General features: G+C 33.5%; 1 protein-coding gene across 14 annotated transcripts; it reads right to left on the reverse strand.

Moving 5' to 3' along the window:
• Positions 1–17,623: 17,623 nt before the first annotated feature.
• Positions 17,624–109,135, reverse strand: LOC1272720 (homeotic protein antennapedia). Of its 14 annotated transcripts, none has more exons than XM_061650864.1 (7): positions 109,011–109,135; positions 108,729–108,944; positions 107,645–108,089; positions 93,691–93,768; positions 30,525–31,933; positions 29,578–29,791; positions 17,624–20,887 (listed from the first exon to the last, which is right to left on the reverse strand). In XM_061650864.1, the coding sequence occupies exons 5-7, from the start codon at positions 31,035–31,037 to the stop codon at positions 20,640–20,642; spliced, it is 975 nt and encodes a 324-aa protein (XP_061506848.1). In that variant the 5' UTR covers positions 31,038–31,933; positions 93,691–93,768; positions 107,645–108,089; positions 108,729–108,944; positions 109,011–109,135; the 3' UTR covers positions 17,624–20,639. The 14 variants fall into 14 exon arrangements, with proteins under 14 accessions (XP_061506848.1, XP_061506845.1, XP_061506843.1 ...); XM_061650861.1 differs by lacking the exons at positions 108,729–108,944; positions 109,011–109,135 and adding exons at positions 87,747–87,798; positions 97,063–97,098 and having other exon boundaries at positions 107,645–108,707; XM_061650859.1 differs by lacking the exons at positions 108,729–108,944; positions 109,011–109,135 and adding an exon at positions 108,559–108,715.
• Between the last annotated feature and the right edge of the window lie 35,044 nt (positions 109,136–144,179).

The raw sequence follows: 144,179 nt of genomic DNA on the forward strand, positions 1-144,179 counted from the left end.
GGCGTTAATTCAACAAAATTATAGTTTTAGCGTTTATAGTTTTGTTTTATAAACACTATTGATTAGTTCCGTATCAAAGTGCGTGGTTTTTATATTTAACTATATAGTATAAAATGTCACTAAAACTTGTGCGACCAATGGGGGTAAAATCGACACAACACTCGGTAGTAGTGTAATGCTGATTTGTAGCATGTTAACATTTTTTATATCGTAATTTGAAAGTGCTTATATTTTCTACAGATGTCTCGTAACTATGTACGGCAAACGTAATGATCAAGATGAACAAACACTCAATTTAAAATACCTTGGAAGTTTTAAAACTCGCGATGTCAACAAACCAGAGAGCTTATAATTATGAAATTTAGCTATCATTCTCTCATGGAATGTTTGCCAAACTCGCACACAAAACATGTACTTAATATATGGTTTAGGCTCATTAAAATTAATATTGTTATGTCTTTGACCGTATTGTAGGCTTACTTTAGGCCGGTTTAGGCTTAACTGTAGAAAAAAATAGTCGCTGGTATGGAATCACATTGACCGATGTTAGACTTTTGGCTTTCGAGTTGGCAGAGAAAAACAAAATTGAACACCCTTCGGTTTTATGAAAAAAGAAGAAGATTGTTATATTTCAAAAGAATCTTAACTATTCATTCCACAAACTAGATACTATCTCCGCAGCTTCTACTATATGGATTCTGGTCCCATGCTATTTGTAACGAAATTTTTGTTCTTGCTTGTAACTTTATTTCTTTTGCATATATCAATTGTGTTAATTTTTCTTAAAATTGGTACGAAATATTTTGTTAAACTTAAATAAAAAACAACCGGCCATCAGAGTTAGTAATTTTAAAAGTTAAAATTAATGTGTCGTAATTAGTGATGGGAAAAATGAAGTTTTTGTCGGAATCGATTCCGACTAGCTCCGCAGTTTTCTGGAATCGATTCCGGATAGTAGGTCCGGAATCAGTTTCCGGAATCGATTCCGGAATCGGCTCCGGAATCGGAATCGACTCCGGAATCGACTCCAGAATTGATTCCGGAATCGGTTCCGGAATCGACTCCGGAATCGGCTCCGGAATCGGAATCGGCTCCGGAATCGGAATCGGTTCCGGAATCGACTCTGGAATCGGCTCCAGAATCGAAGTCGGCTCTCTAATCGGAAATGGCTCATAAATTAGAATCGGCTACCAAACGGAGTCAGTTTCGGCATCGCCATAAAAAAGACGTTTGGGTCCAATCATACTACGTATTGCTAACCGCAAAAATCCAAATTTACTTGTAAAAGATCCATTCTCATGGAGATTCCCGGACTGATTTTCCTCCGGAGTCAACATCGGAATCGGCTCCGGAGCCAACTCCGGAATCGGCTCCGGAATCGGCTCCGGAATCGGCTCCGGAATCGGCTCCGGAATCGGCTCCGGAATCGACTCCGGAATCGGCTCCGGAATCGGAATCGATTCCATCATCGGAATCGGCTCCGGAATTGATTCCGAAGACGGAATCGGAATCGGGTAGGTCCGATTCCGAGCTCCCACCACTAGTCGTAATCACCTCACAAGGTGTCGATCTTATCTTATAAATATAATAATAATAATAACAATAATAATAATAATAATAATAATAATAATAATAATAATAATAATAATAATAATAATAATAATAATAATAATAATAATAATAATAATAATAATAATAATAATAATAATAATAATAATAATAATAATAATAATAATAATAATAATAATAATAATAATAATAATAATAATAATAATAATAATAATAATAATAATAATAATAATAATAATAATAATAATAATAATAATATTAATAATAATAATAATAATAATAATAATAATAATAATAATAATAATAAATACTATTGATAAATATAACGAAATACAACTAAGACTAAAAGAAACCCAAAAATTAACATTAATGTGTAAATAAAATAATAATAAAAAGGATCGTCCTCTATAATCATCCCATAACGATTAAGTCCCAAATGGCATATAACAAGAAAGGAGCCAGGAAATACTGACTTAAGTTAAAATGGAAATAAGCTACCAGAACCAATGTAATGATTTTGTGAAAAAAACTAATTTTATGTATAAATACATACTACTACTAATCAAAGCAGACCTGTCTAACTGAAACCAGACTTTGAATCTTAAACATTAGTTAATTTTGATTGCAATAAGTTGTTTTTTTTTCGTTACATCACATTTGCATTAAATCAAATTGAAAGAAAACTGGCCAAGTTCTACGCAAAATCATCGAGCTTTTTCACTCTCCTTAGCAACAATTACACCTTCCGTAACCGGAATGCATGCATTTTTTTACCGGGAGGACGTTTCATTTACAATTCCTACGATTTGCTAAAGGCCTAGACGTCACCGATGACGAGGTTTCCAATGATGTGGATGGTATAATTTGCAAATAAACGATGGACGCTCAACCATTTTTAAGTTTGCTTCAGTATTTTTGTTTAATGAAAGCTGTTCAGTAATGGAGTAAAATGTCTCGTAGGAGAATCTTCAAGGAGCTTAGCGACATATTCATGTTGAGAAAAACTAACACTGCTTCTGGACGACCAACTTTTGTACCGCGACAAATTTTCTGCGAGCTCTTTGTTCTAAAACATCTTCTAAGTTCTAAAACATCTTCTAAGAACAAAATCAGAGGCAACCAAGATTGTCGCGGGTTTGTGAAATTTTCACAGAAAGGCAATGCTCGCGTTTCGCGACATTACAATCAAAGTAAGCCATACATTCGTGCTAAAACAAGGACGGTTTAACAGATAGAAAGTGTCGCAAAAATGGTCGCGGAAGACTTTTTGGGTCGTCTAGAAGCAGTGTAATGAAAGTGTTGCTATGAAGTATCCAAGAAATCTCAGAAAAAAACTGGCTTCCTTTGACAAACATTTTTTAGACTGTCGTAAAAATATTTATCTTATAGAATTTGGGCTGCCAAATCGCATATGCAGCTTATAAAATATTCACCACTACTTCTAGACGACCCAAAAAGTCTTCAGTGACAATTGTTGGCAACACTTTCTATCAGTCGGACCGTCTATATTTTAGCACAAATGTATGGCTTACTTCGACCGTAATGTTGCGAAATGCGAGAGTTGCCTTTTTGTGAAAAAAAACACAAAACAACTGAGACGTGTTTTTAGAACAAGAAGTTTGCAAAAACTTTATCGCGAAACAAAAGTTGGTTGTTTATACACAGAGTGAGAGATGGAAAGTGTCGTTGTAATTGTAGAAGAACACTTTTTGGGTCCTCGAAGCAGTTTTTCTGTGAAAATTTCACTAACCCACGACAATCACGGGTGCCCTTGATTTTGTTCTAAAATCGTTAAGTTTTATTAGCACAAAGAGCTCGCAGTAAATTTATCGCGGTAAGTTGGTCGTCTAGATACAATGTGACGGATGAAAAGTGTCGTCAAAAAATGTCGCGGAAGTTTTTTTCGTTCGTCAAAAACCAGTGTTAGGGAGAGACTGACAAAAGTTCAATTTTCATATAAATATAGGATATATGTATATATATATATATATATATATATATATATATATATATCTATAGGTTTCATGCTAACTAAGAAAAATCACGTACAAAGTTAGTTCTTCGAAAGTAAATTTACGTTGGCACTCAAACGATTTAGTTTGCACCAAGAAATGAATCTGTACAGACGGTTCTGAAATCTCAAGTAGTCATCAGTATCAGAAATAGGCGTGAAAATCTTGAGATCGTCGGCATAAAGTAATTTTTGACAGTTTGGAAACGCGTAGACGATGTCGTTTATGAATATCAGGCACAGATTAAGCAGTACGCAAAAAGTGGCCGGGTGATCTCCGAGGTATTGAGATGCCTTGCACGCTTCATAACATTTATCGTTTGACACGCATACCTACTAATGTGTATTATAATAAGTTTTGTGAAGCAGATATGCTGCAATGTACTGCTCAAAATTATTCAGTTTATTGTTTAAATGAAACTGTTTTGTCAGTAAACTAAATGTAAGAAACACATAATTTCCGATGAGCATAAATAAAACACATCGGTGGTGGTTTTATCGGTGGTGGCTGATCAGATTCGTTTGGACTGTTACGTTACGCTACGCTTCCTATAAACCTCGTCTACAACTACTCATTTGATGAGCTTGAAAATGTCGCCTACCCAAGGTAAGACCAACCCCTTCAAGCTACAACCAGTAAGGGAACCCTCTTCCGGGTTTCCATGATTGCCTGGACTATCGAAATCCGGATTTAATCCGGTGTTACCCGATTACAGACGGCGCCCACAGGCCTGCCCACGCCCGAATGCAGAGCCGATTGCATACGACTCTATCTTCACCCTTAAGATGAGAGAGACAGGGTTTATACCACGAACGTACCCGAAAGGTATGCATGCTTCACCCATCAGGATCTAAAGGCAAGGACAAGGCAAAAGAAACACAGAAAAGTTTCCTCACGGCTACACATTTCCTCTAGATGCGTTGTCTATGCGTTTCGCTCGGTATCACACCGGAATACGGCAAGTAAGCAGTACAAATGCTGCTACCTGATACGCACACATATTTAACAAACACAATTATTCGTTTCGGGTCGCTAAACCTCGGATGGACGTCAGAACGCAAAGGCGCAGACTTTTTCATGATTTTGTATGACTTCGGCTGTTTTGGACCGCATGTGTGGATACCGACAGTGTTCAACTGGAACAGTTGAACAAGTTCGTACCACCTCGGCTCATGTCAGTAAAACTGACCTCCCGCAAGACGTTACTCGATGGCCGCTGTGGCCCCGTGCACAATCGGTCACATTACAAAATATTTTACTGAAAATCATCTAATGCAGTGAACAATTTCTTCACTAAATATCAGTAAGACAAATAACTGAAAATTAAACAATTTATCTTGACAAATCAAACTGTCAGTTAGAAAACAACGTGATGCCATTTTCTCGCGATATGCAAAAAGTATATTTGGTAGATGCTTAGGGACACTCCGATACAATTTCTGGTGATAATTCGGCTTGCAGGATTAATTTGAAAGAATGGATAGTCGAGTTGGTTTTTAAAACCTTAGCTACATTTCGCTATGCTTGTGTGATGATTCTTACCGAATCATCAAACTTGTTTCGGAAAATTACAGCTTAAAAACTGTACCAAACAATATAAATTATGAATGACAATTAACGGAAAGGCTGCCTCTCTGCAAAACAAAAACACTCAATCTAAAAGATATTTTTCGTCACTTTTTAATCGCTAACAATTCCAGCAAATAAGCTGAACTTTCCATAAAAATAATCCGGTTGGTATCCATTTGACAGTTACGGTCCACCATATTGGATATCAGCTATTGTGTACAAACAAAGATGCATTTTAAAGTTTTTTTTTGTTTTTGTCTGTTTGAAATGAGTTATAATACTTTAATTTAACTTTAAAAAAGTCGATCAAAACCATTTTTAACCATTATCGCTTATCACTGGTCTTCAACCTTTCAAAAATGCAGGAATCTAATTTACGCGGGCGTGATATTCCGCCTGCTGAAAATCACATGTAAGTGACAGTCCGAAAAATATATAATTGCCAGTTTCTATATAGGTTTTTGACTTGTGAAACTTCGCGACCGCGAAATTCCTGTTTGTGTAATCTTAGCATTTAATATTACGGTAAAAGTGAGTAATGCTCAAACCTCACGTTCGTAAGATTTGTTTTTGTTTTGTTTTAAGCAATGTTTGAATACAAAATAAAACATAGATTGTTTATAATGTTTAATATGATTTCGTTTGATATTTCTGACTCATCATAGTACACATATCACCAGACATAAGACATTTTATAACGTTACCTTAACGTTACCTAACGTTACATTAAAGATTACCTTAACATGATTACTTGCATCATTTCAAAAACATTGCGCCAAATCCAAAGTGAAGAGAGAAAGAAAAATAGCAATATAGAAAGAAAACACTATTCACCCTAGCAAAGAATAGAAACAGATGAGAACGCAATCTAGAGTGCAAGGTGTATATGGGAAAGTTGGTAAGAATAATGCTATAAAAACACTAAGATGTAACGAGCATTACATTTTCATAGCAAAACAAAAGCGACTTTAATGAAAAATTGAAGTATAAAAAATCTGGACTGAGGTACAAAAATAGTGTGAACTTGATCTAAAATTTGTTACCATTTCTTCGAGGAAGCGGAGGGATCATAGCATTCAGTGGTTTTTTGAGTTGTTTGTTTAGAGTTTAGGTTAGTTATGGTAAGTTTGGAGCTATGAATGTTAGATAATATTATGGTTAGTTCTGAGCTATTTGGGAATATTCTACTTAAAAATTGTGATATTTCGATATTAAGATTTTTTTAATCCCGCAGCTAATGACCAAATGTTCATTGTTTATAGAAATTATTCAAATTTTAATATTAGTTACTGTATCTAAAGTTCATGATTAACTTTAAATGATCTATAAGTGAGCTATTCATTTTGTTTTTGTTCATGGACTGATTCAAAAATACCAACATATAAAATGCAAAATCAACGAGCACGAATTTAGAACATGCTGTTTGAAATTGTTTCTAAAATAAAAAAGTCAATTCAAATAGTAAATAAAAAAACACTGTCGATTAACATTGTGATAGTAATCGATACAATGATACATATTGGGATTCATTGAGGGAACCCGGTTTTCGCTACGTTTCGATGCCTTTCGCCTTTGCATACAATTTGGGAACATTGACCCTACAGAATTACATTGACAGATGCAGTCATCAACTCGCACAACTTTCTAACATTCCCGTCGTTGGTTCTAGTCTCGAATGGACCCTTTTAGCAACGACTGACGTTAACTATAAATAAAATGTAAAATAAAATAAAATGTAAAAATATATTTGATCACGAATTGTAGCTGTTTGTCTCAAATTTCTATGGTACATCCACGATGAGTGTTCAAAGCGATTCATAGCTAGGTCTGCTTTTTTTTTTAAATAATCATTTGAATAGTACGGTAATAGATAATAAGAAGTGAACATCAAATAATAATGACCTAATAACAAAAATACGAGAAAATCACTGTCAGCAAATGATGATAAGAAAATGGCTCAAATCAACTGCTACTAACATGATAGGTAAAACAGGATAATTCATGCAAAAATATATAAAACTGTCCAGATGAAGGAATAGAGGAAAAAAAATATGTTAAAACTCTCCTATTTTCATTGCATTCGCGTTCCCGAACGTGGATCCGTGTTTGTTGTTTGATATGTCTATAGCATCACCTTCAGAAGCATCAGAAGACTTCAGAACACTTAAATTCAATGGAACAACACACTCTCACCATATCTTTTCCAGTAATGCTAATTTGGGTGCAAAGCATCGCACAAAATGTATCAGGACAACAGTCACAAGAACAATTTGGTACGAACATATATGGAAAGGACGACTGGTAGAGTAACAAATGCAAAGAGTGAAAGGGAGAGAGAGAATGCTGAAAATTTGACAAGAGGGAGACAAAGAGGGGGGCACGTAATCGAAAGAATGCCAGAGGAAAAAAAGAGTGAAAGCATAGAACAAGACAAAGAGAGGAATATATAGAATTCTCCAGAGGACGAATAAGATTCTCTTGATATGAGTTTTCCGAAAATCGGGATGCTGAATGACGGTTGGCTGGCTGAATGACTGACAGGTCGGCTACGGCTTAGTCGTGTTTCCCTAGGAAAATCGTGCACGTCATAGATTAATGATAGCAATCCGTCAACATCAAGAGAAACTCCGCCATACCGAATCATTCAGCACCAAAGATGGGGGAATTCGGAGACGCTTTGTAATGATGACGAAGAAACACAGTTGTTTTTGAGCGGTAAGAGTAACACGTTTTGAAAACCTCTGAGGGCAGAGGAATGATAAAGATTGAATTTCAACGTATTCTTATTTCAATAGTAACAAGGGGAACTGCGTACTGGGATTCCGGGATTGTACAATTTACTTTAAGCTAGTTACTGAGCATCGCAGCTTATAATATTTATAATATTTATAATTGAATATTGTATCTATAGCTATCCAAAAAATAACGATCTACTCGGACATGCCAGGTCATGTCGAAACAAAAACTAAACTAAATGTGGACAGGTACATTGAGTAAAAAGGCTGACCTTTTCCCTAAGCTCATTCCTTGCAGGTATAAATACATTTACAGTCCAGTCAATTGTGTTCGATGAACAAAAATATCAAACTATTCATATTTGTCCTGCAAATTTTCTCTCCTCTATGGAATAACATAACAGCTCATTTGATATTTTTCTTGTCGTGAAATGTATGTTAATTGCAATAAAGTATTTAGTTAAAGTGATTAACTTGTATGGTTTGTTCTTTCTTGATATATAAGATCATATTTTAATTTTTATTTTAAATTTAAAAATACTAAAGCGAAAAATTTTATTAAAATTTACAATTGAAGTAGTTATTTTTTTTAAAGCGTGAAAAATGTAATGGTTTTCAACGAATGATGGGCAATTCGGCGTATTGAAGGTTTTTAAAATTTAAAGCAGTTTGTGGAAAAAATAATATTGTCAAACGGAACTACGTACCAGCTGAGATACTGATCAGTTAAAATAAAAAAAAATGCAAAAGGATGAGATGCAGACATTTACGTGCATCTTATAGGCTTTGGAGTCGCAATTTGCCAGTAGAGGCAATACATTAGTAATGAGGATGATTCTAATTATATTTAATTATTTTGAATCGCTCCAGTGCAATCCATTTCGATGAATCGATAAACCATAATTGTAGCCAGTAAAAAAAGGAAAAAATAATGTATAAGTAATACAAGTGTAAAAACAATAATTATGTTTAATGGATACGTTTAATATCTCCAAAATATTTGACAAAGATTAAACCATTTGAAGCTGATTGTTCAGTTTGATCAGTTTGTTCAGGTTAGTTAATAACGTGAAACTAGTTTTATGTTTTGGTACTACAATCATCAATTGGTTATTGTTGGGTGAAATGCTTTCTTTAACTAAAATCTAAAATTTCTTATATAATAATTACAACATGTAACCAGATTTGATAGTATTGCAGAAAATAATGAATAAGATAATTTTACCAGCACACATTTTATACTATCAACTACATGAAGCCGACATAGTAGCATTGTGTACAGAAAAGATCAGGCTTGCAGGTTATGATCAAAAACACAGTGTGCAACTTCATTTTATAACATAATATCACTCATATCAAACAGTATTGAACGATATGTACAATTTGTTTAAATTCATGTTAGTTTGATTGACTTAATAGCGATTAATAAAAGTTTATTTTATGTATACACAATAAATATTTCATATTACTTTATTATTAATGCAATAAAAACCTACTGCCCATTATTCTTGAGAAACATTCGTTATTTGAGATAAAAATGAAAAGGTTAGAAACTAGCATACATATTACAAACAATAAAGCATGCAATCAATTTCTACGCATATAAATTATAAGTTTGGTGTTATATTTGTTCAGAAAAATATTTTCTGTAGAATGAATAAAGTGGGCACTTTATTTTGGCACAGTGATTTTGATCAATTTTGGAAAAAATATTTTTTCTTGAAGCAAACTTCTCATTTTTGTCATGCTATGGTACTGCGGATTCTAAAGCATATCACGAGCAAAGTTTCAAAAAATAAAGCAGTACAATAACTTCATTTTTCACGGAAAAAATGTAAAAAATGTAATATTGTAAGTAGTGGCCACTTTATATTGCCGGCCACTGTATTCAAAATTTCTTTTTATATTAATACTTATTTGCAATGTCTGTACGTGCAGCAATCGTAACAAAAGTAGAGAAAGTGTTGTCGGAATGAACGTGGCTGCTACGAATAGATTGAATCATTCCTGTCAATATGGTTTTTAAGCTTAACATATAGTTGCGTCCTGCTTATGCTTCCAATCTTGTTTACGTCATAAATTTATACAGCATCAGTAGCAAGAGGGATGTACTTTTTAAATTACTACAACCTTGACACATAACTGAGAGTTGTAGGTAAATCAATGATGTGGTAGACTAATGTGGTTTCGTGTTGTGTGAGCCCTCCAGGAGGGAACACATTAGATCAAGAATCGGCTAACTTGTGAAATAAAAGCCGGAAGAAAATGCAGTTTTTTTTTATTTTTGCGCTTAAATCATTACATTATACAATTTCAGAAACAAAACAATTGGTTGATGATGTCAATTGGTATATTTGCTGTTTTCTGTAATTATATCATCTAAGCGTGGTTCAACTTATTGGCACACTAGCAGTGCAGTGCTAATACTTATTGGAAAAACTAATTGTAATGTTTAATCATTTAAGCATCGACAACAGAGGAACAAAAGTGTAATCAGTCAATCCTCTCACGCCGCCAAAAACTATTGAGGATATTATGACTATGATACAAAAGCCTTAACGGCTGAGTTTATCAAGACAAACGTGCATTTAGTAAATATCAAAATGCTTCAAGAACTAGTAATGTCATGTCAGACAAATTGTTAACTGATTCCTTACGAAAAAGCACTTTGAAGATCGTTATACTGGTAAATTGCAACCGTGTGGAATCGTCGCACTCGTAAAAACAACAGGGTTTTTTATGATTGTCTTTATCTTCAAATTAAACTGAAAATAGTCCTGAAATAGATAAAAATGAAACCAACTGATTTGTGTGAAATAAAAAAAAACGAATGGCAAAAAAGCTATTACACTATATTTCTAGTTGCTAAGTTGCTAAGTCGCATTGAAAACATTAAATAAACTTACTGCAACCAGACTTTAGTATATCTTCTCTATACAACATTTCTTATGCGACTTCTATTCCAAAAGTGTTATTGTCGTGTTGTAACTTTTTTATATAACATACGGGAATTTTATATTACATATAGACCACGAGTTCAAACATATTATTCGGTCCGTCATTCTGTATTACTTTCAATAAAGTTGAAAAAAGTACAATGGTATAAAATGTGATACTTATAGATCTTCAGTCATTTTTATATGAATAGTTAATTCTCATCTTTCAAAATCACTGAATCACTTCTTTCGTGGGCCGGATTGAATGTTGCGGCGGGCCGGACTTTGCACCTGCATTAGATAACCCGTCATAGAATTTGAAAAAGTTTGTAACGAGCTTTGAGACTGTATTAGAATGATTAGAATGATGGACAATTGACATACATATATATGTGTATGTGAATATGTTTCGTGGATATATATATATATATATATATATATATATATATATATATATATATATATATATATATATATATATATATATACATATATAAATATATATATATATTCTTCTACTTCTTCTTCTTTGGCACAACAACCGTTGTCGGTCAAGGCCTGCCCTTGTACCCACTAGTGAAGTGAGCTTGTCTTTCAGTGACTTATTGTTACCTTAGCAGGATAGTCAGTCCTACGTATGGGGAGCACAGTCTATTTGGGGCTTGAACCCATGACGGGCATGTTGTTAAGTCGTACGAGTTGACGACTGTACCACCAGACCGGCCCTATATATATACATATATATCGTGTCTTCGTGTCTAGCGGCTTTTACCCCATGTAAAGTGCCTAGGGGTCTTAAATATCGCATGTAACAAAGCAGAGATTGAAGTTCCTATTGCAGATTTTTTTTTAATTTAACAATATTGTTAAGTCTAATATTGTTAGTCTTTTGTGTAATTTTTACATTTCAAATCGTGTTTTACTTGAAAACTTTTGTATAGATTATTATTATGTGCTCTTAACAGACTTTGGGCATAAGACTGATAAAATGACTAAGAAACCATTCCACATTGAAAAAAATGTATCGAGAAGGTCGCACTATAAGCATGCGTTTTCTTTTTTTACTTCCGGCTTTTCCAAAACATCGAAAAAACGATACATGACTAGCCAAGGAAAATAGGAAAATGAAAACGCGTGGGTGACAGATTCATCAATCACACGGCGAATGATAAATGAAGAGCTATCAAGCATTGCATACATTTTAAGTGTATCTTACGTTGCCTATGCCTTTTTCTTTTTTATGATTAGGTTGGTCATTTTAAGAGGGAGCATGGTAGAATGTATTGATTATATCCCCATTTTGTTTGCTTTGTTGGTATATAAAGCTACTAGTGTATACTATTGTAGTGATTTAGTTAGCTTCCAATCATTACAGTAGTCAACTTGATAACGCAATTTTGCGGCAAGTTATATTAAATTCTGTAGCAATATTAAATCACATGATAATACCTTTTTAACATTACATAAAAACAACAAAACAAATAATGTGATACTTTCAAGCATGCAGAAGGGTGTTATGTATAGATTACGTGTTTTTTTATATGACATAAAGTAAAAATGTAAATAGAAAAGTAGTTTTAATAGTTTGGTGAAGCGGACTTGTGAATATAAACTTAAGGAAGTTCCATAGTGAAGAGTTGAGGTCAAAACAGAAACAAATTACACGATAAAAAGTTTTTCATCACTTCATCAATCGTCAGTTTAATATTGTGCAAAGTTAGCATAATTTTGGTTAAGTTAGCATGATGAAGTTACAAGATCACTTATTTTGATGAATTAAACACAACCAAAATTAAAATTGCAATATGCAAATACTTAGTTTTGATGATCACTCTTGATGATATAAACCTCCTCTTTGGAAAATGGTGTTTTGCTTAAGCGACAGTCTGTCCCATACGGTAGTTTTAACCAAGAGAATACTGCAAAAGGTGTCAGTGGCTCGTGATGTAATATTCATTTCTTCGCTGACCAGAGAGCAAAACAAGCATAACATATAAATAAATAAATTGGCAGCACTTTAACTAAATGAGTTTCATATTAAATTTAACGATGTGGCAGTTTTTCAAAACTTGACGCAAAAAAGGCTATCGGCCAGACTTTGAGTCAATGGCGAGAAACAGCATAGCATGGTATGTAGCCTGAGGATTCAATAATAGCAGAAAACCAGATTCATCTTCTTTGCATCCATCGCAACCGTCATCTGCACAATCGCTCATGTATTGCTGCTTTTTGTCAATGAGTTAAGCACGAAAAGCGATATTGTGGTCCACTATGTTTATACATTCTTCTATCAATTTTCATGCCGTGATAACAAAAGACTACCAAACCAATCAGGTCGTTCTGTTATACTAAATAATACTCCATTCACTTCAGGATGTTCATAGATGATTAGAAATTCTTTAACTCTTTTACAATCATAAGACTTCGATGTCTAAATATGTCAATACAATAATATTATGAACATAAAGTAAAACAATATTTCAAAAAAGTTTTTTTTATTTAGTTCAGATATAAATTTGCTATAATCGACATATGTTTTTTGCTTTAGCATTTTATGAATACAATGAAATGAATCAATACAATGAATGAATCAATAACGAATTTTGAACGAGCGAACGAAGAATATTTCCCTTGATCGTGAAAGGATTAAAATAAGCTGACAACTTAGTTGTGATTGTCGAAATTGAAGATATAACTTGGTTCGGTAATATTTTTTTTCATTAAACCATGTAATAAAACGATGTGGAATTATTGAGATGGATTAAAACATAAAAATACAGTTCAGTCATTGTGTTTTAGGTACAGATATTGACAAAAAAAGTCCTGGTGCAAAATTGTGTGTCCAACCTGTAAATTTGGTTAAAGGCTTAACAGTGAGATTATTATGCTCCTATCTACACACAGGACAGGTTTATTTCACTTGTTTCAAGGATTTTAAAATAGCCTTTACCAACCTTGACTTAAGATTTCATTATTTCTAGAGAAAATAATGGGTTCAACTACTATAGAACTCTTTGATTGAACATAAAAGACAGTAGAGTGTAACAGGACAAAAATGAAACCAATAAAAGGAACCGCAAAAAGGTATAGTCCTTGCTGAATAATTTGTTGCTGGAAAAAAAGAATCATACCACATTACCAAATGTAGTACCAATAGGACGAGCTCGAGTGAACATAGATGAAGGTCAAATCTGTGCAGTCTTAAATCAGACCATAAATTCAAACAATTTCTCAGCCTTTCCGTTACCTGTGCAATGGTGCAGTAATGATAATAGTTTTCAATGGGAATGGGTAAATGAAAGGTGCTGGAAACGGTAATGGGTAAGCGTACCAATTGTGATGATAGTACGAATTTTGCTCATAGTGCACAGAAATGATTTCTTTACGACAAGTAAATCATCCTAGTTTTAAAATGTTTTCCTGAGTCAAACGAATTATTTCAATCTTAAATGAATCAGTTCCGTAAATTGGAGGGGTTTTTGTAATTTAAAATCATTTCATTGACGCTAGAACAGACTGCAAAGCATGAAACTAATAATTTGTTAAAAACAAAATCATTGATAAAAAATGTTATTAAAATCCAATGGTTTTTGCAATTTCATATCATTTCATTGACGCTAGAACAGACTGCAAAGCACGAAAATAATAATTTGTCAAAAATAAAATCATTGATAAAAAATGTTAATAAAATCCAGTGCGTTTTGTTGTCCGTTAACATTTGTTGTAGTTTTTAGCATAGAGCCAATAAAGGAGTAGTAAAAAACCTGTTTTTTATAGTCCTATAACCATCTTCCTTTTCTTCTTTTCTCATTTGGCGCAACAAGCTTAGTCGGTCTATGCTTCCCTAAGCTGCTTATATGATTTTCATCTGTGTATTATTGGTGACTTATAGCAGTCAGTCCAGTGCAAAGAAATTCAGTACATACGGGCTCTGAATCCATGGTGGATATGTTATTCCGTCATACTAATTGACGACTGCACCGCGGGGTCTACTATGATGATTATAGGTATAAAATCAGAAACATTTAAAATTTGAGAATATAATAGAGCCTATCAAAAATAGAATAAATTTGCTTTTATAGCAAATTGGCAACATATCACCATTTAACGATTTCATAAATGCAAAACCATACAATACTGCGTTCAATATTTGCATTACTTATAATCTACCGTTTATAAAAAAAACTCAAAAATGCAGAAGATTTTTTCTATATGCGTAATCATTGGATCATTCACACCGAACAAGCTTTTAAATAATTTGACGTTGGAAGTGTTAATAAATGATTGTTTGTTCTATTTTGACTATAAAAATCTAACATCACATCTTTTATGCTATAACAGCATTATGTATACATAAAATCTGTTATAAATCTGTAAAAAAATATCTTGTTGTTCTGGAATGGTTGGAAAAGATTGTTGTTGGGAAAATAAATATCTAATATTGGTCATATGTTATTTATAAATTTTAATAGAAGCAAACTATGTCTTAAGCAGTAAAAAATTTAAATCTAAAAGGAAACCTTACACTATATGTGGCTTGATTTTTTTATCGAAATTAGAAACAACATTACAAACTTCAAGTGTTTTAAGACCGATTGCATTTTCAAAATATTCAAACATGATTTTTGAAGACTTTTTCATGTGTTGTACAGTATGGTACTTTAGCATTTGGTGTAGGTTTTTTTATAATACTGTACAGTTTGGTATTTTAGCATTTAGTGTAGGCTTATTTTGTGATATTCCATAGATGCTCCTTATCACATAAAGACTAGCGTGTTTTTTATAGTCGTTGATTAAGTGTTGTCGCCGAACTGTGTCGTGAACTGACAGAGTGATCAATTTTCTGTCAGAGACTCGTCACCCCGTCGTATTAGGTTATATGGATTTATGTTTCTGCTCCGTTTAAGTAGGTGCGTGTGTCCTGAACCATCAGTACTCAGCTGTCTTTTTTTTTTCTTTATAGGATGAAATACGAACGAATCGTAGAGTTGCTCAAAAGTATTTGTAAAACAAACTTTTCCCTTTGAGATTTTGTGTCAAACAGGCATTTACACATTTTGTGTTGACTCCAAACGTAATCAAAATCAGGGATATCTTTTCATAAGACCAAAGGTAGCAGAACTTTCATACACATCAATTTCAGATCAGTTAGATGGACACATAAACTTAATCTATTGCTAGAAAGTTGTTGAGAAGGATGTAGCACAAGCAAAACAGAAAATTGAATGACAATAGTAAAATTATTTTGTATTACAAAAAATACATTGTTCGTTGTTTCTCTGTAACATTGACCGATTATACGAAAGAAAACAAAAAGACGGACAATGCCTGTTGGATTCATGCTGTTGGAGCAGGGTGTATATTTTATAGTATGCTCCAGAATTTCCGTAAGACCATTCACACCCAAAAGCACATGAGAGTGTAACTATAGGCGATGGTAAACGGGAATTACGCAAAAAATATACTAGCAAAAAATATACTAATCGAGAAACTAAGCCGGTGTTGTATTATTGGTTGTATTATTTGTGCGCAAAGTTCATTTTATCATAGCTAATTTTAGAAGTAGAGTACGCATCAACGAAGAATATAAGATGAATTAGTAGATTTGGTAGATTAGTAGAACTGAGAGCCATTACATGTTTTTATCTTTCTGCTGTTATACCATGTTTGCGTTGTTGAAGTTTAAATAATATCGTACAATAGATATGACTGCAAACATCAAACGTGTACGAAAATGAACGAAAAGTAATTGAGTTTTTACATACCCACCCAATTATTTTACTGCTTTGAAATGGTTAGGTGATTTAGATGATGTAATTTTTTTTTTTAGAATAAGTGTTATATTTATAGCTTGGCATGATCATGTTGCAATGAAATGGAGTAATTGTACGATTAAACAAACCAAAGATTGTATAATAAAACTTTAAATAAATAATTCATGTTTGTTGGATTCATTACATAATGATAAAAAAGCAATTACATTAAAAAGTTTTTAAGTAATGTTCCAGTTTTAGAAGCCTTACAAATCACTGCAACTATGAAAAATATAAAAAAATCCAGATTACAGTCTCTAAATCGTTTTTGGAGCAAACCTTTCTTCGCATGTAGCACATGTGCAACACTGGGTATAAATACAAGAAAAATTGTTTTAATAAATGATTATTTCTGACGTTCCTAGTCAGATACTATGATTTATGAACGCCAGGCAAAATATTTAAGCTTAAGTCTTAGGTTGCCTAAATTCCCTCACAGCACATGCCAATGAATAGCAGAATTTCACAATGATGATTTAATTTAAATGTTTCTAGTAGTGTTATAAGACAATGAATTAGCTAAAACTAAAAACTTTTTAAATGTAATAAAACGGACTACATAATGACTTACCTTGAATTATTATGATTTTGAGATTAAAATCTTGTTTGAGCTCAAAATGAAATTTTCAATATAGAAATGCACTCGTTCACTTTCAACCACATTGACTCGTATAAACACAAATCGGCAGATATTTTCATAGAGCATTTATAAAAGACGCAATAAGCGACTAGAGATGAAGACGAAATGAAAAAAATCTAATTTTTGTTTGTTTTGCTAGCTCTGAGTCATTCGCGAAATATTTCAACTTATGAAATATTTCGTAATGGCTTCGTTATCTGAACATGATTCCGAATTTTCTTCATCTTGTTTTGTTGTAAAATAGGCGTGGTAAAGTGTGTTACACCTGCGCAGTAGGCGTGGTTCAATGATTCAACGATCTTTACGATTTCGTCGAAATGTTGCAGAATATTGTTTTCATGCTTTGAAATTTGGATTTTGTTTTTCGCATTTATTACTTTCTGGCTGCCTTCGGGACTTAGTTTTATGTACAAATTTAGTTACACATTTGTTGGTTTTTTCTTTGTTTCACTTGTTGTGCTCACGTGATAAATTTTGTGTCAATCACGGGATGGGACATGTATTTGCTGTTACTGTTTGAATTTTGTGTGTACCAGCAATAAGTAAATTACTGGACCTTCTTTGCAAGGTTGCTTTTTCTGCTCTTATGCTAAATGGTTAAATTCTGTGGACATCTAATACATCCAATTTCTTTCGGCCAACTCCTGGTAAACTGTTTCTTCCAAAATCAAGCTAAAATAATGTTGTAGATTTTTTCCCTTTTTATCATCTTGATATTTTTGCAGCAATTACATGAAGGAAAAATTGTTACGGAAACAGTTTTTACATACTTCCACTTTCATATTTCAATCAGAGATGTCACCACAATTTTCATGTCACTTGGGCGCAGCTAGTGCTACTATTTCTAAAAAAAAAAAGAAACAGAACGATGGCAACAAACACTTCCTAGAGTTTGTTCCGATCATCCAAGATACATATTATCATTTCGTTTTGCTTTACAGTTACACAGTCCCTTAAAGGCTAACAGTTTTTATGTTTATTTTTGTGCTTGCTTTATTTGTTTTTGTTGCTTTTTTTCAGAACGGCGATCGCAAATCAAACCACCAAATCTTGTTATATTTATAAATTACTGTTATTTTTCGGTTTGCTTTTCTACTTTCAATGTATCATTGTTTACGTATATTCGTTTTTTGGAAATTAGGCTTCTGAATGCTCCCTTATGTTTTGATTTTGATGAGTTGAACATTGTGCCAACATTAGACAGACAAGTAGAAAAGTTTAAATTCCATAATATCACAACGAAATAAATTTACCTGCAACTTACAGATTCACACATTCATGTGAGATGATAAAAACTCTAACCCATCCAATTATGTTTCCTATTATCCTGAAAACGTAATTTAAAAAAATGTATACAATCAGTGTCAAGTAAATTTTACTATTTAAATAGCACAGTAAATAGCGACTGTAAGATTTTTGTACAAAATCGTATACAACGTTACCGGTTCCTTTTTCATCATTTTGGTCTCAGGCGCATAGCATGAGACGGTAAATTACCAAAATTTATTCAATGGTGCACTTATTTATAATGCACATTCATCTCGAAGGAGAATATTGACCAGATTCCATTTTCCTTAACTATTATTCCACTGGGTGTTTTATTATGTCTTTCTTAAGGAATAATTCGGATTTTTCTTGTTATTTGAGACATTTAAAATTATGTTGTCATTGTGTTTGTGTATTCACTTTAGCTTGTTACCAGTTTGTTCTACTAGTTTGTTTAATGAGCGAGTAACTAAAGCTTGTCATGATAATAAATTACGTTCATATTTCTAGATACGTCGTTCTGGTACAATAACAGTAAAACATTTCATGAAGAAGAAAAAACAAACAAACAATGAATTGCAGGGTATTGCAAATAGCTGAACAGAATACAAAAACTCATGAATTGCTGATGATTACTATGAAAACTATGATGCTGATAAAAGGAGCTTAAAAAACATAATTATTCTATTGACTTTGGTATGAGTTCATTTTGGGGGTTCTTGCTTTGAAATGTTGTTGTTTCTTCGTGGCTTAGAAAAACATGTAGTTCAAGAGAATTAGACAACATATTTCTAATGCTTTATGCTATGTACTATGAGCCATTCTGCTTACAGAAATTCGAATCGTCGCTGTAATAGTGAATTAAAACGATGTTTGCTTTACTCAATGTCACATTTACAATATGATCATATTATTCCAATACACAACAACTGGTTCGAATTTCACATGTTTGATTCATTGTTTTACGTAAGAGCATCACAGCTATTGATTTTTTTTTCTTTTTTACTGTGACAATCAAAGTGAAGTTTTGAATCGAATTCATATAATTGTGATCCATGTTTTTGGTAATGCAAGTTGTTTGTTGATGTTACATAAGGACCAAGCAGACTATTTGTTTTCTCTCTTATATGTTTTCAGTTTTCGAATCAGTTTTCCAACATTATTCAGATGATGATTTTTCTGGATTCAAATTATGCGTATTTCACTTTTTTGTTCACAATAATTATAAGATAATTGTATACATTTGTCTCTTTTTGTTTAATTATAATTAGTCGCACCACAACGTTTGGATGAAAATCCATATTCCTCTAAGAGAAATGGTTGCGGTCACTGACGCAATTTTGTACATTCATATGAGTTAACCCAGTTCTTTCCTTTTTTATACTCTGATTTGACCTTTCTTTATACAATTCCATGATGATTTTTTCTATGACCTCGTTTCGACTACACATCGTCATTGGAACTACTATGTTAGAGTAGTCCATGTTTATTAGAAATCCTTGTACACACAATTTGTTTTCTTTGATAGTGTACAACCTACTAGTAACAGTTTATGTTTAATTTCTATGTAGTAATTTAACGACCTGCTGGCCATTTTGCGTGTTTATGTATGAAAGTCAATTCTTATAATTGTTTAGTTCTGTCTTTAAAATTAAGTTTGAGGTCACATAAGTTGTTTTTATTACATCGCGCATTCCTAATATTTTTCTGCCCAAAATACATTTGATTGATCGCTACATGATCCAATGAATTCATATTTGATGTGTTGCTTACTTTAGCTAGTACAACGAGATTATAAATGTTTGTGATTAATTTCAAATACGAAACCATAACCACCATGTATGTAAATAAAATGATTGTATTGGAGCTCAAATAATTCGATAGGCAAAAGAATAGTAACACACACTTGAAACACACACCGTTTTGTATTCATGTCACTGCGAAGACTCAATTTTTTGATCCTAGATCGTTAATTTAATGATGGAGGAACTCGATTCCGATAATCTGCTAACACGCGGACGGCAGTTACTCCTATTTGTGTTTGGTGCGAGAAGTAATTACTGTTGCTTTGAACGATTCTCGACGGTACCGTGCCGTTTTTATGCTGGAGACTGCGGTGGTGTCATGTCATTCTCATCACCCGAGCCCGGTTCACCTTTGGTTTTGTTTTCTTTTTTCCACTTCATTCGTCGATTCTGGAACCAGATTTTGATTTGGCGTTCAGTCAAGCATAGAGCATGTGCAATTTCAATTCTTCGTCGTCGTGTTAAATAGCGATTGAAGTGAAACTCTTTCTCCAGTTCCAAGGTTTGATAACGGGTGTAAGTTTGCCGCCCACGTTTTCGTTCTAGAAAAAAAAAAATACAAAAAGATAAACAATATTAGTAAAATCTTCTTGTTTAACTATTTTTCTGTAAATCAATTGAATAATGGAAATGAATGAGATGCTTTTAGTATGGCATTATAAGGACAAACAAAGGATGTTGCTCTACTAAATCTTAAAATTAAACGATGTAATAATACAAGTAATAACAATAATAACAATAAATATAACAATAAAAAAAATTATAATAAAAATTATAATATCAATAATGAAAAAATGTAATAATAATAATAAATAAATAAATAATAATAATAATAAAGTTTTTTAGAGCATTAAACTAATTTTTTTTTTCTAACACGTAGAATTTTTACATTTATAAGGTGTTGGGAAAACATTATTTTGGTTGATACTCCAGTCTAAAATTGTACGTCTACAGTTTGTACAGTATGAGCATTATTAAAAGCATCTGAAATATAAGAATAGTTCTTCTGCTTGTTATGTTGCTGATTGCTTCTGATTGATTTACGTTCCGCAATCCCGAGTATGGTTAATGTTTTCAAGCATCGTGCCGCTGTCATATGATTGACTTACATCATATCGTAAAAGTGGCCCGCTGTCTTAGCATTAAATTACACGAACCGAAATTTCGCGTTCGCGAAATCAAAGATGAACTGCATATAAGAATTGTTGCGAAACAGCATCAGGGATTGCGGGCGCGGAAAATTAACAGTTAAAAGACTTACATTGGTTACACACCAATACCAAACCTAAGGATTTCTTCTTCTTTGATGCCACAACCCTTAACGGGTATCCAGCCTCTATCACTAATGGGCATGCTCTCAGAGACTATTGATTACTCATAACAGTATAATTAGTTCAACGTATGGACGACACGGTCAATACAGGGCTTGATACCAGCCGATGACGGTGATGTGAGTTGACGACTGTAACACTGGACCATCCTAGAAGAGAAGGTTTTTAGCCTTAATAATTTAAGCCTTCAAAGTGTAAACAAAACTTATAACATTTGTTGGATTGGTTTCATGTTCCTTCATATAAGCTGATATAAGCTGAAGTTGGTTATTGAAGTACAAATATTGTCAGGAAAGATACAAAACAGTTTTAAACAATGTAATGAAATATAATGTAGGATGCATTACTCATTTTTGATTGAAACATATTTCTACTGAAACAGGTCTGAAGATTTTTAAGTTAATTCATCGAATGGGACTGGCCATTTTAAAATTTATTACACTTCTGTGAAAATGTTATTGACAAATACCGTTTCAATATCTCAATCCACTGCCATAAAAAAATAATTAACCAATGCCAGTTAAGCGACTCATTCAGGGCTTTTCTAAATTATGCTCAATAATGCTACTATTTTTTTTTGTACCCAGGCAAAAAAGCAATCTTGTTTGTTGTGTATTATTATTGATTTTGTAAGTCCAACAATTTCAAGTAATGCACATGAAAATTATTAGTTACACAAAAAAAATCGATTGACAATTCAAGTTCACGCATGTATCACATGCAATTTTGTTTCATTTGCATCAGAAACATGCTTTGTTCTAAACATTTCAGAAATATTTTGACGAATAATTAAAATAGCACATAAATATCTAGAGTATGTAAAATATAAAGATTACAATTGAAATAACTTAATTTTTTTAAGGTAAAACGATGTATACGGTCTATAAAGCTATTAATTTTATTTATGAACAATGACCAATATCTTTCAAACCTTAAGATGCAACATTTGCATATCTAGCGGGCTTAAGAGGAATATCACGATATATTATTTTCAGCGGATAATGTTACTTTTATTTCAAATATGAATGATTTAGGCATGCTATAAACTTATATAAAAATATTGAGTAAAAAATATTGTTCTTTTTTATCCTAAAAATGTTTATCTTACTTTACCGTCAATCTGTGATCCTGCTTTTTTATTGTTTAATTCAAATATCTTCTCTTTTCAATTCTTGGGAATGAGAAGTAGAAGTAGAAGTATTAGAAGAAACTGATGATGCTTGATGTTCCGTTTTTTTTGAGAAAAACAAAATGAAGGGAAATAAGCTCTCATTCTTCACTAAGCAAGGATAGGAGTTTCACTGGTAGCGGATGGAGAAAAGTGAAAACAATCGGTTTTTGGGATATGGTGGTGGTCATGTTTGTACTCCAGTCGGCTGTCAAATATGTTGATATGGGTCTATCATCTAGGCTCTTTGCAAACGTTTCACCGCATCGGATCCGAGCATACACGTCCTTAGAATAACGAAAAACGATAGGGGCCATTGGGATGGGCCAAGTATTGCGCTGTTGACGATGCTTATTATTCATCTCTTGTACGCAGCTTTCTTTTCACAGGATGTGAGTAGAAGAAAAATGCAGGTTTTAAGAAACCTGAGGCATTTTTTTCGATTTCGATTCGTATGCCTTTAAACGCTCGAACCTGTCAAGCTTTGAAAAAGGAAGTGTATTCCTTCGCATTGGGAAAGTATTTTTAGACTGGTCGTGTTTAGTTACCCATCGATACTATATGCAAAATGTTGCTTCTTCAGTCCATAGGCTAAGAGCAAAAAAGTCCAAATAAACCATTGTGCAGCATTCACTACACAAGCGAGCATTGATTAGGCTGAATGTTGTACATATTTAAATAGTACTGAATATTGACCTGTATTTTATATATTTTGTTAACTCTTGCTATGGACAAAATTGAACTTTAGATTTGCTCTGATTTGGTCTCACATACTTTTATTTTATTACATCCATCCATTTTATCATCTTCAAAGTATAAAAAACTAAAAATTATAATTAAATGTACATTTCGTCCATTCGTTGTGTACACAATTTTGAAAACGTCATCATCTACATGTAAAAATAATCAATAATCGTTTGATCCGTATTTTATTAACAATATATACAAAACCAACCAATCCAACAAACCATTCACGAAGAAATTTGGACTAGAAACTTAAACTAAAAGCCTCTAGCAATGGCTAAGAAAATTGCAACACTTTTTTAAGCAGTTAATTATTTTCTGTAAGCTTCAGGAAGTAAAAGATAACTTTAAGTGCTACCATAGAGGAAAGGGATAATAAAGTTCACAGACCCTCAGCACACAACAAGCTCCCAGAAGCAGTCAGTACCCAGCAAGAAATGAATATTTAATAACATGATAATCGAGGACAGCGAAAGGTACCATATTATCTAGTAAGAGCATTAAATGATTAATTTTGCTGCGTTTTGTGCTGTTACCATAAACATCTCATAGGGGTAATTAAAAGGGTATTATACACTCCGTGGATTGACGCATTCACGCATGAGGCTGAGACTGAATTCAAATGCGGAAAACACAATTTTTTGATGGTATGTTTGTTGAGAAAATACGTCATGTGTCTGAGAAAATATTTATTTTATATACACAAACACTAAACGCTATTTAAATCCAGCTTTACAAGCCAGTTTTCATGAGTTTAATAAAGCTTAATCATGGATGAGATTCTTCTTATTTTTTGGCACAATTACCGTTGTTAGTAATTAAAAGAATGCCTGTATCACTAATGGGCTTAGCTATCGATGAGTTATTAATTACACATAGCAGGATATTCAGTCCTACGAATGGGAGGCATGGTCCATATGTGATTTGAACCTTTGATAGGCATGTTATTAAGACGTTTGAGTTGACTACTGTATTACGGGAACGACCCAAATGAATTGACTAGGACAGCGATCGGTTTGCCGATCGGTTTGCCAAGCCACGCTAGCCGCATGCGGCTCTTTGACAGCGAGATGGTGTCTCTAAAAAGTTCATATATTGCATAAAACTTTCACACATGTTTACTCTTGGTTTAACAATTTGGCCTTTCACGTGAAACTTTACGAACATTTTTGAATAATTTGGCTATTTTGGTCGCCAAGTTTGCCGGCAGCTGAACTAGGAGATTCTTCAATGTGGAGATTATTCAACTAGGAGATTCTTCAACGTTTGAATAATTCTAAAGAATAAATTGAATGTGAACCGTGAAGTATTCCACTTATTGTTGTGTCATTAAAGAAATGTTGAATACTTCAGTTGAAAGTTTTCAACAAATTGTACTTTTTTGTTGACGATCATGTTGATGTATTAAAAAATGCATCCCTTTATTTATATTGATAGTTGATAAATCGTTTTCGGTTATAGTTTTATGTATTGCGTTAGTTCGTAAAACTCTCGTTTTACGTTTTAAGTTTTAAGTTTTTGTCGACCCCCTAAAATTTCAATTGCTTATTTTCTGCAACAATAGTTCTCTATTCCAACACTAATCAGGAAAAAAGGGTGATCGCTACTTCCCACGCTTATATTACCGTCAAAACCATACCAACAGCAAAATTTATAGAGCAATCAAGTATTTATTGCATCACGAACAATACAAATTAGCTGTATCTGACGCTAATATAAACGGCACCTTCTAAATAATATAAACTAATAATTTAGAGGCTAATATTAACACCACCATTTGCTACACCGTAAAATGGTCAAATATATGTCTAGTTTTACTTATTTTGCACAATACTACCGTTGGATATAAATCAAATTTCACTAACAAGCACAAAAAGTTCTCTAAACAGCATTTACCTAAATTTTTGGAGTTTAAAAACTAAATGATCCCAAACTGAAAACAAAAACATTAAAAACACAATTTACAAAAGATTGTCTGAAAATGATCCATCACACTGAGCAACTGAAAGAATCGATTCAAACTACACAAAACGTTAATATGAAACAAATGTTTCATTTTTTTATTCCTGAGGATAAATCATTCAGCATGACGTTATCATTACAATTTGCTGTGAATAATCACAACGTCTCGATTACGTGTAGCCGTTACGCAAATAAAATAATACATTTTAAACATAAGTTTTAATAAATTTGAGTTAAATTGCAGTTTTGATATTGCTGTCTATGCGATTGTGTAAACTTTTGATTTTACATGATACAAATGAAAAAGAGACGTAATTTAATGTCAAAAGAGTATGCTCCATTATATTATATTATGTTATAATATATTGGAATGGTTATATGATAGTTATATGATATTATAGACTCTTGGATGCAAAGCAATGATGAGGTAAGAAGAATCTTACCTTGTACATAGGCTTGAAAATGGAACACTTTGGCATGGAATGCCAAAAGGAAGACTTTCACAGTTTATTTTTTATTTTTTATTTTTCTTTTTACTTTCAAGGATCAAAATCGTTTTGATATATGATATTTAGTTTTTATCTTCTTTTCCGATACCTATTCTGCAGTACTCAATGTATACAGTTTGTGTCAGTGGAAAATATTAAAAAATGTATAAGCCTTGTTGTACAAGGCTTGTTGGATGAACAATATAATATAAACTATAACGTAAGTTAAAGGAAAGATTGGACACACTCTTTCTACCGTTTTTTTTTGAATGCCCGTTTTTCCGACGCATGAACGCAAACGGAAGTGATGCTTCACACACTTCAACGCATACATGTTCGTTTTCTTCGTCCATAAACGACGCCGGTGGTAGCATTTATCAACATCGGAAACACAATCAAAAGAGATTTTTCATCAAATTTCCTCCTACACATAGGAAAGAATCGGTGTCATGTGCGGATTGGGTTTGCTTATCTTTGTTGAATACTACACGCTGATGAACTAAGAAAATTCAAGACATGATTCCTAACGTCCAAATAAATTATTTGTACTTGCAAGAAAAAGGATGGTAAGCAGAATGTAGATCACATTGCAAAAGAAAATGAATTATTTTAAGGGTTCACTTTGCGGGGTTTCAGATTGTATGTGCAAGACTACAATTTCACAAGGTGCAAAAGGTTCTGGGTAATCATGATGTGCACGGATAGGAACCATCATCAGGAGTGCATCGAGTGTTACCCACCAGCTTGATTGCTTCGGTATCACCTGATGGCGTTTTAAGACTCTCGGTTTAAGATACCCTTTTTGCTTCCACAACGCATGTAGGAGTCCAACTCATTTTGAAAATGAGGATAAGTTACATTAAAATGACGTATGAAGGTGTACAAAGGTAATCTTACAATGTATGGTCAGGATTATGTCATAGTAGTCTTCGCAAAGATGACCCAAGAGGCCACTTTTCTCAAACTCATGAATTGTTGTTATCATATTATATCAATAAATAAAACAGCATCGAATATTATAGCAAATTACCATACCGTCTTTGAAACTAGAGCCTATGGTTAATTTTACGTGTGGCTAATATCTGTTATTTTCTTTCAGCTTTACTTCTGCAATGTGTGTATTATACCTGATTGAATGCAACAGTGTTTTATACGTGTAAATAGCAAGTAATTTGCGATAGCCAACTTGAAAGGCTGTAAATTACGCCATAAATTGTATTGAAAATGAGCATACAAAATTGAATGTATTCCGCATTTGAGAGCAATACCCTTGTCAACTTTGTTGGCAAGAACCAACTGAACCAAAGAAGAACCAAAATGGAACAAACAGAAACAAAAAGGGAATTATAGAAAGTCAAACTGGTACTACGCATTTTCTTCAAGCTTAAAATGCAAAACTGGGTGAAAAATTTGCATTGATCCGGTAAAAGTAGAGCACGCATCGCATTGTCAGTCAGACGTAGGATATCGCAGCATGCAAAAAAGGTCGATGGGACATCCCACCGAGCTGGCAGTCGTAACTTCAAATAACATAACCTAAGATCGTACATACTAGAATGACCGAACATTGTTTCAAGAAACAATTGCTCAATCATATCCTGCTGGTTTGTTGGAAAGGATTTTCCTTTACATATTAAAAGAAAGTAACGGATCGAACATGCCACTGGTAAGCTACAATGTCGAACATGCAACAAAAAGTTTAAAATCTCCGAAGTTATACAGCAAAACATTTGAATAATGTCTTTGTAATCTTGAATTATGCTTATTGTAATTTAGCTTGACAAAATTATTACACAGTGAAATCTCTCTATGGTGAATTTTTAAAGAACAGTCAGCTTAGAGAGATATTCATTGAAGAAAACTATAAAGTATCGAAGAAACCGTGGGAAAAACCTGACTTCCTTTGATCAATATTTTTGTGAACTGTCATGCAAAAAATCACCTTGCCAAATCGCATATGCAACTAAAATCATCTTGAATAGAATTAAAATGTATGGAATATGACGGGACCTTCAATGTTTAACTTCAATAATTCATCTTGAAGAGACTCCATCTTAGAAGGATTTCACTATATATGTTTTTGCTGTATTTTAGACTAACACTTCATGCACTGGAACTAAAGAAAGTTATACATGTTCTTATTTGTTTTATTGAAAATGGCGTAATTTCGATTTCGAAAGTATTTTAGCAATTGACAATGATTGCTATCATTAAAAAAATGTTTTACGTGTTGTATTGTGGTTTCTAATGACCAAAAAATCAAGACATTGTTTTAAACATTTGGGTTTAACAAAATGGCAGTCCAAAGTCTTTAGAATCCTTTGCATAGTTTTTCACACATTCGAATCAACTAAGTATCTTGCTTGATGATTGATGTTGAAATTATTTGTTTCATTTCAGGTGAAACGCTCCTCCTAGTGAATGCCTTGCGCCCAATAACGACTCTAGGAACGAGAATTATCATTAATGTATTTGGAGTATACCGGTGCAATGAAATTAAAACCTGTCAATCAAAAACCATCAGTGCCTTCACAACAAAATACATAATAACTACTTGGTACGCAGTCACTCTACACAAGCTGCCTAATGATCATGTACATTCTTGGTAGTGGGGCAAATCGAGGCTGAAGAAGATGGACGATTGTGAAGCATAAAATTAAAAAATCATTAGGAGGCCATTTTGACACAATACATTTGACGCATACACGACATTACGTACTGGTTTAATGATTGAGCTGAAAATTGACTTCAGCTAGATAGCTCAAAATGGCTCAACCCTTGTGGTAGGATTGTAATCGAAAAATAATTCGACTGATCATGTGTTGGCGTTTACTTGTTTCCCAAAAGAATCCCCTATCTTCCAATTATGCATTTTGACGTCAGGGAAACACATACATTTCATAATAGTAAGTTTCCCTGACTAGTATTATAAAAAATCTAAAAAAATATAAACAGACGAGAAATTTATCGTACATATCGTACTTCAAACATTTCATAATCGTACTTCAAACATTTAAGTATAAGAAAAGAGGGTTTACTGTGAAAAAAATCAGATATTTCTATTACAGCCACAGATTTTCTTTTTGTTGACATAACGACCTACGCAGTCATGCCAGCCGATATCGGTTTTCGAGATTTATTTAGGTCAAACAGCCGGATATGAGACTTGAACCCACGACGTGTATGTTGAAAATTCGTTCGAGTTGATGTACCATGGGACTGCTCCAAGAAATAGATCATGCAAACCTTTTCCCTAAAGCAAAACGATTGTGGGCAAAACGGAACTGAACCGTCTCCTTGATATTAAAATGAATAAAATTATTGTTTCATTGCTTAGCTCAATCGTTGTGGGAGCTATTTATGAGCCTTACGAGATATGCAATGTCCAGCATCAAATCGCAGAAGTACGATTCTGATTCCATATAAAAATACAGCAAATGTAGATATACATCATAATTACAGACAATGAAAAAAAAAATACAAAAACTATAGTACTTACATTAAAACTTTAAAAAATATCACCCATTTTGTTAGCTTACCGAACTGGCTCCTCATCCAAGGATATAAAGGCGACTGAAGACCAGAGCTAGCATTTTGGCTATTTGGCGGAGCTTGTTGTCCTTGATGGAGTGGAGGAGGTTGCTGATGCATCATATTTGGCTGCTGCTGTGTTACACCCGGTGGACCTCCGCCCGCGTTCGTATACATTGCCATGTGTTGTGGGGTTTGATGTACTTGTTCAGGATAGCATTCCTGGGAAACCAAACAACAATCATATGAAAAGTTATGCAGCAAACATAACAACAGCTCTATACAAACAATTTGCTTACTTGATCGTACTATGTCATTAACACATATTACATTTATAAGTGTAAACGCTTATTAAAAAATATTTGGAAGTTAAACAGTTATAAATTTCTATGGTATGTAAAATATGGATGAATGGCAGATTTTGTGTTAAGTCCAGAGAGCAAAACTTCAGTAATTCGAAAAATATCGAAATCAATGCTATCAAAAACATTAGTTTGGTTTTCCGGTTTATTTAGTTGTTTTATTACTTTTGATTCTAAACTAGTATTTGATATACAAATTAGTATTGGAGTACCAGCTATTACTCAATTATTAGTTTAGGAAGATAGTACTTGATACACTGCTTTCCGTATTAGTTCCCAGTGAGAAACAGCATTATTCAACAATCGCGGGATGTTTTTTAACACTCCGAATGTCGCAAATAATGACAGCTGGGCAAAAACATCTTGAAAGTGTTTAATAATGTTATTGCTATCGATAACATATTCGGAAAACGGTCTAAGAAGAGTGGTAGGACGAGAATAATTAGACACGATATGGCGTAAAAAATAACTAGCAAAGATGTTTCGTTAATAAATGAAAACATAACATCTTAAACAAACAAACAAGGCATTTGCAATAACAACCTGGATTACTTTTCAAAATACCGATTCATTCAATTGCCTGTTCAATTTACCTGTCCTTGCGAGTGACCCATATGGTGCTGAGGTATTGTCATTTGTGCTGTGCCCATATGATGCCCCATCTGATCCAGCGGAGGAGACCCATTCTCGGTCCCATACGTACCAAGCCCATTTGGACCGTTGCCAACGGCAGCCTGTAATTTACAGCTCGCATAAACGATAGGTTGCTGTTGCTGGGGTTGTACTTGCGTCTGCTGTAACGGATTGCCGTTGGATTGAGGAGGTATCACGCCACCCACCTGACTTGACGGACTGTCTGCCCTCGCGTATCCCGCTGGATCCATCGTTTGTTGATAGTAGCCCATTCGATCGTAGGGAGGAAACCTCGGATATGGTGGCATGTTTGCCTGGTTCGCGTGGGCTTGGTTATGATGACTGTACATCTGTTGACTCGTGTCCAGGCCGTCCACCCCCGTCCCCGGGTAGTGGCCGTGCATATCTGAGTTCATATAGGAATTTGTGAAGTATGATGTCATACTTTCACAGTTATTTGTACTCATAGTCATGGTGAATGTTTAGCTTTTGTCTTTGGATTGATCTGACTGATTGAGAAATTTGCAAGTGAATATGACAGTAACGATTATTTGACCAGACAACTTAGCTCCGTTAGCTACACCAATGTGTGTGTCGCATTGGGCAAATGAGTATCATAAATCCATGAATTTATGTGGAATTTGATGTTTAATTTCTTGCTCACAATTGGTAGCATAAAATACAAAAAGATATCACATGAAAATGCGTAGCTATACAGTCGTCGCTTTGGTTTTGGGGCCACCGAATCCTATCGAACAACACTGATGCCTTCGTGAATGTTCCAAGAGAGAACTGGCTACTAATGGATTGTGTTTTCGATCACCAACTATGTCATTGAATGGTGTTTGCGATGTTCCAATCATATGATTCAAGAATCGACGCGATATCGCCAAGAGCACTTATAGATGATTTTGTATCGCTGTAGCGAAATATATCGTAACGTAAATGTATCGTAACACGTTCAAAAGGTGAGGACTTTTTCAGCTATCTTTAGCTAAACGCATATACAATGGTAATCAAAAGCAACCTGAACCTTTTGTAGCTGTACCAAAATTAATTCGTGGATACGCAAATATTAGAGTGATTATCAGAGCATAACTGGTTGTTCGTTTCGCAATTTTATGTTGTTGTAATTCGTTCGATCAGATGGATAAAGTTGTAGTCATGTTTTATTGTTGATCTGCTATGTGCTTGCCAAATGACGATGCTCTTTGGCTTTGGAGCTATGGATAGAAGGCGAGCAGCAAACAAAAATACAATCGACGAAACTTAAATTCAAGCTTCAAAGCACTAATTTAAGTCAGGTCATCAAAACACATTTATACATAGCATACTACTATGTATAAGCTGTAGTGTGGATTATTGAGTTCTGAAAAGAAATATAAACGGGAAAAATTAATACAAAATATAATACATATTTTAAAATATAAAATATTTCTTAAATAATTTGCTTATAATACCAGACATCAGCTTGGATTAGCCTTTGTTAAAACTCTTGTTTTCTTTGTAGTACATTGGAAAATACGCCCGAACGTTTAATTCCGATGTGACACTCTTAATTGTTTTAGATCTACTTATTATTTAAGCAAAAGTCCAACGTATTAATTAGTATAATTAAGTATTTCCCTCCACGCATTGAAGGCTCTTGAACAAGGATAGTAAAATGATGTAATGTAGAGATGACTGAACAAAGCAAAGAACATGGTTCTTCAAATAACGACTGTAATAGAGAAAAACGATTGGATGTATGAATTATTGCTCTATACAAGATATATTTAATATTTTTTATTTATTCCTACTAGTTTTATATTTAATCAGAATATTCAAAGCTACATTGAACTCAACTAGGCCAACAATCCAGGGCAACTGACTGGCGGAATGTTTTGTTTTACTAAAGAGGGTATGTGGCATTTACAGCTGACTACCGTGTTTTCTGCGAAAGGAAACAGTCGAATAAGTACATATACTACGCTCATCTATTACAAAAGGTTTGTTTGATTTCTTCTCAAGTGTTACGCATGCTAAAAAACGTGACTTTGGCCAACGTAATGATTAAGAGACATGTCTACTTTAGCCCATTAACCGTGCAGTGAGCTTCTCCCTGTACTGCTAGCTCCGACCTCTACTTAAATGTACTTAAACCGTCTTGCCGATGGTTATAGTCTTAGTCATGTATGCAAGACGACTCAACGAAGTAGTTCGAGCTTCGTCGTGTGAAATTGTCTACTTTTTTCATGAATTGAAAAATGTATAAAAAAAATAAATTCCGTAAAACAAAATCATACAGGGTAATTTGCAATTTGTGGCCCTCGCCCTATTATTGCATACTGCGTATACATTGTTGTTTATCCAAATAACAATAAAACATTAATGAAAACCAGCATTTTTCGTGAAAATTTAGCATTTGTGTCTACTTTTTTTTATTATAGAGTCCTTAAGTATTAAGTCATTTTTAGAAGTTTTTAAAATATGAAAATATGAAAATATTTCGACTCATTTCTTTCACAATGAATGGATTTGTACATTAAGAATCGTTTAATTTGGTTGAAATAGAACAAATATAGTTAATTCTCACGATTAGGTAGCAAAAATTTTGATTTTTTGTAAAAAAAAAAAACACTTATGCTTGCTTCGATCCTATTTATTGCTCAGCCCAAAGTCTTCTGTGCCATCATACATGTTTTGCGGAATTCTGGCTTAATACAAAGACAAACGTGTAATGTAACAGCGTTTTGTAATGTGCTAAACACTATTCGATAAGGTACGCTCAGACACGGCATATCTTTCTTCGTGAATCTTTCCCCTTCCACCAGAAACAAGTGTCAAAAAAAGATTCGCCAATATTTATGCGTTCACATGCCACGAATCTTAGCAGGATACAATTTTCGTAATTTAACAAAATAATTCCTATAACACCGGTTCTTGTAGTAAGAAATGCACAATATAAAACCGTTAGAACGTTTAAGACCAGGAAACAATCAAAAACTACTGTTTAAAGATGAAAAAACACGATGTTTCTCTCGGCCCGTCAAAAGATTGCAAGCAAATATGTTTTTAATCCATCTAGCGATGGATAGCTTGAATGGCTTGAAAAAGATTTACCACAGTCAGCTTGACTCATTTGCCCCTAGCTCAGTGAAAAAGTGTGTTTGACAGATATTTTCTAGCAGAATATGCCGTGTTTGAACGCGACTATAGAAAAATATAAACTTTAGGAATCTTTTTAGTATATTTCAATGTATTGGAAAGTGTACGATATCTGACTATACAGTGTGTAATAAAATAATTGTGAATTTTTGCTAAGAGTGCAACTATTGGATTTTAGAATACATTTAAACTTTGTTTTGTTTTGCTTTGTTTTGACGGAAGGATTGCTGCTTGAAAACTCGTGTCAAAATTGCAGTTTTCCATAGTAACGTAAAATTCGAGCAGAGTTTGGCGAATCATTTTCATGAAATCCTGCTGTAGGCTGGATGGCACGAATCTTTGTTTGTTATTTTTTGATTGGTGCAAAGAAAACTGTGCATTTTGATATTTAAACTTAGTTTTGGCATTCCTGTGCATTCATTTAAAGATTTCTAGTGATTTGCATACGGTAATAATGAGTGTTAATGTGTATACGTTCACAAAATCATCATTTTCGAATCCATATAAGAATCGTGCCATGGAAACGCGAAACGGATTTCGAAAAATTCGCCATCGAACAATCGTTTCGTGCAATGTTACCTATTTACCTACTATGATATCTACTTTCTCCGATCTGAAGATTCTTGCAGTAGTCTATTACATTTAACATATTCTTACATCATACATCACATCAAACGAGATTGCATATTTCTGCTCCTTTACAAGAATATAAAATAACCTTTTAAAATAAAACATCCGACATCTAAGACAAAGCACACCCGCATTTCAGAATGTATGACACACGTCATGCAGTATATCTTTACACACGTCGTTCTTGTTTTTACCTTTAAATTAAAATCTTATGGGTACGATACCAGAGCAATAATGTTCCTTGTCACATGTAATTGAATTTAATTAAATTTAAAGTAAGTGTAACTATGCTGGCCCTTGTGGGTTGTAAGCATAAGTCCAATATAAGCCAAATTTCTTATTCCAATATAAGCCAAATGAAGGTAGTTTATTAACTTGTTGTGAAGCTTCATCAAGTATAATTTTAGCTTTTTATGTTACAGTTTTCGAATTCACATTTGGACCAACTGAATATTGCCACTGAAATTATAAACTGTCTATATAAATACCATGTTAAAAAAAATCGCCTAATAAAATGATAAAAAATCATACTATAAATGAATACTATCAACTACATGGAACAGTCGTCAACTCGTGTGTTCAGTCCTAGAAGAGACCGTCCCCCGGTAGCAAGGACTGTCTATTCGGCGGCGTAAATGATGTACAGGTCAGCATGTCCGCGTAGGATGTTATGCCAAATAGAAGAAGAAGAAGATATATGAAGCCCTTCAGTACAACATATCTTACAAATGAAATGCATTTTTGTTGTGACATTTTTAGAGAAATCCAAAATTTTCCTATCTTACCGTTAATATACAAATGCTTCACAATTATTAACTAATACAACACCCTTTTACCCCATGATTTGCGTAACTAACTATGTAGATAGCGCTATTGTTAAGTGTGCAGTAGTTGCTTTATCGCCTTAAGATGGCGCTGCTGTCGTATTGTGGCTTAATTAAGGTGTAAATCAAATTGCCTATATTTTGGCGCATTGCAATCCTAAACACCGACTGTGCAGTAATGTCGCCGACATTCAAGCGATAGTACCTGCTGCAAACTCAAAGTGAATATGTAAATATATGGAGAACAAAATATGTGTAGGAACGTGGTCCCGTCAAGTAGAACGATTTTACGAGATGCAAAAAGATCGTTACAGGCAGTTTGACATTTTTCGATTCAAATTTTGAATGTTGTTATCAAAGTGGGTATAGGGACTTGGTTGACTTATAACTTTGGCGGTAACGCCTTATTGAATATGCGTATGACACGAGTGTATTCGCTTGTGATACGATTTAACACACGCTACGACACTCAAACCGCACCGCCGTTGGAATTTACATGCATACTTCAACAAATAGTTGAATCCAAGGACTGTGTAGTAACGAGGTCAAATATTACCCAAAATTAGTTTGGCCATTTTGGCTGTTATTTGATAGCAGAGAGTCATAGAAAATTCATCATACCCTCAAACATTTACTATTACTAGAGGCATACATACTCTTCCTGTAAAATTTATGAAAGAATTAACAATTTTCTTGCAATTACCAGCCCGTGTCACTATTAAAACTAAAATTTAAAATTTGAATCGAAAAGGGCCAAAGGGATACCCCTCCTTCTGTTTGATTTCAACCTTCCCTTATCCTCTTTCCGATCCCGCCTCAGAATCCCGAGCTGCCTTAATTTTTGTTAGGTTAGGAACAAATGTAAAAAATATTATTTATCACGTGAACGTTCATTCGCAATACAGTCAGAATTCAATAGTTGAACGGTTTTTAGTCGGTATGCTTTTTAGTTGAACGCTCAATAGTTGGCTGACAGTTAAATTAAAATAGATGCGTTTGTATTAAAAAACCGGTTTTGGAAAAAAAATCACAAAAATATCATGACTTGTCGCGAAATTTTCAGATTTTTTTGTATTATAATGTGCACTGATTTTACAACAATCAACTGACTGAAGGCAGAAGACCGATGTCTGTAGAACTGAAGGCGGAAGAACTGAAGACGCAAGAACTGAAGGTTGAACACTAAAGGTGAAACTAAAGATGTTGCCTAAGCAACTATCCAAAGCAGAATGGTTCTTTATTGTGACACTTCATAAGATTGTACAGTTGTCATTATTATGGTCGTAATCCGTTCATAATAATGTGATACTATGGTCATGTCAGTCACTATGGTCGGGTCAGGAATGTGTCAACTAAAAAGCACATTTTCAATAGTTGGCAGTGAATTGAATTTTATCTTGTAGAGTCTGTGAATCGTTACACAATTCTAAAATCAGTAAAACTAAAGATCGGTTGGCCTGGTTTCCTGAAAAGTAAGCATTGCGCAGATTAAAATCCAATTTTCTTGGTTTTGCACAAACAGGTATTCCTTGAAATACGCCATTCTCGACAGAAGCGATTTCGTTTTACGCGATATTCTAAATTTGGCTGTTCTTTGAGCAAATTGAACTGATTTGACACATCATTTATCAACTACAATTAAATTCCTTTTTATTTAGATTTTTAAAACTATTTCAAAAGGTGCAACATTTTCATCTTCATTTGACATCAGATCAAATAATTAATTTAATGACTAAAACCTGCTATTTCCAGCAAAATTATATAAAATTATCTAAAATTTGACCGAGAACCTCGAAATTTGACATACGCTAATATTCGAAATACTCCGGTCCGTATTGTCCGGTATTGTCTCCGATCCGCATCAATACCGTAAATCAAAAAATACTTGTACTACTTGTTTTTTCTTTTTAAAAATATTGTGAAAAAAATAAACTCTTATTATATTGTGATATTTCAAATGAACCATACCATTCTGTTTATGTGAACTGGTTCTTTCATTTTTTAGCGGGAACTGAATGAACCGCACGGTTCTATTTCATTTGACATACCTCTACTCGATATGTCTGGTTGTACGATTTGAAATAAATAGAAAAACTATTTTTTACATTCTAGAATCATGTAATTAGTTGACAAACAAGATGACTAACGTCTGATAAAAAATTCATGCAAATACGACAAGCAGATAAAAAACACTCTTTTGAATCCGCATAATTGCAATCTCCCATACAAAATATATGGTCCTAGCCGAATAAACGGTCATAGAACAACGTGTATTTTTTGGTCGTAGACACTACAGTTAATGAACCATGCACGGGCCTTAGGCAAACGCGATAAGACTCCACCTAATACGTTTTGATTGTCATACAGTCAAATATTTATGCTGGTATTACTTCGAGCAACAGGTGATTTGATCTTAATTCGAAATGATAAGACTTTAGCTATCTTTTTTAAACACTTTATTCGATTGGTAAACAATATTTTCTTGTGTTTAAAAAATCGCTAGCTTTAGCCGGGTGTTTCAATGGAATGCCGGGTCAAATGCTTAACCAGCGATCAGAGAAGTGCGACTCTCGAGCCGCATGAGGCTCTTTGATTTCGAAATGATCGTTTAAATATTTCATTTACATTGCATGCAATTTTTGGTTTGGCTTATTTATTTGGCTCTTCGCATGGAACTCTACGAACATTTTGTGTAGAATTTGGCTTATTCGGCCGTCCCCTGACTTAGACGATACTGCTAAACCACTTGGGCCGGATAAGCGAGACAAGTGCGAGTGTAGACATTCGTCTTCCTCCAAGTAAATGAAGTATGTAAATAGAAATATCCAGAAATGTTGCCATAGAACAAATATTTCCGAAATATGTTCATAGACCCGGGCCTAACGTGGATTGCAACGGATCAGTTGTGAAATATTATAAAAATATTTCAAATTTCCAGCAATTTTCAATTTTATAGTTAATGGTTGAAAACGACCGTTACTATGGAAATATTTCAACACTTTGCTATAAAAAACTTGCCGACGTGAAATTGTGTTGTATATTATAGCAAACATACATAAATATCAAACGGGCGGTCCCATGATACAGTCTTCAATTCGATTGACTCAATTACATGCCCCGTAGAAAGGATTGAATATCTGGCTGCAGTAGTAATGAATTAAGTTTCGAAAGCTTGTATAGGTTGCCATGTTCGCGTAAGACGTTACGTCAAATAAAAGAATTATAGCAAACTACATCCAGGATGAAGCGTTTTTTTTAGTATGCGCAAGCGGTATAATTTGTGGAAAGTGTGGATTTATAGTAAATGTAATATGGGCCTGATCGGGAACGAAAATCGATAATGGAGTGGATAATTTAGTCGATCGGTTAGCAAATTTCCAATGTTATCCAATTGCGTTTTCTCAATCATAATCTTCGCTAACCGATCGATTTGGCAGTGGAGTGGAATGGTGTTTGCCACCATAGTAACGTGGTTAAAATGTCGAGCAGTTGAAAACTTCATATAAAAACATCATTTCAGTCGGATAGCCACATCTACTTCTCCACCCCAGTTGATATATCAATATACCAGTGGAAAACTAAATTATATCAAAAACAATGTTTATCAGCTCGCAAAAAGGATGTTTTATCGCTGTTTGAGTTATTTGAGATGTTTTTTCACACTATTTAGCTTATATATTATTTTTAGAGAATATAAATTAACCTTTTTTAATATACAATCAAAATACATAAATCAAGCTAAGAAATAAGAAATCAACAAAAGAAATCCTTTTCTGCTAATCCTTCTCTGTTGCCCTGGAATGTTTGAATGGGATTATAAAATATATGTATATATATATATATATATATATATATATATATATATATATATATTAAATATATATATATAATTAAATCAGATTATACAAGAGATTTTGACTACTCCGTACCTCGACAAAGAGCGTATGCGATACCAATTGTCGACAAAATTGTCGACAGCTCGATGTTTTACATAGGATAGGAGCTTCGTTTCAGTCATGAGTGTTGATGATTGAAACAGTGGCAGTTGGCAGCACTATTCACAGCCAGGGAAAAATCATGATTATGCTTGCCCCGGCATTAAGCTAAGCTTGTTAGTCAGAGTATCGCGTTGGACTCAATTATTCGCATGTCGTGTTCAGCATGTCACGACGCACTTTAATTGACAATCAGCAATGAGCATCAAGCTACAACGGATATGTTCATTCTTTTCGTAGGAGAAAATCTCGTGATTCTCATGACATTTAACAGCACTGGGAAGGTGTTTTCATTTATTCGTGTGACCTCAACGATTCGGGAGAAGCTGGTTAATTTTGGGATTGAAAGTATTATCGGCATAACGCCCTACGCGAGCATGCACAAACAAACACACACACACAAACACACACACACACATACACACACATACACACACACACATACACACACACACACACACACACACACACACACACACACACAAACACACAACGCGATACTCTGACTAACAAGCTTAGCTTAATGCCAGGGCAAGCATAAACATGATTTTTTCCTGGCTGTGAATAGTGCTGCCAACTGCCACTGTTTCAATCATCAACACTCATGACTGAAACGAAGCTCAAATCAGATCACATACACAGCTGAGATGATCAGTGACTATATTCCAACAGATGGAGAATCAATCACATGCTTGGTGACATTTAGTTTAGCACCCAACTTTTGGTCACTCACTTGGTCACGAGATTTTTGTCGGCGATAATCGCGACATTCTTGGAATATACGTGGCGCGTGAGTTTAATTTGTTTAATTTTTGTTTAATTTGTTTATTACTCGTTCAATGGATAACAATGGATCCGTGTGAATGTTCTTAAGTCTAATATTAGATTAAAATAAGTAGTAAGATCATCTTAATAATTCGCTTCTAAGGCAACTGCAAAGGATTGCACTGAGGTTCCAAAATCAAACAAATGACGAACTTCGTTAAACACCCTAATCATGGAGTTGAGGGGGTCTCTAGATCCATATCCAGTTCGACTACGGTTCAGGGTAAGTAACGGACGAGAGCGAAGCTGAACAGCAGGCGCGTAAAAGTTTAACTGCTGGAGTAGGGAAGGACAGTCGATGTTACTTTGCAGTAAACCAGCCACAAATAGTTGTTGTGCGGTACGGCGTAGGATGTGGAGCGGTTGCAGTCCAAGGAGCAGAAGTCGCGTTTCATAAGGTGGTAACTGACTGCCAGGTGGCCAAAGTAACAAGCGTGTTGCGTATCGGGATAAGCGACGCTGTATCGATTCCATTCTCTCAGAAAGTCTTTGGGTTGAGGGCTTCCAGACGACACAGGCGTATTCGAGTACCGGGCGGATAATACCACAGTATAACGCTTTGATGCAGACTGGGTCTTTGAAATCTCTTGTTATCCGAAACAACATGCCAAGCAATTGATTACCTCGGGTAATCACCTCCTCTGTTTGCTGGTCAAATGAGTTCTAGCAACAAAATGAGCATGCTTTCTCCCTCTATCTGTTTTGATTATTTGTCCGGTCAAACAGAGCGAGAAAACATGCTCATTTTTTTTTTTTCTTGGAACCACTCACACGCACCGCATATCTCCCGTGACCATCGCGATAATCACCGACTGAAAATGTCGCGACCAAGTGACTGACCAAGAGTTGGTTGCACACAATGTCACCAAGCATGTGATGGTCGCACCAACTGTTTGAGGCTCGCCTCTGATCTTTGCAGCAGAGCTCGTGACGCTGAGATGATTTTATTTCAGCCGGAATTTGTCATGACTATGTCAGTGATATTTTGCAAAATTGATCACAGCAAAAAAAAAGTCGTGACATAGTGACTGACCAAGCGATGGTCGCTAACATGTCATGAGCATGTATTAGTCACACCAATCATTCTGAGTATCACCTCTGATTATCACAATTAAGTGCATGACGCTGATATGGATTTTGTGTCAGTCAGCTTTTTTTTTATGACATTGATAGCGACATTTTGCAGCACTGCACCAACCAACTAAAATACACAACCGCAATGCACAAACAGTAGAACGTCGATTATCTGGGGTCGGATTAACCGTAGGACGACTTAACCGTGCGCATAAATGTGACAGCTGTTCAAACATACTGCGAAAATTTGCATAGTCAAGTGGGCAACCAGTTTTTTGTGCAGCTCTTTAGTGTCTAGAGGTATTTTCAAAAATCATTTTTGGTCATGAACAGTTGTTAAACCTATAGTTATTGATTGAAATAATATTCTACTAACAATCAATCGATTGATTCGATTAGTTCGAATTATTTAATTATAAAACTTGTGAATTTTATAATGTTTATATGAATTTGACATTTCTTGGACGATTATCCGCGCAAATCGAGTAACCGGCAACCGTTCGGTCCCGAGCTGCCCGGATAATCGAGGTACTACACTGTATATGTATCTACGCATACACCACAACACACAATCAGCCCGGTGGAAGACACGGATTGGAGTGCAAGTAAGGCACGGCATGGTGAAGGAAGGAGAGCAAGAGGAGGATGAAATGAGCGCAAATATTTTTGAACTTTTCGGCCGTTTTTTTACTTCACCGTCTAAAATAGTTCACTCATTCCTTCAACAGATGGTGCTTCCGCACCTAAAAACTGCCATAACTGCGCTGGCCAGCGCAAAAACGACACACAAAACTAGACAAAAAACTGCTCGATTTTGCCCAGCGAGTATAGTTATAGCAGTTATAATTATAGCACCCCCCAGAGCAGGTATAACAGTGCAATTGGCAGCATACTAAACATCTGAGTTTTCACATTTTATTTTGCAAACATCCACAAACATTGAAATAGTGATAATTTCAACGAATTACACCGTAAAAAAATGAATTAAACATAAAGATTATTTACAACACCATAAGACTTCGAGTAGATAGTACTATTCGCAACCCTCGCAATGTTTAACGGGCGTTTTAATTTATCCCAAGGTGTATTAAAGAGATCAGGTGGTGGAATGTAGAATCAAAGTGTATGTAGGTCAGCTGGTCTCATAGCATGTTTTTTAAACCCAAATTTGAACATCACTTATTGACAAGACGTGTGAAAACTTTTGCTCAAACAGGCTTTCTGGAGGCTTGACGAATACACAAAACACTCTTAAAAACTTCATTCAGAAGCAGAAGCAATAAAAATCAGTTTTCAAAATACATACATCCTGGGATAGGCCTAATTGTATATTATACCCACTTAGATAGCTGCTCAAAAACTATAAAATGCAAACAGCTGACAGGCAGAAATTTCAGACTACCAACTTAGGCCCGTGTCTGTGCTCCATCGGATGCGATTTTATCGGAAGGCCTGTCAAAATTGTATATGAGATTTGACAGATAACGTCGGATGTGCGATTTGGTCGTACGACGGAATCAAAAATTTTGATTTCGTCAGACACCGCATCCGATTTTATCTGTCAAACTAAATGTGTGGTGTTTCGTAGGAACAATCTCAACTTAATTTTACATAATCGTTATATTATTAAAATCATCCAAATAATCGCAATATTATACGAAAAATCGTTTGACAGCACGTGCGATAAAATCGCATGCGATGGAGCACAGACACGGGCCTTAAAAACAAAAAAGGCCCCTACTGGTTATAGCCATAATTGGTGCTATAATCACAATTGGTACATTTATCCTAATATGACCGTAGTTATTTTTAACATTACTCGTTTAAACCAAACGAGTTCGATGGGTTTACTTGATCAAATAAACAAACTAGATAAATAAACGTGAACCTACGTTTAGCGAAAGGAACATTGAACACATGCTTTAAATTGCCTATTTCACGTCTTCAAGGCCTTGGTACAGCAACCATTCGGATTACTTCGAATATGCTCTAGGATGGAATAACGGTTTTACTGTACGTCAAAAAATCACTTTTATAACAAAAAGATATGTTTTACAGCGTGCTCAACTACTCGTCAAACCGTGCCATTAGTTAAATGGCTTTAAGAAATTTATATTCATTCCAAAAACAGTACACGTACAAAACTGTGCACAAAAATTATTTGAAATTAAGAAGAAGATTCATTCATCAACGTTTTGGTTTGAACATGCGTTTGAAAACGTTCTTGCAATAAGAAAATATTTCATGCTTATGCTTGCTTTTCTCGCTTCAGATTTTGGCATGTCGTCCATTAAATTTTTCAACAAATGATTTTGGAATTTGCATAGATTCGACCCTTTTTTATTGTTTTTTTTTTAAATTTAATTATGCAAAGTTTGATCAATTATTTGATTATTTGGTCTAAAACTGTAAGTCATAGCTAAATAAACAAATGAGAAGTCCGCAATATAACGGAATTGAAACTAGATTACACATGCGCTTTAAAATGGAGGCTAAAGTTTTTAAAGTTTGCACTGATTATGAACTCCTAAGCACTAAACATTGTAACAGTTACACGTAAAAACTGAAGTCTGCTTATTTTCCTTTCATAACGTAACATAACGTAACATAACATATTTAGGTCGAAATAAAATCAAATTGTATCAATGACTTTAACCCTTTCACAGTTTTGCTAGAACAGTGCTCGAGGTGTTCTACATTTGCGCTCGCCCTGGGGGAGCGCATTTTGGCCCCCAGGTTGTTCTTATCTCCTTTATTCTGCTACCTTCGTTTTGGACGCTATTTTGTATTTGCTTGTAATGTGTATAGTCTGTTCCCGAGCTACACGGTTCTCGATTTACGCGGATTCTGAATTACGCTGTTTTCCGAATTTGCCCGATCAAAACATCCACGGATTTCTTGGGAACTCATAAACCACGTAACTTGGGGACGGGCTGTATGTATGAGCAGATAACCCAGCGCATATGTGTTTCAGGTGTAACAAGTAAACAACTGTTGTTTTTAATTTTACCAAACAATGAATAAATTTAAAACCTGCAAATCAGTTGAAAACCGCTATTAGATGTTTGTAGAAGCAGAAACATGATTTAACATAAGGTTTTCCGCATTCAAAGAACTGGTAAGAATACAATTAAAATTTTTGAATTTAACAAAATGTTCTTAGGGGGCATCCATAAATTACGTAACGCTCAAAGGGGGGGAGGGGGTTCCCTGTAGCGTTACGGTTTGTTACATAGGGGAGAGGGGGGGTTCACATTCTGTTACGTAACGTAATACAATCCTATCACTAGTCACTGACAAATGATCGCCCACCTTTTTATTGCTAAAATACTTCCAAAATCGCTGCTTTTGTTTAGGGAGCAGCCATACGATTTATATTGCCCTTCTGTCCAAAAGTTTATACAAAACCGAATTTGTAAAAAATGTGAAATATATTTTGCATCACATGTTTTGCTAAACGAGCATTTGAGAATGCATGCTAGCCAAGGAGAAGGGAAAAAACCTTACTTCAGAACAAAAGAATGATGATAGGTTTAAAGAAGTAATACACATACATAATGAAGATGCCATATGGAATAAAGAAGATGCCAATGTAATCGAAACAGATAGTGTTCCCATCATAAACATTACTGAACAATTGAAGCCAATCTGGCAAGATGTCTAAAAATGCTCAACATATATATTATGCGTTTCTTTAATTATAATTTTTTTATCTAACTTTCCTTTCATTAATTCAACATTAATTTTAATTAAACATTAATTAAAACAACTCTGCATACTTTCTAAAAGCAATCAAATAAAAAAATATAAACCCATATTTTTTTGTATTTGTTGATGCAAAACCAAATTAAGGGGGGGGTGTTCGATCATGCGTTACGTAATTTTGGAAGGGGGGTCTCCTCCAACGTTACGTTTTGTTACGATAGGGGGAGAGGGGGTCGAGAACGTAATTTATTCAAATATTTCTATTCAAAAATTATGTAGAACTTATATGAAAGAAAGAAATACTCTAGATAAAAGATAATCTTATATTGAAATCATTGATTTGTTAATTAGTCGATAAGAAAGTAATTTAGAATTCTTTGTATTGTGAAAATATTTTTTTTTCGAAAAACAATCAACAACTACACGCAACAGGTAATTTTACAGTTTGTATTCACTGATAAATAACGATTCAAATGATACAATACTAATTCTTTTTCTTTTAGCTCAACAACCGTTGTCGGTCAAGGCCTGCCTGTACCACTTGTGGGATTGGCTTAGATAGTCAGTCTTACGTATGGCAGCACGGTCCATTGGGGGCTTGAACCCATGACGGGCATGTTCTTAAGTCGTTCGAGTTGACGACTATACCACGAGACGGCTCAGCTACTGGAACATACAAAAAAAGCTGAGAGCGATTCAAACGTAGCTGAAAACGATTCAGACGTAGTTGATTGCGATCCATTTTCATGGATTGCGATCCATAGCAACCGGATAAAGATTCACATATCACATCACATATTTCAGGACGAATAATGCAAAAACTTAACAGAAAAATAATAATTTGTGCCGTATTCCTTAGCCGTCAGACTCTTACTTTTTTCAATACCTACTTTATGTGTAACTCATATCCAAAGGACTGTAAATATTGTCAGCGAAGTGATCAAAACAGCATGAAATGATTAACTAAAGTGCTTCTCAACGTCAATATCAGGAATGTGAGATTGTAAAACTATTTTAAACATTTTTCTACCTATTGATATTACTTACGTTTTCTGACCCGTATTTGCGTTGCCAAAAATAGAGGTACTAACGTAATTAAGAACAAACTTTCGAAAATAGGAACAAAAACAGTGTTTGAACTTTTACGAATATTTCCGCGATTATATCAACTGAATGTTACATTGTATAATCAAATTGACAATACAAGCTATACACGTTTCCCAACAATACTGCGGCTATATGGCATGTTTCTACAGTGGGGATATTTCTATAGCTTCGATAGTATTTATTTAAAAAATATAGCTTCAATAAAAAAATAAATTGAATAAGAATAATAATAATATTACAGTGAACCCTCTCTTATTTGACACCTCTCCAATTTGAAAAACCTCTCTTATTTGAATTTTTTTACAATCCCTTCATTTCCAGTACATTTTTGTCCTTTAATGTAGAAAACCTCTGAAATCTGTATCCCTTTTATTTGTGCATGGCGTTGCCATGGTTATTGAATGATGTATGCTCAAATTGGCAATCGCGTTCGCAGTTTTCTATAGCAACACGTAAGGCTTCATACTCAATGTTCTGTCTCTTTCTTGTTTGTATGGACCTTTCATTCACTTTCAATCTCTGTAATTTGAAAACCCGTATTATTCGACAGTCCCATCGCCTCTCAAATTAGAGAGAGTTGTCTGGAATTATTATTATTTTAATATTCTAAAAAACGCTAGTATTATGAATATTATTAATAATATTTTTCTCAGTATTTTAATAACAATTTTTATTTTTATTAAAGTTGTTATAAATATTATATTGATTATAATTATCTTTTTTTTTATTATTTGCATAATTATCACTACAATAACAGTGATTTTGGAATTAATTTTGTCACTTCTATTATTATTATTATTGTTATTATAATTATTATTATCTTTATTATTAAATTTATAATTATAATGCTTATTATTATTATTATTATTATTATTATTATTATTATTATTTTTAATATTATTATTATAATTATTATTATTTTTAATATTATTATTTTTATTATTATTATTATTATTATTATGTTTGTTATTATTATTATTATTATTATTATTATTATTATTATTATTATTATTATTATTATAATAATTATTATTATTGTTATTATTATTATTATTATTATTGTTATTATTAATGTTATCATTATTATTATTATTAGTATTATTATTATTATCATTATTTTTATTATTATTATTATTATTATTATTATTATTATTATTATTATTATTATTATTATTATTATTATTATTTTTATTATTATTCTTATTATTATTATTATTATTATTATTATTATTATTATTATTATTATTATTTTTATTTTTATTATTATTATTATTATTATTATTTTTATTATTATTATTATTATTATTATTATTATTATTATTATTATTATTATTATTATTATTATTATTATTATTATTATTATTATTATTATTGCTATTATTATTATTATTATTATTATTATTATTATTATTAATATATTTATTTCTTTGTGATTATTATTTTTGATATCATAATAATAATAATATCAATCAACAACAATTTTTAATATAATTGATCATTTTTACTTTCATTCAATATTATTTTTACTACCCATATCCTAAGTTTGTTTGCGAACTACGTCATCCACATCATTGGAAACAATGATGCTGTGATTGACATAGAAGTTCTGCGTTGTTCTTTGTAAATATTAATGTTAATTAGAACCTTAGCACGTTTTCAATAAAACATTTTATAAAAAAACTATTACTATAATTTTTTAACTTTTTATTATTTTGATTATAATCATTATTTTTATTTGTAATAATGTTATTATTCTTAGTTTCATTATTTTGGTCATTATTATGATAATTTTTAATCATTATTATTATTATAAAAACTATTAATATTGTTATGTTCCTTATTAAGTTTTCTATACATGAACATAAGTGTATTAAATCAAGTAGACTGCATGTATGGTTTACATCCACAGTCAGTCAAGAGCAAAAAAGGAAAGGGTAAAACGTATAAATTTTTTATTCACTTTATTTAATTAGTTCGATTTCAATGCAGAATGTTTTTTGAAATTATTTGTTTAAGTTAACCTAAGAATAAAAATGACTCAATAACGTATGCATACATTTCATAGTCCATAGTTATTATTTTCGAGCAGTTTTCTGCTCGACTCGAAAAAGAATTTGATGGATGGGCGTGCCTATAAATAATAATTCAATTCTTCCATTCTGTTTTTACTGCGTCGTTTGGCCATTTCGTTTGTGGCAGTATTTGTACGTAGACGTTAGCTAATTTGATTGAAACGTCTTGCAAGGTTATAATATTTTGTAGGTTTTATCGCGTTTTGGTTTACATTATCTTCGTATTGTACTTTTAGTTGAATCCTTACAAGATAATGATATAAACGAACCAATTTATTACTACAAGTCTCGTTTTAAAATAATACATGATTAAACTTAAAAGGAGAAAAAATCCTACTAAAACCTTTCCTTTGTATACTGAATCAAAAGTAGATACAAGCCCATCTTGCAGATGTAATAAAATTTGCCGTCGGCAAAATGGCCATTCCATTCAATTAGGAAAAAATTAAAAGTAATGATGATGATGATGATGATGATGATGATGATGATGATGATGATGACGATGATGATAATGATTACGCAATACCACAAATTCAATATTTGATACTTCAAATTTAATGGTTCACACCATTATAATTTACATGTAAAAAAAGTAACATCAGATAAACACCTTTAGTGCGAATATCATAGATGTATTAGTGAAGAACATTCAAAATAATGTTCCATGCTTACATTTATTGCAGAAAAGATGTCCGACAACGGTACCTGCCACGTGCACAGCATACATTATACCACAAGCTATCATCGAATTCAACTGAAAACGACGAATTAAATAACGCATCGGGTGGTGTGGAGAGCGACCCGTGGAACTGAGATTGTTCAAGACAGGGTTGCTGTGAGATTTATCGCGAAAAAGCGAATAAAATGTAAATCGATGTCACTTTGACGCACGTACCAATGCGTGTCCTCTCAATGCAACGCTCACGTTGTGCTACGAGGTGTAATGCGATCGAAAGCAACAGGGTCGTTCCAAAGATAATTAAGTCATAAAAACGAATGTATTCTACCTCGGTCACAACTGCTAAATGGTTTTGATGAAAACGTAAGTTGGTTGGCTTTTTGCTATTTTGCATATTCTCTTGATGTTCTTTCTCTGAGAGTGTTTAAAAAATACCCACATTTGTTATCAATTTTAGTTCGACCATCATTGTTAATTTAGCCATTGTCGGCAACCTATCTCAATATCCTTCTATTGTTTAAGAAGCTAGTCAAAATCAGAATGTTATGTATATCTCAAAATAATTTGCAGTATTTTGTTTACCAACAAAGTACAAAAAAGCCGTATCTCTCGTTCATTACATAAAAAAACACATAAATAAAAGTATAGAAACTGTTTAATCAACAGAATAATACATTCGAGTGATTATTATATTTGTTATTATGCTACAACAATGTTTTAAGATCATGTTGTGGGTATGAGGTAGAAAAAGCTAAACAACATCGCTTGTCGATCGTTCCAATGCAACGTGTGTGACGAGCTCTGGCGTTCAAAGTTTAATTCGGAGTAATTCAATTTAACGATGTGTTAATCGAGGGTAATAAATTTCAATGCGAAATTCTCATGCCATCCAGCTTCTGCGGTTCCTTTTCAAAGTGATCAGTGTTATTCCTGTTTCTCTCGTGTTATGCGCCATCATTATAATAACTACTTTATGTGTGTATTTGAAAATATTGAATAAGAAAAAGATTCGGAGCAGCCTGAATTTCTTGGGGTCTATTTATTTTTTTCCCCAGTAGGAAAATATTAATTTGGTGGAGTTAAAGACAAATAACGGACGATGATGTACAAAAACGAAGCTTTATAGTCATTATTCATATCAAACTGACCTCCAACAACATGATTGTGATGATGATGATGATGACCATGATTAATTATTGCCTTACTTAGGTTGTTCTTTTACGAAACATGAGGTCCCGTATACAGTCCAGTATTTACTATTCCCTAGATAGTTATTAAATAGGGTGTTTTATTTCATAAATATTGGTGTTATTACAGTAAACAATAATATTACTTTATTATTGTTATTCACTTGATTTCCCTTTGCTATTGGAATAACATGGGGGTATCTCATTTGCCGGCGGCAATGTGTCTCGTATATTAGCTATTGGTCAATTTATTTCTCACATGCGCTTCGTATCGATGACAACAGAGATTTTGTTTTCGTTACTGAGATTGTGATAGAATAAATTATACATCCCACTTGTTGCTTTAAATGACGTTATGACGTATACATAATGAGGACAGCTTAAAATTAACTGCAACATAACGAAATCAAGTGCGTTTAATTTTTAACAAACAGAAATATATGTTTCAGCATTGTTTCACTGTTTTCATAGAGCGTTCTAAGCATTCGTGTAAAGATGACAAAACAGTTGGAACTATAAATTCTTTTCTCAACGGTAATAAAAGATTGAAGGTGTGGCTTAAGTCAACTTGTACTTGTGATTTGTATTATGGATTTGTAAATTATATTAAATTGTATTGTTGTTTTAAATTATATATAGCAAGCGGCTTCCATGGAGACATACCGACGTGCTACCAGCTTATCATACAAGGTGTCAGTTGTTATGGCTTGAAACTTTGGAAAAGAGAAGAATGGTTGCCCAAGGAATGTTTATGTTGAAACTATTAACTGGAAGAATCGATGCACCTCTATTGCTAAGTAATGTAAATTTTTATGTCCCTACTAGACCTTTAAGAACTCGACAATTTTTAATAACTGGTTTTCGTTATCGTCTTTTCTGTGCTAGTTATCCGTTGTTATTGATGTCCAAGAATTTTAATTTATTTTCAAATTTTGTAGACCTATCCTTTAGTGTACCGAAATGTACTAGTGTCATACGAGACTGCATTACGTCTAATTTTAGGAACCCATAGTTTAAGACATTAGTTGTATTTGTGTATGTAGGCCATGGAGGCTCAATACCTGATTAATAAATAAATAAATAAAATGAGCATACAACGTTGATCAATATAATTACTATGTAAAACAATATTTTATATTCTCGAGCTTTCATACAAAGCCACAGTCTTTCGGGGATTAAAATGTTGAAATGATTTTATGATAAAGCAATTCACATCAAATACATTATCTGCAACATAGCAAGTATGTACCAAAATTGCTTTATAGTTCATTGTGTTGAGAAACCGCTTACTCCAGAATTGAATGAAGGAATGAAAGACATTTATGTTACACAAATCTAGAAAGAGTCGTTATGTCGTTATCATACCGAGTTTTGAGTATCGTTCTGTTAGTTGTTGAATTTATCTGACCATTTTTAGTGTTGTGGCACATTTACTTAGCTAAGATGTATAAGAAATCTCATTAATTTAAATATAATGTAAATTTATTCACACATTTATTTACACATTATTCATTACCCATTACAATAATATCAATAAATAATAATTATATACATTTTTACCATTTCAAGCACTCAATTTTTTTATCTCTTAATACTTCACAAAATAGAGTTCAATGCTGTATCTGTATTTACTAAAATCACTCAATATATTTTTTTAATAACTTTTTTTCGTAAAAATTGAGTTTTACTTGTTAAGTGTTGAGTGATTTCTTTTTTTATTGCATGTTTTTTCGCTTTCTTTTTCATGAAGTCGCTTACTTTTGGCTATGAAAATGTAATGCTCGTCACATCGCCGTGTTTTGCGAGCATTATTCTCACCAACACTCTCGAATGCACCTAACACTCTATATTGGGCTCTCCTCTTTTTCTATTCGTTGCTAACGTGAACTTTGCCTTCTTTCTCTATTTCTTGGATTTGGTGCAATGTACTTGAAATGATCCTAGGAACCATGTTCAGAAAACCATAACCATCTGTTTAACGGAAATCAAACGAAGTTAGATAAGAAATACTAAAAACAAATATAATAAATACATTAAAACGCGCCTTTAATTCATCAACACCAAAATAAAATTTCGTGAACAACGTGTTTTACGTGTTTTTATTTAATTTTTTTATGTTTTCATATAGATTACAAAAACACGTATGTACGTTCCTGTGAAGATCGTTGCGTTAGGAAAACGGAGGACTTTGTCAGGTACTTAAGTCTACCCTATTGTTTTCATCAAACACTCAACTCACTTAAAACATAACCTTTACTGGAAAATGGGAAATGACTAATAGCGATTGATAAAGTAGAAATAACTTTAATTAATAGCTGTGTTCTCTATACAAACCATTTAATATCTTCATCACATAAAACCATGCGTTTTATACAATTAGCCAGTCCCTCAAACATATTTTAGAATAATTCGCCGTATTATACGCATAACTAAATAGGATGATTGTAGCTACCATTTCTCTTTGGATCAAGTTTGGCAAACTGGTTCGATAGAATCGTGAACATTCGTTTATTTACATGTATTCTCACTTTCCTTTGAAGAGTTACCCGATTGCTACGGTTCACATTCTATGAGAACGGATCGTTGACAGCAGAGTATATGTAATATAAAGGTCGAGACGAGTCGGTGAATTTGTTCACAAACCATGTGAAATATTTGACAGTTTCAACAGAAATATTTTCAAACGTTTCATCGTACCATACGTTGGTTAGTTGGTTGTATTGCATGAAGTATTCTAATTATATGTACTAATTTTACAAGTTTGGTACATTTATTGTAAAAAAGTTAAATAATTTCAACAAAATAGATAAAAATAGTGCAATCACCGAACATAATAAAAGTATTGCCTGAAATCATGACAAAACTATGTACAGTTCAAAATGGCAAAAGCTAGAAGGCTAGTATCCTGGTTGTGGTATCCTGATGAAATTACGTTCGTAAAATCGAAATGTATATTTATACTACATTTCATACAGTAAAAGCACAATTTGCCTCAAAATATGTTTGGTTGTGTGAAAATTTTTGTATATTATCCAACTGTTAAAAACAAGTTTTGAAAATGGTGGGCCGAAATCGAGTTATGCATTAACCTCTACTCGTAAAATGAAAAAGTGATAGCTTAGTAAAACAAAATAAACTATTTTGGTGGTTGTAACAAAATTTTGTTGTTGTTTGACACTACGACCGTTATTCGTCAAGGCCTGCCAGTACCACTAGTGGGCTTGGCTTATACTGAGATATTGATTACCATAGTAGGATAGTCAGGCCTACGTATGAAGGCACCGTCTATTTGGGGATTCAACCCATGACGGGCAGATTGTTTAGTTGTACGAGTTAACGATTGATATTCTTCTTCTTCTTCTTCTTTGGCTCAACAACCGATGTCGGTCAAGGCCTGCCTGTACCCACTTGTGGACTTGGCTTTCAGTGACTAATTGATTCCCCCCCCATAGCAGGATAGTCAGTCCTACGTATGGCGGCGCGGTCTATTTGGGGATTGAACCCATGACGGGCATATTGTTAAGTCGTACGAATTGACGAGTGTACTACGAGACCGGAGCTGATTGATATTACGGTCTGATAAAGTTTCAAGAAAAAAGTTATTGAATTAGGTTTTTGTATTTCCGAGGATTGTAAAGGGATTATATGTCTGTGTTCTGTAAGGTTTCTGTACACTAAAATAACGACTGTTTTAGAATGTACAGCACAGAGTGTATAATTATTAATTAGCTTTGAACACGCAAATCGCTAACGCCATGGTGAGGGTATCCCGTATACATAAAATGCTTTGTCCATTATCACATGTAACAAATTATTCATTCTTCGCTTTCTAAAACATTACATGGAGCTCATTAAAATAAACAGTAGAACCCAATATTCCAATCTCACTGTATAACATATCCAGATACACACCGAGAAAGTTTCAATTATATTGCTTTCAATTGATACTTTTACAATATCATTTGTGCTAGAGGTAAGGTGAGAATTATTCCACATGTCCCAACTTTCACTTCCTTTGTCACTGTTGAAGGTCTCATCTGGTGCCGAATCGGGGACAAATAATGTAGCTTTCTAATTTTAACCTTGAACCAACAGTAAAATAAGGCCATAGCTAGGATACGGCAAAAGTGACCTTAGATGATGCAACTGTGAAAACACGATTAAAGTCAGCTTCAACACCACATGACAGGCATCTTGCCATTCTGATGCTTTACCCATACCAGGCTGTCTCATAATATGTTTGAAACATTTTACGTGCTGCTCAAGTTGATTTTGGTTTAAATGGTTTTCCTCTTCATTGGCATTCTTGATTTTTCTGGTTTTTTTTTCACTTGGACTTTTGTTGTGTTAATACCACTTATATGTTTATAGCACTACATATAAGTACTACTAACGAATAAGCAACAACCATGTCATGAAAAACAGGTCTTTGAAGAAGCCAAACGCACAACATATTACGCACAACCTATTGCCTTGTAATGCGTAACTGTACATTGTGATCAATAGACATATTACATTAATAAAAACGATTACATAATTCTGAAACTATATTCCAAAATGGAATAATTGTTTACTAGTTTTGTAAACAAGTTTGTTGAAAATTGATTACAAAAAAATTGTCGAAAAAAGATAGAAACAATAATAATTGAAATATAATTGAAATTTTTACTTGTTTTTGACAACATGTGCTTTGCATATAACAAGTATAAGGTAAATTTGAGAATGCAACGAATTGTATGATTATCCTTAACATTTACAATTTTCCATTTCCTTTGTGATGCAAAATATTTTTAATTAGCTAATCAACTCATTTCAAATAATATTATAAATTATTTAAAACTTAGTAGACTTAGAACCTAGAAAGGGTGGTCTCGTGGTACAGTCGTCAACTCTTAAGTTGCGACGACTTAACAACATGCTCGTTGTGAGTTTAAGCCTCAGATGGACCGTCCCTCAGTAGCAAATGCTTACTATCCGGCTAAGTGGTGATTAACAATAAGCCTCGAAAACCAAAATAAATCCTGACTCCAATACCCCTGGTGATACATAAATACCATGTATTTTTACCTTCTATACATCTTTTATTTTAAGTTTAAGTAAGTTTCTTCTTGATGATTATGATGCTGATAATCATAGGCATGATCATGCGGAACATATTATTCAACAACATCAATATTTTATTGAAATAAAATCATAGCCTGAAGCATATTGTCTCATTTTGTTAGAAATCTAGCACTCAGAGCACATCTTGTATTTACTTAATATTTTCGTAAAGTCAATAAGTATATTTGAAAACATGGCAATCATCATTCTAATTCTTTACATTATCGAAAAGACGAATTGCGTTCTATACAAAAAAACTTGTAAATTTATTATATTTACATCTAATTTTGCTTTACATGTTATGTATGCTTTACATTGTTTTTTTCGAACGAAAACAAACGATAAAGCTGGTTACTTACTATTACTACTAAATTAAATGAGGTAGTCAATAATATTGCAAAAATGAATCAGTGGCACTATAAAACATTCAAGTCATATAGATAAACCTATTCGATGATATATTTACTTGAAAAATTCCGTGACGATAACGCAACACGATATAGCTTAAGAATAAAATTAAGTAACAAAATTATCGATGTTGTTCATTTTGTGCTTTAAATCTAATTGAAAGTATTTGCATTCAATCCTTGTTTCCTTATAAATTTATATTTAATAACTTATTTGTATATATGTCTATGAGATCACAGAGATTATGTGCAACAGCCTGATTTTTTTTTATTCCACGATTGTCTATTATTATGTTTCAATGTGTGTCGTCCTGTCTACATCTAATATGAATGGCAAAGGATATAATGACATGATCGTCTTGATCATGATTTCATGGTGTCACAATTCCACTCTTCAGCACAGTGACTATTTGTCACCCATCAAATGCACGAAATGTATTCCATCCTCCTGAATGATCATTCTACGACGTTGACGATCACAACACATTGCAACAACGATCAGAGTGCAATCAACTACATTAATATTAGCAAGTCGGCTGTCAAGACAAGCAGATCATAAGAGTTATATTCAGCAAGAAAAAAGTCCTACGAATTTCATCTCTACTTCAACAAACAGATCCCTTGCAATTCCACCGACTATTAATTCTACCAGCTATTAATAGCGTCAACTTGGTGAAATATGATAATGACTCATACTATTATATTTACTTGCAATGACTGTAAGAAAACGATGGTTTCATCCGAGTTTGGCAGTGTACGAAATGCATAATGAATGCATTTACTTACATCGAAATAACTTCATAACGGGTAATAACGGGTGGAAATATGGATCAAGAGAATATAATTGGATTATAGAAACATATATAAAGAACAATAGTGTAACACATAATTAAATGAGTTTAGAGCCTCATTTTAAACCGCAAAAATTGCTATAATACTAGGGTCATGTATGATATGACATAGCACGTCGAAAGAGACCTTTTATTATTAAAAAAATATATAGGGGTTTATTGTTTGATGTTCATTTGATTTGGATCACTTGTCACCCCTCACATGTTTCAAACTTGCGTACATTTATTTTGAGGTTGTATCCGCAAACGCTTCAGTTGCATTCATTTATTGCCGCATGTTGCGCCGTCCCCCAGAGGTGTTCCCATTTCAAAAAGTCAGATGGTTATGGTTCCGTAGCTATTATGATTTGACTGTGAGTTTTATGTGTAGTTGTATGAATTTTGCTCACTTTTTTTTCTTACAGAATTATCTTAAATTATCTTTAAATGTGTAAAAAAAAATAACGAAACGAGAGGATTTAATTATCCTTTACTATTATCACTTAAAAATAACAATGTCATACCATTTCATATTCATAACTGAATGTAGTACATGACGAAAAATTACAATACCTTTTCATAGTCTTGAATTAGATAATATTCTCTAACGTCTAAAGTCCATCATGTTTGGGCCTACTGCATGACAAGCAAGAATCACGGTTATGTCCAGAGTCTTATGACCTTTTGGAGAGTTTTATATTAAAGACGTAAAACTAAATCCCTTTGACCATACTCGTATAAAGTACATTCCATATTTATATTACTATGCTCGTTCAAACGCAATAGCAATTAAACACCTGGAAACGGCGTTGTAATTATTATAGCATGTGTTAAATCATACGCTTAAGGAATTCTTATTGTTTCACGGTGGTAGATTTGGGCTATTTTATAATTGCAATGTATAATGCAGCGCAAAACAGAAAAAGAGAAAATACTAACAAGTTAAAAATAAGTAAATGAGAAATATGGTACGCTCGAAAGAAAATTCATATCAATTCTGAAATCGTTCGTTAGCGAAATACCATTCATACAGTTGCAAAAAAGCATATACAGTAAATTAAAAAGCGTAATTTTGAGTGACGAACTTATTTAATATATTAGAGATAATAGTTGAAAAAAATTGTTACATAACATACACTAAGGTAATGAAGGTGGGCCGGTCTGGTGGTACAGTCGTCAACTTGCACGCCCAAATAGACCGTGCTCCCATACGTAGGACTGACTATCCTGCTATGGTAATAATAAGTCACTGAAAGCCAAGCTCACTTCACTAGTGGGTACAGGCAGGCCTTGATCGACAACGGTTGTTGTGCTAATGAAGAAGAAGAAGGTAATGAAAAATAATTACCACCTTCTAATGTAATATTGTTCCTGCTGTATATATAATAATCGTTTTTTATCTTTCTCTTAAAAAAATATGAATTATCTAGTTTTGATCTTTTTTAGAAGTTAGCAAGCAAGTTTAGATCCCCTCCAACAAAGTCAAAATTCTCCCTTGGGGAGAATTCTCCTCCGGTTTAACACCGCTGAGCTAGACCGACTACGCATGTTGCGTCAAATAGTAAGGCCCTATAGTGCCAACTTTTCAGTCGAAAATTACTTTTAATATCCACAATTCTCTCACGAAATGCAGTAATTTTGCTTAATAAAGCCCACATCAGCAATGTCTATCTTGCCCTCACATGTCAAAATGCTGCATAAAATAGTTAAGTAGGCCAACGCGGGCAGTTTTACGAATTAAAAAAAAATAGCAGCTCTTTTCTTTTTTACTTTATTTCATTTAAGCTGTTTTCAAATATATTTATTATTAAATTTAAAAAATTTAAATATATATATATATATATATATATATATATATATATATATATATACAGGAAGAATTTTGACTTTGTTGGGGGGATCTTCGATAAAAATTTAACAAAATGGCGATGCGCCAAAACTAGATAATTCATATTTTTTTAAAAGAAAGATAAAAAAACCATTATTCATCTAATAATCAGCTAAACATTGTAAAAGTTTGTTGCAACTATAATTGTAGGGCTAAAACTCTCTATTAAATCCAGCATAAGATTATCAAGTAGCAAAATGATTTATCTGCAAAATCAGTCTATCAGAAAATATGCTGAAATATGCACCAATCAACGATTAAATGTAAAATCTTGAAAAATCGGTTTTTTTTCCAACTTAATACACCAAATACTTCCAACTTAAGACAATAGATGAGCCATCCACAATGGCATATAGTGCTCAATAGAAGACTCAAATCTCTTTATTCAATTCTTGATCTTGACACATTTGATCATAATATGTATATGTAACCATTTGAGAATAATGGTACTATAGTACTACCGTCTACTTACGCGATTTAGCAATGTGTCCCTCATAGGTTCAAGACCCGTAAGACGCGTAATGCACTTGGTAACACTTGGTTATGGTATGGGTACATGCATTTTCATGCGTAGCTAATGATTTTGGCTCGTTAGGAAGAAGAATATGAGGTTTTTAAAGAATTTGTATTTTACAGAATTCATAGTATTTTTTTAAAATTTGGCTCACTAAGTCACAAAGATTGCCGACTGTTGCTCTAAACTGACTAATATTGTTGAAGCTGTAAATAAACTGATTGATAGGAATTTGCCGCGAGACCGCGAGCGGTTTCGGACACTCCTGAGGCAGGCCAAGACCGCGAGCGGTTTCGGACACTCCTGAGGCAGGCCAAGACCGCAAAGCGGTTGTAGCGCCGGATAAGTAAGTAAGTAGGAATGATAAGAAAAACAAGATAAGAGGAAAGGAAAAAAAATTGTCATGTTTCAATTTCACTACTAATAGCAACATTAGAGGCGAAAGAACTCCGCATGAGCCAAAGCCTCTCTAAACCATACTAACAACAATAGCAACGTTATTAAAATTGAGTAATTAATAACAATAAGTAAGCTGTAAAAAAATGCTTAGCTTGAAACTTTTTCTAGGTTATTCTATTGATAATGCTATTCATGCAATTGTTATTCCTCTGAATGTATGTACTTATAATGTATAACGATCCGTTATGAAATTTTAACAATCATGTTTTTTTTTTAAAGTGATCAGATGCTTTCAATTCGTAATTAGACTGTAATGATATTAGTTAAAATTGCTGTAGTTTTTTTTTTGCAATGCAAGTGAATAAATATTAATGATCACGCAACGAAAGATAACATTGTGGCATCATAGTCTAGCAGAACGTGAAATAATTTTTTTTTTGTAATCAGCATCTTTGATATCAAGATGGCGGTTCTTAACATTTCATATATTTCATAGCATTTTTACACAGTTTTGCTCTTGGTTTAACAATTTGGCTCTTCGCGTAAAACCCTACAAACATTATTGTAGAATTTGGTTCTTTCGGTCGTAAAGTTTGCGGCCGGCTAGTGTAAACCTATCATTAGTGACGCTTTGTTTGCCTTACTCAAGGTTCTTCAATTAAAATTTCAATTGAGTGTGCCACAATCTTCAGTTCAATTGCCAAATTATGGTATCGTGTAGTAACTCCGTAATATGCTATTTTGTAAATTACTTATACGTAACATTCAAGGGTTTCAAAAAATTTTCTTTGAATTTGTTGTCAACCTTTTCCAAGGCATGCTAATCGATGCTTCCATAATGTAATTACTTTTTTAACTATAATTTACAGTAAAGCATATGAGGTCGATTGATGTACAGTTTTTTTACAAACATGTTCACTACGCATGAAGCAAAGAAAACAAAAACAAAATAAGAGCAGTGTCATTGAAATTCCCAATATAATTACTTACTGTAAAACTGTATAACCTCACTGCTTGGATGTGTTTTGTTGGGTTGTTTATTAGTTGACAACTCAATACAGTATACGCTCGGTAATCCGCATTTCATTGAGTGCGGATTATCGAATGACGTTTTGACGTGTTTTCTTATTTATGTCGAGGTCCATGAGTTAATTGTTACATTACATACATTTTCATGTTGTTCAAAAAATGTTTATAATAAAAAAATGGAAAGATATTTATCTTTTTAATCATAGTTCACTACTTTTGATAGAACACTGTTAAGCTCATGAATTTGAATGTCAAAAGTGCGGATTATCGAGGTGCTGTTTATCGAGCGTGTAGATTAAAAAGGTGCGGATTATCGAGCGTATACTGTAGTTGGGTTGTCATCCAAGCTACAAATTATTGTTTACGGAAAAAAGTTCGGCAGTAACGCCGATAGTTCCGTGCAGATTTTATTCATGACATTCTCGGACATTCTCAAACAACCAAATTATCAGGCTCGAATCGACTACTTACCACGTAATCATATTCCAATCTATGAGGTTGTTCTATATTTAAATCGTGATGTCTGTACATATGCCAATCGTTTGTATCATGGGCAATGCAGATGCAACGGTTAAACACTGGTTAAAGAGATCTGGCATACCTTTATTGAATAACAGTATACATGCCGCTTTCTTTCACAAACAAATGACAATTGCATTGTATAATTGCTGAAGGTTGCGTTTTGCTATGATTTCACCTGAATTGCCAAAAATATTTTCTTTTCACAGTTACATAGGTGGTTTATGCAGAAAGGATTCTAGTTTAAAAATAATCCATGCATTGCATAATGGGCTGCGATTGTTAAAAATGTTTTTTATAGGCACTGTTTTATTTTTTTTTATCATGAGATGAAGAAGGTTTCAACGTGTAAATGTGAAAAAATAACTAAGCAGTGCTATTCAATTGTCAACCTTATATAAAAATTATATTCACCAGATATATTTTTTTATTACAATCATCACATACAAATACAGTTGGAATGAAAATACCTATTTTGATTTACTGGGTGAAAGTTCGGGAAAACGCAAATCATAAAATCGGGAAGAAGATATTTTATCAAAATATTTCTAACGATAATCCAGTAAGAGGTTACGGTTCTTACTGTTCCTCTTCACCAAATTATGGTTTTTCCATGTAAGTCTTGCGAACTTCAGGAAGTAGAAAAAAAATGCTCGTGTGAGTGTCTACTGTTGGAAATTTAATAACTAGTTATACCTTTGAAACTGATCACACCAACAATACAAAAATCAAATTATTTATGTTCTTTGTGTCCGAAAAACCGTGACCTTTTTAAATTCAAAGTTCTGTTAGATAAAAAACAAATACAACTATCTCCGAAACTACAGGTTTTTACGGTTTAGTGTTCAAATGGTATTATTGCATTTCTTTTTCTTATTTTTTCACATGTATGTTTCGCATATATGTTTTTATCCTGCAATATTATAATTTAAGACGAATGTTCAGATTTGAAGCAATATTAATAAATGGCATTAAAACAGTGGTCACGGTTTGTTGTGGTGTTTCGAATGCCAGTTTTTGAGGCAGTAAAATATTTGTTTACGAAGTTTGAGGTACAGCTCTAACGGCTAACGTATGAAGCGCATAACAAAGTATGATGGAAAATTAAGAATTGTTTCTTCTGTTTGCGGATTATTTTTGTCGATAATAAGAAATAAAGAAGAACAAGAAAACGATAACGATAATAACAAGAAACGTAAACTAAAATGTTTTGTTAAAAATTTTCTAAAAACATGTCTTTGACTCGGAAGGTTTCTCATCCAGAAAGTTGTATAAATTGTCAAATGTTAATTTTTAAAGTAGGAATTAAAGACGAGGTTATACAATATATGTTGGCGACACCAACTCAGTGTAAAATTTGAATAAGACTCTTTTAATGACGTAATACGAATATTTTTTATTTCAAATCATACATACATCCTCATTTGAGTTGTAATGCAAATAAAGGCATTTGGTTTTTGCGACGAACGTGTGTACTTGTACCCCTACATGCTGAAAAAACTATCAACTAATATATCTGATCATTTTCGGTTTGAATAATTGTTTAATATACACACTAATAAGTGCAAAGTTTATATATAAAGCAAATCAAATCAACAAAGCGTCACACCTAGTTTTGAAATATGCGTATCCCTACAAAACCCCCCTTTCAGGCAGTACAGTATTTCGTTTAGCTCTTCGTTGAAGAGAGTATAGTGTGACACAGTGACTGCCATGGATAATAATTTATTACTATGTTTATTTACTTTTAATTTGAACATCGATATGATCAGGGATAGAGATCGGTTCTCTAACGATTCCCAGTAAGAACACACAAACACTGCAGTGTACGCAGGTTTCTATCATTACTGGGCATAGAGAATGACAAAGAAGGGATAACAAGGTCTCAATTTGTAGCCTTATGCAACAACTCAAAATGCGTGTTCTTTTTCATTCGGTGAAGTGGTTAAGAATGAAAATCCAAGATATGGCAGTTTTCCTTTAATATATATTTTTAAATTCGTGTAATGTGGATCGAAACTAAATTTTTAAAATCAATTTTTGTTTAGACTTAATTTCGAAATGTTCAAGCATTTAATCATTGCATAATATAAATACCTCATATAGTCAAGCACTTTTTGCCCAAATAAAACTCAAATGTAACTGGAAATGTATTACATCCGTGATGTCGTTATATCGTAGATCCTAACGATAACGAATTCGTTTGATCGTCCATTTTTTTATGATGAGCTGCTTTGGGCTACCGACCGTGTTTTCGATTAAGAAAAAGAAGATCATTTCTTGTTTCACCAAACTGAATAACTAACAACGAACATGGAAACATCATCACACTCTAATTTTTAATATTTAAATTCGCATATGTGGCTGAATATACATGACGTTGGTGTTTGCATGATTCTATCATCAAAATACACAAAGGCACAAAGCAGAGCGTACGTTTAGAACGTACATTTAGGAATGATTTCGAATCGCTCACTTATCACTAGATCACTGATCGTACACTAGACGTATTATACCACCGTGCTATGATCTGCGCAAAAAACCTTTTTTATGAATCACTGAATTTTTAATCACAATTTGTCACGCTTTGAACTTTTGAAACCACATCAAGCGGACACTTGTTTTCATTCACATTTTCTTGTTTAATCAAACGACCAAAAATTACACTTATAAACAACGTCGGTAACTGGTTTGTCGCAGACTGCTGTGATTGGCAGCAATTCTTGGGTTTCACTATGATATGAGAAAGAACAATTGAAAACTCTATCCCGATTGGGCGGACCCAACAAACTGTTGAGTACCTCGTGATCCTATGTGATAAGCTACCGACCGATGATTATAATTTTATTACTGGGTTACACTGTTGACGCCGGCTTATTTAAAAAAAAACCATCCCAAGAAAATCATTTTAAGACCGATATGTTTTAAACGCACCAACCGAGTTACAGGGACATTTTGTGTCGCTCTTAAAAAGAGTACAATTGATCACTAGTCAAAAAAACTCGACAATCTGTGCTCGTAAATTTCATTCACTTAATACATTCACGGAAACTGCTCGGGGATGTGTGTATGTCTTATTTACTCGAACGGCATCCAAATACTAAACCAGCCTAAATGTAAAACTCGCGTAACACACATACTCGATACAAGCCATTTGTTGCTGATTCAACCGGCGTCGTTGCGGTATAGGGAGAACAGATATGGGAGAGTAAAAGAGTGCTTGCATTTCAACTAAGCCATCTCGGCTGGGTTCCAAATGTGCAACTGCTACCCTTACCGACAGTAGTCAATCCATCTGGCGCCCTTCCGTTGCGATCGTTCTTATTGAGACGCGTGCTTTACTCTACGCTACAACTACACTTCGTTTCACGAATCCGTTGCAGTGAGCGTTTGCGGAGAGCGTTTCAATAGACGATGAATGAAATTTTCAGTCACTTCTCACATTGTTGCAGTTTTGCAGATGTATTGAACTCTTTTTGCTCTCTGCATCGCTCATTCTCTTTAAACACTCTTCCACCGTTTATATGCGCTGCTATATTCTCAAAAATGGTTTCTTTTTGCAAGAAGAGCGTGACGAGCAGAAATCGTACACAGATGAGCAGATGTATGATTTATAGGAGAGGAAATACGCAAGTTGAGACATGTACATCAACTGAGTGACTCGAGTGACAATCTATAGCAAGCATGCTTTTTCAAATGAAAACTTTTTACAACGCCATCACCTTTTTCAATTAGATAATAACATATTAAGGTATGTTACACGTGCTGAATTTTTGTAAACAAATCATACATTTAGTGAAATATTCAAAATTTTTGTCAACATAATACACTAAAACATATCGGTTCCATCTTTCCACATCATAATAGCAATGCTCGAAAGTTGGTGAAGCAAAAATATTCCATATTTTTACAATCCGGCGCTGGTGATATACTAAAAATTGTAAACAGGCCATATTTTATGTTCTTCCCAATTGAGAACTGTTCTCTCACCAATTTAGTTAAAATGCTCACATTTGGCAAAGCCACCGCCATTACTTTGAACATCTAGCACTCATTTATTTTTATACTCTACGTACATTCAAACAAGAACGAAAGAGGAGGACGAATAAGTCCCAGAGAATAGCGAACAAGAGAATTAAAGCTATACATAAGGATGTACTGCTAACTTTCTAAGCGGCAGAGTAAATAATCCAACGAATCCATTTGCACCAGAGAGCGTGCTGCGGTTTGACGAGAGTGAGAGAATTGCACGAGCAGAAACGCGAAATGATGAGCGCTATTGACGCGTGTGTGGAAAGATTTATGCTTTGTTTATATACAGGATCAGTGCAGCTGGCACTCTGTAGAAAAAGGGACAGCATCATAGAACAAGCAGACAGTAAAAAAGAGAGTCCTAATGAAAGTTTACTGTATGTAGAGTAGAGTACAGTAAAATCGTCTAGTAACGAAATTTAACTAGAAAAAATTCTTTTCATTGCAAAATTTATGCTGCGACTTGAGAATACATATTAATCTGCAAGGACAATACAGTTACACAAAGCTTGTGGTACATATATTACGAATTAAGAGGACATTTTCATGAATACTACAATGAAAACATACGATGTTTGATGGATAACTATCTCGAAAGGGACATCATATCTTCTATATGTGTATTCACTTCAACGGCACTCCCCCTTTATGTAGTAGGCCTTTGATGAGTTTGCTTTTTTTCAGTTACGCTGCATTGTACGATGTACATATTTGCATTGTACGATGTACATGCACCACATGTTGGTTTCCAACCTTTTCACGACGAGTTTACAACCATGTTATGTGATTGTTTATCTTAGAATTATTAATAAATATTGTAATTATAGCCTAGCTCCTTACAAAATTATGAAAGTTTGAAACAACAAAAATTAAATTCATAAATTCTTATTTTGAATACATTTTATAATTCACCTGAACTTTGTATAGTACTCAAAAACTTCTTTTAGTAGCAAGGTCAAGAAATTCAAATACCCCTTTCATACTAATACAAGGTACTATGATTTAAGGCTATGATCAATTTTGTTACCATGAAGGTTGCCGACTTGCAAGCATCTGTAAAAACAATTTAGAACTGTTGGTAACGTTCGAGGTCGAACATATATGAATAAATGTACATAGTAACAGATAAAAGAACGAAATTAAGGAAAACTTAACCTCTACTAGTCTCAACCACTTTTTAAGTGATTAATCCCATATGGAACAAAATCAGAAACATGTTTAGAACAAGATGTTAGAAACTATCCTTATCGCGTAGGTATGGTCGAGGATACATAATAGGTTTAAATGTTTAAAAGAATATATAAACAATACTTAAAAAATATATATAACTTAATTTGGATCAAACTTACAAGTGTCAATATCGGATCATTTGCAGTAAAGCATATACAATTTACCAAAAGAGTCGTGGTTTTAATATATTTACCCCATTGATGCATAATGTCTTCATCAGCACATCATGGTTACGCGTTTCGCGTTTAACGAGGGGTATTTTTGGAAGATAGAGCAAAGTGTGTGTATACCAGGTGGCTTGTCCCATACAAATTGACAACTAATTTCAAAAACAAAAAAAAAGCTCCTCTTTCCAGAATGGGTGAACATAATTTCCATAGCAACGGTTCGCTTTTCTTTGCAACACATACGTAGTATACACTGGTGTTCTCATCTACGGCATTATTTTGCTACAGAAATGGATTTTAATTAGTTCAGATTTGATTTAGCTTACAATTAGAAATATTTTACGTGTTTTCAAGGTATTTTATTGAAAAGAACGAAGAGTTTAAGAGTGTTTGTGTATTCGGCAAGTCGCTAGATAGCTTGTTTGAGGAAAAGTTTTCACCCGTTATGTCAAAAAGTAAACATTCTTTCATTCCTGCATTTTTATGTCCCAACCCGTTCCTTACGCCCTCGTGCTCCTCTATTTGTTCTAAATCGACGCACATCAGTTGGTTTAAATGATCCTTTATTACGTGCTGTAAGATTGTTTAATTGCTGCGCCCATTTGTTTGACCATCATCTCCCCTTACCATCCTCCGAGTGAATATTTAATAAGTTTGGTAAGTAAGTATGTCGTTAAGAATTAAATTTAGACAGCAATTATGTAGATAAATAAAAAAATAAAAGTGATGTTCAAATTTTGTCATAAAAAACAGACACCTGGTTTTCATACAATTTGGGATATAGGATCATACATTATGTTTTTTTCCTATAGGACTGATTCTAGTGTCCAGTGAGTTCTATTAATTCATTGAACGTCAACACTTCAAAACGCAAGAGAAAATTAAATGCGTGAAAGTGCAGGAGCAAGCTCAACGAATGCGTTTGATGTGGGCCAGTACAGTTTTTGTCGCTGAACTATACGATTCGCTGATCCAGCCAGCAATTTTTACTAACATCAGCAAATATCGTCACATGCATAAATTATTTTATTTCCTAGACCCTGTAAACCAATAACGGCATAAAAGTTGGATCGAGCTCGAGGCCAACTATGATTGGTGATATGCGAATGTTGAGTAGCGTGTGAAAAAAGGTCCAGGAATATGGCGGACATACAGACAACATACCATTTTCTGTACTCGCAGCTGAGTAGAGCGGTGAGGAGCAAAAGAGTCATCCAGTGATTTATGCAGGGCTTTCGTCGCACGCACGTTGGGACAAAGGGCGGACATTGACTAAAAAATAATGGCGATAATTGTAACGATTGGAATGTGCAAGCGTTCTATAAAAATGAAGAACCCAATAACCAGTTCTTGCTGTGGGAGGACGATCTGGGTCTGAATTAATCCCGCTTGTGCGTGTATACAAATTTTCGCGAAAAAAAAGATATCTCCTAAAAAAATCAAGAAAATGGTTATTATGCAAATTTACCTAAAACTTTTCGCTTTGAATAGTTTATAAAAAAAGCAAAAATTTGTTTTATTACCACATTCTATAATAATATTATCATAAAACAATACAGAACATTTTTATGAATAGGAATGGTCTAATAGACAGGCCGTTCTCTTGGCTTGTAGTCTATTTTGGATGGGTACTAATGTATATTACTTTAGTTTTTACAATATTGAGAAGAATGTTTTTCACTGAAAATGTTCAAATCACGCAAGGATAGTTAATTTTTTTTAATGTTATGTGTTTCCTACCAAACCTGTTGGTTATCTACTTATTTATTAATTATTAAGTATCAAGTATGGCACATTTTATATCCAAAATACAAAAAAAGTACTTTTTATGTTATCCATACCATTGTACCATGATATCATGTGAGTCATATTCGTCACGGTTGGGTAACAGTGGGTGTCTTTGGTCTATATTACCCCACTGTGCAACAGTTACCCTGGAACAGTTAATTCTTCATTTTGGGAGAGCTGAGGTTAGCGGTGCAATGTTCATATTGTGAATAGAAAATAATAAAATTTGTCCTCAAACTATTTACTTCTTCCTTTAAAAATTAGAATAAAAAGATATCCCAAAAAACTCATGTATTCTCTATTAACTGTCTTGCATTTTACTACAAATGAAAATGTTATATAATGAAGCTTTATGTCTTCCATATGAATATAACGCGGGATGACTGCGTTGGTCGATTCATATGGTATTACCATTTTCCGATTTGATTTTGTATTGTCATATTAAAAAAATCGTATACGATCTTGTCATATGTATGTTATGAATTTATTTTTATAAACTCTTATTACACCACTAATATAGTGTCAGATAAATGCCAAAATCGTGTTCATCACTGATTAACAATGGTTCCCCATCATCATTTCCCACAACAACCTTTAAAATCTACAGTAAAGCTATATAATTTGTAATATTTTATCCCAATTATAGGATGCAAGAAGACGACCGAGTAGAATAACAGGCAGTTTTTCATTTGCTTTATATGCTGAGATGTTTTGCAGGTATGCTGGATGAAGGTCTTCAAAACCACTGCCATATGAATCGAGCGGTTGATCGCTGTAATCTTTCAAGACCAGGATAAAGTAAAGGTTGAAAAATATGTTACTCTTTGCTGTCAAGAATAACCAGTTCCTAGGAAAAGTGGTCAGGGCAATATTAGTCGCTTACTTCAAGATATCTCGTCATGGAAATATTACAATCGGTCTGTAGAGATACCTTCACCACTACGTAAAGCAAGTTAAAGGCTCAAAGCTATCACTTACAACAATGTGAATACGGCTCACTCGTCTCACAAATGTCTACCATCATTAATAGCTTTGAAAAAAAAACAATAAATCAATAATGTGGAACGTTTTTATTACATTATAATTATTTGGCCGACGGCGAGACCAGTTGTTTTCTGCGCTATGTACCATGTTTCCGTTCGTGTGTTGCTAGAGGCTATCGGAAATGTTGGCATCGAGGCTCATCTGTCCAAATCGGAGTAGTTCTGTTATTATTTTTCAAGGATAGTGGTTGAATAAAAATATTCGTGAGAAAGAATGGATGATTTCAGTAACATTCAAGACTTTTTATATTGATTTCAAACGTGTGAACGTTTCCTTGAACGTTATTTATATATTTGAACTGGTTTTGTAAAAAAAGATGCGAATGTAAAAAATTCAAGTTTTTCTATTTGTTGTAATCCGAATGCGTTTGTGTTAATTTTGTGATCTTCAAAACAGTATGTTTTAGTAAAAAGACAGCACAAGTAGACACACTGGATAAAATAATATGTCGAACTGAACGCATCGTGATTTCACGCATTTGTCTTTGTCCCAACAGAATCGATATTCTCCCCCTGTTTTCGAAACTTATAGAACAACGATAGCCGTGATACAACCACAACAATGTGAATGGTGGATAATACCAAAGGCATGATTGAAAGACACCGAGGTTAAGTTGCAGAGCAGTCATCTGTTCACTTTCCCTCGACGTAAAAAGTATAGATTAGCCAAGTTTTTGAGATCGGGCAATGTTACAAGAAACGCACTCGCCATTGTTAGTTAGCAAGTGTGTTGCGAGTGAAAAAAGTTGTTTCCCTCTTGTGTTGAGTTTCATTTTAGCAGAAAACCATTTCACGCTGATCTAACTCAAAAGAAAACCAATGATGTTGTGTGGAACGAGCATTAGGGGTGCATCATGAAGCAATGGATGGATTCTGCAATCAGAGGCCTCTAGAATTACTCAGGAGAAAAGAACATCAATCAATCAGGAATTGACGTTTGTGTTTCCTCCTCATTTTATTTTCCCCATCATTGAAAGCGTATTACTAATATGTTTTCCATCCCAAATGCTGCCATTGTCACGGATTGGGTACAACGCCATTGCTTCATTCCGATCTTGTTATAGGATGTAACTAAATGAAACTGTGAAATTACTTAAAGCGAACTACTTTCAATAAATTCTATTCTTTACAAATATCGATTGAAAACAATCGTACATTTGTATGCAGAACAAAAAAAATATTTTCAAATCAATGTTTTTGATTAACAAATATACATAAATCTATGTATAGCTTTTACTATTTACATATTGATTTTTTGATAGATTTTTAAAATTGATATTTGTTTCTATGCTAGTATTGATATAGACATGAAAAACGTGGAAATTGCTAAGCTTGTGTAAAATAACATGAATATAAATGTTTTTTCATAAACAATATTATATTCTGGAGATCGTCTGCTTAGTAAATAATGGAAATAAAAGAAAATGAATGTTTTTATACACAAAAGAAAAGATTTTATAATTTAAAAATGCGGTATGGCCATTGTAAAGGAAAAAACAACCTTTGTAAAAAGGTATGTTTAGCATGCTGCGGAATAAGATGAACAGAAGGACCATCACTTCTAGAATAAACTTTAAAAACATTAGCCGGAAAAGTTTTTGTTGTTATTTTCCATCATGATCAGTAGTTGATATGAATTGCATTTTATTGTGCATCCTCCCAATTTTCCTTAGAGTTCTTTCTAAAGCTGCTGATGTTATTGATGCAAAAACACATTTCGATACTACTTGTCTAAGGTTGGATTCTAGAGCATATGTTATTATACCATATTTAATTATGTTACGATCTTCACGATCATGCAGTGCCTTCATATGGTTCTTATACTCATCAGCAATATGGAACAGAAAAATCTGTTCTTGATACGGAGGGACGGCCCGGATAAGATTCGAGCCTGCGTGGCCTTGCAGGTACTGTTGAGTCTATTGAATAGACCATCAGACTGTCTCATGCAAAATTTCCTAAGGCTATGAAAGATATTTATAGATTTCGCCAGGTTTCACCCTAAACACTGTATAACACAAATTGTCGCTTGTCAAGAAGCAGCAAAATTGAAAACCAAGCAGAAATTGCAGCGTAGGGTGACCTCAATTTACCTTAATTGTGTATGATGTTCGTATATCGCTATAGTCAACTTATTGTTTCATTACACCATGTGCATGGTAACGATCAGAATACACAGTCTACGTATTATTTGACGTACGCAACAAACGATGAATCTGGCATTGGCCGTGCTCTTTAGTCAATAAATGTCTTTGAGCATTGCCGAAAAACCTACGCAATGTAGGGGATATATTACAGAATGCAATGGTTGAGAGTGGCCACGCAACAGACGACGCTATGGACGAATTTATTCGATACGATGGTTTTAGATTGATCTAAACTCTCATGTATTTTACCCCACGGTGGCAAAGGCGATTTATCTATACTGTCTGCCTACGAAACGAGAATACGGACACGTTTATCTCTGGCTGTTTTTGTCTTGCGCAGGAAACTAATTCTCTCAGGTCCTGCAATGTAAAATTGAAGTGAAATAGATATAGGAGAAGCAATGCGCTGTTACGTGTGAAAATTGAATTTCTATTCAATTTCATTGATGACATCTATCCTATCTACACTTTTAGCTATTTGCCTGAATTGTTTGTTGATGACGTAAATAAATTGAATTATGGCACGAAAAGTGAGGTGGTGTCAGTAACGTAAAATACTATTAACAGGACAAAATGGCTCTGAAAAGTAGAAAAACAAACAGAAAGGTTTTTTTTACGAAGTAGAAATTGTGAATATCTCAGCAATCAGTTTGATTGATTATAATCTATAATATTTAGCATCGATTGAAATGAAACAATTTTAGAAATTACTTATGAAATCGTTAAATTCATGCAGCGTCCGAAAACTATATAATAAGCTTACGTTGAATATTAATCAATCCTGCATATTTTATCAATCGCCTTGAAAAAATTTAGCGCAAGTTCACACGGTACCCGTTACAACTTCTGCCTTGGTTATACCATTACACCTTTATACCTTTATACCTTTATATCTTAGGGATAGATCTCTTTTCTATAAACAATGCCTCGTGTTTGATTTTAAATCGCTTAAATCCAGACAGCTCGAGTGAATCTGAATGTGAAATTTTGGGTTTTTCTGTTATATATGATTCAATATTAGTATCAATATGATTTATACAAAAATATACAAAAATATAGTAAATTTTTATTAATTGGACTATAAATATGTTAAAATAATGAATTAAATGCACCTTTTTTATCATCGCTTTGTTCACTGTAAAGAAATATGCAGGGAATTACAGGGAAATGCATTTAATTCATTATTTTTACTTGTTTTATAGTTTAAATTGGAGGTAAATGCATTTCCTTTTTTGTGTACAATAAGTCATATTCAGATTGAAATTTGATGAAAAATATAAAAAATCTATATTTAATATGACGTTCATAGTAGAGTTGTGCCTCAAGTACCAGAACTGTACGATTCATTCAATTCATCCTAAAGAACGAACGATCTACGTTCATCTAATCAACGTTCATCGATTCTTTAAAAATCATAATGCACTGAGTTGGTCACCAAAATAACGTCCTAAATAACGCCGCCAAAATAACGAACGTTATAGTACGCCAGGTCGTTCATTTTCCCCATACAAATATGAACGTGAACCGTATGACCAGGACGTTCACGAAAAGAACGACCTATCCGTCGAAATAAAGATCGTCCTAGTACGCGAGGTCGTTCATTCTCGCCATACAAATATGAATGTGAACCGTAATACCAGTACGTTCATGAAAAGAACGTCCTACCAATCGTAATAAGGATCTTCCTGGTCTGCCTAATAATTTTGAAGATGCAAAACAATTTACAATTTGCAATACAATAAAACAATTTACCATATTTTCTTCAACTGAAATGAACGAATGAATCGCGATTCACTTTCAGTTCATCTGAATGAAAGAACTAGTACGTTCACGTTCATGGAAATGAACCGAATTGCCCAAGCCTAGTTCATAGTCACTCGAGCTGTAACCCGGGCTTTAATATGAAGCAAAAAATATACAGGAACGATTAACGGTGCGTTACTACAGGGCTTCTAGGACTGATGCGCTTGAAAAGCAACAACTGATGCAGCTTGTGCATACTATGAAACAGTAGAGCAAACCTTATTACTAGACTACTTGGATTGCGTGGTTTCGCTTGCACACTTTCTCTCTTGCTTTTCGCTCTTTTCTTTTCTGTTGCCGTCTCACTCTTTTATTTCGCAATCAAGTTGTTGCTGTTTTGTACAGGTAGTCTCCGAGATACACGGTACTTGTTATTCGAAGATACGCGATTTTCTAAATTTGACTGTTCTCTGAGCAAATTGTACTGAATTGACACATCAATTGCAAAATGCCAAATAATTTTCTTTTTGATCGAATATTAAAAACAATTCCAAAAGGTTTTAAACTGTTGAATTCAGTCAGAATCATATGAAACAATTAATAAGATGACTAAACCCACCACCTGCTTGAAAAATTTTACGAACATTGGGGCTTTATACGATTTTAGTCACTGCAAACAGCTGGCTGAATTTCAGCCTACGAACTTAAAACAGAAAAGGCCCCATTAATGGTATTTCGGCTGGAAAACACGAGATTCGACTTACACGGAAATTCGAGATACGCTCTATTTTGCGACCGTTTTTGGTCCCCATTAATCTCGGGGCATCTCGAGGACTCCCTGTTCCCTGTCCTGCCTGTCCTGTCGTCCATCTAAAATTATTTTAATTATTGAGGTTTATTTTACCTAAAATTTATTTTATAAGAAAGCAATGTGTTTCAGAATTTAAAACGAGAGCATAAGGTAAATTAAAGAAAATGTGTCCAATAAATCCTTGCAACCTTCCATTACCATACGTCCTGGCACAACTCTGTCATCGGGCCATATTAACAAGAATTGGGAATAAACCAAAACGTGTAACCGAAATTACAAACCAAAGAAGCGATAACTACCTGGTCAAAAAAAAATGAAAACGATAAAGAAAAAAACGATTAATAGAGTTTTTGATAGAATATGACTTCAGGATAACCGGTTGTCCCATGATGCGAATAAAAACTGTACGCACAATTAATACAAAAATACTAAATAGACGCATTCCCGGGCCTGGCATTGTGTAACCTGTTATTGAAAACATGAACTGAAAAATTGAAAAAACAGGAACAGTGAAACATTATGAGTATACACTATTTACGGAAATCCGATATCATACGCTTTGGTTTTTTCGAATACCTTCATAAATTCGATAGTGAAACCCTGTAACCGGGCTAAATAAAATAATGTATTGAAGTTTTAAGAACTTCTAGATTTATCAAACCATCGTTGTTACCAACGATATGGCATATATAGTCAACAAACAATGTTGATACAAATATCCTTTTTCGCACTAACTTCTGGTAGTTCCGGATACCGAACACGTGGTTTTACTTCTGTACCGCGCCGACGAGGACTATTAACGGACAATGTAACCCACTGCAAACTATGCATCATGATTTAAATCTTGTGTTTGGCTTGTTCGGTCTTACTTAATGCATTTATTTAATCGTCAGGGTTTAAAGATCGTCTTTGTCGTCATCTAAGTGTTTGTTATTTTATAAGATATTTTGAAGCTATTTGGTTAGATAGCTTACGAACCTATATTCTAATAGGTTAAGCTTTGTGTTTAGATTAGTCTTCTTCTTCTTCTTTTTGGCCCAACAACCGTTGTTGGTCAAAGCCTGCCTGTATTATTTGAAGAGTTGGCTTTCAGTGGTTCTTAGATTCATAGTCAAGTGGGTAACCAATTTTTTGTGCAGCTCTTTAGTGTCTAGTGGTATTTTCGAAATTCATTTTTGTTCATAAACAGTTGTTAAACCTATAGTTATTGATTAAAATAATATTCTACTATCGATTAACCGATTGATTCAAAAAGAATAAATCATAAAACAAGTGAATTTTATAATTTTAATATGCGTTTGGTATTTCTTGGACCATTATCCGTGCAAATCGTTCAATCGGCAACTGTCGGGTCCCGAGCTGCCCGGATAATCGACGCTCTACTTTATTGAATTCCAATGTAGTAAAATGCAACTGCAAATACGATATGGAATACGATAGTATAACCAGGATGACTAATATTATTGACGATTAATATTAATATACTCACAGGCTAGTGTAATCTTATTCTTTTGGCACAACAACCGCTGCCGGTCAAGGCCTGCCTGAACCCACTAGTGAAGCGGGCTTAGCTTTCAGTGACTTTTTGTTATCGAAGCAGGATAGTCAGTCCTACGTATGGGGGCACGGTCTATTCGGGGCTTGAACCCATGACGGTCATGTTGTTAAGTCGTTCGAGTTGACGACTGTACCACCAGATCGGCGGCTAGTGTAATCGCATGATTTAAAAATGAAAAGAAAACTATCACTATTTAGTATATTGTATTTTTGTTTGTTAGTTTGTTTTTTTTTATTACGGCCTGGCCGTATCAACCCCTTTCGAGGAAGTGTATGTTGTTAAACTTGAAAAAAAACCTGTCTATTGTAAGCTGTATTGATTGTGTAGAAGTGTGTGAAATGTAATGATCATATGGAAACATTATTATTTTGAATAAACGTGTGGATAATTTTAAGATAATCTATATCAAACATAGCTAATAGGTCTCGAACTGGGATGAGTGGTGTCTTTTTTATAGTTTTCACTGATGCAAGGAGTTGATACCTACAGCAATCGTACGTTTGACACGACCACAGTAAGTGGTCAATGTCATGGTGTCCTATACCACACGGACACTCTTTTGTCTTTGACAAGCCTATGCGCTGGAGATTGTATTATTGTATATTGTATATTGTATTATAATAACACACATTTTGATACCACTAGTGAAAATAGTTCACCCTGTAAAGTTACTCCCGCATTTTCAATCAAACATTTAAATGGTATTCTGGGATCAGAAGAGTGGGAAATATTAAGCGAAAATAGCACTAAATAAACATGTTTCACAAAACATTATAGACATGACTGTTTGACTTGTCTATGAAGCTTGGGCAATATTTTGCCATAAACTTAGAAGATTTTTTTATAAAAATTCCAAGGGATTTTTTTTAAGGTAGGAGTTCGATGATAGTCTGCTCAGTTGGAAGTAACTGGCAGGAATTAAGTTACGCCACCAGAATTGTGAACCTACAGCTACACCAAATGCAGCTGACACATCGGCAAACCCGCTACCAAATATCATAGGCAGTAGTTTCTTTTATGTCAGGGAAGTACAACGAGCGTCGTGGTGTTAACAAAAACAGAACGGGCTTTTTTCCGCAAAAAGTCGCTAGTCCGGTAATGGTCCCATACCAGGGTAGCGTGTCGAGTCTTGTCCTATGTGTGTGTGTTGTTCTACAGTTGGTTTCAGCTCAAATTTTGTTTACTACGACCCTTCGTTCGTTTCATCGAACATTATAAGGGGCGTACATTTCCTGGGATTGAAGAACATTTTTTGGTCCTTTTCGTCTGCTACCATTTCTCCCACATATTCCATTCTGATATTGTGCGGAAACACGTTTGCTCAACGGGGGATTAGTTATACATCGAGTTTCCCGTCAGCTACATATTACGAATTTGGATCGATTCTTTTTCACACCATGGTCCCGTAAACCTAATCAGTAGACCATAACGGCATATCTAAACACATAAGACATATTACAAATGCACCTAAGAGCTGCAAAATAATGGCAAAAAAACTAAAAGCTACTGAAACAGAATAAGCATGATAACTCAAAACGACTGTCAAAGATGAAACATCATTTGAACTGTATAACATTCACCAAAAGCCCGCAATCAGCGTATCGTGAGAATGTCGGCGAACAATAAAACTTTCAGCCACTTTCCCAAACTCGATCTAAGAGGAACAATAGTTGCAGTTGCCTAGAAACCATTGTATCTACCGCTTTATTTATTTCATGAGTATCCTGCTCACTTATAAGTACTATATGGCAAAATGTAAAAAAAAACAACCAAGGAAACCACCATTTTATGTCATTTTGAGTCAGTCGCTACGATCGTTCCCGAATTCGATCGAGTTTTGGAAAGTGGCTGTTTGCCTGGGTCGCTTTGATGTTCGACTGCTATCTTTTTCTATCACTTTTTATGACAAGTACTCTTTGAATCCAAGCGTTTTATTTTAATATTTAATAGTATACATCATTGTTTAAACAAGTAAGTAGGTAGTTCCACCAACATGTAAAAACTTTTAGTTCGGAGCCGCATTTTTGAAACCGGTTTCTGGCAAAAGCCTGAACTGGACATGAAGCCGTAGTTTGAGGCTTACATGTAATAAAACATATATCATGTCCCAGTTTCAGTTGGATTTATTAAAGGTTCATGGAATTTTGCCGCCATTTAAGGTAAATTGATTAATTTAAAATAAAATTTGCTAGCGACTGTTGATGTTATCAATTAATCTTATTTCATTAATTAATTTTATGATTCTGTAAAGAGCAATATGCACATGTGCTGGGGTAAAATGTACCATAACAACGGGACATAACGCATGTTAATAACGCATCTTGAAAAACGCCCTAAACTCTCTTGAATAGTTTTTCTCCGAAAGAGTATGTTGCTGAGCGATACGAGCATTCACATTGTTAGCTGTTGCAAAATGGTTTAATAATGAGATACTTACTATCTCGCGATGTATCTGAAGGTCTAAAGTCATACATACTTAAAAAACGCCATAAACATCGGGGCAAAATCAAAGTCCATACATTCCTACTGGCCGATCCGTCCAGTGTAATTCGACAAATTTTCATTTGACAGCTAGGCAGTCCAAAGTTACTTAGCAATTCATAGAAAGTCCTTAACAACCCTTCCTCCTTATCTGCCAATCTCCATATAAATCTCCAAAATCAAAATCAAAATCAAAGCTAAGGACCCAACTGTAGTCTATCTAGGCACCTTGGGCAAAACCCAACAAAATAAATGCCAACCATCAAAGAGTATGTAGACCAGGCCTTGTCCCATGTAAATTGACAACAAATTTCTGAGTAAAAAAAATATTAAAAAAATTAAAACACGTTTTTAGGCAACTTCATTTTCTGTAAGGGTATGAAAAACGTGTTTTAATTTTTGAATTATTTTTTCTAGTATTTTTATCCAACTGCGATTAATATTTTTTTATGAACGGATGGTTATGGTTTTATGAGCATGGTTACTAGAATCATTTCAAGTACATTGCACCAAATCCAAGAAACAGAGAAAGAAGGCAAAGTTCACTCTAGCAACGAATAGAAAAAGGCAGAGCGTCATCAAAATCTATGAAGACCAGGTGGTTTCAAAGACTGTTTTTTATGACACAAACACTCTTAAACTCTTCGTTCTTTTCAATAAAATACCTTGAAACACGTAGAATATTTCTAATTGTAAGCTAAATCAAATCTGAACTAATTAAAATTCATTTCTGTAGCAAAATAATGCCGTGGATGAGGACACCAGTGTATACTACGTATGTGTTGCAAAAAAAAGCGAACCGTTGCTATGGAAATTATGTTCACCCATTCTGGAACGAGGAGCTTTTTATGTTTCTGAAATTAGTTATCAATTTGTATGGGACGAGATTACCTGGTATACACACACTTTGAGCGCAATCTAGAGCGTAAGATACGAGAGATTTTGTGAGAATGATGCACGCAAAACACGGCGATGTGACAAGCATTACATTTTCGTAGCCAAAAGTAAGCGACTTCAATAATAAAACGCATAATAATAATAAAAAGCTCCTTTTCATAGAATGGGTGAAATGAATTTCCATATGAACGAATCGCTTTTCTTAGCACAGTGTGCACAGTGGTTTTCGAAAATAGAATAGAACCGAACCGTAGTTCACTTATTCGTAAATATTAAAAATTTCTTTGACGTTTTTATTTTAACCAATAATTGACTAATTAATGATTATAAAATGTAAATGTTTACTTTACTTATCTCGCTATCTCTATACGCATTAAATGTATGAATGTATGAAGTACACTCTGGGAACATACGATGCAGTATTTCATTGATTTTATCCGGTTACGTCTACTGAAACTGATGATTGTGATAGAAGAATACAATATACCATACAAATCTCTGTATCTATTTTGGTATGTAAGTGATAATGCCTATTAAATAAAATTTTGCCAATGATTCTGTTGGTAAAGGACGCATGACTTACTTGGGAGACTCTGGGATCTCTTGTTAATAGAAGCAAATGAAAGGATGACGAGAATGTAAATCCTATGCAATTGGAAAAAAACAACAGACAAAGCGTGGAAATGGCTTCCATTTCCGTTGAACAATAACTCATATCAGTATTGTTATGTTGTTTGAGGGTTATGGAATGCGGAAGGATTCTGATGGAACTCCAATACTCGACTATGTATGATATTCAACGGTTAGAGCAGCAAGAAAGGGGTTGTCAGGTGTGCGTCAACAAACTGTTTGTGATGGAATTGATTTATGACCCTCTCGAACCAGTTCGTAGTGATACAGACGCTCCGGAACTGAATAGTATGAAACCATGCTGCTGTTTTGAAGTTTTACGAGAATGTCTGTCATATATTTCAATAAAAAAGCTTTTATGCAATTGCAAATAATAACTAAATTGCTAAAGTAAAATAAGGTCTGCATTGAAATAGATGTGTTGGGATTTTTTGTGCCTAACTAAGCAATGTGTTACTTGTAAAAAAGACTCAAAGTTATAAACAAACAAAAATATAACCTCGTTTTCAATAAGTGATACAGTGCGAAGCAATATAGAGGAAATAATGTTCATAATGATAACGCATTCAAAGGCACTTTATATTATATTATATTATATTTTCTTATGTTATACTTTTTATTTAGGTGGATGAATATTATATTATATTATATTATGTTATAGTACAATAAGTTATATCATATTACATGATTTGATTGTTTGTTTGTTTTTTTATTACGGCCTGGCCGTATTCACCCCTTTCGAGGAAGTGTATTTTAGATTATATTATATTATAATATATTAATATAACATAATATTATATTCTATAACATTATATTATATTGGGGCGGGGTACAGTCGTCAACTCTAACTACTCAATAACATGCCCGTAATGGATTCAAGCCCAAAATGGAACGTCCCTCCGTAGCAAGGATTGAATATTCGGCTACGTGGTAATGATTTAAGTTTCGAACGCCTGTATAGGCCGGAATGTCCACGTAGGACGTTACGCCAAAAAGAAGAAAATTATATTACATTATATTATATTATATTATACTATGTTTTATTATATTGTTTAAATTTATATTATACATTTATAGAGTTTTTGGTGACTCTTCATTGACAGTTCTTTAGGTTTTATTTTATTTATCTTTCAAAAATGCATAAAGTCCAAGGTTAGACTGCAAAAGATGTAACAATCCAGGACGTGGCGAGGACCCAGAAAAAAAAACATACACGAAAAGCTCGAAGATGTGATGTTTCCTTAGTTTTCAGTTGTTTCTTTTATTGCATACGCTCGATAGCAGTATGGTTTGATCTGGTTCGTAGTCTCTTCTTCTTGTTATCTGCGTCTGTCTTCCTAACTAACCATTATGCCTCGCTCTTTTCCATCCACGCACACTCCTTAAAGTCTAGTAAGTGGAGAGTCATAAATTATGTTTCTGTCAAAAATTTCCTTCGGACCTTAAAAAAAACTTCTTATTTGGCTACATTTAAACAGCGACCAGCAAGTTGAAGAAAATGATCAATAAGAATATACATGCGTGGATGAATAACAGTCGGTAGATTGTTACACAGCATAGAGAAAGGGTAAAAGATTCGTCAAGACGACAGTTACCATGAACTAAAATTTCACAATATATATATTAATTATATTTCGATTTCCTTAAAACAAATTCACTCAAAAATGTCCATACGCGTGACATTTGTGTTACTTCGGCGACTAACTAGCTTACTATTGACTTCCAGCCTGCAATCGTACGCCATCTTACAAACATTGACAAAACACTATGATCATGCTTAATACAAAATCGGGTATTAATGATTGTTTTCTTTTCTAGAGTTGCTTTATCTCATATTTTCACTGCCATTTTCAATCCGTCAGTGAAACAGTATTCATCATTCAGATTGTATCCATTTGACAGTTACGGTCCACCATATTGGATTTCAACATTTTTGAACAAATATGCATTTAAAATTGTTTGTTGTTTAAAACTGTTGGAAATGATTTATATTACTTCTAAAAATTAGAAAAAAATAAATCTAGATTTTTTACACCTTACTTATCCTTCTCAATCTTTCATGGACTCACATGATCGCATCTGCGACGAATCGGCGTTTGTTTATTGATATACATGCTAAAATAATCCAACTTTATATGTTAGAGAAAGAATAAAACTAAAATTGTTTGAGAGGCGGTCGTGTGGTTCAGTCGTCGTAAGTTCAAGTCTAGAATGCAAAGTTCCCTACGTAGCTAGTATTAGTTCTTCCGGCTGCGTGGTACCGAATAAGTCTCCAAAGTCTGTTTAGAACAACATGCCCGTGTATGATGCTACGCCAAGACGAAGAAGCTTAAGGAGAACTAATAACTAAAATTAACAATTAGTTGTCGTTACTCGGTATATCCTCGTGAAATGTCTTCAAATTTGTTTTTTTTTTCACTGTTGTAACACCTTTTTCGTTTCTTCTACTTGTGCTTTTATATCATTGTTATTCAACATATGAAAACCAAAGCTTACATTTTGGTTTAGAAATAATTTGAATAGATTTTTTGTTGTAGATGAAGTTTTATTCAAATTAAACATGCTTTTAAAATGTATCATAAGAAACAAACTAAAAGTTTTGACTGACATGTTATAGCTGTAAGACTACTAAAAAATCAATTGCAATGAAAACAAATTATGTTTTATTGGTTGTGTTTATGCCCATTATTGCCAGCCTAAGCTTGTCATAATCAATAGCTCATTGCAAAAAAGTCATTGAGTTCCGGCCAATTTTCAAAACCAAATACCAAGTAGGGTAAATGTACCTATAGTGGTGGTAGTACCAATAGTGGTGGTATTGCACTAAAATGCGGCTCATACGGCAAATTACAAGTAATTACGTTATTTACGTTAGTGTGAAATGTTCTTTAGCCTTTCACAAAGGGTTTAAAAGTTAAATGGGGCCATTCCGTTACTAAGTGACCGAAAAATCCATTATTTTGTGAAATGTGTCAACATTTTTCCAAAATCCTTAGGATTTCATAACGAAACTCATTTTTCTGTTAACGTTCTAAATGACCACATAACCACGCAATTACTAGTTTTTCAACATAATTGTTATGAAATGTTATTGTTTTACTAAAATGATTTGTCTTTTGACCATATTTATGCATTTTTAAGTGTTTTTTTACCATAGTGCCATTATAGGTACACAAAACAACCTATAGTGGTTATAGTTATAAAATCAATGAAAACAGGTCGTTTTAGATTTTTTCGAGGATATTTTTGACATGTCGTACTGTTTTCACTAAAATAAGCAACAGAAATGAGTTTTATGTAGATAATTTACGAAAAACAGGCCAAAATTCGCTTATATGGCTGAATGATAAATTGACTTCAAATCAAGCACACTCTTCCGGGTGTAGGTTGACGACAGGTGTGATGCAGTACTTTTGTCAATAGTTTCATTGATCAAATTTATACATTTTTTTACAATCAAATTACGCAAGAAACCTATATTATGGCAGTAATCCTTGCTATTCATACGAAAAATAGCTTCGAAACTAAGTTTCATTGATATTATACACCGTTTTTAATGCATCTTTGTTTACCACCACTATAGGAACACAATACGACGACTATAGGAACCATACCTCCATTATAGGTACAACGAAGCAGTCACAAAAATATGTATTTTTTCGTAAAATTGATGTATTTTATGATAAAAATGTTTGTGATTGCGTAGATAAAACATATTCCAATTGGTTTGTGTTAAAATATTCAGAAATTGTCCTTCCTGACACTTTAAATCCATTAAAACACATCGGCACCACTACAAATTGCACCACTATTGGTACATTTACCCTATCGCCAAAATCTAAAAGTAGGATTTTGTTAATGACATAATATCAAGCATATATGAATGAAAAAAGGCTAGAAAAATCAGAATGGTTTGTTCTAAAATAGATTAACTATTTATTTTTTCCATATTTGTGCCTTGTGCTGGATATCTAAAAAATTTATGCTGGAAATAAAAAATTTAACGCTCGATGTCAAAAATTTACATGATTAAAGGAACAATTACACATATCAAAAGATGAAAAACACAAACATCAACAAGCTAATTTTCTATAGCATTAATAAGGTAAAAGAGCAACTATTAAACATCTTGCTTAGATGGTAATTTTCAAGACCATCGTCATAACTTACATCAGTTTTTATCTACGCAAGTCCATTGATAAATTGTTTTACTCGTAATAGATTAATGTATTTATGTTTATTTATTTTTAATCTATGTTGCATTTTTTTACCTATTGCACACATATTACTTATGGTGAAATATGTAAGACTTAAAATACCATTTTCATAGTTACCTTTTTTTCCTGGTGAGACAATATCAAATCAGATTTAAGATTTGATTCATTTATAGATTTAACATTAGTCATCCATGATGCTGAAAATTCCCACGGGTTCATTTTTTCATTCCAAGAAACTTGCATTTTTATTGCACAAAAGCATTGTTCACTAAACATAGTTTCTGGACACTTTATGTCTAACGGAATCATTATTGTAAATACTCTCATATACGATGTCAAATTAGTAGCTTTATGTTTAGTTTTGGATAATTTACAATTGAATTGAAATTCACTCCCACTGAAAAAAATACATTCGTAATGAAGTTGTTTACTAAATAATAGAAAAAAGATTTAATGACACTCGAAACCAAATTTATTAGAGATCTTATTACCTAATTAAGTTTTACGCATAAGTTAAGGATTCATTTTACACCTTTTCTGTTCAATCAGCAACACAATATTGAAGCAAACAAAAATCAACTTGATTTCGGCAGCAGATGATTCCAATCAAGCATATACACTTCAAAAACATGATATTATTTCATGTACCAATAATTATTTTCGTCACAACATTTTGCCTAATAGAATGATTTCAATCATGTCAGAATAGGTATTAACGTAGTAATGTTATAAGACACAACCAAAAAAAACTGGCGTACACTGGTAAACCAAGGTTGCCACATATCGAGACAAGCTAAAACGTACAAGGACACGAAATTATCTTTAAATTGTTTATTCAACATCCGATCACCAAGGCACGACTATGAAGAATGCTGCTGACAACTGGTCAAAAATGTAGAATATCATACTGGATCCTTTTCAGGACAGCTTTCGACCACGATTCTACGATTCTGATAATGAGAGCGAATGAATTACTCTCACGTAGATTGTGATACTCATAGTTTTTGCACACTCTCTGCACTCTCTGCATATTGCTTTGAAAAGATGCTGCATGGAGCCAGTCCGTAATACAATTCAAAAATGCCTTCTTCTATTTCAATATACATACATGCTGCTGCTTAAATGTTGCTTTACAAGTATTTACAATCATAAGCATAAATAAGCGTAATGAAATACTTGTGTTGATTTTTTATATGTATTTCTCTTTTTATCTGTCATGTAAAATAAACGAAATCGAAACTGAAAATAGGTGTTTAATTTTTTTTTTTGGCTAAATTGTATTAACCAAAACATAAAATTTTTTTCTATTTGACTCAATTAAATACCTGTACGAGTGCTTTTATGTATCTAAATGAGGATATGAACGGTAGTATGAAAGAGAGATCAACAATAACAAATCATAAATCGTAAGCAGTACGATTATACTCAATATTCATTATTTACTCTTGCAATTCAACAATATTCTCTGAGAAACTCAATCCATACTGAGCAATGTATTCTCTCTAATTCAAGTATAAAGCGTACTTTAAGCATAGGAGAATGAACCGAAGATGGTTCGTGTGGTGAAAGAAACTACAAACAACAGTATTACAACAACATCTGGTATCCGGTGCTGTAAAAAATCATAAAGAGCATAAAAAATAGAATATTGCACACTTTAAACATTCTCTTATGTTTACTGAAATTGATGAAATCATTCATTAGGATCTCTGTTCTGCCTTCTCGAAATTACCAATTGTTTGGGATTGGGTATGAACTGCCTTTTGTCCGGTATGCATTCAAATCTGCCATTTCACATATTATATAGACTGTAGCGTTATAATTTCCTTTAAGATTATACAATATACGATTATACGCTAATGTGTACGATTTATATGAAAAATAGCTACTGTTTGTGAGTTTGTGAGTTTAATATTTTGAGTTTAGTTCTAGTATCTTTTGTCCTCTTTCGTCAGCAGGAACTGCAGTCTTAAATGAGTTATTTACCTGGAAAATGATAGTTTGTCCTGATATTTGTAGTGTGTTCATATCTTAAACAACCACAGCGCATATGCAACAACATTCAAAGTTTTCTAGAATTTCTTGCCAATCAAACGATGAACAAGCGCTTCTTTCATCTTTCCCTGCGTTTTGTCGCTTCTGTTTTTGTTGCTTTTTATTATATTCCCTTCACCCAAACCAAAAACGCCTCTTTCAGCATTGAGAGCCATAAATCATTTCTTCAGCTTCTTTTGCTTTTAACTGTAGTGTAAGTGGTTGTAAACAGAGAAGTCTATTCAATATACGTGTATTTAAGCTTAGTATAGTTGCAAATAAGAATCTTTGAATAGAATAGTAAACGCTCATTTGCTGAGATAATTTCTATAACAAGTAAATTCATGGTTTCCCTTACTCTCAATCATTATTTCAAATGTTGCTTTCACTTATACCTTACTTTAAAAGTTTTAGCTTGACTGCCTAACTAATGATTGCAAGCTTAACAACCTAGAAAGCTGTCCAGAAAGGTCGTATTACTGGGTCGGAAAAATTAATTACCTATCTTATTATTACGGGCGGTCCCTTGGTACAGTGGTCAACTCGAACGACTCAATAACATGCCCGTCATGAGTTCAAGCCTTGAGTGGACTATCTACCCGTAGCAAGGATTGACTATCCAGCTGTGTGGTAATGCATTAAGTCTCGAAAGCCTTATAGGCCGGCATGTTTGCGTAGGACGTTAGCCAAATAGAAGCAGAAGAAGAAGAAGAAGAAGAAGAAGAAGAAGAAAATCAGAGCGATAATCAGGGCAGAGAAGATAATCCAGCCGGCAAAATTGTGAACTATCAAACGAAAAACAGATCATCATATATACAAAGCTGATGTAGAAAATGTTTTATTTCTAAGTTTTTCCTCTCCTTATTCTATACCTTATCCCTATCATGTCAGGCAATTATCCAAGTCAAACGTAAAAGTGTCAAACAAACCCAATCTAAAACTCGAAAATTGAATCCATATTGGAAAATTTTGTTAACGAAATCTCTTTTTTGTTTTTTTTTTAATATCTTTTATATCTTTTAATATCTTTTAACGACGACAATGAGCTGTATCGTTAGATCTCTGAGCGTCTTACATTTTATTCATTGATGTTCACATTTCTTGTTTCTTCTTTTTGAATGTTTTGCAACTGTGCAATCACTCAGAAATACAACATTTATATCGATACCGAAATTTTATGTAGTGACTGACAATTGTAGAATTATTCAATCAATTCCACCATTGAGCGACGTTTATTGGAGCAGGCCCGCTGACACACGATCATGATCGTGACATCCCGATAAGGAACTGCAAAGAAAAAAGGCGAGTACGAACAAATCGTAAGGTACTCTTAAAGCAACTGTGTCTGCACGGGATGTCTTATGTCGTATGAAAGAAACCTGAGTAAAAATGTTATGTCTGTATCATAGTTGTTTATGGCAATTTGGTTTTGCAATCTAGTTAAACAACTCACTTTCATGCCACAACCGTTTTATGCCAGCGTTTTTAGTTATGGGGTTTTTAATATGTTTAATGCGTCTTCAGTGTGGCGATCATTTACAATAAAGATAAATGTATTGAAATAACCGTAGCTTCATATTAAAAATGAATAAGGGAGACATGTAAAACAACAATAACATGTTCACAACGCCCCATATGTGTCATGAAATGAGTATTATCACTCGTTATTTGTACATAACAATTGGTATCCGTTGCATGGACTCAACTGATTCGCTAAGTTGAGATTTCATTTGTAAACTGAGTTTTAGTTTCTTGTGCAGCACATCTACTTTTTTAATTAAATCTTTAGGAACATAATGAAGTTTCGCAAAACTGCACATCACGCATTATTACCAAAATGCTTATAAGATTTATTTTTGTTTACGTTCAAGCTTTTCTATAGAAATAGTTTAAACAAAACTACGAAAATCGAGACAATAATATATAAGAACAGCGGAACAAATAAAATTAATTCACACTACAAAGTAAACTAAAATGAATGAAAAGTAATTTAACTACTCATAAGATTTTCCTGAGCAACTGATCCCTTTTGTAATTTGCTGAACCTATTTTCAGGAAAGATAAAAAAAGTTACTTTGTTCCACGTAGCAGAACAAACTTTTGAAAGAAGCTTAGCTTTGAGTTTGCCTGACAGGTTAAATAACGAAGCTCTTATTATACTCGTTAAAACTTGATTGAGCATGAAGAACAGACATCAAAAAAGACAAATGATCATGTTGATTAATCCTAAATATATATACACATACTTGTAAACATGTTTTGTATAATACATCTTTATCAAAACTTGATAAGACACATAAGAACCGGGTAAGGTATCATAAAAAGAAATTAAAAATAAGAAAAGACACAATTATTTCTCTCCACACTCCCACAAATATATAAATATATAAACAACCGAGGATCACTTGTAAACTTTTTGAACTAATTTTTTATATATTTCGTCTTCCATTTGGAGTAACGTCCTACGTACCTACTGTATGACGGGACCGCTTTGATGATTAGACGATCTCAAATTCAAATATCTGGCAAAAGAGGCAAAAAGGCAAAGACAAATAGAGTAATAAGGTGTTTTATTTTAATTAAAAAATGTATTCTTATTCTTTTTTGTGCGATATAAAAAATACGAAACTTTAACATTACATTTAATTAATCAATAACAAAATGTAATCTTATGGTTTCTCTTGCATGAAATCGCTATTGCACCTTTATAGATTTAATGCGCCAACATTTGGCTTGTCGTTACGACTTCAACAGCAACGAATAGAAGTAGAAAATGGAACAGTTTAAAATTCCATCCAATGCTCGTAAATCACGGTTTTGACTGAACTGATTGTTGATTTTCCAATCGCAAACCAAAAGATTGTCGCACTCACAAAATTGAAGAACGTCAAGAAACTAGGGTGACAATCTCAGGATAGTCGCAAAGAAAATCCATTGATGTTCCATTCATAAGGTAAATACGATACCAGTGTAAGTTTAAGTTTAAGTTTAGAACAATGCCTTCAGAAGTATCAAATTTCTTAAGGCATTGTTCTGAATCTAAAAAAAACAGTTTGCAATGAAGCAAACAAGAGCAAGAATTTCTTATTATAATTTTATTTCGAAAACACGCCGATGATAAAAACAAACGGCTATGTTAATTCCTATGCGATCACATGTTGACAAATTTTGAATTCACAGACGTGTATGCCGTTTAATAAAATTAATATTGCATTTTGTTTTTAATCGTTGTAACACCTTTCTAATTATCTAGTTTTCCTTGACGAGAACAATGAATACTCAATTGTTGTGCCAAAGGTTCTTTAGGAAAAGGTAGATTTATGTTTATTTATCATGTAAGTCAATGAACAATTTAATTCCCCACATTCACTTATTCATTCATCATTTTCCGTATTTTGCTACTGGTTAGCAGGAGAATTTATTTATGTTTATAGTTTTCTTTTCAATTAACGTATGCTCGAAGACATGTGCATTTTTTTTCATACGAATTGAGTGTTATGGTCTCTTCCAGCTATTGTCTTACTCTCAAGATCTTAGGATAGGCCATCAGTGTCCAGCAGATTGTTTCTTATTCAGATTGATTGTTTTCTGGTAATTTGAGAGCAGTTACCGAATCGCACAATCTTGCTCGTCTAATTTTGCTGTTAGAATTTTTACATTTACTTATGATTCAATGTTGATTCCATACTTTTGTCATACATTTTTTGGTATTTTTTTAAATAAGGGCATAAATATATTCGACTGTAACAACATTGCAAAGAAAAGCAATAACTGCAAATAAAACTGTTTGCAAATGACTTATGAAGTCTTGTATGTAGGGCAAATATTTATTTGAAACAACTTAATTCATTAACAATGATATCACGGTAATTTCACAGCACTATGATCCGAAATGAACAAGCAAAGGAGAAAAGGCATTGACAAATGTAAAAAAGAAATGGTAACCAAATACATTAAGAAATATATTTTTAGATCACAAATTGAAAGTATTGGTTATTCAATTTGTTATTTAATTTATTTGTATGTTTGTTTGATATTTATGTTCATTTATTTATGAAAATTTATTTCTGAGAATCCATCATACAAAAAATGATAATAAAACGCTAAACACCTATGACTTAGTGAATTATCACAATTTTGGAAAGAACCACACAATATGCGTTATTTTGTAGGACTGAAGTATTTGTTATATAGCTTTCCATTTTCATCTTTGGTATTTTCATATTTTATTTGGTAAATACAATTTGGCAACAAATGTTCCCTCATTGTTTTCAATTTGTCAAAAATGTGCCTGATTATAACAGTGGTTTGGCGGTATGTGTAAATATTATATTTTAAATATCCAATTGGGAATGTTTCATTAGTCCAGTTGTGCCTATTACCCCAGGATTCAATTATTTGAATAGAAATTAATATATTTTTCAATGGAAATTTTATTTCATCAGTAATTCATAAAGATTACACGGCATGAGGCTCTGAGTAAGTCCAACTTCAAAATGCCGTCGGGGTTCTTAAAATATTAAGTGGGATGGCCATAAATAAAAAATATCTACAAGGCGTTCAGTTTGTTTATCGTTTGTTTTTTCGTATGAAACTAGAAATATTATTTTTTTTATTTTTCATGTTATATTTCTAGACACCATACCCAACAATGAAAAACACTCTTATTTCAAATATGTCTATCGAAAAGAAATACATACGGTTCAGTCGATGTATTCTTATTAGAATGAATCACTTCCATGTACATGAATCTAAACCCACGTAGTTCAATCAATGTAACTACTTTACCATGCTAAAGCATAATATTTTGGTAACATTTTTAAGAAACGCATTTTTCATTTCCTGTGTCTGTTCAACGCGACGCAACATATCAATTTTGTGAGAATGACTCTACGAGAGAGCAAAGAGTCTCTCTCTTTGGAAAAACGGATTTTATATCAAATGAATCTTACAAAAAAGACTAGAATTGTAAAGTTATACTATATTTTAGAAGTCCAAAAAAATTGCTTAGTTGAAGAAATTATTCATGAGCAAATATACCTGCTAATATAACAAAAAGCTCATCCAGTGTTAAATACACTACCTGGATAATTGCAACACCAACACGAACTGGTGAGAGAACATGCAAGTGTGTTTGTGTGTATATTTTAAAGAGCGGCCATTATTCATTTACCAGTATATGTCAACACTACCCAGATGGATTTCAAAAGCCGTCTGTATGATAGGTTCCTTACGAAAGTTATTTGAATATAATTCATTCGTTTTTTAAAGAAAATATACCATTTCGGATTAACTATACCACATACACGTTATGGACTATTTTGTGAACAATGCGTAAATCACTGATGATGCATTAACAACATAAGAAAATTTAGTTTTATAGGTTTATCAAAAGCCAGATCGTAAAACAGTCGAAATAGGAGCTCAGTTTATTCTGAATTTGAACCTATGAAGGCATGTTGTCTGGTCGCACGATTGAACGATTATACCATGAGACAGGCTCAAGATGTTTTGTCGAGCGTATTTAAATGAAATAAATCTTCTTCTTCTTCTTCTTCTTCTTCTTCTTCTTCTTCTTCTTCTTCTTCTTCTTCTTCTTCTTCTTCTTCTTCTTCTTCTTCTTCTTCTTCTTCTTCTTCTTCTTATTCTTCTTCTTCTTCTTATTCTTCTTCTTATTCTTCTTCTTCTTCTTCTTCTTCTTCTTCTTCTTCTTCTTCTTCTTCTTCTTCTTCTTCTTCTTCTTCTTCTTTGGCATAACAACCGGTAGTCAATTCTACGAATGAGGACACAGTCCATTCGGGGGTTGAACCCATGACGAGCATATTTTCAAAATGATCTATTATTCGAAGTACCTATGTAACTATGATGTACTAATATGATAGATCGGTGGTTGGAAAGGGCTCCTGGTCTGAAACCAAAAAAAGATAAAAAAGATCTACATTGTTAGGTGCAAAATCTTTAAAGTTTGTTGATCGTCAAATGTTGAAAACATAAAAAAATGTTTTTTGCGTTACCATTTCTGACATTACAACCTTTTTTTAAGTATCGAAAAGTAAGAGGCCATCCATAAGCTACGTACAGCTCACAGGAAACGGGAATAACCTACCACAAACTAAAACAATGAAAACACTAGATTGATATTCAATAGTTGTTTACAACTTCAGTTAAAAGACTAGACTATGTATGTATGTGAGTCTATGCGGATTATACTAGAAAAAGCTTTTAAGGTTAGCGTGCTTTAAATTTAGTTTTATTAAATTGCTATTGAAGGTCCGGTTGTCTATTTGAACTGCGTCGGCTTCAAAAAGGCCCGTAGGATTCGATTCACATCCGGGCCGTCTTAAGTAGTAAAGACTGACTATCCGGATGCGTGGTACTCATAAGTCTCGGGAGTTTGCATAGGTCGGCATGACGGTGTAGGTCATTATGCCAAAATGAAAACAAATCTGTTTTGCAGCTTTTCTCTGATTTACTAATTTGGTGCGACTAACGGATGTACGTAAATTTTATGCGAATTACGGACTTGTCTTTCAAATTTACAAAAAAAAAAAAAAAACAAATCAGCAAACATACTAACATTGGAAGATAATCACGAAGAAAAAACATGTACAGTTCTATACAAAAATTAAGTACAGTTCTTATCAAACTGCTCTAAGAATGAAAAAAAGCCTATTGTTAATTGTTTACATCCATTCATTACAATTAAAAAACTATTTATTTTCCATTGTTGTTAATTATCAATAAATTATTTTGACAAATAGGTAGCTCATTTCACTTATTTTTAAACTAAGTAAGAATTATACATTTCTAGGCTTTAAGCAGTGTGTAGCGACTTAAGCTCTGAAAAACTTCACACAGAGGAAATGCACCAACATTAAAACCTATTATAATGTTCATGAATCCCAGTTCTCAATCAAAATATTGTTAATGATAATCCAACGTTTGTCTGTTTTTTTTTTCATTTCTAAATAAATTCTACTGTTTGAATACGTATTATAAAGGTAAATGTTGGGCTCTTATATCTTTATATCTATCTTTGCCTAATAGCTCTTATATTTGCAATGAAAATAAAAACTCCAAAAGTGGGGGCCTTCACGATTCTAGTTAGTTTTTTGTATGGAGTTTGACAGTTGGAGGCTGAAATCATGTAAACAATCCATACAAAACCACACAAAAAACTAGCCTGCGATTTTCAGTCTAGAACATTTTAGCCTAAAAGCTAGAATTAGATTCGAGTACCTGCTCGAAAACACGGGTTTGTTTACATTTATCCCAAGGTGCATTAAAGAAATCAGGTGATCGAATCTAGAATCAAAGTGTATGTAGTCCAGGTGGTCTCATAGCATTTTTTCATAACTAATTTTGAACATCACTTTTTGACAGAACGAGTGAAAACTTTTGCTCCAACGAGCTTTCTGGAGGTTTGACGAATACTCAAAACACTCTTACAATCTTCATTCAGAAGCAGAAGCGATAAAAATCAGCTTTCTCAATTCATACACCTTGGGATAAGCCCACCTGTATATTATACTCACTTAGATAGCTGCCCGAAAACTGCTATACAATGCAAACAGCTGACAGGCTGAAATTTCAGCCTACGAGCTTCAAACGGAAAGGGCCCCAGTAACAGTTTTCAATATTGAGTGTGGTGAGGTTTGTTTCTCTGTTTTAATCTACAACTTGACGTTCCCTGAGAAATAGAGACCAACTCTTGCTCACAAGTGAATTTGCTTCTCAATCTTTCCTTGGTTCAGAATGCCTCATACAACTTCTCGTTCGACACTTTTGATAGGCATACATTCTTGTGCCCGCTTGGGGCCTCCACTCGTGTTAATGCGCTATTGCTCGAATGATGGTTATTGTTCCACTGACCGGCTGAAATTTCATCTTAATGGCTGGAAACTGTAAACGGATGATTGGTGGCTTTGTATATGTTAAACACATTTGACAATATTAAATTGCATTTTTACGGATTAGAAATGAAACTTATTGTGTTCAAATGGTTAGAGAAACCCTGTAAGCCGGGACCCATCGTGGTCGTTCAATTCTTTTACAAGAAAATCATTTCTGGATATAAATATAATGATTGAATCGACGAGACTTTAGTCCGCTTTATCATAAATGTACCTCAATATTAGACAAATTATAGATTATAAATCATTGTTTCCCCCTTTCCAGTTAAAGTGGTATCTGATATGGTTTCCCTTACATCAAGTATTTATTTTTTGTAATGAAAAAAAGTTGATTATTCTTAGTAAATAATTAATATATTTCTGTAATGATGTTTAAAGGACTTTATCATTGCTATATATGCTATATCAATGATATTGGTTTTGTTAAACCTATTTTCAATATACTTATTATAGAATAATCAATGGTACGTTGGTAATCAGAGTTGTTTAATTTCCACTCACCTTTGATAAGATAAGCTCAATGTAATCGTTTCTTTGGTTTGATAATTTGTTTTTGCTACATGGAGTGAAACAGTCTATCTGCAAAAAATAAATTGAAACAAATGATTACAAAAATATTATTCATGTAGCATACAGTATGTAATATGATATATGTATAGAAAGTAAAAGATAAATAAAAAAATAAAGACATAAATAAAAAAAAAAAAATATATATATATATATATATATATATATATATATATATATATATATATATATATATATATATATATATATATATATATATATATATATATATATATATATATATATATATATATATATATATATATATATATATATATATATATATATATATATATATATATATATATATATATATATATATATATATATATATATATATATATATTTATATATATATTTATTTATATATATATATATTTTTTTGTTTCTATATATTTATAAAAAAAATATTCAGGGGCTTAACAATTGTTTATTTAGCTTCCACATAGCAAACTTTTGCAGGGAGCATTTTAATTCAACTAATTTCTGCAACAACTTTACTATTTAGTACTATTTTTTATATTTTTTTCAAATATTGTTTTATCCATGCATACACGTAAATAGTTGCAAAATGAATATTTATATCAATAGCAATTATTTATTAGCACATAACGTCCTTCCTGTTTTTGCTGTAAGAATGTGATGTTACAAAATTCAAAAACGTTTATAATTTCAAATAGGTTTATGTATCAGTCATCCAGATGAAAGGTTAGCACATTGCATACAACTAGGCTGATAGTAGTGGAATAAAATCAAGACTGTTCGTAACATTGCATACATTAAAGTAAAGATTTAACACTAGGTGGCGCTGTAATATATGAAATGTGATACAGATGACACTAGCATTGAACAATTGTAAAAAATCCTTTGAATAAAATTCACGGCATTTTAAAATTTAATCCTTCGAAGAAGGTAGTACTAAAAAAAGAAGAATATTATTCCGACACACTGGAACAGTAACAATCCAATATTAAAGCATTGAGCAAGCAAACATTGAGCGCAATCACAGCGCAACTGAGATTGTATACTTGATTTTGACAACCGTTTTGATATGTGCAGTTACGCTAAATTTGTACATAACATTTTTGATAAAAAAATTAAACGGTACAGTAGCAAATTAAACGGTACATAACAGTAGCATATGTTTGTAATAACGCTCAATGTTTTACGGATTCAATATGTGAGCTAACACAATTATTTGCATAATAATAATACTAATAACAATAATAATAATACTAATAGTAATTGTAATAACAATAATAATAATAATAATAATAATAATAATAATAATAATAATAATAATAATAATAATAATAATAAGAATACTAATAATAATAATAATGATGATAATAAATAATAATAATAATAATAAACTTTTCAAACATGTATGCAACAAAATTTTAACAAGTTTTTGTTTCAGTATAGTCGAAGTAGATCTTCTATATTTATTTCAATCATTTAAATCCTGCAATTTAAAATTTTACATCATAGGTCAAATTATTTGGAGAACTTAATCAGCTATTAAATAGCAAAAAAAAAAATTTTTTTTTGACTTGAACTTTGAACAGTTTTGAGATATGTTACTCTTACTTCGTCCATTAGTCCTTCAGTTGTTTTGCAAGCCTTCCATTGTAAATGTGAGTTGACACTGCAATACGATATTTATGCTGTGCCTGACTATTATACAATAACTTCAGTCGTAATGATAGCATCTATTGCCATTATCATTACTATTTGCAATTTGGTATCTGATGCAATGCATTGTTTTGGATAAAAAACAGACAATTGTTCGAATACATTGAATATTGAATGCAATCTTTTGATTGTAAAGCATTTTATGCTTTTGTTAGTCGGATCAAGTCAAGCCGGATAATAATCTTATGGCCTTATTATTGGTTAGTTACTGAGCTGTAGATACTGATCTGATACTGATGGTGTGAAATTATAAACAAGTATAAAATGTTGTGTATTGCAAGCGATCTTATTGATAGACTTGATAATACGAAATGCAAATCATAACTGTTTTGGGTAACAGTCCCGGTCAACAGTTCAACAGTACAACAGTCAACTCGCACAATTTAACAACTGCCCGTCATAACCTTCCTTCGGATAATAAATAAGTGAATGGTTGTCAAGCTTATTAATGATACATGCAGCCCTTGGCAAATCAGGGCTGTTGCAACAAATAGAAAATAGGGCGGTCTATAAGAAGAAGAGCTGTGTTTTACTGTTCGATAAAATCAATCTAATCATCTAAGTAAGAGGATGAGCATAAGAAACACTGCAGCACTGGAAAATGAGCTGTTATTGTACATTAATGATAAAAAATAATCTCAATCACATGTGATCTCGTTCTGTTAGGTTAGTCGGTGTAAGTTATTTGGTAGGAATCAATAAGCGGTATTAAGGATCTTCGAATAAGATCAGACAAGATCCCGCGGTGTATTCGTTTGAAAAATTCGATTGTTTTTCTTTTGGCGTTGCCTTACCCAAAATCGATTCTGTGGCACCTCTGCTGTGATTCAGCGATGTACCAATTCTGTGAAAACTCGCATTGCTTTTGTGTTGTCGTTTGCAACGTATACATGTGTCATTTTTTATATCATCCCTTGGCCGTCCAATCCATTTTACTTTTTCTGTGACCAACGGCTTTCGACTATTAAGGAAGTGATTTGGTTTGTTCTTTCTTTCAAAGATCAGCTATGAACATTCATAGTGCTTTATTCAAACACCTAAGTCTTTTCATTTTTTTTAAATTTGAGCCTTTATCTGAGTTTGTAAGTTTGCGATACGCATAACGTGCCTACACATTGACCTTGCACCGATTGATCAAATAGTAAACGCTATATGCTGCTTTTAGCGATCTGATGCAGGAAAAAAAACAATATTTGTACAGAATTTTACTTGTAAAAATCGCTCAAATGCATTTTTATTACTAAGAGTTATCTTGACCGTCAACCGGCAACAATAACATAATATAAAGTAACGTGATACATTTATGTCCAACATCCTCTTACTGGATCAAATTATATGACGTCACTGTATATTACGTTCTTGTTACAGATTAACGGTAAAGATCGTTACGCTTGGAATAATAAACTAAGCTATTTTTGATTTATTATTAATAATTGTGATAATAATGCTCAATTTCAAATTTTTAAATTTCTGCTGAAAAAGTTCATATCTATTAATTGTAATAATGAACCGAATTTGAAAATGTTTATAGTAAATATTCGTGATTTGTAATAATATTTTTGCTTCATTCAATAAAAAATATTTTTATTGGTACTGATAAACACCGCCTACCTAAACTGTACGTCGTTTTTTGGGATTTGCAAAAATCTGGAAGAAATAGATAGAAACATTGAATGTATGAATTGTGCAAAATATTATTTCACATCTTTTTATGTATTTTGTTTAAAAAAATTTAAGGCATATTATAAAGATTATATGACTTCAATGCCATAGTCATAAAAAAATAAATTTAGGAACGAGCCAGAATTATAAAGACACTTTGAAAAAAGTGTTTTGTACTTACTAATGCATTTAAAAATCTTCCAAAAATAGAAATTACATATTATAGAAAGGTTTCACAGAAAAACATTTATACATTTATAAAGTATTTTTGTAACTTGTTTTTAAGGTTATATGAGTTTTGTTAGACTTATGTCATGTAATACAGGGTTTTCAGTTTTGATTGCAAACATTGTTTTTAATGCTAATCCACTCTGATATTTCATTTTTTATAAAATAATTTTTAATTTCTTCAGTATGTTTTTCAACACTTCATCTGTCAACGGGTGATGAGATCTGGCTTTAAAATTCGGTGAAAAAACGATGGCAGTTTAATATTACAGGGTTTTCCTAATCACTTTCCTTGTATTATTTTTAACCCTGTGATATTTTTTAACTCCTATAACATAATTTGCAACACTTCAAGTCTTAAAGAGTAATGGGATTCGGCTTCAGAACCTCTTTAACATAGAGATAGACCCATAAGTTATTGAGAGTCATGCTGAAGAAATTAAAAATTATTATGATGAAAATGAAATATCATAGTCATATAGAATAACTTCTCGCACGCAGTGAATAACAACATTTGCATTCAAAAGTGACTTGAACCCCTGTATAGATTTTCCATAAAAATCACGACGACCTCGATATTTTTTATTATAGCAGACTAAGTATAATTCCATATTATTTTAATATGTTGAATTTGCGATTAACACGACCTAGAATAATTAAAATTCTTTATTTAAAAAATGCTAATTGTATTTATTTATTCGTTTATTTATTTATTTATTTATTAATTTATCTATTTCCTTATGATGATTTTGCAGTGAACAACGAGATATTTGCAATTCTTAAATATAAAACCTAAGATTAGTCAGACCGACATTGATTCATAATGCCTTTATTTAATGGACAGTGAAAGACTTGACTACGCTATTTGATGTTTTTCATAAAAAGATTATAAAATATTTTCTTCTTGAAGGTTGCGCCGGTTTTATTCGAATAAAATTGATTTACTACCACGTAGTCAAATATACAATTTTTATAAAAACGTTCATCTGTTTATCGATACCCTTTGTAGCCGACGTGAGTGTCTATTGCAATCTTTCTAAGATAATAAATTCCTTCACAAAAAATTATCGACAACATCGTCTCTTTAGTACCAGACCAGACCAGACCAGAATCTGAATCACTGAAATGACTTTCAATAATTCAGCTCACTTATTAAGAATCAGTAAGAACTTAATCATTTATCATTTTGGTTACGTAATAAACCATAACGCAATAAGACACAGCAAACAAACAAGCAGCTAGCTACAAGAGCTATTTTTAATGTAAAATCGTGGTGTTAATTATAATGGCCACCAAAGCCACTCATATTCGTTCTCCATTTTGTTTCATACAACATTTTCAAATTTAACCAACAGATTCTAGTCTGCGCTCATCTGGGTACAAAATAAATGATGAATCTGTTTCACTGTTCGACAGTATGCGTGAAATTTTCTTTTGGAATGGCGGTGGAAATGCTCAAGGAAGCCATAATGCTCATTCATTCGCCATTACTAACACCACAACATGTCTAACTATTTCTAATGAACGATAAAGGTGTGTATGTGCGTTCGGAAAGAGAAAATATATACTGTTGTACGTATAGGGATTAAATATGTAGATCATCATCGATATTTTATAGCCCGAAAGTTAGAACACTCGAAAGATTCAGCTGAGCACAAAGGAATTAAAATTGAAATTTTGTTCGATATATTTTTTAAAGCTTAACGTAACATGGAATGAATTTTACCTATATTAATAATTTACTATGCCTTGATATATCTTTTGTAGTTCTTTCATTCTTTCAACTCTTTAACAAGTATGTATTGAATTTATGAAATCATTTTCCTGTTTTATTATTATTATTATTATTATTATTATTAATGGTTTACTTACCAACAAAACCATTTTGAGTTCAAATCATGTATGGACTATGTACCCCAATGCAATGAATAACTATTCTTTTGTGGGTAAATCAATAAAAAACTAATAGTCAAAGCCATTTGTGATTTTTAAGGTTTTGACCGAAAATGATTGTTGCACCAACGATAAAAATTAATTATTTTTAGTGAAAAAAAGATTATCTAAGCTATGAGTCTGATTTTTCATGCATGAAAATTATAATTAATTAAGAAAAATTAAAAAAAACGGAAAACAAGTCTATTTTTAGACACACGTTTCTTACTATCGTGATGAAATAGACGATCCAGCTAAGTGATACTCTGAGAGTCTGTATAGGCTGGTGTGATTTAGTAGGTCGTATGCCAATAAGAAAAAGAAGGCGAATGTTGGTGAAGTCAGTTACTTTGGAGAAGTAAAAAACCGGGATGTCATAAAAACCGAGATTATAAAAGTAATCACTAAATAATGCAACAATGTAGGATCCAATCCAAGATTGTAAAAATACATTTGAAAACTTTTTTTATCATGTCTATTTGGTGAAATTAAAAATCAAAATTTATAAACCTTGTGCACGCTCTAATTTTAATACTACGGGTATTAAAACTTGCATTGTACATTGTAAAACATGCGCTTCCAGTAGTGGACAAGGATATACATAGAAATACAGTGAACCCTCTCTTATTTGAGAGGCGATGGGACTGTCGAATAAGAGGGGTTTTCAAATTACAGAGGTGGAAAGTGAATGAAAGGTCCATCCAAACAAGAAAGAGACAGAACATTTAGTATGCAGCCTTAACAGTTGCTATAGGAAACTGCGAACAGGATTGCCAATTTGAGCATACATCATTCAATAACCATGGCAACACCATACACAAATAAGAGGGACACAGATTTCAGAGGTTTTCCAAATTAGAGGAACAAAAATGTACTGGAAATCAAGGGACTGTGCAAAATGTTCAAATAAGAGAGGTTTTTCAAATTGGAGAGGTGTCAAATAAGAGAGGGTTCACTGTATTAGATTTAATTTGCTTCTGTTATCAATGTTTAAAGCGCAGATGTTAGCAAAGTAGATTTGTCTGTTAAATAAATAGATATAAATATAATTTACATGTACAGCTCCAATAAAAGCAATAGAAAGTCAAGATCAGCAAATCAAGTAAAAACATTTGAAATCTACTATGAACACCGGTGAACAGTAGCCATAGATTATACTGTGACTGGCACGACACTGATGTATGTATGATGTATTAATTCAACAACAAGAATAGGAAACCTTTCTTACATAGTAAATTTCCGCCGCCAAGTGTTTCATCCATGTTTTATTGGTGGCTTATTACTTTCCGCTACTGATGCTCCTGATTAACTCTCGTCCATTATGCTGTATGTTCCCTCTCATTCTCTTCGTCCACCTGATCCTCTGTCAATTGAAACACGTCATACTCTTTATACTTTCAATGAACCTCTTCTATCCTGTTTCAGGTTGTTTAACCACTTTTACTATACCTTTAATTTCCACTCCTTTCTTAATTCTTTCTGTAACCGTCTTCTTTCTTCTATTTTTCTATAATTATTCTTCTTAGTTTTCTTTTAATTATTTTTCTCTAGGTTTTTGATAGTATCTTCGCTCTACCTGTGTTTTTTTCTTTTATTTTTTGCTAGGTCTGGACTAGTTTAGTTATTGTTAGTTTTTCATGAATGATTTTGTTCGTTTGCTAGTTATAAATTAGTTGTAAATCTGCGTTATTTAGCCTTGATGGCGGATATTAAATTTAATAATAGTATAGTATAGTTTATTATGGAAATAATGAAATAAAAAGAACTCAAAATTTCTGTAAAATCTGAACGATCGAAGATTAAATATTGCATTTTACACTGGTGGTTGCCAAAAGACCTAGTTCAGGGGCCTCCAAACTTTTCAGCTCGCGGGCCGCATTGCTTCAAAAATAGCTATGTTAAGGGCCATTTGACACTACCTTCAACTGATGGGTGAACGTTTAAATCTCATTTTTATAACAAAAAACTAACAATACTTGTACAGTTTGGTATTACTAAAGGTTGATTTTTGTCTAAGAAAAGTAAAAAATACAATTTTATTTGAAAAAGTCATAATCATTACGTATATTTATATTAACTCTGGCAAAGTCATCGTGGGCCGCATTATAAGCTCTTGAGGGCCGCATGCGGCCCGCGGGCCGTAGTTTGGAGACCCCTGACCTAGTTCACCAAACCTTGTGGGGTCGCATACTTAAGTAATTTCCTAAAGTGAAATCTTCCATTGAACCCCTTTCTGTTTTAAGTCAACAGGCTGTATTTTCAGTCTGTCTGCTGTTTGCATTGTAAAGGAGTTTTCGAGCAGCTATAAAAGTCGGTATAATGATAATGATGACAAGTTATATGTATTTAGAAGGCTGATTTTTATTGCTTCTGCTTCTGAATGAAGATTTTAATAATGTTTTGTGTATTCGTCAACCTACCAGAAAGCCTGTTTGAGCAAAAACTTTCACCAGTTGTGTAAAAAAGTGATGTTGAAATTTGGTTATAAAACATGCTACGAGACTACCTTTGATACATACACCTTGATTCAAGATTACACCATCTGATTTCTTTAATGCGCATTGTGGTAAATGAAAATACTCAACTGACATTTGTTCTAGATGTGTAACCATAATTTGCTCAAATAGTTCTCGAAATACTAAAAAGTGTGAAATTGTTTGTAATAAATCGTATAGAAAATGTTAAATTTTCGTTTGTGTGCGTATGACCTTCTTTTATTGAATGGAGATAACGTCCACTTCCTTTCAGATTAATTTGCTGTAATATTTGACAAAAAAGAAGGCCCACTTCGTGCGGTGTTATTTTGTGAAGCTTAGGGTTCTTTTTTTCGTATAAAACTATTATACTTCCAGTGATAAGGATTGGAAACGATATTTACTAAAGGACAGAGAAGAAAGCAAAGAAAAGGCAACATCACAGTCGATTTTAAACGACTTGTTCTAAAAATACCTCAAACTGGTGCAGTTTAAGGGATATTTAAGGCACCAGTTCAATGAAAATAGCTCGAAAGCCCGATTTTCGATCTCACAATTGTCATTTGAGTACAACCTTATTTTTCCATTTTGTCAAGCATGTACTCGAATATAATTCTAGCTTTGAGGCTGAAATAATCTAGACTCCAAATCGCAGACTAGTTTTGTGAGTAGATTTTTATGGAGTGTTTACAAGATTTCAGACTCCAACAGTCAAACTACATATAAAAAAGCTTAATCATGAAGGGCCCCATTGTTCTTCCGTGTTAGTTTTAGCTACCTACTCCAGAGCTTTGAATAACACCTTAGTTTTTATATTCTACAGTTAATGAAAACCGTTTTCATACTCCTAAAATAACCATCAGAGCGAATTGCCGTCTCAAATGATGCGAATTTTGTATTCCTTTAATAGGAAACAAAAATTAATACATAATATAAAAATGTTTGAACATTATTGAAATTTTAACAATTTCAGTCAATGTTCATCTCAGCCTTTATGATGTACAACTATCCCATATCAAACGTCCGCCTTTCCCGAAAGTACAAATAATGCATAAAAACACTTTTTTTTTGTAATTAATGGCAAACCAAAAGTTTAGTTCATTTTCACAATCACTGTATTTATACATCTCAAGAAGTTTATTTTTATCCTTAACGTGTATGTTGCCTCCAGCAACGAAGCTCTTTCTTTCGCGTATTAAAGGTTGAATCTTCAGTTTTCTAAATCAATTTTAACTGAATTTAAAAAAAAAAACTTGATCTGTTTGCTTCAAACTTTTATTATATTTCTAACATTGCATATGTATCATAATCAATAACCGGGCGCTGTGGAATTTATATCGGTGAACGTACCATATAGATTACATATATGGTCCGAGATTGATTTATTACTTGTTTTATGTAGCAGTACGATTATTCTTGATTGCTATGCAACGACGGGAAAACCCCAACAATTCATTACACATTTTCTTCATTCTGTTTGTTGTGCGGACGAACATTTTCGTCAACTTCTATTCCTACCAAAGTTTCAAACTGTGCTTTTATGTTTAGTGTCCTAATCAATTTTGAAATGTATCTTTGTATCAGGTACTCAATATTCCAGTTTTAGTTTTTCAATTATCAAAGAAAATCAACTAAGCTTTGTCACGAGGAGTAAATAGTACAATTTGTCTTCTTATAAATTGTTTCGGTAGCTGTTCTATTTTTTGACAGAAGATTTTCTTTAAATGCATGCTTCTATGCTATGAAAAATAGACATGCTATTCTGGTGAATAGATATGCAATCATATTGCTATCTATTAAACAATGATTTTTAATTAACCAACGTAATTTCGTAAACTTGCATCCTATTCGAGTTCCCCTAAAGATAACGTTATGAACACATACAAAATTTTTAAAGATATACTAATTTTGCATTAATATCGCATGTGAGTTGTATTGTAGGAAAATAAAAGTACACAAAAAATCACATTATAAAAAAACTGTAGAGGAATGTAGCAACACATTTTTAAACAACATACAAAAATGATCTCAACATTCGATTCGAATTTAGAAGGGAGAAAAACAAATTAAACAAATCATAATATTATACATAACAAATCATACATATATTCATTTTCATCAGTCCTAGGCAGGGAAGGATAAGACCGAATTCGGTTGCTGATTAAATTAGTAGCAACCCACAAATAACGCACCGTAGAACCTTTATATATAACAATATATAAAGTAAACTTTTGATAAACGCTGTGTACTAAAATTACTATTTAAATAAAAAATAACATTACTGCTTATTATTTTAGCAGTCATTTAGCAACTAGACTCTTAACAAAACGTTTGAATCCATTTTTTTGCCAAATAGGCATTCTCTGAACATTTGAATTTACTAGCAAAAATTTCAATCCATCCATTCGGCAAAGATAGTGGGCAAATGCAACCATTGTGCATCACAAGTAACGTGCCGTATGCAAGAAAGAATTGAGTAGGAGACTGAAAATTTGCATTATTATTATCACAATAAATCACTTCATTGCCTCGACGTGTCTCTTTTTTCAGTTCAGTTTGCAGCCCAGTCTGGCGACACGAACACGCACATGCTACACCGAACACAAACGCCTGTAGTGAAACCGGCATCCAGCTGGTCCAGAAAAAAGTCATCATGGACAATCGGCCAATGAACGAACACCAAAAGAAAATCGATATAAACATAAAAGTGCAGGACGTGAATACGTCATCCATGGGAACCGAGTTTGCAGCTCACGGATGTTCTTAAGTACTTAAACGACAGCGGTTGCGGAATTCACCGGAGTAGGTAGGCTATTCCGCGTTACTCCAAACGTAGCCTATGAGGGAGTGGTGGTTGCAGGTGGTTCATCTCTTTTTATATCTAGATTGCTATCGATGTTCGAACGCTTGTAAAGCAGCTCATCGGCACTGACATAGCTAACGCATGCTTTGTTTGACATAATATCGCACACTTCGTGGTATGATGTTACAACTCACGAAAGGAGCTAAAAAGTATGCCAAAAAAACTTGTTCGATCCTAACTGCTTCATCACAAGCATCGACCAATCCATCCTCAACTATCGTAGTGACATATTTAGAACGGGTTTGTAATTGCTACCCTTTTAGCTCGTTTGGTTGGAGCTCGTTACACACTCGAATGACCGATAGTAATCCTTTCGATGTTTTGGATATTTCGAAAGAACGAAAACAATAGCGTGACCTTTTATCAAGAATCAAGTATGACACCTTCATAACTAATTCATGCAATTGACTTCTATAGCATAGTGATCCACCATACAGATTGATTGTGTATAATATTTCAATACATTTCATGCATATCATTTGTATCTGTTTTCATGTATACACATGGGTACTGTGTTATTATTCTTAACAGAAGAAGCTTCAAAGAAGATAGTTGTTAATGCATGTTGATGGTTCATGGTATCAAAAATAATGTATATGCTAAAAAATATGTTTGATAACTTTGAAGATAACATTGCTATGAGTTATACAGGATACAATTTAATGAAATTTGTACATTGAACAGAGAGTATTGTCTTTTTTTTCTGTTCAGAAAGAACGGCTTCGGCCGTATTGGTTAATTATTGTCTTTTTTATGTAATATACAAAATTAGGTGGCAATTGAGTTCATACAAATAGCTATGATAATGTTTATTGATGATGGATTGGAGCTTCTTGCTATATCGTTCTTGTTTCGTTGTACATACTTGAAATGTTGTTGTTTGCAAAAACTATAAAAACGCCAATGAAAAATCCAATGGAATATTCGTGTTACACAAAAGATAAATAACCATTTAATAACTTATTCATGATACCGACAATTCAAGTTTGCTGTGGCATTAGAAGTTATTGTAAGAGTGTCATGATTGTGATTGATAACAGTAATTCTGACGAAAAAGGTAATGATGAAAGCCATGCAAATGTTTGATTGTTACATAATTCATTTAACGGATTTTGATTTCGACTTTATACATACTGTTAAATACAGTTTGCATTCACCGACGTCTACTACTAGTAGACGGTAGTCTACTGTCTGAAAAATGAAGTATTAGTTTTGATGTTGAATTGTCTTCTTTACTCTTACTTTATTTTTTCTTACTTAATAATGTACAACTTAGTACTCAGCCATTTTTTGACATAATGTGCAAAACTTTCACTAATATACAAGTTTTTGCAGCTTATCAAGTACCACGCAGCCAGAGCTTGAACCCACCAAGGACATGCTGTTAAATTATGCTAGTTGATGATTGTACCACGTTTCGCATTACATCTGTTTGATATATTCCGTTATCACCAGTATTAGCATTACTTGAACTTGGCTGAATGATTAGATATTAGCATCAATATATGCGTATACACCAAATCATTACGCCGAGGTCTGAGGTATTGTGTATTATATTTGCAATTTTTAGTTTCTTTTTGGTGACATGGTTTTATGCCAAGTGATTTTTTTAATTCATAACATCGATTATGTTTCATTAGTGTTATACATGTTATACAATAAACGTATTACAAACCATTTGCTCTATAATCGTACATTATTAAATTAAATATCATTGTAAAATTGTTAAGATACGTATTTCACCTTTACTTTTATTTTCCCCTGTGCTTCTTTTGTATCACACTACATTGGAGCTACCCACATCTGTTTTTTGATTACGGCTTTATTTTTGTTCGTAACTATATCACTCCTTTCCAGATTTGCGAACAGAACTCACCATTGACATGATAGGAAAAAATAATGTGAAATGCCATCACTATGCAGGAACATCTTTCGACAAGCAGAAGTCACTTTTAAGTTTCATGCGATAACACGTACCAACGTTTCAATTCAAAAATTTCCATGTTTGTCGATTTTATACAGCTTGCGTGTTCTTTGTGTTGTGTGAACACGGTTAATTACCGACAGACTAAAGCCGGGTTTGTTTTGTAGCAAGAAAAAATCGATGAGTGTTTTAGCGTGTGATATATTCTAAGGAAATAAAATAGATATCTTTGAAAATCATAACGATATAGGTCTGTCAAATCAAAAACTGGTTTACATGTTTCAGCTCTATGTTCTCATTCTTATTTAGCTATAACTTTTGTACTTGAAAAATAAAAAATCGAAGAAAAAATAAAAAGTATTTTATGGTTATAAACTTTTTGATTATATTTTCGTATTGTTAGCAAATACAGTATTATTTATTGGATTGCCTATCATTACAGACTATTTGTAATGCAAATTTGTACTGGTTTTCATGAAAATCGAATGCAGAAAACAATTAAATGTATACTGAATAAGTCAAATACATTTCTATTAATTTTTGAAAAAAGGACTCAGGTAATAAAAGAACAAAGACAGATTAAAGAGTCATTTGTTTAAAGTAACTAATTAATTTTTTACTTGTGTCTGTAAAAAGGTAATGATCTGTAATACGATATTTATTTTATACATCAACTATTTTTTTATATTCCAGGAATCGTTTTCAATGTACAAACAGTCTGTACATTATTAAATAAAAAATTGTATGAAATACTTAATTTAAATAATTTTCAATACAGTTAAATTGCACCATCATTTAAAATATTAATATTAAATAACTATCAAATTCTACTTCGACTTGCCGTAACGTATTGCGGCCCGATACAAATGTGAAAAAAACACTTTAATCTTTTAATATGCTTTTGAAAAATCTTTTTAAATCGTAATTAAAATATTAAAAGCTTGTAATATGAGACAGAATTTTGTAAAATAATACGGCTTTTTGTAACATACATCGTTTTAACTATAAATTAACCTTGAAAACCAAGTATTCAAGATAAATGCATGCTCATTTTGAATCATGCTTTTTACCGACGGGCAATAAGAGTAGAGTAAAAACATGCTTACTTACATACAGCAGCTAAACACTTTCCAATTTCCTGGGTTATTGGTCTGGAAATTTTTCTAGTACAGCTCTAATCATGAAACGTTTGTTAATATAAAATTTTGATACTTCACACTACATTGGCATCATATTTTTTTATAATTTGCGAATGAACTTAAGATCTTTACTTTAAGATCTGTAAATTGTGGTATTAGGCATGAATTTTTACTCTAGTATTCAATATTCACTTAAAAAGCACTGTTTTTGTCACATGTATTCAACTATATAGATCCACTAAGCTTTCGTTATTGCTTATTTATGTACCATACTCGTACAGTTAAAGAACATATGTGTTCATTTTTATGCACCGCACGTATAGTAAATCACGCACACAGAATAGCTTAAATGATTGCACTGTTTTAATATAACACTTAAGTCAGATATATGTAATGACTAGTCACACGTCACAGAACTACATAAGAAGAATAACATTATTTTATCTATTTTCTATGTGGCAGTTTTAGGTTTCAAAACTGTTCCGTACATAAAATTACACTATATGAACCATTCAATCCATAATTAATATTTTCATCAAACCAAATATCTAAATAATAACACTTCACCGATCACTTCAAACCTTCTCAGCAGGATTCGCTTAGGACCATCGAGGGATATACATAGTAAGCTGTTGAACGGCCTTGACGGAGAGAAGAAGCGTAATAAAATTTTACGATTTGTTGTGACTGTTTTTGCCGCCTTAAACAGACGCTCTTTCCTTACTCTAGAGTTGACGACACACTACTACACCGTAATTGTCACACAAGTATTCTGAATATCGGCTGTGCTTATCTCTACACCGCCATGCCATGCCATACAACTTTGTCTTGTCAGGCATTGACATGAACCATGAATAAATCCAGGATGTGAAAATCTACAGTTACCACATGCACTGCTCTAGGAACAACAGTAATGGCAAAAGGATTCTAGAACGCGACTGCAAGCGTGGTTGATATCCTTCTATTTGTCCGTATTTATGCCTTTCTAATTGATGTTTATTTCTTTACGATTTCTATCAAACTAAACCATAAAATACGATTTCTTTTCTGCTCACTCTAAACTGACCCGGCTTCGGGCATGCTGGCTGGTTGGTCGTAAGTCGTATTGCGTACGAGGGCCCCTTGTTGGCCGTGCTGTGCAAGCAATCAGAAAGGTTCGAAACAGTGTGTATGCCCCTTTACTGGTTGCCAGTGTGTGCGTGTGTCGGGACTTGAGCTCTCCGACGGTGATGGATTGTCCCATCAGTTCCGGGCAGAGCAGCTTCAATTGGCTAAAATGAGAGGCAAATAGTAGAAGCTTGGCTATGTGTTTGTGACTAGCCTTTAAACGCACTCACATGTGGCACACAATTGTACCGAGTTTGGTACACTCTCGTGGAGAATGTCGATGCCGCTTTTTCATACGATGTGTAAAACTATCCACCAGGCGACATCGAGGCTGAACGCACGCGGGTGCTTCAATATCTGCCTCGTATATTTTCGTTTCATTCCTGTTTCTTTCGCCCTTTCTGACTTGCCATCTATCCACCCTCTTTGTTGGAAACCTCTCTTCAAATGACGGTTGAAATTTGTGAGATTCTCTCACATAAACTACCTTTCGAAAGTTGTTGGATGAAATAGCTATCAAAGGGAGGATGAAGAGTGCGTGACCCACAGACGAGACAACAATAACAATCAAATTTGTGATAAAAAGAGATGAACGAACCGGCCTGGCGCACACGGTTTTGTCTCAGGTTTGCTTTATTTTCGGCGTTACGCTCGTAAACCATACGCGAGCGAGTCAAGATTTACGATGAGAACTCTGCTCTCGGGGTTCGGCAAGGGTTTCCTAGCGACGCGAAGGCAGTCGTCGGAAATTTACGATCGTTAAGCGTGTATGCGCCACGCGGTGGTGGAGCTTCCTATTCCTGCCCTCTACTAACCCGATTGCGGTAACAAATGTAGAGGTAACTCACGAGGCAAAAAAAAATGTAGCGTGCACAAATAACCGAGCTGAGCAATACAATAAAGCACGATTATGCTCTATCTCCTCGAATACATTCTCCTTTCGAATGGGATTGCAGAAGCACGTGCTGGCTGTGGTACGTCTGCAATAGAGACTCGAATGAAGTGCAAAAACATTAAAATCATATGCTCAATTTCCCCTCCGAGAATAGGAACAAAACAAAGATGGTGACAGCAAATAGGAGGAGCAATCGTCATAAACCATTCAGAGAAGAGATATGGCGCTTTTTCTATTCCGCCCGTGTACAAAAATGTTATTTATAGCCAACCCATATTTTTGGTGCTCACTCTCTCGTTCAATGAGTGTCTTAGTGAGTTACCAATGTGAAGAATGTGTGATCTTCCGCAAAAATTGTGACGCACTGTAGGTTTATGATGAAGATTTTTATTACATGAGGGTGTGAACATCGAACGTGTTAGAAGGGTACCGAGTCAGCGTGATAGTAATTCATGCTAGGGAAACATAGTACGGGAAACTAACTACTAAAAATTTTATTTTACGCAAACAGGACTAAGAATGAATGTAAGAGAGAATGAATGTACAAATCGGTTTCCATAATAACAACAGCACAATTGAAACACTCAGTGGGATATGAAAACTATTGACGACGTGAGTAGTAAAATTATTGACCGTTCATGTTTTAGTTGATTTCAATAACATCTGTTGAAACATGCCCATCATTTGCATCAATACTGTGAAAGTTGTAATGGTAAGGTAAAGGATTCATCTAATAAATAAGCCATTTATTTGGACGAAAAAACTACATTCTGGGATACATAAATCATTTTATTGTCTAATGATCCTATCGATCACCTAGTAGATATTACAAGATATCGAATTATATATTGATGATAAAAAATGTTTTAAACCAGTAGTGGAATCGTGCAAGCATTATATGGAGGTTTGCAAGAATACTGCGGAGCTGTCATCAGACTTTGAGTGCCTGTATAAAAAGCTTCGAATTAATTTCGATGATATTTTCTAAAGAACATCCTTTTGAGTTGTTTTCATATGGAATTTGATCAAACGTACCATATGCAAATTGTACATGGCATTTTTGTATTACTTTTATGTTTATAATCCTGCAATAGCATGTTTTTTTTAAGTTTTGAATTTGAAACAGTAATGTTTGAATTAATATAAATGTTTCCAACAAAATTTCATTGATTTTTTATGTTCATCACGAATTGAAAAAAATATATGGGGGCTGTTCCGTGGTACAATAATTAACTGGTACGATTTATTAACCTGAACGTCATGGGTTCAAGCCTCATATGGTTTCTCTGAACTAATAAGTATCGAAAGTCCATTTAGGCGGCTAACATGTTCGAATAACTCGGTGCCCGAAATGTAAGAAGATGAAACATCATTTATAATATTTTATTGTTTATGTTTTTTATTTACTCTTTTATGTATTCATAGTTGAATACTATACATTGTACTTTATTGTGAATTATCAACATTTAAATACAATCAATCTCATAGGCATGTATATGAAATATGACACTTACTGAGTCATCGGACACAAGAGTGCCATTCAAAATATTGAATGAATGAATTTATTTTATCTTTACACCTATACATACTTCGTATTGCTGTGCAAACGTCTAAATTACTATTTAAAAACATATTTTTATTTAATGACCATATTTTAGAAATATTGCACAATTTCATGAATTTGAATTTTGTTTGCTTAGACATAAAAAGCATTGATATTGAAAGCATTACGCAGCAATGCATTGTCAACTGCCCGCTTTAAACAACTCATTATTGAATTAACAAGATAGATTTTTAACGTTTTAAAGATCTCTAAGCATTATCTCCTTATAGATGCATCCGCTACAAAAAGGTTAAAAGTTGTTAAAATGAGTCATAAAATAAATAAATCTATAAAGCTAAGACAAATTCGTAGACGTTAGTTCATTTCATAAAGAAAAATGAAGAAAATATGATGACATTCGGCAATGTCCTTACTTCCAGTAACGATACTTGAAGCCATCAAACAAAATGTCCTTTAAATGTCTTATCCATTTGTACTTTGAATTTTTTTACAAAGTTTCTGTTTTAACAATTATTTATTGAATATTTTTGCAAAAAAAAATTAAATGTACAATCAAGACATTAATTAAATGCGCCAATAGTATAGCACCATTTATATTATTAATATTAATATATATTTACTTCTAGAATCAAATTGATCTCCAAAATATTTTTTTTTGCAGAAAACAAACATTTAATACACATTTTATCCTTTTAATAAATGTAAATATAATATTTTCCGATATGAATGAAAACTTTCGAAGAACATGTTAAGTAGATCACAAGCGAAAAAAAAAATTGCGTATGGCCATAGGGAAAAAAGAAAATAATGCAAGAAGAATAGGTAAAGATGAAAATGGCAAAACCAGCCGGGTGAACAAAAATATTAACAACCGCATAAATCATTAAAATATATGAAGATTTTTCCTTCCCCACCGTTTACCGCCAAATGTTTTACTGCCTTTCAAAAATGCCTTAACATTGCGTACACTCCTCCAGCAATGTCTCAGCGTGACTGTAAGACAGGAGCTGCCAGTTGTGTGGAAGAGCGTGAAACCCGAAGGGTGGGCGGTTGCTATAACAAAAATTAAGACATTAGCCGTGAGAGAAATGAAAATATTGTAAAACCAACGAAAAGTAATGTTGAATTGATGGTCAACATTTGGAAGACATCACGTTGAGAAATCAGCTTCAATGAACGTTGCTGAAAAACTTGGGTATTAGTAGCTTATGAAACAACAACAAGAATAAATTGTTAATCAAAATAGGAGGCAAATGAATATCCGAGAAACGTTTAGGGGGTTTGTCGACTTGAGAGAACGAGATGATGATAACAACAATGAAAGAACATAATGGGAAGATACAGTACGGTGTTCGTAAAACTGTATTATTAAAAAAATAATGGTTTATGCATATGAAATGATATCTTTATAATTGAGCATCTGAGACACATACAACATAAAAACAAAATCTATGAATGTATGGATGTAAGATGCAACATTTTGTTATACGTAACAATACATATTTGCTTCAATCAGTATACTAAGTCCATATAATTTTTATTTCACTGAACTTTTTTTTTATTTAACTGAACTTACATCTTTGCTTGTTCATGAACAAAATAATCTTTAGAATCCTTATTGCTTTTTAGAATCTTTAGCATTATGCACGACTTTTTCGGTTGAGTAATGCCAATATTAGAAAGAACATGTTTCTGGCAGTGGCTCGCCTTTGAACAGCCATATTCAAAGCTTTCGACTCGAAATCGACAATCTGCTTATGCCGATTATAAAAGCCTGTCAATGAAACCAGAACATGAATTTTAGAGAAATTAGCAAGAGGAACGTTCAAACGACTCACAACTAACATAAAATATTGACTTTGACAGGCTTGGATAAAACAGTGTGACTCATGATCTTTCGTTAATAACTAACATGCAAGTGTCAATTGCAGTAAAATTTAGTTATCTGGTGGAAATAATAATCGTTGGTCAACTTATGTCAGCAGGCATAGAAAACCTACAGGCATTGGATTGATGAAATTTAATGGTAAATATAGATTTTGTTTTCTTTAAACATCGATGACATCTACAGAGACGATTAAATATATTTAGCATTCGTCCAAACGATATTCATAACAAAGTGTAAATACGAATTATATGACTATTTCATTTTATAAATGAGCTAATCAAAAATATGAACAAAAACAATTTCAAATTATTTTGCTATGTGTTTAGTACCCTTTAGTGGGTTCATCAATTCTTGGCTTAACACGCTTCTTCTTCTTCTTCTTCTTTGGCTCAACAACCGATGTCGGTCAAGGCCTGCCTCTACCCACTTGTGGGCTTGGCTTTCAATGACTAATTGATTCCCCCCATAGCAGGATAGTCAGTCCTACGTATGGCGGCGCGGTCTATTTGGGGATTGAACCCATGAAGGGCATTTTGTTAAATCGTACGAGTTGACGACTGCACTACGAAACCGGCTCACGCTTAAGTTAAACTAAAATACATAGAGCTACACAGTATTGTTTATGTTGTGTTGTCCCTGCAAACTGAATTGTTTTTGAATTGTTTTCTGAATTGTTTTGAATTGTTTCAGCATATACAGCACTTCTGCATTTTTCAGCTTTTAATAAACGTTTAGAAAGTTTATTGTGCAATGTAATTGAAGACCTTTGCATTAATTTTTAGTTGATCTACTCTCCTTTTCAGAATAACGATTTTTTATTTTTATAGTGAATAAAATACAATCATTCTTTCATAAATGGTCTCCGCTGGTAACAGCATCGTTAGTTTCCATTTTCTAATATCTCCCATAAATCAAAGCAGCACTCTGAAATCCTTTGAGCGTGAAAATGATTATGCAATTATTCCAACATGGCGTTATCCTTTTTTTCCGGATTTAGATCGAGAAAACACGCACAAATAGTGGTGAACTGTTTCATGCTATGTAGCTCCCAGTAACAGAGGGGTTTGATGATCACGCTTATGTAGGCCATTGCGTCGCTCAACGAAATGTGTTGGGAAGTGCAACAAGCCACAAAGCATAATATCAGGAAATGAGCAAGAGGAAGATTGATGAAAAGAAAACTGGGTAACACAAAACCACGAAAAGAGTTCTAGATGAGTACTTCTGGAACTGGAGAAGAACACAAGAAAAGAAATATGTATATATATATAGATATATATATATATATATAAATATATATATATATATATATATATATATATATATATATTTATATATATATATATATATATATATATATATATATATATATATATAAATATATATATATATATATATAAATTCAAACTTCGCATAAATGTTTCGATGGGTACCTATGCCGATTTACGCGTATTTAAATCAAAAAATGAGAAATCAACAACGAACTGGGGCATAATGCATCCAGCAGATTGGGGCAAAGCACTGGCTACTATAAGACTAGATAGGATCGAATCTCATCCGTATCAAGATACCAAACATTTCATCGATTGTTGATAACGTAGGACGAAACGCCTAATACTTTTTACATTGTAACGCCTAGACTTACTAAACCACATTTTTAATATTCCATTTTATACAACAACTTCACACGTTTTTGTGTCATTGTACTTCAATTATGGCGCACTCAGAGCAATAAATTGACATTAGTCAAGAGGATGTTACATGAAACGGTGGAAAATGTGCTTCCTTGACATAATAGGGACATTTGTAGAATGGTTTTAGCAAATTTATTTTTTGACATTTGTTCTTGTTACATGCTCAGTTGTGTTGTGAGTTTTATTTTCTGCAGGACGGACTGACCCACTGAAAAGGTACAATATATCAGCGAAGAATAAGTTAAGGAGAGAAAGAGCATGGAATGGTGTATTTGTGAGCCTTTCTCACCTGTTTTGTCATGTTCATTCGAAGGGTCGTTTTGATTCATTCCCAAGAAAATCATATTTCTTTATTATTTTAAATTATTTCTTCTTTTATGTCTAATTCATGTTCGCTCTCGTGTTTACGACTGCCAGTGACTAATTATCGCAGTGGATCTAATAAACATGAATTTATAATTACCTCAGAATGAAGGCGATGAAAGTGAACTCGTTTTGCATGGCGTGTGTCGGTAAGTCATGCTGTGCTCAAGGCCACTACAGCTTTCAGAACAACCACTATGTTACGAACGCACACTTATTTACCCTCTCATACACTGTCTTGCTACCTTCTTCCATGTTTAGAAAAGCATAGGACATTAAGCGGGTTGCTGTTATCGTTTTGTCGCAAGGGATGCTGGTACGAAGCATGTTGAAAAGACATGAAGAGAGAAATTAGATCAACGCCTTGCTATCGGATGATGGGCGATGGCGTGAATCATGAAATAGGACAAGAATCAGTCTCTACGGCCTTTGCGGTTCGCCAACACTTGAAGAACCTGGGATATTAAGCTAGGGAGGGAAAAGGTAAAAAACAGCTTTGCAGAAAAAATATAGAATCTATCTTTTTACTGTAAGACGCTATACATCAACTTGATTTACGGTTCTAGATACGACAGCTTAAATTGCATCTCACACCACCAAAAAATTAAATTAAACTACCTTGATTCGTGGCCAGAGTATCACCCTGGAATTGACACGCACGCAGGCTTTTTCCGGTTCTCGAACTGGCTTAGTAAAAAATATTTAGGTCTTTACACGCTTTTGTACTACATTGCCCGCCTTGGTACAACTTATTGAGAAAAAAATAACACAAAATCCAAGCATCTTATCGCAGTTTACATAAGTTTTAATAAAAAGCACACTGAATAAAATGATGAAACTCCTTAATATGTACTGACCCTGTTAACATTGGACTATGTAAATATTTCATGGACAGTGATTATCGAATGTCAGTGGCATGGACAGATTATCCTCTTATGGGCACACATATTAGTCATCATAGATTTCCATTGATCAAGCCTAGATGTAGTTCAAGCAATCCTTTGAAAAAATATGGATATATTTACTGTTTTATTTAACTTGCTTATTAAACTAATTTGTGAATCTAATAAATATCTTCTTCTTCTTCTTTGGCTCAACAATCGATGTCGGTCAAGGCCTGCCTGTACCCACTTGTGAGCTTGGCTTTCAGTGACTAATTGATTCCCCCCCATAGCAGGATAGTCAGTCCTACGAATGGCGGCGCGGTCTATTTGGGGATTGAACCCATGACGGGCATGTTGTTAAGTCGTACGAGTAGACGACTGTACTACGAGACCGGGTATCTAATAAATATACAAGATAAAAAAGAGAGATTGCAACCATTCATACATATTTTAACATTATGTTTAAATGATCTTATAATTTTTATTTTAGTTATCACCAATAACGTATTGGTGTTGGTTTGCATGTTTCGAACCCTCTTTGAAAACTAATTCAAATTTCATATAACAACAACTCTTTTTTATGGATCAATCATAATCAAGTCTACGAAATACCATGGCATTTTTTTAAAAATTGTTTGCCTTTGGAACATACTACTGCACTTTATACTACTTATGTTTGCTGTTAACACATTTCTAATCACTTGCTGGAGGAATATAGTGTTTAAAATCAAAGAAAAAATATCATCATTTAATTATTAACCGTTAACTGTACTACAGCAATAACGTAACATCCACTGAGTGGTTTAGCTGTAATAGAGATCCTAGCTAGAAGAAAGTGCATTTTGATAAAGAGGAAATATGTCGGTTCATCAGCTTCCGTAGTTTTCGATTTTGCTGACTATCTTATATTGACTTTTATTTTCAACAGTGGCATGGTGTAACAAATCAATGCAGGGACAATTATTTTTCATCAAAGCTTGTAATTTTACATGATTGGAAAAAAATCGTCCAGGATTCGTAATCTTATTACGAAGTACCATTGTGGCGTGTAATGTGTGTTCTTAAGCCGCAGGTTTGGTTCATAATGAAGGTTTGTGTTAGTGCTCATACATGATTGAATGAGTATATGTCTAATTCGTCAAACTTCTGATTGTTGTCTCGGTTCATAAGATAATTGTTACATTACATACATGAAAATTCATGTTTTTTATTAAAATGGTGCAGATTACCGAGCGTATACTGTACGCTCATTTAATACCAAAAATTTCTAGCAACTTTAATTATTCAAATTCTACTTCATATTGGTCACTATTGAGGAGCTAAGATTACATTTATGCATGGTTTTCAGAGATATTTCAAGGTATCGGACTAAAAATGAACCTGTAAAAAATTACAGTATAATAACCAAAAAGTATTCTCTACGACGTGTAAACAATGTTCTCTGATAATTGGTCCAAAAACTGTCCATGAAGTCTAACGGTCAAAAGGTAGGTTAAAATATGAGATATCTGATTTTAGGTAGCAGCTACTACTGATCCGGATCTATGAAAATGTCGCGGCAATTTTACTGCAATCGCAACATATCCAGATTTTTCTTTTTTATGTATTCTACTGTGTACTATGTATTTTGCTTAATATAAATAAATCTTGGTTTTTAAATAGAACGTTTTTGTACCTGTTGCAAATAAGCATACAGGAAAAAAACTGGGCTTAATATTTCCTTGACTGAGATAGATACTCTCCAATTTGATGTAAACGTCCTACTCGAACATACCGGACTTCACAGGTTTTCCATGCTTTATTCAGTACCAAGTAACCGGATAGTAAGTCCTTAATACGGGCGGCTGATCTATTCTAGCATTGAACCCATAAAGGGCATGTTGTTAAGATGCAGGAGTTACCGCTGACTCTGTGTAGGTTTAAAACCAACTCTAAGACCTGGAATCTGAATCAGTTCCAGTACGGGTTATGTAAAATATCCTGAAATTAATCTGTGCGCGCATCCTGATAACCTCACAATTATATTGCATAACCCTGTAGCCGGGCCAAATTAACTAGTGTCAATCAAATATTGGTTGCAAAATTGTTACAAGATGTTGTAGTTTGGTGTTTGAAATTTCTGGATGTGTATATTCATCATGTAATAATGCCGATAAGAAACTGGTTGTATTCTCCAAAGTGAATGAAAAAGAAGGAAATTTAGAAAAAGAATGCTAGAAAACTATCAGTGCTTTAATTTTTCAACACATCAGTAAAAAAAATCTAAGTGCTCATCGCATACATTTTGAATTATGTTATGTCCCCTTTGTTGTTACGTTTCTTTTTACTTAGACTAGACCCATCTACAGGATAGTAGTATGGTACAAGATCATCTGTTGCCCCGGGAAAATCTTTCAATAAAACTAGTTCTCCTTCAATTTTCCATAAGTGAATCATTGAATGAAACCATTGAAAAATCGTATCACTTGCTTTGTAATTTTGCGTTTCTTTCGTAACATAAGCTAGGAAAAGGAAAACACGCTGCAATTAGCAACTGAACAACAACAACAATTGAGTGCATAAAAACTACGTTTTGATTTTAGTATAATATATATTGTATAACGACTGAATGCCAATTTTCAGCAAGTTTGTTTGTTGAGTTTCTTGCAATTTTACTTTGCCATTTGTCCCGGTTACAGGATTAAGCAATATAATTTTGGGGATAACTAGTAAATTAAGAATTAAGGCACAGGATTCAGGCACAGGATAGGTTGTTTGTAAAGACAACGCAATTCCCAAGTGCCTTTTATCGTAACTGTCACTACTGAAAATTCTAATCGCTACTGAAGATTGTGATGGGTAACAGGTGGGTAAAGAGAGACATTGGTTCCGACCGCATACATATCCTTGTGCTGTTGCCAAACCCATGTCGTTGCTGAAATTGCTTACAAATCATATGCAATATGGTGTTGAAACAAAATAATTATTGTTATTAGTACTTTTTGGTACTTCATATGCGTTTTATGTATCTTAAGTTTAGGACACCAGTTCCAAAAATGTTCTAATGGCTTTGCTAAGTGTTTTTTTATGATTTTCTAGAAGTCAACATGGTTGCATCAGCAAAGCCAAAACAAATTCTTATCAATATGCGAAGATAGTATTCCAATTCATTTTCTTCTTGAACGTCCTAAGCGGACGTGCTGGCCTATACAGATTTTCGATGCTTATTTAGTAGAATACAACCAGATAGTTAGTCTTTGCTATGGGGAGGACGTTCCATTCTTGGCTTATCGTGCGGGCTGCGAACGTACTACTAAAGTGGTTATCTTCTTCTTCTTCTTTGGCACAACAACCGCTGTCGGTCAAGGCCTGCCTGTACCCACTAGTGAAGTGAGCTTGGCTTTCAGTGACTTATTGTTACCATAGCAGGATAGTCAGTCCTACGTATGAGGGTACGGTCTATTCGGGGCTTGAACCCATGACGGGCATGTTGTTACGTCGTACGAGTTGACGACTGTACCACCAGACAGGCCCCAAGTGGTTATCACACACGGCTAAATACTGAGTTGGAGATCATATTAAATTTTAGTTCTTGCTTCAAAAGTGGGCTTTGGCATAAAATATCCTGTTGTACGTGTAATCACGCATTTTCTACCAATAAAATGGTTTAGATGATTTGAAGTTCATTTTATTTTATTCTATGCTTCTTGGTCATGAATAACCTACAGAAATTATTTGCACTTAGTATTCCGATACCGTTTGTTGCTAACTTAAAGAACTATTTCGGAAGGTTCAAACTAAGTACATATGTGGTTAATGTATAATAAAAATTAAGCATAGTGGCCGCCAAAAATGTTAACTTTTTAAGCCAAAAACAATAATTTCTATCTCGTAAGTAATTAACGTGCATTTAACAATTGTTAAAATCTTCACTTATCCTACTTAGTTAAATAAATCCTAAATGTCTTAACTTTTTAATTACAAATGCACTATGTATCGGGTTACTTAAGTTAAGCGTTTTTCTTTAAGAAGTATATTAGTTTTATTCATTCAATAAACTATTATTTAATTTTGAATTGGAAATGTGTGATTATGGCACATAAAAGATATTACACAATATTCGATGAATACTTTAAAGTTGCGAGCAACCGAAAAAAGCGTAATCATGCCAGGTTATCTTGAACCTTCGTTCTGCGTTCCATTCTTTTTCTTCAGATTGTCAGGTTCGTTCCGTTCCTCAATTTTCTATATAGTACCGGTACTCCCATACGCCCATACGAGATGTACGTCAACCTCTGTCTCATGCCCGTGTAGTCTTTTAGGCCGACCACAATGAAATAAAAGGCAGGGTAGGCCCAAATTGTGAAGGTAAGATGGAGGACGCCTCTGCCATTAAGGACGGGATAACGGACTGCCAAACGAAGGCACGGGAGCAAGAGCTGTTTCGGACACTCCTGAGGCAGGCCAAAACCGTCAAGCGGAAGTAGCGCCGGATAAGTAAGTTAGTAAGTATCAACGAGAACCTTCACTACCTCAAATTTATAAATGTTTATGAGCGTGCTGTGTATGAGTACTATGGACTAGTACTGCGTCAAACGATTCATTTCACGACGCAACCCGGAGTCGGATGCGAGTCTATCGGAATCGATTTCTACCCAGGGATGCAGCTTGATCGTAAGATCGGAAGGTGCAATGAAACTTAAGTGACATCGACCTGTTATTGTAGCAAGTTCAGGTCGGGTCTTGAACTTACTTTGGCTCGACCCGATTTCGGAGTCGCTTATGCTTTATTGTACCTGCTGAGCCTTTCGGGTCGATCAGAATGACTCCAGGTCGCTGGTTCCCAGAGATGTATGGCGGATCAAGACTAAGCGATCGCGTAGAATGCGAGTAAATTCTATATTTAGCCTTAATTCTCGAATCACCGACATCATTAGAAGCTCCATTATCTGCCTTGGGCTTATGATGATAGGACAAATTGGTGTCTGGTGGTGTAGTTTTGGACACTCCTGCAACAGGCCAAGACCACGCAGTAGTAGAAACGCTGGATGAAGAACGTGGACACATATGCTATAGACAATTGGCTGCGTAACAGTTACAGCTTTGTGCAACATTTCATTCAACAATCTTTCTTCTTCTCTTTTTTCTTCTCCTTTGGCACCATAATTATAGCTGGTCAAGTCTAGTCTGCCTCTACAACTAATGGGCTGGTCTTTCACTGATATATTTCTTAACCATAGCAAGATAGTTCGTATGTTGATAGGACTACGTATGGACGCTCGGTCCATTCGGAGCTTGAACTCATGGCGGGTATGTTGTTCGTTTGGAATATGTTAACCCATGAATCTTCTTCTTCTTTCTTTGGCTCAACAACCGATGTCGGTCAAGGCCTGCCTGTACCCACTTGTGGGCTTGGCTTTCAGTGACTAATTGATTCCCCCCCATAGCAGGATAGTCAATCCTACGTATGGCGGCACGGTCTGTTTGGGGATTGAACCCATGACGGGCATGTTGTTAAGTCGTACGAGTTGACGACTGTACTACGAGACCGGCCTAACCCATGAATACACATTCATAAATATAAATACACACTATTCACACCTCAATTTAACAGGAAAACAAACTACTCTTAGCCTACTACCATTGTTAAATTGACGATGAAACACTGCTATCGAGCAGATGTCGTCTTTTTTAACCGTCGTTAATTTGGACGACTTTCATTTGCGATGTCACCAAATGATAATAATAATATTAATTTTAATAATAATAATAAGAGCAAGATAAATTAACATGAGCAATGATTATTGTATGATTATAATTATAATGATACAAGACTTCATTTACTGGGTTTATTTTTTAAACGTCTGACTATTGCTTCTCAATAACAGATATATTCTATAAATGGGGCCCTTTCCGTTTGAAGTTCGTAGGCTGAAATTTCTGCTTGTCAGCTGTTTGCATTGTATAGCAGTTTTCGAGCAGCTATCTAATTGAGTATAATATATAGGTGAGCTTATCCCAAGGTGTATGAATTTAGAAGGCCGATTTTTATCGCTTCTGAGAGAATTTAAGAGTGTTTTGAGTATTCGTCATGCCTTCAGAAAGCTTGTTTGAACAAAAGTTTTCACCCATCCTGTAAAAAAAGTGATATTCAAATTTGGTTATAAAACATGCTATGAGACCACCTGGAATATATACACTTTGATTCTAGATTCCACCACCGGATCTCTTTAATGCACCTTGGGATAAATGTAAACAACACCGTGTTTTCGAGCAGGTACTCGAATCTAATTATAGCTTTGAGGCTAGAATCATCTAGACTGAAAATTGCAGGCTAGTTTTTTGTGTGGTTTTGTATGAAGTGTTTACATGATTTCAGCCAACTGTCAAATTCCATACAAAAAACTAACTAGAATCGTGAAGAGAAGAGCTTTCGAGAGCTCGAAATGCTGTTTATAAAGTACTAAATAGGAACATAAATCAACAAGAAACATGCTATTTAGTAAACCTTAGCAATAGATCACAACTGCGCCAGATATTCATTTGTGTATACTTCTTCGAAAACGTCTAATTTTTAAACTTTAGCCAATTTTATTTCCTAGCTGTTCCAGGTTACAAAATATTGACAAAAGCTCAAAAAAGTGACAAAAGCTCAAGTTTTGGCCAATTTGTCAGCATTTGGTCACTCCCGTAGTCTCGCGGGGAGTTTCACGATTCTAACCAGCTTTTTTTACATGGAGTTTGACAGTTGGTGGCTGAAATTATGTCAACTTTCCTTACCGCTCGTCAATCTAGCCACTGATTTTCAGTCTAGATTATTTCAGCCTGAAAAATATGTAAACAAATGCCGATTCGTCCCATGTTTAATAAGGTTAGCTCTGGTATGATATAATGTTTTTACTGAAGCATGAATATTGTGTCGAGGAAGGTTAAAAACTGGTTGAATATTAGTTTAGAATTGTATTTAAAGTGTTTCACTTCATTTCATATAGAAAAAAAGAAAACAAAACGTATTGGAAATACATCTTAGTTTGTATACATACAAATGCTGAAATCTGATATGGCTGAACCTAATAATCAAATGAATACAATCCGTATGATGTATATTGTTCCAATCACAGCTCTGCACGTGACGTAATTAAACGGGTGGGGTTCATTCGCTTTGGTGGCTTATACAGATGTGCGAGATGACGACTTTTCTAAGAGACCGGTCTAGGGTATTGAAGAAAAAATATTATTTATCAACAGCGGTCTAGCTTGATATATGCATTGTAGCGAAGTGTGAGAGTGAGATAATGGTGAGATAATGGTTCATCTCCAAGGTGCTTCGTGTGTAACGGATGAATCTGCGCAAGTTAAGTGGAATGATACCAATCGGGTTACTACGAGGTTTTAAAGCGAGCACGAAGATTGAAATGATCTTACTCTCCCTTTGTGCCAAGAAGAAAATAATTCACTAAAATTTTAAATACAAGAAAGTTTGAATGTTTCTGAAATTTTGAATATTTCGAAGTTTTTCATATTTCGTTGGTCGAATAGAGCATTCAAAGTAATGCAAAATACCTGACATTGCTGTCCTTTCCGTTTTAAGTTGGTAGGCTGAAATTTCAGCCTGCCAGCAGTTTGCATTGTATAGCACTTTTCGAGCAGCTATCTAAGTGGGTATAACATATAGATGAGCTTGTCCCAAGGTGTATGAATTTAGAAGGCTGATTTTATCGCTTCTGTTTCTGAATGAAGATTTTAAGAGTGTTTTATATATTTGTCAAGCCTCTAGAGAGCATAATTGAACAAAAAATTTCACCCATCAAGTCAAAAAGTGATATTCAAATTTGGTTGTAAAAAGACCACCTGGCTACATACACTTTGATTCTAGATTCCATCACCAGATCTCTTGAATGCACCTTGGGATAAACGTAAACACCATCTTGTTTTACCATTTTTCGAGCAGGTACTCGAATATAATTCTAGCTTTGAGGTTAAAATAATCTAGACTGAAAATTGCAGGCTATTTTTTTGTGTGGTTTTGTATGGAGTGTTTACATGATTTCAGCCTCCAACTGTCAAACTCCATACAAAAAACTGGCTAATATCGTGAAGGGCCCCATTATGCGAGTGCAACATATTTATTCCGAAGCTTCGCTTGTAAATTATATAAATGCGCAAGATTAGTGAAATGACAGTGTTGAGGTTTGTATGAAGGTCTACAACGAGCCCGAAAATGAAAGTCAATACTTATTTTTGGAATGCTACAAGAATTGTCAAATACAGGGTTTCCTTAGCCAATTCAATATCGTAAAAGCCGTAAATACTCATTCGGGCAACGCTAACACTCAATTGGGCTCTGTCATTTATTTTCGAGCCTTGTGAAGTATGAATGACCATAGTAGACAATGAAAGCGATCTTAAAGATTTTTTGCTAGCAATATTGTTGGTCGGAAAAATCTCTTTCGCAAAATTCTTGGTCGTAAAATTCTTGGTAGCATAATCCTTGTTCAAAAAATTTCTTGGTCGCAAAAATCTTGCTCATAAGAACGAATTATTTTTATTGTTTATTTATTAAAAAATTACGATTGAAAAAACTGTAATTTGTTTTAACACTGCAAAACACGAAAATCCATGGTAAATTTTGCTGTTTACTATGCCCGATTCATACTTAGTAAGGCTTACATAGGAATGACAGTGTCCAATTGAGGGTTAACTCCGTCCGAATGAGTATTTACGGCGACCGATAACGCTTTTACAATGCAAGATAGGCTAGGTAAACCCTGTAAATAGGAGGATTGGAGTGGTTTATAAGTAATAAGGGGAGAAGTTACTAGTTTTAGTTGTTTTCCATGCAAAAACAAGTTTTGTTGCTAAACCTACAGCTATGATTATTTTGAATGAGCCAGCTGAAAAGTTATTCCCTGTATTATGTATCAACCGCTTCAACAGCCGGATGATGCGATCCTGCGATCCTGAAAAAAAAAAACGATGGCAACATCCTGTTGAATTGTTGAAAATCATGCTAAATAAAATTTAAATCAAATGAATTAAATATGATTATGATGATGATGATGATGATGATGATGATGATGATGATGATGATGATCAGAGGCGGATTTATCCTTCTCGGGGCCCTAAGCGGGGGATAGAATTGAGGCCCCTAGTTTCCTTAAACGTCCAGAAAATTATATCGCATTTTTATGAATACCTCGTTACGAATACCAAATATGTCATCCTGATTTCGTTAGGGATTAATTTTCTTCGAACGTTTTTTTATGGCAGTTAGGTAATTATTTTAATAGCTTCTATAGTCTTCGTGTAATCAAGCTAACATATTTTGCATATTTTTAGGATGTGCATCATCGTTGTTTCCGGTATTGCAAACATCAAAAATATATATATTAAATACTAGCTATACTAGTTTTACTAGTGTTTAGAGTAAAGAAGCATTTCATTCTCTGAAGTAGTTTTTCAACACAAGTACGCATTGGATCGTTTTTCCAAGCTAAGAGTCTTTTATATTGAAATGAATCAATGAACGATGAAATGATAAACTGTAGTTATTAAAACTCCAAACTTTCCGAATTTCAGTACAGATCTAGGCATATCTAGATAAAGATATAACTGGAAAACCTAACAAAAAATCTGAATTTTACTTATTTATACTTTTGTATTTTTAGAGCAGAGTTTGCAATACATTTGTTTGCTTATTCATGTACATGAGCAGTGAAAGCCACTATACAAAGCTTGTGTGATTTCCTGTTTCACAGATACATAAAACATGTGGCTGAAATCCAAGCGTCCGACAATGGTTATACTGCTCTTGCGTATTTGTAGTCTTTTTGTCCTTGCAATCGAGACAGTTTAGGAAGTTCTTAAAAAATATAAATAATTCGTCCCAGGAGCTTCTTTATGTCTTATTGTCAGGAGAGGATTTATTGTTTTTAATATGCAAGAGTGCGAAAGTATGTAATATTTGTTTTGGCCTTCAAAAATTATCTCCAAAGTTCGTAACAACTTTTAATTGCTATAAACGTTATCAACACATTCCACACACTTACTTGTAAGAATGTATTACTTTGAGAATGATTTAGTTTTCCGTTCGTTTGTGCATTATTAACAAAAAATCAATCTCTTATAAAAGTGAACTAACATATGAAAAATTAGCTCGGGGCCCCCTTCAGGCCGGGCCCCACGCGGCCGCTCAGTCCGCTTATAGGAAAATCCGCCACTGATGATGATGATAATGATGATGATGATAGTCCCTCCCTTTCGCCTGTCTAGTATCGAGAAGGATGATATTATCTTAATGCTAATAAAATGTTATAAAAATTTTAGAACGTATGGATGTTTGAGCCCAACCATTAAACGACTTGTTTGTTTTGTAATGGAAATGAAATGCCGAAGCGATGTAATTAACATTTTGGACCTTCAAAAACTACGTAACAGATTGAGCCCTCCCACCTTCCAATAGCTAATTTTATGGAACAAAAACAAATGTTTTGTAAGTTTTTCGTTTTTTTTGCTATACAGGGTTATTCATGTCAGTTTCGAACGTAAACGCTGTTATTCGCCTTTGTTAACTGTTATTGTTAACTTTGTGGTAGGAAAGTGCCCAACGACCTGTCATAAACAAAAGCAATCCGAACCCGAAACGATAGGAGCCGAACTGATTGGAAAAGGCATAATAGGAGCGGTGGGTTAAGATTCGAGGTTCTTAAAATAACCAGCGGGAAAAAATGACTAATTTTTTGACGCGTTTCACGTAATAATTCCTGGCAACGAATTCCACCCGTTTTTGGTTATTTTAGTTTCTAACAGCTTAGTATTAAAATTTCTGTCGATGCGCACTCTTTCCCTATGGTCTCGATCTCAGCCAGACTCTTAACGACACGAGGAAAACATTGAGAGGTTGAAAACCTCGGTGACACAAAGGTTCAAGCTTGAAGGAGATAGTAGATCTAGTATTTAATAATTGGCGCAACAACCGGTCTGAACTATCAGTGACTTACAGGATTTTCCAAGTCAGTTTCGAATGTAAACATTGTTATTCACCGCATGCAAAATGGTGTTCCACATCGATCTAACATTTCATTTCCATCATAACAATTTTTGAAATCTACAGCTTGATTTCAAACGTCTCAAGCTGAATTGAGTATGACAGTTCTTTGTTATGTGTTGAAAAACATGAGTTGAAGCTGAAATTTCATTTAATTAATAAAATGAAATTTGAAATTTCATTTAAACAAATAATCCATCTGACAGCTGTTGAAAAACATTTTGGGTACGATGAATAACAATGTTTACATTCAAAACTGACTTGGAAAACCCTGTATTGAATACCCATATCAGAATAGTCTGTCGTTGAGGCACGGTCAATACGGGGCTTGAACCCATGACGAGCATATTGTTAACTCCCATGGGATGTGAAAGATTGGGTTTCAATGTGTGTTGTGAAATTTATTCAATTCATTTTTAAAATAATCATGTTGTGTATCTAAACATTGATGCACCTAAAAGGATTGAACTTATCAATCTAACTGCTTGAATAGCTTCTACGTTACCAGTTGCGATATAACCTATCAATTTTGCTAGACCTTCAATAATTTGTGAGTTAATCTTCGTAGTAAAGATGATAACATGAGTGATATCAAGTGATGTATAATATTTTCTGCAGTAATAATGTCTCTGATGATACTTGTCTGCATAAAACCTTTCCTTCTGAGGTGTAACAATTTAGGTGATAGCACTAGGATATGTTGGCTTTCTAAACGTATGAAGTTCCATGCAAACAAATATTCATAAACTTCGTAAAATCGATAACATATTTCTAGTAGTCAAAACGATGTGCTTTTTTAACTGTGTGTTTAAAATGACAAAGGTGTTTAGCTTTTGCTTTAACTCTTTAACTTTTAATTTGCAACAAGTCGCTTTTAAGCAACTATGTGAGAATATTTGAAAACAATATTTGAAACGCCAATATTTTTACCAATATTCAAAATCAAACGCCAATATTTTTACACAAAAACGAACAAACCGGTTACACCAACATTTCTACTCCGACCAGTCAACATGCCACATCAGTCAATTATGTTAGCAGGCCTTTAGTCATGAATAAATTTTGCACTCAATTAGAAAAAGAAGTTGCAATTGTAGTTGCACAAAAATAGGACATGGAGTTACTCGATGATAAAGCTAAGATATCGCTAAAGTAAGTTTTCAACTATTTAAGACTATTCAGAGGGCGTTTTAGGAATATATACTTCGATAACACGTACTTTACGAATAGTTCAAAAAGGGATGATTGTTGTTGTTGTTGTTAACGGTAGTTTTATTTCGCATTTTTCAATTGCATTTTGTTAGTGTGTATGCGAGATACTACGTGTTAGTTTTCCAGCGCAGTGAAAAGGGATGGTAAAACAGGTTGTGGAGTATTTTTGAGTCTTAGAAATATTATGATATCAAAATGATACGTGTAGTGTAGTGCAAAAGCAGAAAGATGATGAAATTCTAGCTTGACGTCTGACATTGAGTCCGCCAGTGTTGTCTGAAAAAGGCGCATTTTTTTCTGCCCATTTCACACATCCTACAGTTATTGAATGACAAATCCCGTGATACACAGTGACACATCCTATCGAATCTCCTATGCGATGGAAGACATCGTTTGTAGACAGCCGGGTCGATGCTTTTTTTTTACAAATAGTGAGACTATTACGTGCCATTACGTCTCGTCGTCTCCATCAGTTACTCGAACTACTCTCAATGAATGATAATATAGATAAAAATATGTTTGTGTTTTCTTTCTGATAGAGGCTTCAAGATGACCATTACCTAGAATCATGCTCACATCTCAATAACTGGTAAAGAGCATGCTGACAGCCTGGTGAAAGCAGGATCGAACTCGAATATTTCTAATATTTAGTCGTACTATATATCTGCTAGGAGTGCTAATGGTACCACGACATTTTTGTATTGACAAGTGGTAACAAAGCTGGAGTGAAGATGACGATCTTTTATCTGGGCTATTTCAAACGAGAAAAGAGAAAATATGTCAAAAATACTGATTTTCTATTACGTTACAATAAAATAGAGAAGTTACTAAAAAGTGTGTATAATATTGATTTTGTTTCCATTAGTGTAGAGTGGTTTTGTTTGACACTTTTCCCCTTGATTCACATAATTGGCCCTTATGGCTTGAACATCTAGCGCATCGGCTTGTCAAAAAAGTGCCAGTGTGGTATAGGACACCATGGCATCGATCAATCACTGTGGTCATGTCAAACGTACAAAAACGCTAGGTATCAACTCCTTGCATCAGTGAAATCTCTTAAACAGACCATTCATACCAGTTCGAGTTCTATTAGATATGTTCATCTTTACTCCTTAATGCAACCCACGTTCCCTTCTTGTTCTCTCAGAATAACTTATATGTCCCAGCACACAAGTTACATAATCGTTTGTTTCTTTCTCTCCCTCATCGTCGATCCTTTGTCTTGTACCGTTCTTTTTACTACCTCTTCTGAACAGTTAGCTTTTTCTCAGTTTACGCATAGCAGCAGCATTAGGTTAGCTCATGGCAGACAAATCGAATTAATAAAAATTATAGTACAATAAAAAAACAATACAATAAACCACCTAAGCATCTTCCTTCTTATCATACAGACGGATGACATATTTGAAAGTTGCAGAACAATGTCACAAGCAGTGTTGTTAATTACCGACATTAGTAGTAAGCGGCACAAAATAATTTTTCGTTCATGGCTGTTATCCCCATCGTGCTTTATTTAGTTTGAGCGCTTTTGCGATGACATGATCGCAAAAATAGAATAAATGACGATTGACATTTTACAGGTGACGTCAGAACTGCTTAATCATGAATTTGACTATATTAAGCTATTGATATTTTCATACGGTCAATTAAAAAAATAGTCTTTACAAAATTTCACAAATGAACCCGAAAACTCATCACTGAAGATCATGTAGCGTAGTTCGACGCAAAAGTTCAACTGCGCAATTTATTATCAATAGAAACATCCAACAAAACAAAACAAATATTAAAGATCAATCTATAGGAGCTCATACCTGGTCTCATTGTCTCATAATAGTTATAGATTAGTTATATAATATATTTACATTGGGATGATTTGTGCTGTTGGATCAACTGCATAGCCTTTACGATAAGATACGATAAAGAAAACGATTTAATTTTGAGCTCAAGAGTAAAAAATTCAAAATCAGACAAGTTTGACGTTCTAGTTGAACGAGGATTTAGATTACAATCGAGGCAGAACAGATAATGTTTTTCTACGAATTTAGCAGCTTTTTTTTATTTGCACTATGGTGCTTACAAATTCTCAATTTAACTTATTTTTGGGATACCTGCGAATGGGAGAACATTCGTTAAAAGGTTTTTAGTAATTTCCAATGGCTTAAAAAAGAGTTCATGTGTATACGATCATAACAGCGCCATTTTCGAATCAACAAAATAATTGTGTCATGGAAACGCAAAAACTTTCGCGAATCTTTTTCACGATGCAAGGGGAAAGATGCGCTATTAAACAACCGTTTCGTGGAAAGTTATCTTTTGAGTATCAAAATACCAAAACAAAAAGTATAACAATTATATCTACCTCCGCAATGTCGTTTGAAATATCAACAGTTGTTCCATAATTAATTATCAGCAATTATAATCGCGTTCCGACAACGTTGTATGTGTGCAGCCTTGAAAAATATCAATTGGTATCTCAACTGTCCCATCGACACTCTTCGTCTAAGTATTAGTACAGTAGTCATTAGAATCGTGTAACTGGTGGCGTATGCTTTCACTAGTGATTTATAAAGGGTAGAACTCATGGAAGTGTTGACCTTGCTTTTCTAATTGTTCTAGTCTTACCAACTGGAAATTTTCATTTCATGCATCGAAAAAGTTTGTCTTTATATAGCTAAGAATCGTATTACTAAATACATTACCATGAGCACCAACGAAACCAAAGAGAAATAATTTATCAAACGGAGAGTTGCATTTATTAATTGAATTTTTCGCCTTTTGGCTTTATGAGTAATTAATACAAACACATTTTGAGTTATTAAGCCTATTTAATGAAGAAGAGGTAAGAAGTTTGGCCTATTGACATTTTATAGACCTGTATTTTTGTCTATGCGTCTCTAACAGGAAAAAGAACATTAATGTTTTAAAATTTATTTTTTTTGCAATAACGCATAACAAAATTTAAAAATTACATTTTCACAAGCCATATCTTTTTCACGAGTCTGTTCCCTTCCACGAGAAAAAAAGGAATAAAAAATCGCCAATCTTTTTGCGTTTACACACCACGAAGCTTTTCTGGATACAATTACCGTATTTTAACTATATAAAGCGTAATATATAGGGTTTGTACTAAGAAATGCACAATAAATCAAAGCTAGAACACTCAGGACTTGAGAACAATTGTAAACTAATGTTTAAATACGAAAAAAGCTGATATTTATCTCGTCCTGTCAAAAGATTGCAAGCAAAAATTGTTGTTACCGAACCAGCTATGGATAGCTTAGATTGCTCGAAAAAGATTTGCCGAAAGTGGCTAGACTTCCCTTACCCATGCAAAAAAGTGTGTTTGGCAGATTTCTCTAGCAGAATATGCGGTGTGAAAACATAGGTAATGTGAAATTGTTAAATATAATATAAAATGAAATTTGTTATTATCAATCAGTATAAAAAAAGCACATTCATAATAATTATTATTGGAAATTATAATAATAATAATGTCCGCATACATCGTATATATATCTATAAATTATAACACATGTTTCTTTTCAATGTTTTTGATGCGTGCCTTAAAATGACTAATTATTAATTAAGTGAAAACGAGCCAAATAATAGTAAAATAATTTATATAAAATGTAAATAGAAGTAAATGTTAATAAAACTTTATTATTTGACAGATATTTAAAAATGTAAAAATATATTCATGAAGGTAATATGGAATACACTACCCCCAAAGGGGTTAATACGGCCAGGCCGTAATAAAAAACAAGCAAACAAAGGTAATATGTTTGTTCGTTTTAACTATGCAAATATTGACACATATTTCCGTGTATCACTATGTACATATTTGTTTAAAGTCATGGCCCACCATGAGCGTTAATGTGATTATGTGCAAATTGTTTGACTTAAAGTGCTAAATTGGACTTGTTTGCACACTGCATACAGATTGATTGCAATTACTTCGAAACAAAACACAACGAAAAGTTAAACATTACAAAGTAGTAATCTGAAGCTTTCTACCACCCTCAAATCCAGCCCAACAACAATAAATCATTAAATTTAGCCTGTCTTCTCACGTGTGACATGCTGTTCAACATTTTGGTTAAAAAGGCCGTAAAGCATTCTAAATATGAAAATAATCACTGTGTGTCCATTTTATACACAACCTCACACTCTTGGATTGCTGGTCGATCAGCCGCCAAACGCAACATGTACTGAATCTTCGTGACTGGCGTTATAAAGGCAAAGAAAACTTCAAGCAATTTTAATTACGTATTGTTTTCTCACCTCATGGTCGAATTATCATATCTTCCAGCAACGCTATTTTCACTCTCCTGTGCCTTTCTTCCACCGTTTCCAACGTTTCCACCTCTGTACATGTTAGTAAGCATGTGATGTGCGTACAAATTGTTTTATGTAAGATTAACCACGATTACTGCTGTATCATATCATCGTCGTAGATATTTTTGTCAATCGATCAGCCACAAAGATAGCTAAACTTGATAACTTATGCAGGTGCAGTAAACACGCAAAACATGTGCAATTTTAAGCTACACTTTCCTAGCTCATGGTAAGGTTTTAGCTGAATACGGATATTTGGAGGGGGCCCCCCTCTAGCCCACTCTCGCTAACCATATCATTGCTCATTCGAGTCACGTAATTTTATAATTCAGACAGGTAATACCAACGACTACTATCAATAGCATGAATAAATACAACATACTGTTAAAAACACAAATGACTTAATGTTTTGAATGTTGGTTGATGTTGAAGAAAGATTGATATATGGGTGATATTTTGCCTTTATTACATGAAAGAGCACACGCATACAATATTTTTATTTAAAAAATCGTGGAAGATCATCATATATTGATTTTACAATTAAATTTCTCTTCTTAAGGATGTAGAACAAGTTTTTTTTTTTTCTAGCATGTATATATAGGCTGAACGCAAATTAATTAAAGTTTTCATAAATTATGTTACAATATCTGCTCGTCTTTAGACTTGAATTTGATTTGATTAGAGACTGAAAAAAAACCTTCTATTTGTTTTAATTTATTAGATGAACTAAACGAAATCGGTGTAGGCCTGGGATGTAGTGGGCTTGAATAACGTGAATTATTGGTTAATATTGGTTTGAACTACAAGCAATTGGCTTTCTCCATATACCGACGGGGTATTCAAGCAGGATTCACCCGACGGGCATTGAATGCCATTTGCAAGCAGGCGTTTTAGTTCTGAAATGAAATATTTGAATAGATGGAGATCTCACATGATAGTTTAAACCAATGCACAATGCATTGTAAATTGCACTTTTTTTATCGGTAGCTTCGTCGGTTTATTTCTTATCAATGTATGGAGGTTATTGCGTGTACTTGCAACTGTCGTAAACATTATTTGAACGATTTGAAAATCATTTAACTGGAAATTGACATCGCCATAATTGTGTTTACTACGATTTGATTCGGAACTCAATTATCGAAGTGAAATCTCCCAGAGGGCGAATATTCGTTTGCTTTCATGGCGCTCATTTGAACGGTGTTTCCATGAAGTAAACTGAATGACGCACACTCTCTTAGTCACTCGGACACTCAGCACTCATAAATACGATACAATAAGCAATACGTTTAAATACGTCGTAAATTTTACAGCTCAGGCGCAAATAACTCACACAACCGCTGCGACGTCACCTACCGTGAGACAAAGCACGAGCAACACTCACGAAACGAGAAGTATGTGCCGCCCCCAGCCTCCTCAATGTAGTTTGAGAGGCGGACACTTTTAGAAATTCGACATGCTGTCCTTATTCCTTCCCCACTCTGTGACTGTGTAAGTGAGCTATCTATACAGAAAAAAAGAGAAGAGCATCGATAGCTGTTAGATGTGACTCTTGGCTATAAAGCATTTTAATACGTTCTCTCACACCTTGAGGATGTAGTTCGTGCGAAGCATGAAAGTGAAATTTTCATCAACCATCGGTAAGCGAAGCTAAACGGTTTCGTGGGACAGTTGTCGAAAATGACTCTGTGGTTGCAACGCTTGTGATCCCGGAAACCAGCAATCTACGATTCTTTGCTGGATCTACTCAAGCTAGAAGCAGCACAGAGAATGACCCTTTGGATGGGATTTTAGGGAGTATGATAAATGAGTCAGAAACATTTTCCAGCGTCACGTAGACATGTACGTAGAAACTTCTTTCGTTTTTTAACGTTACTATCACACCATTTTGTTTCAGTACGATGAGACAATAATGGTGATTTGAAGGTTGATAAGATGTATAAAATATTCGAAATGAGGCATATTGTGGTTGTGCTAGTGATTCATTAACAATTTCGACTAATTATTTCCTTAATTTGCATAATAGTATTCATTGTTACTTCCACAGTTATACGAATAATGTTATACAGTGACACACTAGCGCGTATGATGCGATTGTGATTGTTGTTTGAAGAAAACTGTTATCCGTCACATACGGTCTAGTATGAAATATATTGCTGATTGCAAACGTAAAATTATCCTATGATTAATCGTAATGGAATAAAGTATGGAGTTCTATCACCTACAATCAAGTGTGTATCAAATCAACTAAACCCATCGGAAGAAGTGGGTTTCTGCTTTTGAATTGTTTTAGTTTTATTCAGAAGGAACGGCTTCGGCCGTATTGCTTTTGAATTGTTTTATTATGCGTGTGGATTTGATTTAATGACTTCATTTCGCACGATCAAAACTCATTTTTTGCCGAACAACATAAATAATGGATTGCGTGCCACCACGTGGAGTGTTTTTTCCATACTTAAGGTGGAACATAATTCTTTTTACGCTTTTGGTAACCACTATCGATCAACAAAAATGAAATTTGTACATACGTCCATCAATTAAAATTCCAAATGTATCTTACAGTTTGGCTTGTATAATTCTCGTGATATATTTATATCTATCTATACGTTTTATATACTGTATTATTAACAACACAAGGTCCAGAAGAACAAACACGCTTACCAATCTCCAACAATTTGTGATGAAACATGATTAAATCACAGATAAGACACATGTATAAATAATGATAGGCCACATGAGCGTTTCAAAGCACCCTTAATAAAGATAAAAACCGCTACTGGTCACAATACTTAACATTTAGAGTGTATAAACCATTAATATATTTCATAAATATTTCTTAGGTACCTTTCAATCTAATATGATTTTTCGTGTATTTCTTCAGGTATTTTCATACGTTCGTATTTTTATACAAAAGTATTTCTTCATTTTTTTGTCAAACCATATGCCATAATCTAAACAGAAATTGGTAGCGTAGTTCTCGTAAATATGGAATTCCTATAAATCCTTACATTGCTTCTTGTACAACCTCTCTAATTTACTATTAAAAAAGCTATCGCAGGGTCAATTATTTTGTTTTTTATCCAAAAGAAATTTATTATAAAATCTTCCAATCATCAACTAAAATGATGATCATAACATTCAAATGATATGTCCAAAAACTATTTATTTCAAACATATCTAAAGGTTTCCAAAATTTAGTTTAAATAGTTTGCATGAAATTCCCTTTAGCGAGTCCGCAGTGAACATTACAGATGTTTTTTTGGTTTATTGAAAAAAAAATGATTCTGTTTTACTTTTTACCTCGTTTTTAGACAAATTATTGTTCTTTGCGTCAATTTCCTAATTGACCTAATTTTTATTAGTTGCAATATTATTTAATTATCTATACATATTTTTAATTAAGAAATACATACGTTTTATCAGGATAATGATTTTTTTTATTGTTATAAAAAGGTGAATTAGAGAATGCGATTTTTGAAGTAACTAAGTTAATTTTTTCATGGTTTAACAAACCAAAATTAGTTTTAAGTATGATTTAATATGGTGTATAAATATGTTCAAATATGTTACATACGGAACGGTTCGGTAATACAGTCGTCGTTTCAATGACTTAACTACGTGTTACCTAAAAAGTCTCGTAAGTCGGCCTACAATACCATGTCCTGTAGGACGATACGCCAAGTAGAAGGAGGATTGTTACATGAGTGTTGTTTTCCTTATTCTATTTACTATATTTGTTATATTCACTACTTTTCTATCATTCAAAACAACGCATAATTATCCTATTATGTATACCTCAATCGTTCACATATCGCCAAGTTCATAAGTCGATTAGGCGAGTTTGATTGATGATAGATTACGTTTATTGTGACAACCAAACAGAAGTGTAATAAACTAAGTTGTACAAAGTACTATAGATATTTGAAACAAAATAAACAAAGAAAGTAGCTTCCCATGTTTAATAATTCAATTGGATGGTTAGTATATATAGATGAATATAGGTTGAAAATAAATTTGAAAACAGATATTTAAAAAAAAATGAAAATTAAGGTTGAGGAATATTTGGAAAACATAACATGAGCTGAGAAAACGTGCAAGACTCCCCGACACTGTATGCATCTTTCACTTTGTTTTCCTTTTGTTTCTTTTACTACTAGTCCCCCTTCGAGTCAAGTCTCGGGTGGCCTGCAGGAAAAATTTCAAATAAAAATTGCCGACACACTCTCACCATATATCTTCGGGATCCTTCATAAATCACAATGTAATCCCTCATGCTATACGGAAAATAATGTATAACAGCAAATATTGTTTCACACGCACACACTCTCTTCTCGGTTCCGATCTTCTCGGGAACTCATCCTCCTTAATTCAGAAACAACCGCATTCCCCTTGTTCATTCTCGTGCCTACTGCATCGTTGCTATACTGTTTAGCCAGAGTCTCACTCACGCCTCACCGATTCCGAACCAATCGTACTTCCGATATTTTTAGGGCAAACACCTTTCGAATCTACTCCTTACCATTCTCGACAAAATGAGCATACCCCATAAAATTCGAAACTCTTCCCCCGAAAACCCGAGCTACGCACACCAATGCAAAATACTCACACGTCATGGATAAGATGAAATGTATACAAGCTTTCATGGCTCTTCTTGGCCGATGGTTCAAACTATAACACCCTAGATGTGTAAAACCTTTCCTACTGCTCCAGATGCTGCACTCGAAAAAACGATCTTCTGCTCTTGAAATTTTGTCCATTTGTTTTACCATTCCTGCAATCTTCTTCCCCCCACCCATCTTATGTGGGGTAGACAATAAATATTGGACCACAGCTTGCTATTTATTCACGACCATTATTTCACCTGATGGTTTAGGTAAAAAAAGTCTCTTTTGGTATCAAATAACATTTTCTATAGAATCAGATTAGTAGATTAGCATGTTGATCATAAAACAATTCTATTAAATTGATAGAATATAATAAAATTTATTTTAATAGATAATATAAGATAAATAGATAAGAATAGAATTGAAGCATTGTACAATTTACGTCGGTTGTTTAATTTGAAGAAATCAATGAAAAAATGACTTGGCTTATAACTCTATATGTGTTACGATTATAAAAACCCTAAATTAAAAAAATAGTACGCATTCGTTGAATGTTTTAAATAATGGTTTTGTTTTGCAGGTGACATTAAATATTACAGTATACCTCTACAGAAAATCATTACCATCGTGTTGAACAAAGCATCTTTTTATTTGGTCAAAGACCTTCGCTATACTCAAGGTTCATTTTGGGTTAGGGCAGAAAAAAAAATCACCATTACAAAGAACAAGTGTCTCAAAAGAGATGGAAACGTTATTAGGTGGCTGTTTGCAGTGTCACATTATATAATAGTTTGCAATGTTGCAAATTTAATGTTTATTGCTCAAACACGTCAAGGTTAATGATAATGGTTTGGATGTATACCTGTTTTGGGATATGTATATGTTTAACCCAGACATTACAGCATGCTGAAATCAACTTGTTCTATTAAAATACATCGTTGCGTGCTGGTTCTATCCAAGGTGTCGCTAGGCCCAAAGACGAGAAAAAAGATAAATAATAAGTCAGAAAACAACTTTACGCCATCAGTGACGGTGACCTGTCCAATGACGAGGATACACAATAAAACATCCGCTCTGCGAAGGCCTTGTAGAGTATTCCTCCTCACCATACGTTACATTTTTTTCTCTGTCATCCAACCTTGCTGCAAGATGATCAAGAAGCATTTCTTAGTGCCAGGTTGGACGCATTGACTGTGCTATGGCCGAATGTTTGGTAAAGCAGTCTGTTAAAGGTAAAAAAGAAACGAGAGAATGTTGTCGCATGAAATGATTTATGAACAAACTGTGATTTATGAACAAAATAAGCATAGAGAGCCCAAAACCTACGAGTTCCGTGAATGAAACGATTATATGACTACGCTTAGTTCCAGAGGAAAAGTAGATCTAAAACTGTATCATCCTCTTTCTGGGTTAAGTATGAAGAACGTAATCAAAGCAGTTAAAGCACCCTATCACATCACAAAACTACGACGATGATCTTGACGCCAATATGCAGCACCTGTATTACCTAACAACTGTAAAGCTAACCGTTTGAGTAATAACTTATATTTGTTATAGACATTTTTGGGGTTCATAGTTGCCAAAAACTAGAAACTGATGAATGAAACCAAAAAAATTGTTAAGTTTTTGAATAAAATGTTATTTGTTCATTTAATTTTGTTAGGAAATGCTTTCAAGTTGTCGGAGTTTTGAACAAATAATTTTATACCCGGGCAATATAAATATTGCTGATTACATTAATTCGTAAACTACCCTGCCATATTGTTTTAGCAGCTACTAACATTTACACAACTCACTAAGTGTAAAAACTTGTTTATCTATTTGTTCATCTTATATTCAAAACATTCATTCCATTTTGGAGCGCCAATGTATACGAAGCGCTAATAGTTGACACAGCAATTGTGCAGGATAGTTTTCATAAACTTAATTATATGACGTACATATCAATACACGAATAAAACCTGGATTTTTTAATCATCTATAACAAGATATTTTTAATCCAAGCATGATTTATCCAAGCATAAATGTGGTATATTTTTTACCGTAATAATTGGTTTTATCCTTCACATGAACGTATTGAAAAAGAAAATCTAAATTTACCAAATGTTATAAACATACACCGAGATTGATTGATTGAAATTACATCCATAACATGTTCAATTACATTATTGTCATCTTTATATCATATTTGCATGGGACTTATTCGTCCATACAAACCTGCCGCTAGTACGATGAATAATGATGATCCACAGGAAAAGACGATAAATTCTCATTAAATTTACGCGAGTTCAAGGAAAATTTAGTACACATACGTGCCCGCGCCATCGCCGTCTTTTATTGTTTCTTTTGCAACAAGCGCATGTGATTTCTATCCTTTGAAGATACAAAGAAAATTGGACGCAGAATGCTTTTGTCTTTTCCCGCTATAAAAAATCTCGGAAAAGTTTTCTTTAACAAATAATAAAACTTTGCTCTATAAATTTATCTAGCATTCATTTTCTTTTCTAGCATTTGTGTTTTGAAATGAAGAAAAAATCCATGTTAATGGTTGGTTGCAGGAAAGGAGACAAACTTTGCCTTCAGTCATTACTGTGACCAATTTATTTTTCCTGATTAATCTTACCTTCCATAAATCAGCCACTGCTTTGTCCAGATCGTTGGACATGGGACGAAAGAAGTGATTTTTTATGTATCATATACGTTGCAATACAACGCTCGTACATATTTACTGGTTTTGTATAATTAAATCTACAAAAATAATCTAATAATTTTAAACATTTTAATCTAAAACTAAAACTATGAACCTATAAATTAATCTAACAGAATATTTGGCTGGAATAGATAATATAAAATATGATATGAAAAAAATTAATTTGAATAAATTATCGAGCAAAACGAAGAAAAAAAAGCTATTAGTGAATATGTATTAGAGAACAATTTTCATAATCCGGGATGTATCCTTTTTACAACTACGTTCTGCCATATTGGATTTCAGCATTTTAGTACAAACAAAGATGTATGTTAAAATAGTTTTGTTTTCTTTTCGAAATGCATTATAGTACTCATAATAAGTATCGATAACAAATAAATATATCTATGTTCATAAAACTTTAAGCAAAAAAAAACCACAAATCAATCTATCATAAAGTGCCTGATCAAGGTCGCCATTAATCGGCGTTTGTTTATATACATTCCTGGTTAAAAATAATCTAGGCTGAACATCTGAGGCTAATTTTGTGTGTGGTTTTGTATGGAGAGTTGACTTGATATCAACAGCCAAGGGTCAAGATCGATATAAAACATCTGGCTAGTATTGTAAAACACCCCACAACCAGACAAACGCAGACTGACGTTTGAACCTGTAAGAGTAAATATATGTATCTTCCGGGTTATATTTCCCATACTTAAAAACCTACATTAACTGTAAAATTGAAAACGTCGATGCACACATTTGATTTTCTTGACAAAATGTTTATGATTCATTTTTAAAAAAAATCATACATGAGCTAACCCGATTGAGAAGGAGGTAAATCGTCGTCTATTGACATAATAATTTAGGCGCGTGCTATTGAATGGAGTGTTGATATGAACTGTCCACTATAAAATTGCATATGAAAAAAAAATCTTTTTGAAATAATGAAGGGCTCCTTTGGATGGAAAAATTTAAACATTACATTACATCGTAGATCAAATTTTTGCTATTTTATGTGTTTTGTTTTATTGACATAGTTATGTCAATAAAAAAAATCAAGAGTAATTAGTATCACGTAACGATTGATTCATTAAGACTTCCTTTTTCATTGGAATGTCATGTTAGTCTTGAATGCATATTAGATAATAAAACTCACTTAATACAAAAAGGGCCCATCTACACAGCTCGCGTACTAGTTAAAAGATTGCTAGATCTTAAAGGTTTGACTTGATAAGCTATCAAAATTACTGCCAATTGCTATGATTAATAATTTCCAATGATTAATAATGATTAAATAGTTTCCAAATGTTATCTTGATATCTTTCTGAAGAAATAAATTTCGAATGAACAAAAAATACTTCATAACAATTAGAAATTTAGTCTCGAAAGCCTGTATAGGCCGGCATGTCCGCATAGGACGTTACGCCAAATAGAAGAACAATTAGAAATGTATCAACAAGTTAGGAAATGTTTGCAATAGTCCGAATGATATAATTAACGCATTCACAAACTTATGCAGTAAAATCGAATATATTAAAATTTAATTTGAATAGTTTGGCTATGATGCAGGAGATAAAGTAAAAACAGTCTCAATGTATATCGGAAAATGCTCTGAATTCCCAATAATAAACTCCTTGAGGCTAATGTTGCACTCAAAGTGGGAGGCCAGCACAAAAAATGCACTAGTCCTAATGATACAAATAAAATAATAGAATTTATTGCAAACCCTCCAAACATAACACGTTTATCAAGCCTTTATCCCTGTTTAAAAACAATAGTCACCGAAATTGCATATGTCCCCTAAACATACAGGAACATCTCCCACTTCAGCCAATCATCCAAATAAACTAAATCTGCTATCCATAGAAACTCTCCGCACAATGCAAAAATATCAAAAATGGAAATTTAAATTGGAAGAGCATTTGAAAAAACACTAATAATACTAAAATGATCTCACAGGAACGAAGTTTATATTATGAACTCATAAACAAAAAAAAAATCTTAAAATATTTGCAAGGAAATGGTAGCTTCACCTAATTGTAAATTCTGTGTGCAAATGTAAACCGTTAAACACAAATTAGTATATTGCATTAAAATTAATAGTATGTATAAAATGATACATGAATTTTAAAAGAAAGCCAACTTGATATTTACAAAATATGCATTCGTATTGTTCTGAATAAAAAAAGGAAAAATGAAAAATAGACTATAAACATTTAGTTATTATTTTACTTAACAACGAATTAATATAGCGCTATTAAAACGCCAATAAACCTTCATTACATTATAAGCAATAAAACCTTCATTACATTTTTTCAAGAAAAAAAAATGCATCTTTTTAGTTTCAACAGTGTTATTTTATACGCATAGATTTGTTTTAAACGCACGCAATTTGCGCCAAAGGTTATTTTAAGGTTATGCCATGTTAATCATTACACGTGCGTTTTGAAAAAGAAATTGAAATTTTTCTATTTGTCATGTTAATTGTGAATTTAGTTATTAAAATATCAGCATGGCTTACACATTTTTTTCTCTCATCATAACTATTGCCGGTCAAGACTTACCTGTATCCAGTAGTGAGAAGTGGGCTTGGCTTTCAGTGACTTACCATAGCAGGATAGTAAGTCCTACGTATGGAGCTTGGACCCATGACGGGCATGTTATGTTGTTAAGTCGCACGAGTTAACGACTGCACCACCGGACCGGCCCACATACTAGAAACACAAATAAACAATTCTTTCAATAAGATTCCATCAGCAATATAAAAAAAAGGCTTTCCTATACACAAGTTTTTACATCACAGGGACGATTTGTAGTTCAATCTGTGTGGCTAAGATAATTTTAGAACAGTACACAACTTTAGAAAGTACTTGTGCAGACTAACAACTTTTAAGATTCTCCACGTACAGCTAGTGTCCAAACACGTGAAACCTGTTAGGCGGTTTTCTGAATGTGACAGTTCTTTGAAGAAATAATATTGATTTGAAACAATAAAAATTGATAACTCTATAATTTTTATAAAATGATTTAAAAAAATGAAAAAAATGATTTTTTTAAGTTTCAAAACCGAAGAAAAACGAGAATGATACGTATCACTTGAAATCATATCTAATAGGCTATGCAGTCGATTAATTCTACTACTGCGAGCAAAACGAAAAGAAAATCAAATATTTTATGGTAGAAAACCGTGAGATACAACTTAAGCCCGGGTTACAGATCGAGTTTAATCGAACGTATTTTTTGCTATATTACAAACAATTGTAATCGGAATATGTTTTACTGAACGTCAAAAAAAAGGAAATTCAATTCAACTATTTAAGCTTCATTCACGATAAAAAATTGTGGGCTGCGGAGAATCCCATAGAAATTCATAATTTAAAAATGTTTCATGGTCTAATTAGTTGACGAAACGATTTTCCTTTCTTTTGCTGAAAAAAAGCCATATTATGATCAATATGTATTGAAATGTATAAAAAACGACAACATTTCACGTTCACTCGATCTGTCCCAAGCCTTATCCAGCAATTAAAAATACTCGGTTTCTCCACGTTTCGCGTTAATAGCGTATTTCATGGATAGGCAGTATACCCTTCATCTAAGACATAACATGCGTTTAATAAAATCAGTAGATCTTGAAGCCTAGGTCTTAAATAAAAAGTTTGGAAACGTTCTTTCAAATACGTTTACAGGTTGAATAAAGCCAGCCATCAAAACTCCAATTTTGGTTTTAACAGGCAGTCTAATAAGCGACATCAAAACATTTTAAAGGTTTTACCACTTTAAAGACTGTTTAGCATCTTCAAAGTACATGTTACAACTATATGGCTTAGTACGCTCCTAATAATGCATTCATTAGACATGTTTAATTGTAAAAGGCATAGGAAATGTGTCATGGACATTCCAGTCCTATGGGGGACGATCTGGTTGGGAATCAATTTTGTCTGGCTTTGTAAAAGTTGATGCAGTTTTCGAATGAATCTCCGATTAGCCCCTTGAAAACCATACATTCTAATTTCTTAAGCATTATAGATTTTAAATATGACCAACAATATAATATTCGCAATCTTTTCACTCGTACAACCTTTCATCAGTTTACATCCATATTAAAACAATTTCTCTTGTTTGTCTTACATTTGAAAACATTTACTATCGTACTGAATTACAGGTAATTAATTTAAATTGATGAAATTGAATGCTGTTGTGTCCCTTGAAATGATTCAAGAGTGGAGGTTAATAGTCGACTTT

The sequence above is a fragment of the Anopheles gambiae genome, chromosome 2 (genome assembly GCF_943734735.2).
Source record: "Anopheles gambiae chromosome 2, idAnoGambNW_F1_1, whole genome shotgun sequence".
Taxonomy (NCBI): domain Eukaryota; kingdom Metazoa; phylum Arthropoda; class Insecta; order Diptera; family Culicidae; genus Anopheles; species Anopheles gambiae.

Coding starts and splice junctions, on each gene's coding strand:
- LOC1272720 (XM_061650864.1), bottom strand. CDS start 31,037: ATGACTATGAGTACAAATAACTGTGAAAGTATGACATCATACTTCACA. Junction 29,792..30,524: donor TGGGTCACTCGCAAGGACAG/GTAAATTGAACA, acceptor TTGGTTTCCCAG/GAATGCTATCCTGAACAAGT. Junction 20,888..29,577: donor TTGGATGAGGAGCCAGTTCG/GTAAGCTAACAA, acceptor TTTTTTTTCTAG/AACGAAAACGTGGGCGGCAA.